Source organism: Apodemus sylvaticus, chromosome 3 (genome assembly GCF_947179515.1).
Source record: "Apodemus sylvaticus chromosome 3, mApoSyl1.1, whole genome shotgun sequence".
Taxonomy (NCBI): domain Eukaryota; kingdom Metazoa; phylum Chordata; class Mammalia; order Rodentia; family Muridae; genus Apodemus; species Apodemus sylvaticus.
Genome location: NC_067474.1, coordinates 151,690,877 through 151,812,432, shown reverse-complemented (window position 1 = coordinate 151,812,432; position 121,556 = coordinate 151,690,877). Strand labels below are relative to the sequence as shown.

Sequence of the window (121,556 nt, the reverse complement as noted above, 5' to 3'; positions counted from 1 at the left end):
TGAAACCCGAAGACACTTGCCTACAAGCAATCAGATGGAGGCTGGAGGGGTGGTTCTGATGCTAAGGCCCTGTTCCCCTATTGGTTCTTGATCTATCCGTAAAGATGGCATGGGTCAATAGCTGGGTGGAAGGATAGGTGGGACTTCTGGGTCCTGGCAGGTGGCAGGTGAGTGAGCAGATGCAGAAGGAGAGAGAGGAACGTTTTCTCCATACTTCAGAGGGAGAAAAGCCAACCAGCCATGTGAGATCTTGGATGGAGCAGCCACAAGCCACTTCTCCAGGTGGGAGGTTGGGATGTCGAGCTGGGACTAAAGGCAACCGAGCAACAGAAGCTAGGAGAGGCTGAGAGGTGATGAGGCGAGAGTAACGGGAAAGGCATGCTAGCCATGGTAGACGGGAGGCGCCCAGCGATTGAAACCAATCGACGTGTGTGTGTGTGTGTGTGTGTGTGTGTGTGTGTGTGTGTGTTTCACTCAAGGGTCCGATATTCTCTGGGTGTGGACTGGTAGTGCGGCCCACACCTGGAGCGTTAAGGTGGGGTAGCAAAAGCTACATGCAACATGAGGCACTTTCTCAGTAAAGGTTTCTCTTCCCAGATGACTCCAGCTTCTGTCAAGGTGACAAAAACTTGCTCTGTAGACTAGGCTGGCCTCTGCCTCCTGAGTGCTGGGATTAAAGGCGTATGCTACCACTGCCTGGCTTTGTTTTTTTTATAAGGGCTGGAGAGGGCATAACTCAGTTTCGGAGCATTCACCTAGTGTGTGTGAGATTTCAGAACTCTGTAAGTAACAGCTCCCTACCACTCCATGAAAAGCACTCTTCAATGTAGAGGCTCAGGACGGCAAGCACATATTGCCTCCGTTTCTCTAAGCCAGAATCTGCTGCTCTCTTGAAAGGCTTCAGAGAAGGTGAGGAGAGCCTGAAAGACCATCTCTTCTGAAAAGCTGAGTAGGGCAGGTCTTCTGCAAAGCTGATGTGCACAGCTGCTGACAGGGGTTGGTTCCTCACGATCAGCTGCTGTTGGGGACCGGGTTCCTTGCTCTCACGGGGCAGTCCAGAGCATGGCAGCTGGATTCTCTCAGAATAAGCAAGAGAGAAGAGTTGAGTGGCAGACAGCAGAATCTCTGTAAGCAACATACTGTATACTTCCAAGCTACCATGACAGAAACACCTGGTGACAACCTAAAGGAGAAAGGATGGACTAGCTCCTGATCTCAGAGGCCAAACACTCTGGGCTGATGGAGACCTAGTGACGCTGAGCCAGTCGCACTGTGGTGGTCGGGAAGCAGAGTCAGGCTGAGCTCCTCCTGCTTTGCTGGCTTTCTCCTTCCCGCCAAGTCTGGAGCCCCAGACGCCATTCACGGTCAAGGTGAGTTTCCTCTCCTCCCTCCATCCTCTCTGGACACACCTTCACTGACGCCTAGAGGTGAGCTTCACCTGTCTCTCAGGTGCTGCTGCTAAGCCCAGTCAAATTGGCAGGGAAGATTAATCACACACCCAACCGTTTTCCACACATTCTATTGCAGAAGCACGTCGCTTTGGTGGAGTCCCTGCCTTTTGTGATCACGCAGGGCCATAAATACCAGGTCCCTGGCATTCTAAAAATACAGGCGTTGAGATGGAGGTGGGCAAGGAAAAGGAAGGGAGACGAGAGTAGAATACCGACGACAGGGAGGTCAGAAGAAGCAAGCATGGCAGGCCCTGTGCTGGAGTCCGACCTGACTCCCCAGGACGCCTTCAGGTCCAAGGGAGGGAGGCTGGGGCATGGCCACCTTTGCACCTGAAACAGCTCCCTCTTCTGAATCAAGGGTTCCAGGGATAAGGGTGTGGCTTGTCAGTAGAGCGATTACCTATATGATGGTTTGTATGTGCTTGACCTTGGGTATGGCACTATTGGAGGCATGGCCTTGCTGGAGTAGGTGTGTCCCTCATCCTAGCTGCCTGGAAGTCAGTCTTCCACTAGCAGCCTTCAGATGAAGATGTAGAACTCTCAGCTTCTCCTGTACCATGCCTGCCTGGATGCTGCCATGCTCCCACCTTGACGATAATAGACTGAACCTCTGAACTTGTAAGCCAGCCGCAATGTTGTCCTCCTAAGAGTTGCCTTGGTCATGGTGTCTGTTCACAGCAGTAAAACCCTAACTGAGACAACCTATAAGCACCAGCTCTGGGTTCCATCCTCAGAGCCACAGGAAGCAGCTGTTGGTAATACCCGTATTCTTGGCACTGGAGAGGTAGAAGCAGGAGGATCAGAAGTTCAAAGTCACCCTCCACTGAGGATACATTATGAGGTCTGCATGGAATGCTTGAAACTCTGTTTCAAGGGGAAAAAATGGGGTTGAGCAGAAGCATCAGAGATGTAGGGGAAATGGATAATTAATACAAAAATAAAATGTCATCACCTCTGGGCTGGCTGGAGGCTCAGCTCAGGGAGACTTGGGACAAGAGATGGATACCACTTTTTCTTGTTTTAGCAGAGAAAAGCTACTGAAGGCTTACATTCCCACAAGACTTTTCAGACACAGACCGGGGACCCAGAGGCTTTGTGTTAGGTGCTGGGGAAGCTAGGTTCAAACACCACAGCCCCCTCTTCTTAAAGAACTCACCTGCTACATAGGGAGAAATGGGCTGTGAGGACGTTGCTGCCTTGGGAAAGTGTGTCCATCTCGGAGGAGACAGAGCAACGGGCTGGTGAGCCGGTGCCGAGGGATGCTGGCCAGAAAGGAAAGGACAAAGGCGTTCGGAGGCTCCGCTCTCAGCTCTCGCCTTTTCCAGGTACAGCAGCATCAGCTCTCCTCTTGTCCTTCGGGAGAAGGTTAAACGGTGCTTCAGAGGAAGAGTCTGTACTTTACCCAAAAGTCTGATGATGTCTCGTGTGCATGGAGGGAGAGGACTGTGCAGAGAGGCCTGTGGCAGGGAAGTGGAGCAGCCATGGGTCCCCAGCACCCCTCTGTCTTGTCACTTTTGCTGCTGAGCAGATCAAAGCTTATCTGGGACATGGCTGCTGTCTAATGCGCTGTGGAGGAAAGGTTCTCCCGTATAGAATATTAAACTGCCGTGGACGTGGGACTCTCACGTCCCCACTTTGACCTACATACCAAGGCCAAGCTGGGAGACCGCGTAGGGACTATCTGCTCTCTGAGATGCTTGGTGTCACATAAAGGTCTCCCTCATAGGACAGATGGGGGCTGGGAGACAGCTTGTTGAGTAAAGTATTTGCTACACAGCATAAGGACTTGGGTTCAAATCCTCAAAACCCACATAAAGCTGGGTGTAACAGTGGATGTCTGTGAGCCCAGCACTGGGAGTGACAGGGTGGGGACAGAGCTCACTGGCCAGACACTCCAGGCAAACGGGTGTACTTCAGTTCAGTGAGCAACCATGTCTCAAAAATAGACAAACAAGGGCTGGGGAGATGGCTCAGCGGTTAGGAGCACTGACTGCTCTTCCAGAGGTCCGGAGTTCAAATCCCAGCAACCACATGGTGGCTCACAACCATCTGTAAGGAGATCTGATGCCCTCTTCTGGTGTAAATACAGCTACAGTATATTTACACATAATAATAAATAAATCTTTGGGCCGGAGCAAATGGGGCTGGAGCAAGCAGAGGTCCTGAGTTCAATTCCCAGCAATCACACGACATCTCACAATCATCTGTACAGCTACAGAGTACTCATATACACAAAATAAATAAATAAATCTTTAAAAAAAAAAAAGGTAAATGAATGTGGGAAGCAACAGAGGACAACACATATGTGCACACGGGGACACATACCTCCTCATAAATTAAAAAAAGAAAAAAAACAGAAGAGGGGCAGGAGGAATGGAAAGAAAGGTGTCTCCTGTCGCCCTGTCAGGTGACCGGTGGAGAGCACAGAGGCAATCCGTCCCTGCCAGAAGCTTCTGTGTGCTGGCATCGCTTGCCTGCCCTTTCTGGAAGATGTCCGCCCAGGAATCAGGCTTCACGCTGTGCTCCGCTCAGACCTGTCAGAAGCAACTAAGGCTTTTCTACAGAAAAAGACCGTGAACACATCTGATTTACAGCAGCGGGTTAATTAACATCAGTCTGGAGATTTCATTTCCAGCAGGCTGGTCATGTATCGTAGTCTAGTGAGACTGCCTGCGGTTTAGGAGAACAAATCCCGAGGCTTATAGCAGACTCGCTCCTGCACTCCAGATTCCAACCAAAGTCCTCATCACAAGCCTCTCTGCTAAAGGATTATGTTACAGGAGATTAGAGAACACGTCCTGCTAGGGATAGAGCTTAGCGGGTAGACAGCTAACCTACCACAGATGGAACCTTGGGTTCTGTCTCCAGCACAGTACACTGAGACTGGGTGTGGCAGAGCATGCATCAGCCCAGCACTGGGGAGGAGGAGGAGGTGGGAGGAGCTAAAGGTTCCTCAGCTACATAATGAGTTCCAGGTTGGCTTGGGCTATATGTGACTCTGTCTCAAAATACTTACCACAAAATGTTCATTGAAATATTATACTCAGGATAGGCAGTGGTGTGCTTTTAATCCCAGACAGGGGCAGACAAGTCTTTGTGATTTCCAGGCCAACCAGTAGACAAAGATGGTCTGGGATAGCCAGGGCTACAGAGAGAAACCCAGCCCCACCCTACCCTACCCCCCCCCCAAAAAAAAACAAGAAAAAAGAAGAAAGAATGAAAGAACAAAAGAAAGAATGAACAAAAGAGAAAGAGAAAGAATCAACAAAAGAAAGAAAGAAGAAAGAAAGAAAGAAAGAAAGAAAGAAAGAAAGAAAGAAAGAAAGAAAGAAAGAAAGAAAGGAAGGAAGGAAGGAAGGAAGGAAGGAAGGAAGTTTGGTTTAATTCAAGGGTCTAGGGTTCAGTGGGTAAAACATGTTGTGGGGTAGGGCAGAAGGACAGAAAATTGTACTGTGCATTTCCAAGTGTACAGTGAGTGAGATGAATTTTTGTCTTTGTTGAGACAGGGTTTCTCTGTGTAGTCCTTTGGCCCAGGAACTCGCTCTGTAGATAGGCTGGCCTCTGAACTCAGAGAACCACCTGCCTCTGCTTCCTGAGTGCTGGGATTAAAGGCGTGTCCCACCACTGTCCTGTTGTGGTAAATCTCCAACCCAAATAAGCCCTCGAAATGAAAGCACAACTCAATATGAATGCCAGCTGCGCCCCTGGGTTGGGCAGATCCACCACTCCACTACTAGATTCCCCGGCTATGAGACCCCCTATAACTCGCGCTTTCTCCAGGCCACGAGCTTCTGCTCCATTTTCCTTCTGCCTCCTCCTCTCCTTATTCTCCCCCAACTTCCCAGCTCTACCTTCCCTTCCACTGCCCAGTCACTGGCTCTAGCCTTTATTTTACCAGTTAGAACGGGGGAAGGTTCACAAGAAGTCACAGCACTGCTGGTGAGTAAAATGTTTTATCACATGAGCACACAGATCATGAATGAGGTCACATCCAAAAGTCCCCTCACATTCCTCCGGTAACTGCCGGCCTAAGGGACCCCTGGGTCCTGACCCTTAACAGGAGAGATCTGTCTCACTCACTGCCTTTGCACAGTATGTAAGTGGGAGAACGTCTGCCCCTTTATTCTTGCCCTAACTCCTTACTGTGTTTATAACATGCTGTGCTTGTAGTTAACGTATCTCATTCCTATGGGTGTCTTCAGTTTTACACTCTGTGGAATTTTTTTTTTTTTGAGACAGGGTTTCTCTGTGCAGCCCTGGCTATCCTGGAACTCACTCTGTAGACCAGGCTGGCCTCAAACTCAGAAATCCACCTGCCTCTGCCTCCCAAGTGCTGGGAATTAGAGGCGTGAGCCACCACCACTCTGCCAGAATGACATTTTTAAGGCATTTTAAAAAGTCTCACTATGTAGCCCTGGCTAGCCTAGAACTCTCTATGTAGATCAGGCTGTGGGGTACCACGTCCAGTACTCTGAACCTTCTTGAGGAACATATGTATGTATTATGGGTCTATAAGTGTGAAATTACTGGGTTCCCATCTGCCTATCTAGATGAATATACCTTAATACACATACTTTTAAAATACCAGTTCAAATATGGATCTCTATCTGGTTTCCTGATTTCTGTAGGTAAACTTCAAACACACACACACACACACACACACACACACACACACACACACGATGGTCCAGTTGCTAAACTTTGCTTTGCAAATATAAGAAGCCTAGTTAGATCCCTGGAACTCAAGGTTGGTTTTTTGTCATTGTTTTTGTTTTGTTTATGTGTATGTTACCTGTGTGTCTGTGTGTCTGAGGAGGTCAGAAGAAGGTGTTGGATCTGCTGGAACTGGAATTATAGAACCTGGATCCTCTAGAATACTCTTAATGGCTAGGCCATCTCTCCGACTTCTTGGGATTTTTTTTTTTTTTTTAAGATTTATTTATTATATGTAAGTACACTGTAGCTGTCCTCAGATACACCAGAAGAGGGCGTCAGATCTCATTATGGATGGTTGTGAGCCACCATGTGGTTGCTGGGATTTGAACTCAGGACCTTTGGAAGAGCAGTCGGTGCTCTTACCCACTGAGCCACCTCTCCAGCCCATTTTTTGTTTGTTTAAAAGTTGGGAAGCTATGCGCGGTGGCACATACCTTTTAATTCCAGCACTCAGTAGGCAGAGGCAGGTGGACTTTTCTGAGTTTGGGGCCATCTTGTTGTATGGTGAGTTCCAGACCAGAGCTACAGAGCAAGACTCTTATTTAAAAAAAAAAAAAATGTTTAAAGATACTGAGTATGCTCAGTGTTAGAGGTGTGGCCTCAATTCCCAGCACCAAAAGAAAAAGGGAAAAGATTACCCATATGGTAGAAGAAAAAAACTGAATGCCTCCAATTTTGCTGGGTGGGGTGGGTGACACACACCTGTAATTCCACCACTCCAAAGGCAGAGAGATGCAGTGGTGTCTTTGTGGGTTCAAGGCCACTCTGCTCTACACAGCAAGTTCCAGGGCAGACTGGGATATATAATGAGCCTACGTTTCAAAAAAGTTACAGTAACGGATCATGGCCACTGATGTTTGACAGCTGTCTCTTCTCACACTCCAAGAATGTTTTACTTTGCAATAAACTCTACTACTGAACACACACACACACACACACACACAGAGCAGAAGATAGAGTTTAGGAGAAAATATAGAAAATATATAATGGCTTCACTAATGCTGACGAGTAGTGAAGCTGGATTGAAGTGGAAACTTAAGGGTTCTTTGGAAAGCCAGTTGTGTTGGACGGTGTTTTGCTGGGGCAGACACCTGAAGAAGCATTTCCCTGAAGTGGACACAGGTGAAAGGCTAAGGCAGACTTCCAATGGAACATTTCTTGGAAGCAGACACAGATGAAAAGCTGTTCTGCTAAAGCAGGCATGTGAAAGGACACGTGATGAAGAATTCTTCACTAATGGCACACATGTGTTGGTCCGCCTTACATTGCGTAGTTAAGCTCCATTTGTCAGGACTCCACAGAATGAAACGCACCGAAAAATGCCTGGTGGTGTGCTGCAGTTTCTTGCGGCTTCCTGGGACTCAGGATGATTGGCAGAGTGAAGTCAGCGAGACCTGTGGAGAACACGTGATGTTTCGAAGGCATATAAATAGGACTTCACCGATAAGGACTCTGTTGACAAAGGCTGAACTAGCTTATAGAGCTAGCTGTGCCACACTAGTTGGTCTCAAGTCTTGGCTTCCGAGAGAGGTGCAGCCAAGAACTCCTCGTGTCTCCTCCTAATCCCTCTTGCTGACCAGTGCTGAGGCTGAGGCCTGGCTGTCTCTGCCAGGTAGTGCCACCGCTGTTGATTCAGGTTTGCTATCCTGACTCTGCCAAACTGGACTACTGGTGTATCTGTGAAGTGTTTGCAAGTGGATCCAGCTGCCGCTGCTGACCTGTAAACTAAACTGATTTCCAGACAACACAGATTGGAGTTGCTCCAAAGAACCTTTCTAAACAGGCCTACTTCCCTTCCCCTCCTGTCCCCTATCCTTTCTTTCCCATTACCTCTGGTGGGTGGTGGGCTAAAAGGGAGGTTAAAGCGTTTAAGAACCATCATTAAAAATAGGCTTTGAAGCCGGGCGGTGGTAGCACACGTCTTTAATCCCAGCACTCTGGGAGGCAGAGGCAGGCAGATTTCTGAGTTCGAGGCCAGCCTGGTCTACAGAGTGAGTTCCAGGATAACCAGGGCTATACAGAGAAACCCTACCTCAAATAAACCAAAAAAAAAAAAAAAAAAAAAAGGCTTTGAAAAAATTAAAATTACACTAGATGACCGGTATTTAGGACTATGTGATTTTTATACACACACACACACACACACAGGGAGGGCTAGAGAGATTGCTCAGTGGTTAGGAACAGTGACTGTTCTTCCAGAGGTCCTAAGTTCAGTTTCCAGCAACCACATGGTGGCTCACAACCATTTGTAAAGTGATCAGATGCCCTCTTCTGATGTGTCTGAAGACAGCTACAATGTACTTATATACATAAAACAAATAATTCTTTAAAAAAAATCAGAGACAAGGAAAAAAATATTCAGTCTGATGTGGTGGCATATACCTGTAAACCCCACACTTCAGAAGGTCAGCCTAGTCTACAGGAAGAAGTCCAGGCCAACCAGAGTTATGCAAGGCCTTGTCTCAAATAAAATAAGTAAAAATAATAAGCTGATTAATAACCTAATTATCAGCTAGTCATTCCTAACAAGACGTCGAAGGAATAGGGATTTCTTAAGCATCTGTGTGTCTCCTGGTTAAATCTTCCAATGTCTCAGACCTCAGCTCCCACACCCACTGATGCCTAAATTATGGTCTTTGGCCAAGAATTATGGGCCTGGAACCTCCAACCTATCTGTACAGGATCATGAAAGCACTTGAGGGTGGGGGAGAAAAGCTAAGGCCCTCCCTCAATAGCCAGGGCAGTGCGAACTTCAACCTTAGCTCTAATACCTGCAAGCAATCTGGAAACACCACACTCTCTTATCTACAAAATTGGCACACATATCGGGAGGAGGGGGGGGGGTGAGAGTTAAATCAACTAATAGGTGTAAAGGGCCTGGATCGGTGACTGATTACAAATATTAGTTTCCTGGCTCAACTTCTCATCTTAACAGGGACCAGTGAAGGTGGTTGCAACCCCTCCACCGGGGTTCAAAGGGCAAACCGGCTGGGCCAAGGGATGCAGAGAACAGCGGATTGCGCCCCCGCGTGCTGCGCAGAAGAACTGTCAGGGACCGCCCCCCCCGCCCTCCCCCCCCCCCGCCGCGCTTGCGCACAGGCGCCGCCCCCGAAGTTTGTTGTGCTCAGCTGCGTTTGTGGCGGTGGCAGCTGGATAGGGTCACCGCGCCACCATGGCGGTACGACAGGCGCTCGGCCGAGGCCTGCAGCTTGGTCGGGCGCTGCTGCTGCGCTTCGCGCCTAAACCCAGCCCGGTGTCGGGCTGGGGGAGGCCCGGCCCAGCGGCGGCCTGGGGCCGCGGAGAGCGCCCGGGCCCGGCCTCACGCCCCGGAGCACAGCCGCGCCAGCTCGGGCTCCCTCTCCCGGACCGCTACCGCTTCTTCCGCCAGTCAGTGGCTGGGCTGGCGGCGCGGATCCAGCGGCAGTTTGTGGTGCGGGCCCGGGGCGGCACAGGCCCTTGTGGCAGAGCAGTCTTCCTGGCCTTCGGGCTGGGGCTCGGGCTGATCGAGGAGAAGCAGGCAGAAGGCCGGAGGGCGGCCTCGGCTTGTCAGGAGATCCAGGTGAGAGCAGCGGTGGGCCGGAGCGCCGGGAACGGGCGGAACGGAGCCAGAGTGCAGTCCGGAGGCCAGACGTTGCTGGGCTGGGGCGGGGCCTAGACCCGGAGGAGGCGGGGTTAGGAGAGCGAGTGACTAGGTGGGGCGGGGCCTGAGCCCGAGGGGCGGGATCACACTTGAACAGCAAGGGTGGAGCTAGCTGGATAGTTGTTGGGGCAGCCTCACAATCTTAGTGTAGGGGCGGGTCTGAGAGTGACCCAGGGCGAGGTAGGAGCCTGGGTATTGGGAAGGGCAGGTCTCTAAGCCGTGATTGGGCAATTCAAGGGGGTGGGGTACTCGTGGACTGAACTGAGTGGCGAGTGGCATCTTAAGTGTCTAAGAGCATGTCACGAGGGCATGCCTAAACCTTGGAGAGTAGATCCGGCAAAGATAGGTCTAGCTATGATTTGAACTATAAATTTCTTGGAAATGATCTATTAATTAAGGCTGACCTATTTTCCATTACTGATGGCCTGATATGCCAACACTTTTTTTTTTTTTTTACAAACAGTGTGGTTTAAAAGCTGATTATTGGTCCTTATTGCACTGTGGCAAGTGGCTTAGAGTAAATTTCTTTTCTTTGGGGATGCATAAGAGGGGGACAGGGCCTTGGTTTGTACATGTAGCCCAGGTTGGCCTTGAACTTTTTTTTTAATTGGGTGTTTTATTTATTTACATTTCAAATGTTATCCGCTTTCCTGTTTCCCCTCTGGAAACCCCCATCCCCTGCCCTCCCCCCCCCCCCCCCGCTTCTCCCCCCCTGCTTCTCCCCCTGCTTCTCCCCCTGCTTCTCTGGGGGTGCTCCCCCACTTCCCTACTCACTCGCACCTCGCTGCCCTGGCATTCCCCTACACTGGGGCATTGAGCCTTCACAGGACCAAGGGCTTCTCCTGCCTTTGATGCCAGACAAGGTCATTCTCTGCTACATGGAGCCATGGGTCCATCCATGTGTACTCTCTGGTTGGTGGTTTAGTCCCTGAGAGCTCTCAGGAGTCTGGTTGGTTGATATTGTTGTTCTTCCTGTGGGTCTGCAAACCCCTTCTGCTTCTTGGCCTTGAATTTCTATTTATTTATTTAGGTGGTTTTTCAAGACTGGGTTTCTCTGTAGCCTTGGCTGTCCTGGAACTCACTCTGTAGACCAGGCTGGCCTTGAACTCAGAAATCCAACTGCCTCTGCCTCCCAAGTGCTGGGATTAAAGGCTGCCTGTTGGCCTTGAACTTCTGATCTTCCTACCTCTATCTCCGAGGTGCTGAGATTACTGGTATGGGTCACTATGCTTAATAACGGTTTCTAAAAACCCTCCCATTCTTATCACTTGAGGTACTTGCCATCCTAATTTAGTAGGGAGAACCCATACTAGAAAGGGGGAAAGGTTTACTCAGAATCACACTGTTGATAAAGGTCGCGCCCAGTGTACACCCTTCCAAAGCCTGGCCCTCTGCTGAGCCAGACTGCCACTCCAGTTTAGCCAAACAGTGGGAGAGAGGCTGAGCAGAAACTGCAGAGAAGCTGGGACTTCGGGAGAACACAGAAGATCTGCTGTTTTAGTTAACTCAGTGGAGTTACCATTGGATACTTGGAAGCTCTCCGGCATTTCTTAAAATAGCATGGAGTCTTCTCTCCTCACCCAGTCCTCTGGTCAAGGTCATCCAGACTAACAAACAATAGGATGTGTCTATTTAGAGCCCGCCTGGGGCTTATTTTGAGGAGCTGGCTCAGGCTGGGCTGGCTGATCTCAAACCTGCAGGCAGGCCAGCGAAGAGTTAGCTCTGCAGTTTTTAAGTCCTTAGGCTGTTGGCTGCCAGAACTCAGCCTTTTTGGGGGGAGACCAGCCTTTTCCTTGGGGTTTGGAACCACTTGCTGAGTGAGTCCAGCCCCTGCATGCTTCAGGGTAAGGGCTGAGGGGCAGAGGCTTGAAGCACCCTGCTCAAAACCATTGATGAAGGAAAGAACAAGCATTTCCTCTCCTCCAGTTCCTAACACAGGAATCCAATTCCTGTGTCTACGCAGGGAGACCCTGCCTCAAACAGACAAGCAAGCAAATAGGAAAAGATTTGAGTCCAAGTGACGGGTAAGTATATGTGAAGATTTTCACAAGTGCACATGAAAATGAGTTGAGCTGTCCGTGCACACTTACCAGAATAGCTAACCTAAAAATAAGAACAATAGCAGACACCTCGAGGCAGGGAAACGGGAGCTCTCAATACTAGTGGCCCTTGTAAATGCAAAGTAATACAAAATTAAATAGGTGTTTACCGCACCAGCATCTACTGGGGGAAACAGAAATAGTCACACAAAACCCTGTGTGCTGCAGTTACTATGGAAAATAGTAACCCTAACCTCCGAAGATTAAAAATAGACTCATTCTCCCTGGTAATTCCACTTCTGCATGACTATTTGGCATAGTAGACAAACAGACCTTTATACACTGAAGCTCAAGGAAACTTACAGTAGCCAGGGGGTGATGGGACCCCGGCATCCTTCAGTGCATGCATGGATAAACAGGGTAGACGCTGAGTAATAGGCATTGTCCAGCCTTTGAAAAGGAAGGAAATTCTGGCACCTGCTACACATACATGAATTTTAAAGACAGTATATGGCTCTAGTCTAAGAGCCAGGCTTCTATACATGCCCAGACAGAGAGGAGGAAGAACAGACTGTAGTTATATAGTAGGCACAGAGTCTTGGAGTTTTACAGGATAAATAGTGCTTAGGTGACGATAGTGGTTGCTTAGCAACATGATGGTTCCTAATACTTCAGACACGTTCAGATTTATATTCTATGTGTTTGACAGTGTATGCTAGGCAAGGTGGACCATCCCTCTAGTCTGAGCACTTGTGGGAGGCAGAGGCAGGCAGATCTCCGAGTCTGAGGAGAGCCTGGTCTACACAGCAAGCCAGATCTATGTGTAGTGAGTACCTGTCTCAAAAGGAAAATAATTCACAATTCAAATATAAATCTGTTTAGTGTAGCATATGAATGATGATAGCCACATTATTCATAATACCCCAGAACAAAGCATCCATCCGAGAGTGGAGAGTGACATAAGTCGTGGTTTCTACAGCCATAATGAAATCTTCCTCAGCAGTGAACAAGCAGCTAGCCAGAGATGCAGGTGAGGACCCGGATGTATGTCGGGCAGCAGGCTAAATGGAGAAACTCGGACTTAGAAAGCTACCCGCTGCGTGATTGCATGTCTAACTCTCTGGATATGAGCCATCTGGGAACGGCACGTGCCCATGGCGGTGCAGAGGGTGGAGGAACCGAGGAGCTCCGCAGCCCTGTGTCTTGCCTGGGTGGTCATCACATGAAACCACACGAAGTGAGATTGTGTGAGGCTGCACACTCGTGCACAGGTGTGCATACATATACATGCATCACATGCATCCATGCACACACATGCATACATACATATAAGTGTTTTGGGTCCACAAACACACACACACACACACATATACATATACACATGCAAGGGTAGTGACAGTTGAATCTGACCTGCAGCTAACCATGGACCCATGCCAGTGTGGTATGTGCTACCACTATATAATATCTTGTGCTCAAAACCCTGGTTTATAGGGATCCCTCTGCAAATATCTCTCCTGCACCCCTCACTTCCATCCCCATTTGTGAAGCTAGTGGAAGGGCACACCCATTTTCACTGTATTAAATAAACAGAAGCTTTGGTTCAAGGTATAGTCACTCCTAGGGACCCAGTGCCTTAGGAAAACAGAAGGGGAGTGTGGCAGACTGGTCCCCAGGGCTGGTTATGGAGGAAGGAAGACCTGACCTGGCCTTGAGTAAATGGGGTTTTGCCAGCACAGCGAGAATGCAGATGGGGGCCTAGAGGACAGACCGTGAAGGGACTGTGGGAGCCAGGGCATAGCTCAGGGACAGAGCACGTGCCTAGCGTAGGTAAGGCCTCAGAAACAAGCAAGTGTAGACATGCACAGCCCAGCCTGGCAACACTCCAGGACAAGCCACAGCTGTCCCCTAGAGACCACGGGCAATGTGTCCCAGGTCCTGTTCAGATGTATGCATGTGTATCCAAATGCATAGGTACCAGGGCAATGGATGATGGTTCTCTATGGACCTGTGCAGACTCTGCGGGCTGTCGGCTGTCATGCACCATTCACACTGCCCAACGTGGCATTACACAGACCTAACAAAGGCCGCGTGAGGAGCTGCTTTCTGGACTGTTCACAGAATAACGGCAAGGAAAAAAAAATCCTGTATGAGTTATTGTTTTGTTTGGTTATTTAAAACAAGGTCTCAGGCCAGGCATGTCCCAGCACTTGGGAGGCAGAGACAGGAAGATCTCTGTGAGTTCAAGGCCAGCCTGAGCTACAGAGCAAGTTCCAGGAGAGCCCAGGTACACAGACAAACTCTATCTTGAAAAAGAAAAAGAAAAAAAAAAAAGCTGAACTAAGGCCTTAGTATACGGCCGGGTTCAAACTCATGCTCCTCTGAGTGCTTGGATTACAGGCACACGCCAGCATCTTAGACCTTCCATCCTCGGTTGATTGAAACCACGGATGCAGGAGCCTGCCTGCCTTGGGCTGTTTCTGATCAAGAGAGATGTGTGAGAAAGACTGTCTTAGACAATGAGGCAGAAGCAGGCTGCGTGAGAACCCTGCCTCAGTGCGCCTCCCCGTCTTGTGTTTGCTGGGGGGGGGGCTTACTAGAGACCCTCCCGACTCCCTTCCCCCCACCCCCAGATAACAATGCTTTCTTTTCCCTCACAGGCAATTTTTACACAGAAAACCAAGCAGGTGTCTGACCCGCTGGACAGCCGACGCTGGCAGGGCTTCCGTCTGGAGGATTATCTGATAGGCCAGGCCATTGGCAAGGGCTGCAATGCCGCCGTGTATGAAGCCACTGTGCCCACATTGCCCCAGCACCTGGAGAGGGCCAAACACCTGGGCCTTCTAGGAAAAGGCCCGGATGTCATCCCTCAAGGAGCAGATGGGGAGCAGGCTCCGAGAGCCCCTGCCTTTCCCTTTGCCATCAAGATGCTGTGGAATATCTCGGTAAGGATGGCCCTTCCCCCTTCTGAGCAGGCACCGCTCAAAGAGATCGTCCTTGGGGACTGGGGGAGACTTTCACGGGCTTTCCACAAGAAAGCCTGTGGGGTTAGGCTTCTACTGTCTTATGTGAGAGTCTGAAGCTGTTGGTCTCAGGTTGTAACACGTCCACCATCTCCCAGGGACTCAGGTCCCACAGCAGATTTGGCGTCTATCAGGGTGGGCCTTGAACGTCTGATTTCTTCAAAAGTTCTGATGGTGCCCGGTTCTGAGAAGCAATTGCCTAAACCACAGGTTTCATGAGCTGATGGTTATTTCATTTGAGGTCAGCCATAAAACTATTTACTCCTCCCATGCTTGCCTTCCCTGGCCAGGGAGAAGCCATGTTCTTCCCCATACCCCAGCAGGATCCAAGACTGACTGTCACCTCCCTGTGTAGGTTTTGAGCTGGTGGTGACCAGAGACATCCATCCCTGGTGGCAAGTATCGTGGGGCTCTGAAATCTAGGCCTCTGTTCTTTCCCAGGGCTGTTTGACTACCAAGAGTCCAAGGTACAGCCAGCGTTCGCCAAGTGGTACCTTCCTCCGGGTTCCAGGAGGAGCTGGTTTGGACTTGACGCTTTAGAGGGGTTTATCTCACCCTGACGGTCAAAGCCAGGTCTAGGTTGCAGCTGTCTTGGTGCAGACCCCACAGGTCTGTGTAATCATGCGTGCCCTGTGGATGTGTTGTAGGCAGGTTCCTCCAGCGAAGCCATCTTAAGCAAAATGAGCCAGGAGCTGGTCCCGGCAAGCCGCGTGGCATTGGATGGAGAGTATGGAGCAGTTACTTACAGGTAAGCACGCCTTTGCCCACCAAGTAATCATGAGTTCTTGGAGAACAAACACATCATTTGTATCCCCAGCACACAGCACCACATCTAATTGGCTGCACAGTTGTTACATAATGTCCTGGGAGGATTTTTGATTTGTGGATAAGTTAGACTTGGTAAAGACTGAAGATTACCTCACACCGGCTAGTAAGGATGCGGATGGCTGATGCACGTGGGGGCAGACTTGGACAACATCCAAAGAGGCCCCGTTCAGGATGCTAGGCATTGTCCTCATCCTGGCAAAGCAGCGTGTGGGTGTAGCGCCACCTAGTGGTACACGCGCACTGTCTCCGCCTGTGGGAACGCTGACAATGGCTGTGAGCCCGAAGTGCAGGCGCCATAGCCCTGACCCTTCTACTTGTTTCCATGACTTTCTTAGCTACCTAGTCTTCAGTCCTGTGTGTCCGTCTGATTTTTCCAGGTTTCTCTGGTTGACAATTGGTGCCTGTGCCAAGGGTACTAAGCAGAAGTGCTGCTGGGTCTCCAGAGAAATTCCCCTCCCTAGAACACTGCAAGGCCACGCCCACTTAGCCTCTGACCAGAAGCCTGGGCCTCGGACCTTGTTGCCTCTCCCACCTCAGGTCTCACCCTTGCCCATTTGTACCCTCCCCACACCCGAAAGCCACACCACCTTCCCCAGAAGCCCGAGCTCTGACTGTCTGCCGGGCTCAGGCTACTCTCTGCACACTGCAGACAGACCTAGTTCAGACAAACCCTCCCATCTCCCCACACTGCCTCAGAGCTCCTGTGCCGCCCACGGGGTGTCATAGGCACTGTAGTGCTCTGTGTGTATTACCTGCTTTGCACAGAGCATTGAGCATTGCTGTCTTAGTCTGCATTTCCTGCTCTGCCCTGAGCGCAGAGGGAATGGGTAGCATTGCCCAAGCACTGAGTGTGGCAGCTTCCAGGGTCTCTGAGCCACTGGCTTCTGCCATGTGAGATGGATAGATGGGCCAAAGTGTGGACTAGAGGAGCCATGGAATGGGACAGGTCACCCCTGTTGGGGTTTCTCCACGCTGTCCAGTAGCCGGAAGAGGGCAGACCTGCAGTGGGAATGGGTAACTCCGCGTGAATGGGTGCCTGTGGTGGTGGCCTTAGGTCATCCGCCCAGCACTGCTCTCTGATGCTGGCCCCATCTGCCGTTCCATTTGCCTGAACAGAAGATCCAGAGATGGTCCCAAGCAGCTCGCCCCGCACCCCAACATCATCCGGGTTTTCCGGGCCTTCACTTCATCCGTGCCGCTCCTGCCGGGGGCCCTGGCTGACTACCCTGATATGCTGCCCCCACACTACTACCCAGAAGGCCTGGGCCATGGTCGCACTCTGTTCCTTGTTATGAAGAAGTAAGTGGTGGTGCTTATGTGGGGGAGGGGGGGCGGGGTGAGGCGGGGGTGGGGTGGGGAGTAAGGATGGTGAGGCAGCTTCTCCTATCCCTTGGGAACCAGTCTGTCCTTGGAGCACAGAGAGGAACAAAGCCCGCAGAGGTGAGGGCTGTGTGTAAGAGCTGGGTTTGATCGATGATCCCATCTTCCAGAACATGCTCCCCACCAGTGCTCTGGGAACCTTTGTAGCTCCCCTCTCTATGGCGTCCTCTTTCAATGCCAGCTAACTTCAGAGATGGACCAGAGGGCCTGGGGAAGGGCACCGTCATGGCTTTGGGGTCAGGGTAGGTGCGCCCTGAAAGGACGAATGGGGATAAAGACAGTGGAAGCTCCAGAAGAAGAAAGGCCTGGTCCCAGCAGAGGAGGTGGCCGTGGAAACTGTGACCCCCAGACATCCTGTCCTCTCCTGCCAGCTACCCCTGTACCCTGCGCCAGTACCTTGAGGAGCAAACTCCCAGTTCCCGCCTGGCCACCATGATGACCTTGCAGCTGCTGGAGGGCGTGGACCACCTGGTTCAGCAGGGCGTCGCCCATCGGGACCTCAAGTCCGACAACATCCTTGTGGAATGGGACTCAGGTAGGTGCTGGCCAGACCCGCAGTGCTCCAGACACTCCCAGAGTGCTCCAGGGAGGGGGGTTAGAGACCCTGAGGGCAGTGTGTGTATGTGTGTGTGTGTGTGTGTGTGAGAGAGAGAGAGAGAGAGAGAGAGAGAGAGAGAGAGAGAGAGAGAGAGGTTAAGTGCTCTCCTCTCTTCCGGAAGATCTGAGTTTGGTTCCCAGCACCCAATGGAAACTCACAACTGCTTCTTAACTCCAGTTCCAGGAGATCTGATGCCCTCTTCTGGCCTCTCCGGGCACCTACACAAACTAGACAGACACATAAATAAAAATACTTTTTTAAAAATTAAACTTAGAATAATTAAATGCGTCACTAGAAAGTTAAGTGAACTCCACGAACCTTTATCTCCCAAGGTCCATTTGTTAGATTATCGGCACTACAAATTCAAACGTAAGACTCCTAGAGTATAAGCCGGGCAGTGGTGGTGCACGCCTGTAATCCCAGCACTTGGGAGGCAGAGGCAGGTGGATTTCTGAGTTCGAGGCCAGCCTGGTCTACAGAGTGAGTTCCTGGACAGTCAGGGCTATACAGAGAAACCCTGTCTCGGAAAAAGAAAAAAAAAAAAAGACTCCTAGAGTATAAAGACCCTTGGAGACCGTTTAGCCAGGAGTGAGGTCCTTCGGTCTCTGGATTGTCTAATTTACCCTTATCTTGTTGGTGGCATCTGGAGGGATCTGGGAGGAGCTGTCAGGAGCACAAGCAGACCGGGCAGACTGTGGTACTCAGCTTGCCTGCCTCTCTGCAGATGGCTGCCCCTGGCTGGTGATCTCCGACTTTGGCTGCTGTCTGGCTGACGAGCATGTTGGCCTGCAGTTGCCTTTCAACAGCTCCAGCGTAGAGCGTGGCGGCAATGGCTCCCTGATGGCCCCTGAGGTGAGTCCTGCTGTGCTTGTGTCCTGCCAGCAGGGGGCGTTTCCTGAGTGTCCCAATAAGTGAAGGTTTCCGCCCTGCTGCCCCATTTCCATTCAGCTGACCTGAGGCCCCTGAGGGGTTTTGTCTGCATCGACTGGGCGACTGTGGCGCAGGCTCTGGGCTTCAGGCCTCCCCGTGATGCATTTACATTCTGGGCTCAGATTTGATCCCAGCTTAGGTGCTGTGCGTGAACACAAAGGGTACATACAGACACCATTCTCTCTCTGCTTCCCGCAAGGTGTCCACGGCCCGTTCTGGTCCCAGTGCGGTCATTGACTACAGCAAAGCCGATACCTGGGCCGTGGGGGCCATTGCCTATGAAATCTTTGGCCTGGCCAATCCCTTCTATGGCCACCTGGAGAGCCGCAGCTACCAGGAAGCTCAGCTGCCCGAGATGCCCAGGTCGGTACCTCCAGAGGCACGGCAGCTGGTGCGGTCACTGCTCCAGCGAGAGACCAGCAAGGTGAGGCTGTCCCCAAGCTCGGGGCTCTGGGTGAGGGCCTCTGCTCATGTCTCAGTTAAGGCTAGGTTTAGGCAATGTCTACAGAGGTAAACAGCCTCTGGCACATACGGGCGAAGGCCAGCTACAGAACAGAGGTTTGAGACGCAGGGGCAGGAAGCTGGCCAGTAAGCCTTTAGTCAGAGGCCTAGCGGTGTAGCCTTTGCGTCCTTTGGAGTCCCTTTCGCTCCGTTCCTGGGGCTTTGGCCTGCTGGCCAGGCACCAGGTCACCCAAGTTTCCCAGTTGTCTTGGTTTTGGTTACGTTGGAAGCTGCTTAGAAGGATGGGCCGGTGAGATGGCTCAGCAGATAAAGGGGCTTGCCGTACCTGACAACCCGAGTTCAAAACTGGGAACCCACATGAGGGCAAAAGGAGAGAGCTGACCCCACCAAGTTATCCTCTGACCTCCACACACATGGGCTACAGCATGCACTCCCACACATATCGGACAAATCCAACAAGAATGAAAAAACCTTAGGCCGGCAAGATAGCTCAGTGGATAAGGACATTTGCTGCCAAGTTTGATCCCCAGAACCCACACTAGAAGGAGAGAGCCAACAGCCTACCACCCCCTAAATAAATAAAGGTAACTAGAATATTTTGTTTAAGGGAGACTGGCTTGGAAACTTGTATGTTTTGAGAAACATGTAGCAAAGATGCAGCAATGGAAGGAAACACTGCTCTCGGCCCAGCAAGAGCCCAGAGCCTGGTCTGCCTGAGCCACACTTGCAAGGGTGGGTCTGCTTCAGGTGGCTCCTTAAAAACACCAGAGACAGACCTGGCCTCAGCCTGCTGTTCTGCAGCCTCCACACCCCTCACTGTTCACACCTTTACTGTTCACACTCCTCACCATTCACACCCCTGTTCACACTCTGACTTTTCACACCCCTCACTGTTCACACCTTTCCTGTTCACACCCCACTGTTCACACTCTCACTTTTCACACCCCTCACTGTTCACACCCCTCACTGTTCACACCACTCACTGGTTTACACTCTCACTGTTCACACCCCTTACTGTTCACACTCTCACTGTTCACACCCCTCACTGTTCACACCCTTCACTGTTCACACACTGTTCACACACTGGACTCCTTATACCCTCACTGTTCACACACCCTCACTGTTCATACCCCACTGTTCACATCCCTCACTGTTCACAACCCACATTCTTCACACTCTCACTGTTCACATCCTTACTGTTCACTTTTACTCTTCACACCCTCATTGTTCACACCCCTCTTCACACTCTCACTCTTCACATCCTACCCTTCAATCCACACTGTTCGCACCCCCACTGTTTACACTCACAATTCACACCCTTCACTGTTCACATCTCTCGCTCTTTACATCCCACTCTTCAATCCTCAATGTTCACATCCCTCACTGTTCACACCCCTCGTTCTTCACACCCTCACCTCATAGCAGCTGCTCAGCAACTGCATCAGGCACAAAGGCTCTTGCTAGAGACCAGAGCAGTGTGTGTGTCCCCTTCATGACAAAGGTGTCCCAGCAAAGCCCACATGGGCAAGGACCTGGGCTTGGTTAGGGGGTAGCTGGGGGGAGATAGGTGGAAGAATCCAATCAGGGCAGGCTTGCAGCGGCACTCCCTCAGCCGCACAGTGTGGACTGTGTGCTTGGTGCAGGCATTCTGACGGCACCTTCCATTGCTTCGCAGAGACCATCTGCACGCTTAGCTGCCAACGTGCTGCACTTAAGCCTCTGGGGTGAGCATCTTCTAGCCCTGAAGAACCTGAAACTGGACAAGATGGTGGCCTGGCTCCTCCAGCAATCAGCAGCCACTCTGCTGGCTGACAGGCTGAGAGAGAAGAGCTGCGTGGAGACGAAGCTGCGGATGCTGTTTCTGGCTAACCTGGAGTGTGAGACGCTCTGCCAGGCAGCCCTCCTCCTCTCCTCCTGGAGGGCCGCCCCGTGATGGCTCTGTGCTGCAGTTACTAAAAGACTAAGGGGCACCCGTGTCGTGATGTCATGATGGTGTACGAAGGCTGAAGGAGGTGGCTGGGCTGGGTGGGCAGGAGTCAGGGAACAGGCTGGAGTGGAGGGGCTGGTCAGCCAGAGGAAGCCTTGGGCTCAGCAAATGGGAAGAGCAACCTTCAGCAGTCAGGCAGCCCAAGACAGAATTAAGACACCAGGCCTGACCAGGAGTTTGGTAAGCCGTAAAGGGCCAGACAGGAAATTAAGTAGTTGTAATGACTTGCCTGTCGCTGAGGCAAAGAACAAGCAAGCACTGCAGCGAGGCTAACACTGAACTTGGCTTGTCGTCAGTAAGTTTTCATATTTTTCCCAACCACTTAGAAATGCAACAAGACAGGTTTAGCTTGTGCGTGGTAGGCCAGCATGGCTCAGTCCTAAGTTTACCAATTCCTGGGTTGAATGCATCCTCAATGTCTCTTAAAAGATGCGAACATTAAAGTCTCCATGCCAAAGGCATGTGCACACTGGAGCCACGTGTTCTCCCCACTGGGGGAAAATCTCTCACTCAGTGCTGACCAGGAAGGACTCCCCACCCTGTCTACAAATGGCTGTGCTGGTGGATGATAGGCTGAGGGGTTTAGACCTGTCCTCCCAGTCACTGAGACCCAAGACAAGGCAGTGGCTGGCAGTTTATGATCCCTGTCCCACGTCCTAGGAATGGGCTTTATGACAGAGGTGGCCAGGGTTGCTTGGAATGCGCCCTCTAGGCTGAGGGCAACGTGATGTTCTCGATTGTTCAGGGACGAGCAGGAAGAACTATCCTATGGCTGGGTGTCTGCAGGGCTGGGGCAAGGTATGCCCTGGAACGTGTTCTGGATTAGTCCAGCACAGTGGAGACCATCTGTGCAGCTCGGTGTGGTGTGTGAGCTGGGTGACTAGTTTGTGGCTAGCCTTCCTTACAAGAGCCATGGAATATTAACAGTGTGGAGCAGGGCGTAATATGCTGAACTGAGGTTCTGGCATTTAGAATGATTCTCGTTCCCTAACAGGGAGAAAGGGTTCACATACAGTTTAACATGCTTGTTAAGAACACAGATGTGGCCAGGCAGGATCTTTAATCCCTGCACTTGGGAGGCAGAGGCAGGCGGATTTCTGAGTTCAAGGCCAGCCTGGTCTACAGAGTGAGTTCCAGGACAGCTAAGGCTACAGAGAAACTCTGTCTCAAAAAACAAAAAGAAAAAAGAACACAGATGTAGCTGGGCTTTGGATGGTATATAATATACCTTTGATGCCAGTATTTGGAAGGCAGAGGCAGGCAGATCTCTCAAAAGTTCAAGGCCAGCCTGGTCTACAGAGTGAGTTCCAAACCTTGTTTTGAAACAAAACAAAACAAAGGAACAAAAAGAACACAGGTAGGACCTAAAGCCAGTGAACACGAACACAGTTTTTTTTTTTTTATTTTATGCATATTGTATTTTGTCTGTACATATGTGTCACTTGAAGCCTGGTCTCCTGGGAGGCCAGGAAAGGGCATCAGATCTCCTCAACTAGAGTTACAGACAATTGTGAGCTGCCCAGTGGTGCTAGGACTTAAACCTGGGTCCTCTGCAAGAGGAAGCAATGCTCTTAGCCAAGTCATCTTTCCAGTCCCTCTCCGTCTCTCCAGCAGCAATTCTTAGGGCAGCTGTCAGTGTAGTTTCCACTGTGTGATCCCCAGCTTCCCTGAGGAGACTGAGAGACGGAGGCTCTTGTACACTGTCCCTAGGCACAGCCCTGCCAGTGTCATGGGGCCAGGTGACGAGTGAGGGCAGTGGTTCTCTTTATTTTAGAAATGGGGGTGGCTGCACATACAAAAATGCCACAGCGTGATTCAAACTTGGAAAACTTACAGAAAAATCAATGCCCCTGCCCCCGCCCACAGTCACCGCCCTTTGAGGTAAGGCTGTGCCACTTTCCCATGGCCTTTAAAAAAGAAAACAAAACCCAACCAATCCACTGTGTCGGCGTCCTCCGCCATCTCTGCGCTGTAGTCCCAGGCTCTGGCTCAGTCAGACTTCTCCTTCTCCTTCATGTGCAAGAAGACGATGCTGAAGATGAAGAGGCCGGCCATCATGGAGAAGGCGCTGGCGTAGTAGGGGTAGGCCGAGGGGATGAAGCGCTCGTACTGCGTGTGCTGCAGTGGCCTCACTGACACCTGCAATGGGACGGGTGACAGGCCCTGGGGTGGAAGGCCTAAGGGAGACCCCACTGGCCAAATGGAGGCCTGCCCGGCTTACCTGGGTGGAGGAGTACAGGTGGGTGTAGCCCAGCCGGTTGTAATCCACTTTAAACTGGAACACACCATACACGTCGGGCAGCTTGAACTGCACGCTGTACTTGCCACCTGGGAAGAAGTGACATTACAACCAGGAGGGCTTCCCAGAGGAAAGCATGTCCCGAGGCAGGCCTGGGTGACAGCTGAGTGACTTTCTCTGGCAGTGGCCCCACACACCTTTCCTCTTCAGGAAGGTCCTCACGAAGGGGTCGATGCGCACGAACTCCAGCTGAATGTCATCACCATCGAAGGGGACCCACTTGCCATTGGAGAGCTGCTCTATCACGATGCTATACTCCTGAGAGGAGAGGCTGGGTCAGGAGTGCCCTTAATGCCCACACCAGACAGGCAGAATTCCAGGAGGCCTGCAGTCACTGAGCATGGCTGGCCCAACAGCTGGAGCACTCTGCCTTCCTGGGCCTGAGGTCTGAGGTACTGAGGAGGGAGGAAGCGGGCTGCCTCCTCTCCTCAGCCTACAGCTTCCAACCCAAAGCTCCAGCTGCAGAGTCACTTGTCCGGTAAATCTGACTCTGCCTCCAGTTAGATGAACAGGCCCTCCACTGCTGTGCAGCCATCAGGCTTCAGTCAGCACCAAAGACCACAAGTCTGCTGGCTCTCAGGGACAGACTGAAGTACAGTCATCCTTCTGGATGCCCAAGACATCTATGCTGAGCCACCCTGATCAGATCCTTTGGACCTGCCCTCCCCAGGACCTCTTACCACCAAGTCAGTGACAGTGTAGGCATTGGGTGGGGCCATCTCGCCCACCCGGTGATGGGACACAGGCCCCACCCGAAGGACGCCCTCCTCCTTGAACACCCAGCGTGAGAGGGCCACAGCTAGTTCATAGTTGCCTGTCTGCGAATACCTGGAGAAGGGAGAGGAGAGGCTGCAGCCCACCTCCGGTTGGTGCTACTGGGCCAGCATGCTCATGTCTAACAGGCCAGCACACACTACCATGTTCCAAGCTCTGGCATTACCTCTGTGCACCGGGTGTGGCCTTCTGCACTGCTGAGGTGAAGAAGGCATCGCTGAAGAAATCCAGAGAGCCACTGAAGATGACCCGGGCATTGTTTCTGGCCTGCAGCCCAGCAATCAGCAGAGTATTCCTCCCCACCGCATGGGGGTACTGGGAACAGAACGGGGCGGTCATGGGGGCATTACCAGAGTACCGGCAAAGCCACCAGAGCAAGTAGGCAGCAGGCTGGACACTGACATAGCTCTGCCTCCACACCTGCCTGAGGGAGGACCTAGGATCCCACTGTTTCCACCGCTGCCACAGGGCCAGCATCTCTTCACCAGGGTCAGCACGGCCCACAGCTCTGTATGTGTGTGCGCATGCGCTCTCTCTTGCGTGCATGTGGTGTCTGGCACATCTGCGTCAGCCCGGCTCTGCTCTGGGCTTGCCCCTGGGCCCAGGAGCTAGAGTATGGAGCCGGTAGCGGCTCTTACCTGGGTGATTGGCTTCTCTGGGAAGAAGGAGTAAGAGGTTGAAGAGCCTGTCAGGATGTCCAAAACCAAGGGATTGTCAGGGTCGGCCACCATTCTGCGAGGAGGAGAGAAAGCGAGCTGCCTAGAACTGAGCAGGTGGCTACAGCCCATGGGGTCCCCCATCTCCCCTGGGGAATTTCCAGAGAAGCTGATTCTTCCCTTTCTTATTTGTTCATATCCATCCACGCATCCTTCATTCACCTACCCACCCACCCATCATCCATCCATCCATCAATCCTTCATCCATCCATCCATCCACCCACCCACCCATCATCCATCCATCCACCCACCCACCCACCATCCATCCATCCACCCACCCCCCCATCATCCATCCATCCACCCACCCACCCACCATCCATCCATCCACCCACCCACCCATCATCCATCCATCCACCCATCCATCAATCCTCCATCCATCCATCCATCCATCCACACATCCATCATCCATCCACCCATCATCCATCCATCCATCCATCCATCCATCCATCCATCCATCCATAGATACGGTCTCACTAGCCAGGCCTGCATGGAAGCCCCAATCCCCCTGCCTCAGCCTCCTAAGTAAGGCAAGCAGCATTGCGTCCAGCCAGGAAGGATCCTTTCTCAGTAGCCAACACTTGGGCTCTCATTTACAGTCAGGCTCACTGCTATCACCTGGGGGAAGGGACATTCTCAACCCTAAATTTGGCTTGATGTCCACAAATAGCAAGTGGCCCTTGTCCCTCCGGGTCTCGCTGGTCCCCTGTACTCACCCAACTCCTCGGAAGAGAATGGGGTTCGGAGATGACTTGCCGACAATGGTTGGGGCCTTCAGCAAGTTCTCAGCGTCAGCCACAATGAGTGTGTGCTGCGAAGGGGACGAACAGGACAAACGGTCAAGAAGGTCGGGGCCAGGGGGTCTCACAACTTCCAGCTGGTCTCTCGCAAAGCTGAGCCTTGCTGGGAGTCGCAGATATCTGAAGGGACGAGCCTGCCTACCTGGCCAAGGTCTGAGACATCATAGTTGTGGTGGTCGATGACAGCTGTTTTTTCTTCATCAAATTCAATCCCACACTCGCTGCCGAGCTCCCGAAGAGGGTCACCTGCACAGATCCAAGAGATTGCCTGCTGAACCCTGGTCAGCAGGCCAGGCCACACAGGCCGTGGCTTCACACCCACCCTCAACCGGTCAGCCACAGTGCCCTGCACCCTCATCAGGCAGGGCACCACCTCCAGGGCTGGGATGCGTAGAGGAGGTGAAGGACAGGCTCCCCCTCCTCACATAAGTGTGGCAGCTGGGTTCTACCTGCCCCTGTAGCACACTGAGCAAAGCCATGGCCAATGCTGGCTCTGACGCGCCTGAGCGCACCTGTCCTCCTTACCAACGGACCCACTAAGATGGAAGTCTCTCACTGCTGCAACAGGCCCTGAGCTGTCCCCGCTGGAGCTGAGGGACCAGTCCATGAACTAAGGATACAACTCTCTCCTTACTGCGGTACAACTTTGGAACTTTCAAAACCAGAATCCAAAACTAACTCCACCCACTGCCTCCCTGACTTCCTCTTCCACCTATAGCGGGTTGGTCTGATATTGCTTGTATCCTACCACCAAGTATTGGCTCTTCAAAATGTGCTTGCCTCCGACGCACATTTCCTCAGTACTCAAGAGATGCCATGTGAACCTTCTCCCCAATTTCACTGGTCAAGAAAAGGCTAGAGCCTGTGACTGGGCAGGGGCGGAGAAGGTGGGACTGGAAGATGAGTGAAGGGGTTGCAGGTGGTGAGACAGAGAGGAAGAAGCCTCCATGGACCAGAACCACATGGGCAGGAGCAGCAGCAAGAAACAAGGGACCTGTAGCTGGGGAAAAGTTGGCTCTGCACAATCTAGGCTCATGGCTTGAAATAAAACACATGGATCGTGTGTCTTTTACATGGGCTTGTGAGGATTATAAGATCATACTACACCCATTAGGGTCCCAGGCCAGGTAAACCTGCATCTCTCACACTGCCTCCTGGCCAACGCCACCCTGGCATCTCCTGCATGCAAAGCTCTCTCAGCTCCATGGAGAACCGGCGGAAAGCCTGGCACTTCCCAGGGGAGACTCACCGATGTCAGAGCTGGCCGCCACCAAAACGCTGCCACCACCGTCAATGAAGGCACTGATGGTCTCCACATTGATATTGCCTCCGAAGTCTGAAAGAAGGCCCCAGACACAGTGACCACAGGCACCCTGTCCCCACTCTCTGACACCTGGATGGACTCTCCAGAGCAGCCAGAGCCGATCTGGGTCGGTTCTCGTCAATCCCGAAATGAGAGGACGAGTGAATTGGCATCAGTTAGTTACATGGCACAAGCCTGTGAGCTTGAAGCAATACCCCGGCATTCTGATGTAATCACCAAACGCGTCCTGGTCACATTCACTGAAGTGACAGCACACGTTCCCAGCCACATCTATTCACTCAAAAACACCCAACAACTCCACCCACACTTCACAGTATTGCTGTTCAAATGCTCAGACTCCCCAAACACCTGCAGTCTTTACCATCGCTGGCACCACACCTGGGCCACCTCCCACTATTCTATCAATGCCACTCCACCAAAGCTGTTTGAGATGGCACCACAGAATCCACGACACTCACTTGACTGTAAGGCTCACTGGCCTAACACCAATGGCTTCCTCGTTCCCATTATCCACAGCAGAACCATTCAATGCTCTGAACATCACCCAAAGGGCTTGCTGGTTCCCAGCACTTGACGGATGAGATTCTAGTGAGTTCACTTAGTGACTAACCACTGCCACCACCAAACTAGCACCAGGTGTGGCCTGCTGAGCTCTAGGGTTCTCTCCAGTAGGTCTGGAATTTAACATAAGTCCACTTCCTTGCTAAGTATTTCCTCTGGACTGCAAACAAAGAAAGGGACAAGAGGGAAGGGAGCCATCGTGCTCAGGTTAGTGAGGAGAGCCTTCAACCAGCGACACACATGAAGATGGAAGGCTGAGCGGGACGGCATCATGGAGGAAGAGCACCCAGGCAGAGTGAACAACCGTGAAGTCTGCCAAGTAGGGTGAGCTACCAGGCTGGACCGGAGGCCAGGAGTGAGGTGAGGTAACCAGTTATTGGAAAGCTGGGACTGTGGGAGCCACTGGAGAATTCTGAGCTGGAGAACAGCATGGCTTCCTTGGTCCTAAGGTGGAGCTGGGTACAGGTGGCATGTGGGTCAGAAGGTACTGTGCCAGGCTATGAAGCATTCCTAAACCAGGACTAGGTGATGGGGGGAGGGGAGGGGCTTTTCCATGGGACCTCAAGGGAGAGAGCAGGAGCCAGGGGTGGGGCTGAGGGGACTGGCACTTTAAGACAGCTGGCAGAACCCACTCTGGTGTGAACTACAGAATACAAAGTGGCTGTTAGAAACGAAAAGGCCGTCCAATGCAGGGACATCTTACTCCATTCAAGCGTAAGCCAAAAGTGGCCAGAGCTGGAGAGACAGCTCAGTGATTAAGCACACTGGCTGCTCTTCCAGAGGACCAGGGTTCAATTCCCACCACCCACATAACAGTTCACAACTGTCTGCAATTCCAGTCCCAAGGGATCAACCACCCTCTGCTGGCCTCTGAAGGCATCAGGCATATACACGGTGGGACAGACATGCTGGCCAAACACCCATTAAAAAAAAAAAGCACTTAAGAAAATGTCAGGCTGGAGAGATGGCTCATGGTTAAGAGCACTGGCTGCTCTTCCAGAAGACCTGGGTTCAAATCCTAGCACATCTGTAACTCCTGTTCCAGGGGATCTGACACCCTCACACAGACACACATGCCATCAAAACACCAAAGTATGTAAAATAAAAATAGCTAAATTATATTTCTTTAAAAGATATTTAAAAAAAAAAAAAGAAATTGCCAAAGTAACTGGAGATAGCTGGTCAGGTGAAGACACATCTGAAGATGCTAAAGCTATGGGAAAGGTACACATCTCAGCAAGATGAAAATGAGACTCTCATGTCCTCTACTCTCAGTCGCAGACACCAGACTCTCAGGCCCATGGGAGTTGAGAACACTTCTCCAAATAAACACACAGAAGAGAAATTTCAGCTCAGTATACCTTCCTAACAGAAATGTCCAGTGGTGGATGGAACTGCCTTGTAAGACAGAAATAGTTCAGTGTAAGTTAGAGATATTCACTCCATTCAGCAGTCTCCGAGGGCTGGTGACATGGCGTAACAGGCAGCCATAGGTCGGTCACCGGGTTCAAATCTCCAGTAACTGCGGGGAATGGCAAGCAGTGCCTATAACCCCAGCATTAGGAGGCAGAGACTGGCCCTGAGACCTCACTGGCCAGCCTGCTTAGTCAAAATGGCAAGCTTCAGGTCCAGTGAGAGAGACCCTGTCTTAAGGGAGTGAGGAGTGTGACAGAGTAGGCGACCAGATTCTGCATGTCCACAAAAGTGTGCACAACCTCACAAACATGCAGGCATCCCACCCCACCAATACCAACTAGCCTTGTGTTAGTCAGCCAAACGCAGCCATCAGGGCTCAAGGGTGATGGGTGTGTATCTATTTGTATTCTTATAATCTGCCACCTGCAGAATGACTTTTGACAGCAATCCATGGCAATAACGTGGCAATTCTTTGTGCACAAGCAAGTCAAATCAAGGGCTTCGTTATCAGGGCCTTTGCTAAGAGAAAACCCCCTTCTCCAGAAGTGAAGTGACCATCATGCATTTGGCACTCTATCCTTAGCTCTATCTTTTTGACAGAGGCCCGTGTGTGTTGTAATTAACATTTTCCTCTACTGTGCTTCACAACACCCAAGACCCTGAACATGTCCAGAAACAAGACAACCGTCTCCTGAGCCCCCTAATCCCAGTTCTAGGGGCGACGCGCGCGCCCTTACCTTCCACGGACGGGGAAAAGATGATAAGGTTGTCATAGAGGAACTCCCCGTACTTAATGAGGGACAAACTGGGGTCATCTGCGGTCTTGAAGGTGAGCTCAAAGCCCCGGTCTGGAGGAAAAGAAAACAGGAAGTCGAGGCAGACGGTCAGGAGAGGAATCCCTGCTGCAACCCTCGGAGGGTGCCGCCGTCTCCGCCCCAACCCGGGCCATGCCCTCGGCGCAGTGCTCACCCTTCAGGCTGCGGAAGAACAGTGAGTGCGAGTCCCGCACGTTCAGGTTGTCCAGCAGCACGAGGGTGCGGGGGCCGCTGGCGCAGACGCAGCCGAGCGCGGCCAGCAGCAGCCCGCAGAGGAGCCAGGCACGGACGACGAGGCGGGGACCCATCTTCATCTTCCAGCAGGAGAGGCCAGCACCTGGACACCGGAAGCGTCCCTCGCGGCCGCCCAATGGCCGCTCGCAGAGGTGGAGTACCACTGGAAGGGGCCCGGCTACTCCGTGGCCCCGAGGCCCATGCCGCTGCGGACTCGGACTGAGAAGCAGGGAACGCCGCCGGAAGTGGCCCTTCGGAAGCCGATTCTCTGAAACTTATTGGCGAAATGCATTTGAGGCTCCGCCTCCCCCACGGAAAAGAGCCAATCCAAGAGAGACAGCTCCGTAGGTGCTGCCAATCAACAAAGCCGAGCGCCCTTTGCCTCCGCCCAAGCCAGCTGCGGCCGCGGCTCTTCTAGATTTCCTGCTTCCTAGGCTGCTGGTCCTTACCAGCCGCCCCTTTCCCCCAGGACGCACTTGTCACTGCTAGGACCAGATAGGGGTCACTTCCTCGTCAGTCACTGGTCTAAAGGGCTCGGAAACAGGCCCCTATCTCTTGGGAGCAATGAGGTGGGGAAATAGGCTTCTGGCCAGGCCGGAAACAAAGTGGATGGCCAAGGGACAGGTTAGTGATTAAAAGGCTCTTCCCAATCGGGACTGGTGGCTAGTGCTTTTAATTCCAGCATTCGAGTGGGAGGCAAAGGCAGATCTTTGTGACTTTGAGGCCAGCCTGGTCCATATAGTGAGCCCAGGCCTGCCAGGGTTACATATTGAGAGCTGAGGGTGTATAATGCAGCGGGAGGGAGCAATTTGGCGGGCCCGGCCAATCCCCTGAACAATCATGCCATGCGACAGACCTAGTGTAAAGAAGATTTATTGTCGGAGGAAGGGAAGGGGACCTGGGACGGGGCTGAGACAGAAAGGGGGAACAGAGATGGATGGAAAGAGAAGAGGCCGGTGGGGAGAGACTGAAGGAGGAAAGGAAGAGAGAATAGGAGATGGCGAGAGAGGCAGAGTTGGGGTAACCGAGGAGTCCTTCTATGCCTGGCTCTCACCTGGCAGACGGCTACTCCAGCTGGTGCGTGAAGCCTTTCGGAATTGTCAGTAAGCCAACATGGAGTGCCAGCAAGATGGTTCAGCTGGTAAAGGTGTTTTGCTTGCCACCAAGACTGACGACCCGAGTTCAATCCCTGGGCCCCAAACGGTGGAAGGGGAGAATGGACTTCTGCAAGTTGTCTGTCTTATGACACACACACCAACGTTGCCAAGATTCAGGACAGACATAAAACATAGAGGTCTAGGGATATGTAGTTCAGTGGGTCAGATGCTTATCTAGCATGCAGGAAGGCCTGGGTTTGATGCCCAGTATCACAGAAAACTAGGCATAGCTGCCAGCACCTCTAACCTCAGCACTCGAGATACAAACATCAGGATAATTAGTTCAGAGTTGTCCTCGGCTACATGCAACTTCAAAGCCAGCTGGATAAGACTATCTCCATATGATAATTATTGCTCCTAACATCTCTGCAGCCCAATCCCATCACTCTGACAGTGACTTTAGTGGTGTGCCACTGCTCAGGGCAAGCGCCCTTTCAGGTACCCACCTAAAGCCCTCCCCATAGCTTCATCCCCTCTGCTCTCTGCTCTGAGCAGTGCCAGCCTCAGCACACACCCTTGCGTTCCCCACATGCTACCTGCTGCTCTTTGCGTTCCCTCCAGAGGTGCCTGCCCTCCCCAGGATTCCCACTAAAGGTCTACATCTTCACTTTTCTTAGGGGGTGGGTGGGCCTCCCCTGACTGGTTCTACTGCGGTGGCCTTTGGTAGTCTCACCCTGTACCCTGGCTGCTTCAGTGAACTCCTTGGCCCAAGAGTAAGGCTGGTATGAGGAGGAGGACAGAGAGAGAGAGAGAGCTAGCTCAGTACAGAACTAGCACACACTCTCTAAACCCTTCACGGAATACCATGAAGTGGGTGGGACTCTAGTTTACAGAGGTGGCTCCCTGACTGTGGGCCCACCGAGATCAGGCTTGGAATACAAAAGGGAGGGCTGTCATGGCTGTTATGTCAGGACACGCTTCCTTCCTGTTCAGGTCCCTGAAGACTGGCAGGACAGCAGTAACCACACCTGCTCCACAAACTTGCAGAGTTCAATCCCTAGAACCCACAGTGGATGGAGAGAGGCCGTCCCTGGAAGCTGACCTCACCTCCACATTTATGCATCATGACATACGTTCCCCTACTCAGGCACACACAATAAAGGGGGGCGGTGCTTGGGCGCTTTGGGACATACTTGCTGCCAAGCCTGATGACATAGATGCAATCCCTGGGGTCACATGGCAGAGGGAAGGAACTGACGTCCACAGGTTACCCTCGGACCTCCACATGCACACCGTGACACGTGTGCCCCCACAAACATAAATAAATAAATATATATAGAAGAAAAAGAGACCCAGGATGGAGAGAGAGCTGGGTTGGTAAAGTCCTTGAGAAATACCTGAGGTTGCCTTCTGATCTACACATATGCACGCACATACATGGACACATACATATACACACACACACACACACGCACACACGCACACATGCACATACACACACTCTACAACCCAGACCATTTCTGCCTCAGGAAGACATGGTTCTGTTTCTAGTCACTTGTGCTGGTGACAGAACCTCTGGAACTGTGGCAAACAGTAACCAGCCTCTCTCCAGGGCAGCAGGGCAGGCCCCAGGAAGCATTGGAGGGTTGGGAAGGGGAGCTTATTCTAAAAGGCAGTTTATTGGGCAGCGTACTGTAAAGCACCTTCTCTGGGCTGCAGTCCAACCCAGCTGCTGTCCAGCCAAGGGGAGGCTAGGCACAGCAGGTCTCAATCTGTGTCCACTGTGTGTCACAGGTTCCCTTGGAAGGGGCCAATCACAGAGGCCCAAATCTTAAGTCACCAAGATGCTGAGCTTGGTCCGTGTGGCGGCTTCTGTGCTCAGTGTGAGGATGCTTGTGACGGTCGGTGGGCATCCGAGCCCGTGGAGGCAGACCCACACTGGCTAGTGTAGGCTCGGTGGCAGGCACGTCGGCTCCTGTGAACAGCTGGAGCAGGCCTCTCTCTGAGAAGCATAATCCAACTTCCACAAAGCTCAGGCCCTGGGCCAAAGTGAGTTCTCTAGGGAACAGGGAAGGGAATGTGTCTTCCCAGGACTAAGATCCCCGTGGGCGTGGGGACACCGTGGAGTAGGAGACAAGAGGCCTGGCTGGAGCTTCACAGAGAGGACTTGGAAGTTTCTAGAACCTTGAGAGCAGATAGCAGCAGGCAGCTGGATCACAGAGGCTCACCGCCGAAGCTGCTTTTGCTTTTTTTACGCTTGGCTTTGGAGAAGGGGATGTCGAGGGACTCCAGGCGGAAGGGCCGGGGCTGCGGCATTTCAGGGGTCTGCGCGGGCGGCAGGGCAGAGTTGTTGCTCAGAGAGGAATTGAGCCCCGGAGGTGAGTTGTGATGTGCTGTGGAGAAGAAGCAGAGGGTGAGCCGGGACAGCACCATGCGTGGAAGGCCTGGCAATACCTGCCCACCTGAGGCCCTCGCTCTGCAGCTGGGACCCCACTAAGGCTGCTCTGCTGGGATCTCAGACCTTGACCTAGTATCATTTCAAAGTCTTGGGTCTTGGGTACGGAATCGGAGTTTTAAATTCTCTAACTGAGGCTTCAGCCTGGTACCTAAGGCAGAGAAGCCTGGCCACCAAGAGCAGTCCACATCTCTTACCAGTGTCAGCTCTTAAACCTCAGTTTCCTCATCTGTTGTGTGGGCACAGTGGCAGCCCCTCAGTGACTTCACCAATCTTCCCTCTCCTACCCAACTTCACTCATTCTGTCTCTGATTTCGGTTTTGAAAGTTTAAAAAATGTAATGTTGGGCTAGAGAGATGGCTAAGGGGTAAGGGCACCGACTGCTCTTCCAAAGTCATGAGTTCAAATCCCAACACCCACATGGTGGCTCACAACCATCCGTAAAGAGATCTGACACCCTCTTCTGGTGTCTGAAGACAGCTACAGTGTACTTACATATAATAAATAAATCTTTAAAAATAAATAAATAAATTTAATGTCAGTTTTCAAAAGGTTTACTTGTTATGTTTAGATGTTTTGCCTGAATATATGTCTGTCTGTGTACTATGTGTGTGCTGTGCCTGCAGAGACTCAAATAGGGCATGAGATCCCCTGGAACAGGAACTACAGAAGGATGTGAGTTACCCTAGTGCTGGGAACTAAAAACCCTGGTCCTCTGCAAGAGCAGCCGGCACCTTAGCTACTGAGCCGTCCGTCCCTCCAGCCCTAAGGTTCGCTTCTAATGGATATTTTATCGGAAGCCCTGTGGGTTCTGTTTTTCCAAAATTCTGTTGCATTCACTTGTTTGTTTGTTCCACAGTGCCTGTGTGGAGGTTAGAGAGCAACCTGTGGAGATCAGCTCTCTCCGTTCCTCCATTCGGGGCCAGGGGATCAAACTCAGGTCCTCAGGCTTGGCCGCAAGCACCTTTATCCCATGAACCATCCCGCCAGCCTGTTTTTTAGTTTTAAGACAAGATTGAAGCGATTTTCCAATACTTGGAACTGTTTTGCTATGGGACTTTCTGCTCCCTTGGCATAGCCTCCTTTGGGGAAAGTCACCATAACGGATTCTGAGGAAGCCTGACGTGTCCCCCCACCATCCACGCAAGGGCCTGTTTGTGTGTCAAAAACAGACCCTGTCTTTGAGCAGATGGGAGACTCCACACTGAGATTCATCTTTAAAAACGTTACATTTGTTTTATGTGTATGACAGGTGTTTTGTCTGCATGTGTGTGTGTAAACAACATGTGTGCAATGTCCAAGGAGGTCATAGAAGGCACTGGATCCCCTGGAACAGGAGTTATGGATGGTGGTGAGCCAGCATGTAGGCGCTGGGAACTGAACCCGGTCCTCTTAACCACTGAGCCAACCCTCCCTCTGTGAAGGTTCGTATTAGCAACTTGATTGTATTAAAAGCCATGCAGCTGGGCGGTGGTGGCGCACACCTGTAATCCCAGCACTCTAGGAGGCAGAGGCAGGTGGATTTCTGAGTTCGAGGCCAGGCTGATCTACAGAGTGAGTTCCAGGACAGCCAGGGCTATACAGAGAAACCCTGTCTTGAAAAAACCAAATCCAAAAAAAAAAAAAAAAAAAAACCAACCCCCCCCCCAAAAAAACATAAAAACAAAACAAAACAAAAAGCCACGCAACGCACATCTCTGAGTGTCTGGGTGAGTGGGTGGGTGGGTGGGTTCCAGAGTAGAGTGGTCTATGGGATAGCAAATGAAGAAGGAAGATATGCCTTCAAGGGAGTAACACCATGGAATAGGCTAGAAGCCTAGATGGATCAAAAAAGCAGAGTGGGAAAGCCCATATTAAATGCTTAATGGTTACCATGGTGGCTACCACGATGTGAGCAGCTATGCGGGTCCTCACTGCCACGGTCTCTCTCCCACCCAAAGCAGAAGCTGTAGGACCAATCCGATCTTTGAGTCTTCTCCCTTTGAGCCCGGGTCTTACATAACTGGCCTCAAACTCTCAGTGTAGCCGAAAGTGACCCTGGACGTCTCAGCCCCTTGCGTCCACTCCCCAAGAGCTGGGATTGCAGGCAAGCATCACAGCCTGTTTCATACAGCGCTGGGAATTGAACCTGTGGCCTGGTACATGCCAGGCAAGCGCTCTACCAACTGAGCCACGTTCCCAGCGCTCCTTTAGGAGCTTCTCTCGTGTATTCATCATAACAGTAAACATCGACTAGCACAACGACCCTATTATGTGGCCCCAGTTCTCAGCACTGTTCCCTCTAAGCCTGAGAAGCGGGGGCCATGCCCCTTCATAGTTGGGGAAACTGAGGCTTACATGGGGGAAGGATTTCGTGCCTGAATCCCAAATCATCCCCATGGCATGTTTCCTAGTGGGTGTAGGGGAGAGGAACACACACACACACACACATACACACACACACACACACACCGGCGTGCAGGACACTCACTGAGGCTCTTCATGGGGTCCGTGCTGAGGATCTGGCTGGCCCGCTTGGAGCGGAAGTAGTTACTAGCGATGTTCTCACTGTCGCTTCGGCTGAGCATCAGTTTATACCTGTCTTCCTCCTGCTGAGATTTCAGGACCTCATGAGTGACTGACAGCCTCTGCACACCTACCCTGGAGCTTGTGGGACTGGGTGGAGCACCGTGCTGTGCGGACCTCTCTGGGGGCCACTCCCACGACTCCCAGGGTGGGGACCCAGGCAGCTTAGAGCAGGGAAGTCACAGCCTCCCCTCCCTTTCCCTGAGATGGGAGGCCTATGTGCCTTCTCCAGCTTCACCACAGGCAAGGGTGACAGAACTACATGGCCCCAGTCCCTCCATGTACACACAATACAAAAACCAAACACCAGCAAAAAGTCCGATGTAAGCTACTTTTGGGACCAATACTCTTCCCTTCCCTCTCCTGGGAAGATTCTTTTTCAAAATGGCTCTGATGAGTTTGTTAGCCTCCGTTCTGGATCTTTGACACTGGGTGGCTATTTCCTCCCAAACAGGTGGGAGAGCAGGCTCAGGCCCAGGCTAGCACTAACCACAGATTACATCTTCCTGAATGTTGGAACTGGTCCAAGAGTAGGCCTGTGGCCAGGCAGGGCCAGGCTCAGTCTTTCCACAAGCTTGGATGAACGGATGGCTTAAGGCCGTGGTTCTCAACCTTCCGAAAGCTGGGACCCTTTGATACAGTTCCTCAGGTTGTGGTGACCCCCAACTAAATTACTGTCATTGCTGCTCCGTGACTCAATGTAAATACCAATATGGAGGGTATCGAGACACCCTGTGAAAGGGTCACTCAAAACCCAGAAGGGTCTCCACCCCACAGGTTAAGAACCACTGGCATTGTAACTGCACGTAGCTCTTCCCATGCCTTGGGAAGAAAGCCTGAAGCTCTGCTCAGAGGCAAAGATACAGGCCAAAGCCCGCACAGAGCCCCGACCGCCCGATCCAGCCGCGCTTGAAACTGCTGTCCGTGTGGCTCAGCGAGTCTCTGTTTTGTGTTAATTATCTGTCACTTGGAACTAAGCGTGTTCTGATATAACCTCTCTGAAGTCCCAGATTTCTCCTTTCTGAGGAAGTTAAGCCACTGAAGCAAATGCAGCCTTAGGCCAGCACGAGACACGATAGGCAGTCACTATGAGATGCCCAAGTGGGTGTTTGGGTGGAATAGTCTCTCCCTTTGTAATGCTGAATGTGGGACCTTAGGTTCCAGGTGCCCCAACCCTCTATTACAACCCTTGGGCCTTACCATGTGTGGCTCGCCATTGTCTACTGCAGAGGTTTTTCGAGCTGGCTTGTTCTGTGTCCCAGTTGGAACTGCTATGAGAAAACAGAAACTGAGAAGCCAGAAGGAAGGGGCCTGTGGGAGACAGGCCTGCCTGGGGTGGGGGCAGCCTGGCTGGGTGGGGGCAGCCTGGCTGGGGTTGGGGGCAGGCCTGGCTGGGGTTGGGGGCAGCCTGGCTAGCGGGGGCAGGCCTGGCTGGAGGCAGCAAACAAGGCATACTTCCCAGCCTAGCCAAGGGATGAGGACAAGAGGCCTCAGCTATAGAAAGAGATGCTGCTGCCCCCTGCTGGACACCAGGTTAGGGCTGGGGCCAGAGTGCTGCTGCCGAGAGCTCACGGAAAATGGAGCCTGCTGGAGTTTTAGTTGGATGATTGGCATCCGTGGTTACCCATCAATTCAGGGATGGACATGGACCAGAAAGAGGACTGTAGGGTGCCATACACACACACATACACGCAAACACACACAAACATGTGTGCATGCACACATGCACACCCCTGCCTCTGAAATGACCACAGTTATGTCCACCTGGAAAATGATCCACAGAAAATCTGACTTTACTCTGAGGTTCATCAGAGCTGGATGGGTTCTTAAAGTCACTTCACCCAACTCCCTTCTTTGTAAAGCTCAGAGAAGGACAGTGATCTTCATAAAAATCACACAGGAAGTCACTGGCCAAAGCAGAGACTGAAGAGCTGGTGTCTATGGTGCGGTCTAACTCACTGGGTGTCTATGGTGCGGTCTAACTCACTGGGTGTCTATGGTGCGGTTTAACTCACTGCTGTGCTGCGAGTCTGACCCCAGAAGACTTGGTTTCATTTTTCTTTGCTTTGTTTTCATGGTCTTGGTTTGTTTGGTTTTTTTAAATGTGCATTAGTATTTTCTCTGCATGTATGTCTGTAGCGGGGTGTCAGGTCCCCTGAAACCGACAGATAGTTGTGGGTGCTGGGAATTGAACCCAGGTCCTCTGGAAGAGCAGCCAGTGTTTTGTAACTGCTAAGCCATCTCTCTAGCCTCTGTTTCATGGCTTTTTTTTACTAGTTTATCTTTAGTTCATGTATAGTGTTTTGCTTGTGTGTGTGTGTGTGTGTGTGTGTGTGTGTATGTGTATGCGTGTGTGAAGTATGTACATGCCTGGTACCCACAAAGGCCAGAAGAGGGCATCATATCCCACTAGAGCAGGAGTTACTGCCAGATGTGGGTGCCAGGAACCAAACTCTGGTCCTCTGCAAGAGCAGCATGTACTCTAACCACTGAGCAACCCCTCCAGCCCCTGTTCCTGCTTCAATCTTGAAGTCAGGTCTCACATAAACCAAACTTTCTATGTAGCCAAGAATAACCATGAACTTCTGATCCTCTGCCTCCCCCTCCCAAATACAGGGATGAGAGGCTTGCATGACTGTGCCTGGTTTGGAGATCCGGTTTAATCACGAACCTTTGTCACAGCTGTGACAGAACCAAGTACTCTCTCTGTGCCAGGCAGGGCGCTGAGGCAGTCACAGGCCTGAGCACACCACAGGCCTCGCAGCAGCTTTATGGAAGGGGCTAGCATTATCCTCATGTCACAGAGGTCAACACACACACACGCACACACATGCACACACACACACACACACACACACGCACATGCACACACACACACACATGCACTCGCACATGCACACACACCTGTCTACCTCCATAGCACGCTTCCATAGCACGCTTCTTCGGGCCCCTTAGAGACGACAGCACATGGCACGCACCCACCGCTTGTAGGAAGAGGCCAGGCTTTGTCCCTCTGCAAGGTGGCCGGCTGTCAAAGGGGCAGGGTAGGGGCGGGGCGGGGCGGGGCGGGGCAGTGCGGCTGAGCTCCTGACCTACTGGGAGGCTGGTTTTCAGTATGATGGGGTCTGGGATCTTCCAGAAGCCGTTATCCTCATCCCAGCTCGACTCCCGCCTTATCTTCTCCAGGTTGCTATAGTTACAGTCTCTGCGGATGAGAGGCTGCACCTGCTCCAGGAGTTGCTGGAAGAGCATGGAGTCGCGCTCCTGCCGGCGGATGGTTGCCAGGTAGTCAATCTTCTCCAGCTGGAACTCTGACTGCAGGTCCTTGATTTCTACCTCTGCTGCCCGGAGCTAGACCGAGGAGAAGTAACCAGCGGTGAGCAGCTCAGCTCCTGTCTGACCCCTTTGTCCCCAAACTGCCCCCGCCAGCAGCCCCTCACCAATGGCTCCCAAGTTGGCCCCACCCACACCGTGACCAGCGTCTGAGCCTTTATCCGCCATGCACCACCCTTCTAGCATGTAAGAAGCACTTCCTGTATCCACAGTCCTGCAAAACCTTGGCCTTCAACCACACTGCCCAGCCTTGGCCACCATGCCCGTCCTATTCAGACATTTCTCCTGGAGCAGCGCGGCAGGCACTTAACAACCGCTTGGGTGAAGAACAGAGGGTGGCGGGCTGTCAGCACGGAGTGCCCATGCCCAGCCGGCCGTGGAGGGCCTCACCTTCTTCTGCATTTTCTCCAGCAGTTTGCTCTTGGCCCTCACTTCCTCCTGGATGGAGTCATAGACATTGAGCAGCACCCAGTCGCCGCTGTCCTCGTCCGAGTTCTGCAGCGCGGCCACCAGCTGCTTCTTGCGCTCGTCCGCGTACCGCTTCCGCCGCTTGTGCTTCTCCTTCAGGTCTTTGTTTTTAGCCTGCTCACCCCCCACCACCTGCTGCTCCAGCAACTGCAAGCTGCAGTCAGGGTGGGGGCCGGGAGGGGCGGGGAGGGGGCGGGGTTGAAAGCCAGTGTCACGGATCCTGCTGGCCTGCTGGCACCTGCCACCTGCTCCCCACAACCCGCTTCACAGAGTGGTACAACTGAGGGGCAAAGAGGGGCAAAGCTGCTTGCTCAGGGGCTGAGCTACCCCCAGATACTGATAGTGCCTGCTGTGGCGCAGGCTCACGGTGTACTCTATCAGCTAGGGGTGGTGTGCCACAGATTTTAATCCGTTATAAGTCAGTCACATCCTAGAGGGTGACTGAGTGGAAACAGGTGACCCTGTGGCTCTGGGTCAGAACTCTGCCCACCTGGCCTGCTATAGCACCTCCCCTGCCCCACTGCCCCTCTTATGGCGGAGGAGGAGCCTTCTGTGGGCTCAGTCGAGGGTGAGAAGCAGATCTCACCTCACCCCAGCCCAGGCCACAACTCCTCAACCTCTGACCTTGGCCAGGGTTCTTCCCATCATCCCCTAGGCTCCTGACCCCCGACCCCTGGTGCTCACCGGGCCAGCACCTGCTGTTGATCCACGGGCTGCAGCTCCTCGGTCAACACAGCCACTTCCACGCCTACACTTTCCCTCCTCACACTGGCCATAGCCAGCAAGGGCTGCGGCTGGGCCTCCTCAGACACCTGGGCCACGTGGGCCACGTGGGCTTCAGACTCCATCCACACGCCCGTCTCTGCCTCAGACACCACCTCCTCAGCCACTTTCAGGTTTAGATCAGGCTCCTGGACACAGGGACACAAGATGGTAAGGGGGCAAGAATGAGCCTGCCTGGGTCACCCCCGATGGCTCAGAGGCAGGCCGAGCATCCCTAACCCCAAGATCTAAAACCCAATGTGCACAGAAATCTGAAAGGCTTTGAGTTCCAGGGCGCTCCAAAAGTTCCATGTGTCAGGAGCTGGGGAGATGGCTCAGTGGTTACAGCCCATGGAAGCATGAGGACCCTAGTTCACCCCCCACCCCCCACCAAACCCATGTGCATCCCCTGTAATCCCAGACTCAGAAAGCAGGAGACAGGGGACCTCAGAGCAAGCAGGCTCCGGAGATCAGACACGTGGTCAGTCGGGAGACCCCGTCTCAATGATCACGGTGCAAGAGTGAGCAGGGATGATTCCCAGCATCAACTTTGGGCCTCCACATGCATGTGCACCAGCAGACACGGGCCTGCACACATGCAAAACATGTACCCGCATGCATATGCAAATGGAAAAAAAGAAAAAGTTCAGATGTCTGTATGTGATAGACGTAACACAATAGGGATGCGACCTGCAGCAAGCTGTAACCAGTTTTTCTCACTCAAACTAATTCTTACGATTGTCTTCACCAACACCCCCAAATGTGCTCCCAGCCTCCACTCTTGAGATCCCTAATCCATCACCAAGGAAGGCAGGATCATTTTCTCCAAAATATAAACTCACCGTAGCATCCCTTTCCACACTAGAACCTTCCATTGCTGCCTATGGAAATTCATCCAAAGGAAACTCGGATCTCTTGCCTGGATGCTGCCTCTGCTCTTTCCCTCCCAAGGATCCTCTGCGCTCACCTGCCCACCTTCGTGCCCCTGGGGGACCTTGGTGTCTTGTTCAGAAAGTCCTTGGCAAGACATGCTCTTCCCACAATGGCCCTGTAGAGCTCGGGAGAGCAGGCCCTGCACCTCACCTGGGCAGCGCAGTAGACCTAGCCCTAGTGGTGTGGTTGTAGGAGACCCGACAGGCCAGGCTGATCAGCTCAGATACCTCTCAGGCCCAGATCCAGGGCTTTGAGTTGGCCCACCCCAAAATCTACCCCATGAAAGAGCCAGTCCTGCAGAACCAAAGGCACAGGATCTCCTGACACGGGACAACAACAGGATATCCAAGCGGAGTCTCAGTGAGGATCCAGTATTGCTGCTGCAGCAGAAGCCAGAGGCCAATGACTCACTGCAGTGAACATCTGCATGTAAAGATGTGTGGACAAGAGGATGTACTGTGGGACGCGCAGTGACACTCCACAGCTTCAACAGCAAGATGTTCCCCCCCCCCTCTCTCTCTCTCTCGTCCCCCTCTCTCTCAGGGGAGGTTGCAAGGGTGGAGGGTAGATATAAATGGATGGGGAGATGGGTGGGAGGGACTGGGGTACATGATGTGGAATTCAGAAAGAATCAACACAAAGTTACAAAAACGAAAAAGAAGTGTTCCTCCCAGCCTCTCCTCCATGTCTCTATCTCACCTCCTAGTAGGGCTCTCCCACCATTTTGTCAGCTACCTACTGCCACAGCCTGCCCTGTGACCATGCCTAGAAGCTTACAGGCTTAAAATTGCTCTCCCTAGGGCTGGAGAGATGGCTCAGCGGTTAAGAGCACTGACTGCTCTTCTGAAGGTCCTGAGTTCAAATCCCAGCAACCACATGGTGGCTCACAAGCATCTGTAATGAAATCTGACGCCCTCTTCTGGAGTGTCTGAAGACAGCTATAGTGTACTTACATATAATAAGTAAATAACTAAATAAACATTTAAAAAAAATTGCTCTCCCTAAATGTGAAGAGCTTTTAAGGCCACCTCTTGCTCCCCCGTCTTATTATGCCTTGTCCCAAGCAGAAGACAAAGGATATTCAGATTGGATGTAACCGGCCCACAGGAGGTCCGTGGCAGTACCTTAGGTCCACCAGTACTTCTGCAGCTCCCGTCCTACCTGTGGCCCCTACCTCTGCTCCTTTAAGACAGCAGCTCACTACAGAAGGCCTCCTAGTCACATTGCCCATACGCCATGTGGCAGACCTGTTCAAACATTGCTTGGCCATGGGCCGCCTGTCTAGGGAGAATGCAAGCCGGACAGCTGGGCCAGGCTCTTGGAGGGCCAGCCAGGCAGATACTCACAGTCCTGAGGACGACGATGTTGTCAGGCACGTCAGCTTCTGACTTGGCGTTGCTGGGCTCCAGCAGGTGAGTGGAGGGTGGCTGTTAGGGGGAGAAATGAGGGGCAGGGGAAAGAGAGATGTTTTGGTCAGAAATCCCCTCTACCTCCTCACTACCCTGACGCCCACTTCCCCTTGCCTCCCCATGGCCTCCTCTGCCTGCTGCCGGGGTAAAGAGGTGACAGGGAGAGAGAGGGCATGGGCAAGTGTCTAGGTGTCCCAGGACCTGTTCTGTGTTATCTTGGGCAGAACACATGTTGGAACCTCTACTGTTCAGAGGAGGAAACCACAGCCTACAGAGGCAAATGACCGATGTGCCCTCATGAAGTAGGAGCTGGGATTTCCAAGGCCTATATGAGGACATGTGTGTGCCTATGTGCAGGTGTGTGCTCATGTGAGGAAAACAGAAAAATAGGGAGGAAAAAAAGGAACATTTTTCGGAGGCTGGAGAGATGGCTCAGCGGTTAAGAGCATCGACTGCTCTTCCGAAGGTTCTGAGTTTAAATCCCAGCAACCACACGGTGGCTCACAACTATTCGTAATGAGATCTAATCAGACCCTCTTCTGGGGTGTTTGAAGACAGCTACAGTGTACTTACATATAATAAATATATAAAACTTTAAAAAAAAAAAGAGGAACCTTTTCTTAAAACAGGAAGAGAATTGAAACTGGTCAGAAAGGGACAGGGCAGGCATCCCAAGCCCTGTGGTCTTGAAAAGCTGCCCCAGGCTCCTCAGCTCTCTTAGGCTGGGAGGTCAGGACGGCTCTAGTAACTCAGCAACCCTCCCTCCTCTCCTCCTGTGTGGAGGTGCCCTGCCAAAGGAATAGACGCCTGTCTAACATAACCAGGTCTCCTCCATCCCAGGCTTCTCAGCGTGTGTCTGACAGGGCATCTCCTCTCCAGAGCACAGCAAAGCAGCGTCCCCAAACACCAAACAGGTCATAGAGGACACCGAAAAGGCTGCTGACAGCAGCCCCGAATGTGCCATGACCCGGATGCTCCCAGCCCATCCTGCCTGCTCCACAGAACATTAGCTACCTGTTCAGGGATCTGGGGGACGACTATCTGGGATGAGTCTGACATGGCCACAGTCGAGGACAGTCTGGCCAGCTTGGCTTCCACTTCAGCGAAAGGATCCTGCAGGCTTGCCAGTATCCGCAGGGGCTCCAGTGACGGCTCATTTTCCTGGACATAGTGTGCTGTCCCCAGCGGACACGTAGCAGCCTCCGGGCCGAGATACTCATCAGGAAAGTACCTGCCCTCAGCCAGCACCCCCGGCATGGAGAACTCCACGTTGGCGAGCTCCTCAGGTCCAGGGTAGGCGTCGGACGTGGAGGAGTCTTCAAGAGTGGAGGACTCATTGGACACAAAATAAATCTCTGACTCGGAGGGCTCCGTGTGGGTTTCCTCGAATGTGAGGGGAGCTTGGCTCTTGGTGACCTCGCCACTGGGCGGCATGTCAGGCATGGAGAGGATGATGGGTTTCACCGCAGTCTCGTACCGCAGAGGAGGAGAGTACTCGGGCCCACTGGCCAACTCGGCCCTGGACATGACCTCAGTCTTACACAGGACTTCCGCCTTGAGGACGGCCTCTGTAGTGAACAAGAATGCCTTGCAGTCTCTCAAGGGGAAGGTGGCCCTCCACCCACTGTGTCTCAGAGACCAGCTTAAGCCAGAACCCTGAAGATCCCAGAGCCCAGCTCCAGTTCCCAGTCAGCCAGCCCTGCCCTGCTGCCTCCTCTCTCGGGCCCGACCCTGCCCTCACCCCCTCCTCCAGGAAGCCATCCCTGAGCAGCACGGGCACTTCTCCATGCTCTAGCCCCTCACCCACTGATGGCTGGGCTCTCACCACCCTGCCTGGAATGGTTCTTCCATGTGACCAGGGTACCTTGCATGTCGCACTACCTCCCAAAGCTGACGCCCTCAAAAATCTGACCGTTCAGCTAAGACCCCCTAGATCCTCCTCTAGTGCCAAACCAGGGCTCTGGTCCGCCAACTCTTCCCAATGCACTGGAAGAAATGAATGCTGGTTGCACATCAGAGCTCCAGAAACCAAACAGAGACCTCCTGGAGGTTCAATATGCAAACTGGAGGGCTGTGTGATGCTGGAGATGCAGGAGATGCTGGAGAAGCAGAAGCCATGTTTCTCTCTGCCTCGGGGTGTCTATGAGTAGTAGAGTCTCTCTTCCCCAGTTGGACAGGCTTTGCTCCTAGTTCACACCTCTAGACTATCTTTTATACCCCAGCCACCATCATTTCTTCCTTTCCTTTCCTTTTCCCTTCCTTCCTTTTCCTTTTCTGTTTTTTTTTTTTTTCTCCCAAGACAGGGTTTCTCTGTATCGCCCTGGCTGCCCTAGAACTCACTCTGTAGACCAGGCTGGCCTTGAACTCAGAAATCTGCCTGCCTCTGCCTCCCAAGCGCTGGGATTAAAGGCGCCACCATCATCACCAAACTTCATCCATTTCTTCATCCCTTGTATCCTGGACTCCCCTAACGGGGTCCAGATTCCTTATGCTGAAGCACAGTATACACGGAGCCTCTCCTCGGCCCCAGTTCCTTCCCCTGCTATCTTAGGATCCGCAGTATCTTGCCTTACCAAACACAGGGAAGGTTCTAAGTAGCCCTCCCTGCACCAGGCACGCAGCAGCACCCGTGACATCAGTACAGACCACACGCCCAGCCCAGCTCTGCCAGTCCCATGGTGAACAGCAGGAAACTGGTTCTCAGCAGCATAGGTAGTTGAATTATACATCCTAGAAACTTCCACACAAGTAAACATTCCTGCGAACGACTGGATCCTCACAGGATGTGGTTGCCTTGGTAGCAGACAGGCTGAACAGCAAGCGACTAGCAAATGCAGAAACTTGGGCAGGAACTGACCTCTCAAGCCCGGCTTCAATCCTTTCTTCCGCTAAGAAGCCCAGAGGTGGCCCAGCTTGGAGACAGAGCACCAGAGACAGTGCTGTGTGACAATATCAGCTTTGGGCCCAGATTGCCAAGATTCCAATCCTGACTCCACTTCCCAAGCTATGTCTCTGGGCCTATTTCTTCATCTAGAGGTGGGGGTAACTGTGGGACCTGCCTGGCTGAAATGTTATATAAATGAGAGAGACCTGAGCTTACCATACAGAGGACCCTCCCCCCATCTGTAAGGGAAAACAGGGGGTGGGCTCTGACACCGCCTCAGGGCAGAGCAAACCTGTCTCCTTCTCCTTGCGCAGATTCTCCTGCAGCGTGGACAGCTTCACGTCATAGGAGTTACGCATGGCAGTGATGTCCTCCTGCAGTCGGACCCGGGATTCTTGCTCTGCCTCATAGTCTGCCTTCAGGCGAGCCAGGCGCTCCTCATACTCCTGGGGTGGAGGGAGGCACAGAGGTGGTTAGTTAGCTCTCCTCAGAACCAGCCTTCACAACTGACCTCCAGTTCTGGATACTCAGACAATGCAGGGGAGAAGGAGGTCAAAGTCCCTTTGTCACATGGGGGTGACAGTTCTCTGGTGACAGCCCTCTGTCTATTCTCTGTGTTCCCTCATCTAATCTGCGTTTCCACCTGTGGTACTCAAGCCATTGGTAACAAAATGTTTCTGTTCACTAGCTCTTCTCTTCTCTTCTCCTTCTTCCCCCCCCCTCTCTCTCTCTTCCCCTACCCCCGTTTCTTCTTTTTTTTTTTTTAATTTTATGTATTCACCATTGCTTTCTTCAGACACCCCGGAAGAGGGCATCAGACTCCACTGCAGATGGCTGTGAGCCACCATGTAGTTGCTGGGATTTGAACTCAGGACCTCTGGAAGAGAAGTCAGTGCTCTTAACCACTGAGCCATCTCTCCAGTCAGTGTGTTTTTCGAGACAGCGTTTCTCTGTAGAACTCACTCTGTAGACCCCAAACTTGCAGAGATTTAACCTGCCTCTGCCTCCCGAGTGCTGGGATTGAAGGCGTGAGCCACCACCCGCTTCCCTCTCCATCTTTGCTGTCCTCACTGGCTCCTGTCTCAGTAGCATCCCACTTGGTCCAGCTCCAACCTCAGCAACAGCACACATTGCTGCTGCCCGCCCCGCCTGTAACATCACATCCTCTGCTAGGGATGGGTGGCTTCCAGGTTCATTAATAGTCTAAACTTGACTAAACCTCAGTCCCCATGAGATGGGCTACTGCTGGCCCTTGGACACCTTCTTTTCATTATTACTGTTTTACGTTATTTTAAATGTCTGGGTGTTTTGCCTGTGGGTGGATCTGTGCGCTATGTACATGAGCCAGAAAAGGATGTGCTGGACGCCCTGGAACTGGAGTCACAGATGGTGTGAACCACTTTAGAGGCACTGGGGACTGAACCCTGGCCCTCTGGGACAATTAGTACCCTTGACCACTGAGCCGTCACTCCAGCTCCTTCTTTTAAAATTAAGTTTTTGTTGTTGATGCGTTGTTTTTCTTTGTGCTAAGCATGGAGCCCAGGTCTTCATGTTCGGTCGGTGTAATGTTGTCAACATGACTGTCGTGATGTTCATTTTTTACTGTCACCTTGACATAACCTAGACTGGGAAGAGTCTCAGGGAGGGACTGTCTACACTGGGTTGGCGTGTGGTCTTGTCTGTGGAGGATTATCTTGGTGGCGTTACTTGATGCAGCCCACTGTGGGCGGCACCGTTCCCTAGGCAGGAAGTCCTGCGTGTAAGAGGATGAAAGAGCTGGGAAAGCAAGCGTGCGCGCCTGTGCTCACGGCTCTCTGCTCTAGACTGCGGATGGGACACGACTGCGGTCTGAGGTTCCAGCCTTGACTTCCGCAAAACGATGGACTGGAACCTGGAACTGTGAGCTAAAACCAACCCTTTCTCCCATAAGCTGCTCTCTGCCAGGGCATTTTCTCACAACAACAGAAATGAAATTAGGATGGTTGCCGACATGAAGGGACTGAGAGGCACCCAGGTCGGTAAGAAGGCACACCTCTGCCTGTGAGGATGCCCCCAGACAGGTCTGAGAAATCAGGGAAGGCCGGCCCTGACGATGGACCACACCACCCCATAAGCAAACCAAACAGATGGCTCATTTTGAGAGTTGCTTGTGTCAGCCAATCTGTCACAGTAAGGGAGAGGTTGGTGACACTAAGCAAGGGCAGTCAGTGCTCAGAGTCTGGACCCTTGGCCCTGCCCTACCGTGGTTTTGTTTGTTGTTTTTATTTATTATTACTACTACCTATTATTGTTGTTACTGTTGTTAATTTATTATTATCTGAGCACATTTGGATTTCTGGTAACTTGCTTTACCCAGAAACAGCTACTTCTCTCCTGCCTCAGGGGTTCTACCCTGTTCCCTGGCAAGTTCATGTTCAGGGCTCACAGAGGCTTCCTGACTAACTGAGAACTCTCTGTCATTCATGTTTGCTGCTTCCATTGGTCTGTTTAGAGAGTTGCCGGCGGGCATTGTCGGCACCAGTGTGCACACACCCTGAGGACTATCCAGTGCACCTTCAGGAGCACGTGCAGGGCTGCTAAGGCTCTCTGACAGCACCAGTTCAGCCCCACATCTCTATCTCCAAGCCTTCCCTCACCCATTTCCTGACTCCTTGGCGAGCCCCAGCCTAGCCCTAGATCAGTCTTCGGCCTGCCCAGCCCCTCACCTCTGCAGCTCCCTGACTCTGTGAGAGACCTCAGCCCAGCCACCTGTACCTCAGCCAAAACCACAAAACCTGCATGCACAGGTACGCACACGCATCTGCTTGGGCACACGCTTGTGCACACAAAGGTACGTGTACCCACTTACCGAAGTCCCACCTTCCAATTTCACTATTAAATTGGGGGTAGGGGGGAGTAAACTGCAGGATGCCTGTTTGTGTGGCCAAGTCTTTATTCTTCCTGCCTGTCCTGCAAGCTACAGAAGTTCCCTCCATGGCCTTAACCCACTAAATCCCCCGTCTTACTCTGTCAAAGCAACCCCCATCCCCAGGGCCGCGTGCCTTCCAGCTATGGTCCCCAGTCCCAGGCAGGTGCTCAGCTCATGCTTGCTACGGAAGATGGAGACGGAGCACACGCCCAGACTCCCGCTTCTGTGTGATGCGCATGGATGAGAAGGGACCGTGGTTTTTGTCCTTGTACAGACTGTACAAAACAACAGGAAGGCTGCCATGGTGGATATTCGACAGATCAAGAAACATTGGCGCAGAGAGCTCAACCATCTGGCGGCCACGGAGCCCGTCAGAACAGGACTTAGACAACAAAAATCCAGGTAACCCTGGGAACCCTTGAGTTCAAACCCCCCCCCCATGTCTGACTGGAACCTGAAGGCCAGAGCCATGCCCTGAGCTCACAACTGAGCTGCCTCCAGGAAGAGCCCCCTGTGAACACACAGGGACTTCATTTAAATGTCTGCCTATCCTGGAATGCGGTTCTCAGCACACAGGAGGCACTTGGAGAATAAACTCAAAGAGAAGGATGCACAGGAGGACAGAAGGGGAGCAGGGGAGACGTCCACACCTCTGATGGCCGATACCGTCCACGGGGTTACAGTCAGGAGAGGCAGGCAACACCTGTGACTTTCTCGAGGTATCTAACAGGAGACTGTCTGTCCCTCTAGAGTGGGTGTGTTCTCCTTGGGGACCACTAGGGGGAGGCAACATTCATCCAGATCACAAGAAAGCCTACCTATAGGATTCCATTCTAGTATTATCAGGTTCTCCCCTCCCCAGAGGATCTGTGACCCAAATCTACTAGTCATAGGATTCCACAGCCACTCCAAGTCCCTTGGTATGGCTCCTGGTCACTGCTACCTGCAGAGACTCAGCACTCCTACTACAGGAAGAGCTGCTACCCTAGTGGGATGCCTATAAGCTTAATCCTCCCCGGAGGGTCTCTTCTTTTGTTTTTTTGTTTGTTTGTTTTGCATTGTTGGTGTTTGTTCTGCATTTTTGTTTTTGTTTGGCTTTGTTGTTCGATATTGGGTTTTTCTGTGTAGCCTTGGCTGTCCTAGAACTCACTCTGTAGACCAGGTTGGCCTTGAACTCAGAGATCTGCCTGCCTCTGCCTCCGTAGTGCTAGGACCAAAGGCAGTACACCACCACTGCTTGGCTGGGGTGGGGTCTCTTCTTACTGCCACTAAGGGCAAGGCTTGGGTCCTGGAGACGGACTCAATACCCAGACCTACCCTAGATGGTCCCAAAGGCCTGGACTCCCAGGAGTCCCACTAAACCAGGCTCTTTGTCCAACATCCTGACAAGTTTTGAGGACTAGCCCCTAATTGAGATTATAGCTGAGAGGCAAGGGGTCCAGATGTAGGCCTGGGAGCCAGGCCACAGCTCCCCAAAACTGCTTCTGTCTAGTTATCAGGGTTCTCCTCAGGAACAACCAGTTCCCCACAGGGACCTCCAAATGTCAAACCACCAGGCAGCGCTAGCAGGCAGTCTTCAAGTGGCAGGGGCCTCTGGAAGGCCGCAGAGCTTGGAGTTGAGAGGAAGTCCCTGTTGTGACTTCCTATGTATGTATCTCTGGAGATCTGTCCTGCTGCTTCCCAGGGACGCTGGGAGTCACACGGTATGACTACCCGGGTACCAGGTGAAGCTGATGCTACACTCACCGTAGGCTAAACAGACCCGGGTTTGGCTCCTTTCCACTCTGCCGGCCTGGTCTCTGCCAAGAGGCCTCCCACTCCAGGGATATGCTCTCTACTGCCGACAACTCCCAGCCACTTTTCCAGCATTACTGAGGAGACCTTCTCTTGGGGATGTCCCTGGCCCCCAGTTCACTCCCCACACAGGTTCTACTGTGACATCAAGAGCAGTCTAGGTCAGGAACCCAAGTTTAACTCCTGGGTCCAACTCTTGTTTGTTTTTGTTTTGTTTTGTTGTTTTGTTTTTGAGACATGGTTTCTCCATGTAGCCCTGACTGTCCTGGAACTCACTCTGTAGACCAAGCTGGCCTCGAACTCACAGAGATCCACTTGCTTCTGCCTCACGAGTGCTGGAATTCAAGGTGCGCACCCCCACTGCCTGGCTGAATCCAACTTTTTGATACTCCTGTCTCCCCTAGAGCTTTGGGAAAGTCTTTGAGCCCACCTTCCTCAGAAACGAAGCGGGCACCATGGTGCCAAGCCCACGGAGCGAGGCAGGATGACACCCTACAGGTACTAGCTCTCCCTGGGTCACCCTCTCCTTCATGTCGGCAGCTCGCTGGGGCCTCACCTCCCGGATCATCTGCTTCTCAGCCTCCGTGTCCTGCTGGACAGTAGTCGGGGACAGCAGCTTCTCCTCAGGCTGGACTGGGCCTGGGGGTGTCTGAGTGGACAGCAGGGCTGGAGAGAAAGAGACAGGAGAAGCAGAGGGTGAATAATTTGCCCCTGTGTAAAACACAATACAACAGTCACCGGAGAGTTCAGGACACTGGGGACATAGCGCTGGAGACACCGCCACACCACCATGCACTGTGCACTAGAAAAGTGACTGAGTGAGCAAATGTAACGTTACAAAGGACAGGAAGGGAGGGTGCTCAGAAGCCGGCGAATGCCCAGTACTGGGGTCAGGAAGACCCAGTGGAGAGCAGAAGGAGCAGGAATCTGGGGAGAGGAGAGAGCCAGGCAGAGCTGGGGAAGAGCAGAAGACCATGGCAGGTCCAGGCCCACACTGGGATGCCTAGGGTGATGGGGACAGCGGACGGATGGAGAGGAGAGGGAGGCCAGGCCCTGAAAGCTTCAGCAATGAATACCAGGGCAAGACCCAGGAGACCTGGGGACAGTCAGCATTGATGTCAGGGAGGGAGTGTGAAGGAGTATGCGTGCGTGTGTGTGTGTGTGTGTGTGTGTGTGTATGTCTGTATGTATATGTGTGTCTGTGTATATGTATGTGTACATGCATGTATGTATATGTATGTATCTGTGTGTATGTGTCTATATGTATGTATGTGTATATGTATGTGTACATGCATGTATGTGTCTGTGTGTATATGTATGTATGTCTGTATGTGTATGTATATATGTGTGTCTGTATGTATATGTGTGTCTGTGTGTATATGTATATGTATCTATATTTATGTATGTGTACATGTATGTGTGTATATGTATGTATATGTGTGTATGTGTTTGTCTGTTTACATGTATGTGTATGTATATGTATGTGCATATAGCCCACTGAGGTAGTTAGAAGAGGCAGATACTCCACATCTTGCAAAAGGGACAGAGAAGAAATATGCAGTGACTGAGGGAAGTGGGAGGCTGAGGCCGCACACTGATGGTACTGCGTTCTAGGCTAGGAGTCTCATACAAATGGTCTATGTATGTGTATGTATATGTGTGTATATGTATGTGTGTATATGTATGTGTCTGTGAGTGTATATGTATGTGTGTGTGTATATGTGTATATGTATTTGGTTTTGTTGTTGTTATTTGAGACAGGGTTTCTCTGTGTAGCCCTGCCTGTCCTAGAACTTGCTCTGTAGACCAGGCTGGCCTTAAACTGAGAGATCCACCTGTCTCTGCCTCCCAAGCACTGAGATTAAAGGCGTGCACCACCATGCCTGGCTTACTTATTCATTTTGATTGATTTTTTTTTGTGCACAGTGCCAGCATGGTACATGTAAGTCTGTGCAGCACTTGTGTGATCTAGTGCTCACAGAGACCAGAAGAGCATGTTAGATCCCTGGTGCTCACAGAGGCCAGAAGAGCATGTTAGATCCCTGGAACTGGAGTTAGTTACAGCTGGTTGTAAGCTTCCATGTTGGTGCTGGGAATCAAACCCTGGTCCTTTGGAAAAGCAGTTGGGGCTCTTAACCACTGAGTCACCTCTCCAGCCCCAAGAGTAAGGGTTTAGAGAGGAGGGTCACAGTAGAGGCCATGAGGTTGGGGCTATTCGATGGGTTGGACAGGCCTGCATGGAGTCGGGGCAAGAAGGAGGAGTCTGAGAGAAACATGAGCCCACTGAGGTAGCTAGAAGAGGCAGATACTCCACATCTTGCAAAAGGGACAGAGAAGAAATATGCAGTGACTGAGGGAAGTGGGAGGCTGAGGCCGCACACTGACGGTACTGCGTTCTAGGCTAGGAGTCTCATACAAATGGTCTATGACCCTGGTCCTGAGGTGATCCCTCCTCCTCCAGCAGAAGCCAGGCATGTGTCCGGACCCCACCTTGATAAAGAGTGCCTGGGGCTTAGGTCATGTGCCCAAGGACCAGCTAAGCTACTGACTGCTGTTTGATCCCAGCACAGTTCTTGGTACAAGGCCAGGCACTACTGCCCCCTGAGCATCGGGGCTCTAACCCAAGGGCGTCCGTCCTGGAGGGCCATGTTAGCTGCTGGGCTGGGGACTCACTGAGGAGCTAGGACTTCATCCACTCCTGGCATTCCTTTGCCAGTCTTGGGGGTGTGCAGTCAGGAAAGGGAGGAGGGCAGGAAGAAGAAAGACGACCACAACGGGCAACCTGCTGCATCTCCCACCTTCTACCTGACCGCCCGCCCCTCCCCCACCCCGCCCGAGGCAGCCAGCAGAAGCCTGTGGACAGTGCTCTGTGGTGTCTGGGGGATCCTCCCACTTTGCCCTAGAACCTAGCAGGGAGGATTCTCACGCCCAAAACTCAGCTACTATACCTTCTGTGAAGCCTTTTCTGACCAATCACAGCCTTCCAGACAGGCTTCGATCCTTCCCACCACCCCCAACCCCTATCCTCCCTACCCCCGTGTGTCCTGCTCCCTTAAAGTTTGCTCCTCTTCCCTAGAGAGTCACAGCCTGGGAAGAGTCACGTGTCCCCAGTGTCCAGCCCTGGTCTACATACAAAAGAGTGCTAGGAGAAGGTTGGGTGGATGGGTGGGTGGGTGGGTGGGAGGGTTGAGGGTGGAGAATGATGGGTGGATATGTGAACAACTGGGGGACAGAATCCCAGTGGGTGAAAAATAGAAGAAAGGGGAGGGGTGAAGGAGGGAGAGTGGGTGCTGGAAGGATGGATGAGGAGGGGCTGTGTAGGCAATGGAGTCAGTGGGAGGGAGGAGCGGGAGGAGCGGCTGGTGGGTGGGGCAATGGGTAGGTAACTGTACCGGATGGATCAACTGAGCCAGGCAGGCCCGAGGACCAAGGGGCTGATGCTAGACTTTCCTATGCACACTGTTCCTAAGAGACAGAGCAACAGAACACTCTGGTGTCTCCTCGAGCCCGCAGGCCTGCCATCCAGACACACCTTTCTATGCCTCCCCCAAATGGCAGCTGTGATTACAGAGCTGGGGTGGGATGGGGGGAAATGAGTCACCCAGATGCTAAGAACACGATGTCTCTGCCACTGAGCCAGGGAGACAATCGGGTAGACAGGTGGCTGACAGACGAACAGCCTGAGGTAGGGTGTGAGCTGTGGGCTGTGAGCTGTGAGCTGTGGGCTGGCTGGAGAGGGATGACAGCCCTAGCCAGCCCTAGCCAGCCAGCCTTCTTCCTGGGGCCACAGGCAGAAGGGGCCATTACCACCGGGTGTGCTGAGCCGAATGGTACCGAAGGACCTGGAAGTCAGGGAAAGCCGGGACATTTCGATGGGAAATCTGCTCAGCCCACCCTCTCCTGCTACCCCAGGCTGTCCCACCTGACAGGTTGCCAGGGCCCATCTGCTGGGCCAGGATAGCCTTTAGCCTCTTGATCTCTTCCTGGTACTCTCGAAGCAGCGCGTCCTTAGGGTCCTCATTAATACGTGGTTTGTTCTTGATATTCTTGGCCCTGTTGGCATAACGCAGCGTGCTGAGGGTCTCGTCGTAATTGTTGTCAGCGGGAGACAGGCAGGCCACCATCAGAGTCTTGGTGTTACCACCCAGAGAGTCCTGAAGCAGTCGTGTCAGCTTCGAGTCCCGGTAAGGAATGTGCTTGCAGCGGCCGTCCACCAGGGCCGAGATGACGTTGCCCAGCGCTGACAGTGACAGGTTAATCTTGGTGGCCTCCTTCAGCCTTTCCCCTGTGGCCCCAGTCTTGGATTGCCGCTCACTGCCGGCCAGGTCTACCAGGTTGAGCTTGCCTGCGCGAAGATGGTCCTTCCCCCGCTCATCTGCAGACAGACGGGCAGGGAGCAAGAGCTGGGTGAGCCCCACATCTTTCTAAGATGAGGGTGGCTTGCCACTGACGCCCTCGGAGCCTACACCACCCACTTGGGGATACCTGTGATCCTACCAGGAGTCTGTGAAGGAGGGGCTGCGATGGTACAGGTAAGGAGACTGAGGCTCAAGAGAGGGCGTGGAACTTTCCCAGAGCCACACAGAGGTCAAGGAAGGGCAGGAGGAGCTGGGCCCAGGTTCAATACACAGAACAGCTCACAGCTGTCTTTAACATCTGTTCCAGGGGATCTGTCGCCCACATACAGACATACATGCAGGTAAAACACCAATGCTCACAAACATAAGTAAATCATTTAAAAAAAAAAAAGGAAAAAGGAGAAGAGAAGGAAGAGGAGGAGGAGGAGGAAGAGGAGGAGGAAGAGGAAGAGGAAGAGAAGGAGGAAGGGGAAGAGGAGGAAGAGGAGGAAGAGGAAGCCAGCATAGCCAAGAGAAAGGAGGAAAAGAAGGAGAAGAGGAGGAGGAGGAAGAGGAAGAGGAAGAGGAGGAAGAGAAGGAAGAGGAGAAAGAGGAGGAAGGGGAGGAAGGGGAGGAAGGGGAAGAGGAGGAAGAGGAGGAAGAGGAAGAGAATGAGGAGAAAGAGGAGAAAGAGGAGGAAGAGGAAAGGGAAGAGGGGGAAGAGGAGGAGGAAGAGGAGGAGGAAGAAGAGGAAGAGGAGGAAGAGGAAGAGGAGGAGGAAGAGGAAGAGGAGGAAGAGGAAGCCACAACTGCCAAGAGAAAGAAGAGGAGGGGGAAGAGGAGGAAGAGGAGGAGGAAGAAGAAGAGAAAGGGGAAGAGGAGGAGGAAGAGGAGGAGGAAGGGGAAGAGGAGGAGGAAGGGGAGGAGGAGGAAGCCATCACCGCCAAGGAGGGAAAGTGAGATAGGAACTAGAAACTCAGGGCTGCCAGACTGCAGGGGTAAGGGCCTGCCCTCTGAGGACAGGAAGGCCTCTTTTACAAAGATTTCCTATGAGGCCAAAGGCAGAGGATGGAGGAGGCCAGATGAGGGCATCCCCAGGGAACTGTATCCTTCTAGGCTTGAAGTACTCGCCTTGACGTCAGCCCTGCCTCTCCCTTACAGGAGCACAGCCACATGCCTCTCCACACACCACACACCTCTAATCCTCCAATGACTCCATCCACAAAACAGCTCTAACCTTGACTGGCTCCCTACCAAGGCTGGATATGTAGGGTCAGCTGGCCACATATTCTGACCACTGCAGAGCAATCTTAAGGGGACAGCGTGTTTGCTGGCACTCTTAGATGGGATGGGAGGGACTTGGGTCAATGGAGCAGAGCGAGACTCTGTGGAGTCTCATTGTTTGTGGAGCGCACTCTGCAGAACGTACCAGGATGCGCATGAGTCTTGAGTAGGTGTGTGCTCTGTGCATTCCCAGGGCACACTAGGTCTAGCCTGAGCAAATGAGTCTCGGAGCAGAAACGGCCTTGTGCACCAAGGAGTGCAGCGGCATCTGCAGCACTGCGAAACCAGACCTGACATCTAAGCCTCAAGGACAAAGACAGCTTCAGGCAGGATGCGAGCGGAGCATCCTCTGTCCCCCTCCCAGGCATGGTCATGACGACCTGGCAATGGTTCATAGACAGAGGAGCCAGAGGAAACAGCCTTAGCTGCGTGGCTATACATCAGCCTGCCCTTCAAAGCTCAGGCCTGCCCGTGAGCCTGTCTCATCATCCATTGAGCCAGGCAGCTGCCTCTGCCCTGGCTACAACTATGCGGTCACGTCCCCTTCAGATGGGCATCCTCTAGGGACATCCGGGTTGGTGTCCTTTGCTCAAGGACGCACCAGGATGCTGCCCTGGAAACAGGTTGCTGAACGGACAGTGCGGAAGGAGGTTTCATGAGCCCTGGCCCTGGGTCTCGCCACAGTTATGTTCCCAGCTGGGACAGGCTACTTCCTGCTCTGTGTTCCTTACGGTTCTGATTGTGATGGAGCATCAATAGACAAGGTACTAGGAGGCCCTGGGTTCAAAACCTGCCTCTTCTACTTCATGACTGAGGTCCCTTACGTGAGCTAAGCTCTTTCCTCCTATGTCCAAAAGGAGGCTGATACTATACTGCCGGCCTCGAGAACTACTACAGACACAGTGATGCAGATGAAGATGAGGGAGCCTCACAGAGCAGACGCTGGATTCTTCTCTCTCTCTCTCTCTCTCTCTCTCTCATTTTATTATTATTACTATTATTATTATTATTGGTTTATTGAGACAGGGTTTCTCTGTGTAGCCCTGGCTGTCCTGGAACTCACTCTGTAGACCCGGCTGGCCTCGAACTTAGAAATCCTCCTGCCTCTGCCTCCCAAGAGCTGGGATTAAAAGGTGTGCGCCACCTCTCTCTCTCTCTCTCTCTCTCTGAGATTTATTTTATTTATTGAATTTGCATATATACTCTATCTCCATGTACACCTGCATGCCAGAAGAGGGCATCAGATCCCATTACAGATGGCCGTGAGCCACCATGTGATTACTGGGAATTGAACTCAGGACCTTTGGAAGAGCACTCGGTGCTCTTAACTGCTGAGCCACCTCTCCAGCCCTCTTTTCCCTCTTTCTCAGCAGCCCTCCCAGGAAGGACGTGAATGAACAACCCTGAGAAAGAAGAGTCATGAGATCTGAACAGCACATGAGACCCCTGGCCCTTGGCACGTCCTGGGGATGGAACCCAGAGCCTGGAGCAAGCACTCAAGCACTGAGCTCCAGCTCCAGCCTGGAGACCTCAGTCTTCTTACCTGTAAAATGGGAGTGTCAGCATCTAGCTCCCTCATGGGATGGTTGTAAAGAATAGATGAGATACTGTGTGCATGCCGCCTGGCACACAGGAAGTACTCAATGCTATCTACCAGGGTTGGGCTTGCGGACGCCGCTCCAGGAAACAGGTCCCAGTACAGGGACCACTCTGGTCTGTTTCCTTCGGGCAAGCAAGAGTATCTTTTCCCAGTTTTTCGTGGCAGGGGTGGGGGGCTCTCCAGGCCCAACAAGATGAGACACCCTCCTATCAGGAGTGGGAACCTGGCTCAGGATGTCCGGGCCACCCTCTGCCCCCAGCCGGCCCCATACCCACGGCATAGATCTCGATGTTGATGGTAAAGATGGAGTGGGAACGGGAGGAGTCCTTGTTCATCAGGGTGTAGCCAACGGCTCGGTTCTTCCAGCCGGTCTCCATGACGCGTTCACACTGGGCCACGTTGTGTACCGTGTGCATGGAGAGCCCCTTGACGTATACCCCCTTCTCGGGATGCTCCTTCAGCTGCAGGGACGGGGACCAGGGGAAGCTGAGGTTACCAAAGGCCGGACCCTGTCCAGGCCACGTGTGTCCTCCTAAGACATCTCGTAACAAGCAGGGGCCTCCCTCTGCCTCCCACTTGTAATAGGATCTTGGGCCAGTGACAAGCTGAACCTCAACGAGCACATCTGTAAAATGGGTATGGGATACCTATTGCATTATGAGATGCTTATTTTATGAGCATGGTGACAATTCAGTAAAGTAAGGCACACACGAGCTGTGCAAGGCTTCTGGACGCTGATGGAGCTGGCCTCCCGGGGCTCTGACTGTGTCCCCTCTGTCCTGTCCACATGGCTTCGGATGTCCCCTCTGCTGATACCACCAGGACAATGGAAATGTTGCCAGACTCCTGGATGGCGGCAGGTGGAGCACGAGGCTCTCAGCTCAGCCCTCCAAGACGGCGAGTGAGCTGTGTCTATCCCAGATACTCCGGCTCACTTCCCAGGCAACCAAGGAACTTTGTCGCTTACTCCAAAGAAATGCAGTGCTCCTCACGAGGAAAGACAATCACGCAGGCAAGGGCAGCGTGAAGGGCCGAGTGTGGGGAGGTGTGTCTGTAATCCCAGCACTTAGGAGGCACTTAGAATTACTGCAAATTTGAGGCCAACCTGGGCTACACAGCAAGACCACATCTCAGGTGGCAGTGGAGGGAGAGCAGAATCAGTAACAGATGTTTTTGTGTGTGTGTGTGTGTGTGTGTGTGTGTGTGTTCTGAGACAGGGTGGCCACACTGGTTAGAGTCCAGAAGGCTCAGCTGTCTGCTCTCATGGTCCCAGGAGGGAATAGGGCCCCTTCTGTGCACAAGTCAGTTGGGTGCACAGGCTAGCCCCACTTGTTTAGATGGGAAGTCTTAAGGGGGCTGGCTCTGTGGAATAGTAAGCAACCATGGCCCAGAAAGGCTAAATGGCTTTCTGAAAGCCATCTAGGACTAGTGTGTCACAGTGACAGAAGGCTTCAGGAACAGGATAAACAGCGTCAGACAGGACAGGCACAAAGGACCCGCCCTGGAGCATCTGGCCAGTATCTGGTCACCCTCAGAAAGAACATATTTGGACTGGAGAGATGACCATAAGTTAAGAGCACCTACTCTTGCAGAAGACTGGGGTTCCATTCCTTAGTCCCCACAACCATCCATAGCCCCAGTTCCAGATGCCCTCTTCTAGTTCTGGAGGAACTAGACACACGCAGTGCACATACGAACATAATACACACATACAGGCAAAACACTCAGACTTGTAAAATAATAAATTCATCTCAAAAGGTTTGTTAAGAGCATATTTGGCTGGGCATGGTGGTGCATGCCCACAAATCTCAGCACTCGGGAGGCAGGGGCAAGTGGATGTATGTGAGTTCGAGGCCAGCCTGGTCTACATTGTGAATTCTAAGATGGCCAGAGCTATATAGTAAGACCCTACATATATATATATTATATACTAAGTAATATATATATATAGTATATATTATATACTAATTATAAGTATAAAAATATACTTATATATTTAAAAGCATATTTAGCCACTTTCCTGTTTATTCAACAGGATTCAGTCTAGGAACCCCACCAGGTGAGGTTTCATAGAGGTTTCACCTGTAGGCTTCATAGGTCACCACACCTGTGAAATGGGGACAAAACCCCACTTCTGTGCAGCTATGAGAATTAAGAAGAGCCAGGCGGGGGTGGCGCACGCCTGTAATCCCATCACTTGGGAGGCAGAGGCAGGCGGATTTCTGAGTTCGAGGCCAGCCTGGTCTACAGAGTGAGTTCCAGGACAGCCAGGGCTACACAGAGAAACCCTGTCTCGATAAAACCAAATCCAAAAAAAAAAAAAAAAAAAAAAAAAAAAGAAGAAGAAGAAGAAACAGACCTGTGGTGCCTTAGGGGGCTCAGTGGATGCTGTCTCAAGCCTGAGGAATTTCAGGAGGAGAAACAGCCCTCCATCCCTGATGATGCCCTTAGGCTCCTTCCCACCACTCCGATCCTCACCCTCTGCCAACACTGGTCCTGGGGCGGTGCTGAGTGCTGGCTACCAGCTGTACATTCTAATCCTCGGTAGCTGCTCATCTCAGCTGCAAGAAACCAGAGCCAGGTCTCCATGGCAACCAGTTGTGCTACAGCATGGATGGAGAGGGACAGAGGCACGTGCGCGGCCGTGGCTAGGGTCTAGTGGGGAAGGGATGCTCTTATGCTCCTCCCCACACATGGGTTGAGGAAGGATCTTGGGAAGGCTCTTACAGGCCCCACTCCACCATGATCTACTGTGTGGACATCTGGGGTGGTATTTGTACTGACTTGGGGGTGGGGAAGAGTGTTGGCTTCCCCAAATTTCTTGCTGGCCTTCTCTGACTGAATCACCCAGGCTTATCAGAAAGTGTACCAGGCTCTGTGCTAAGCACCAGCTAAGAGCGTGTGCTGTGGAGCCTCTTGGATGCTCCTTGGGTTATGCATATGTGCCTGAATCACAGAAGACAAGAACAGGATTCTCCTCCTACTCTTACATGAAAACCATCTGCCTATCACCCACGGAGCATATCAAAGGTCTGGAGCCCACAGGTGTACCTCAATGAGCATTCTGACATCTGCAGCACTAAGTGAGTGCCTCCCCCTCCCCGGGTCTAGGTTATCCAGGAAGGAACTGAGTCCCCAGGGCACCCACACAAGGAGGTGGAAGGTCTGTGAGACCACAGGACTGTGACCCCGAGGCTCGCCCTCTGGAGCTATCAGTCCTACCCAACTCCTCTGCCTGTTTCTCCGGCTGAGGGTGAGTCGTGACTTAGAGGCTCCCGACACCCTCTTCCTGTGAGGGAGATGCTGCTGGTGGTTGGTCGAGGTTCCTGACAGGGAGGGCAAAGAGCAGCTAGGCTTGGGCTATGCCAGGTGCGGGAGGATGGGAGGGGGCTTGAGTGGATGGTTGGAAATTGAAGAGAGGAGGAGGGGCCAGTGCCGTACGTGGCCTGGCAAGCTGGCGCACACGGGTTCTTCCTAGTAAGTCTTTGCTGAAGACAAGTACCAGAGATGACTGTGCCTCCCTCCCTAAAGCTGGAGTCACTGGCTTCCCGGTGGACCCTGGTGGGACGGGCTTGGCTAGATCACGAGTGGCATGACTGGAGAGAGAAGCCAGAGGCAGCCCAGCGGAGATGAGGGCAGCATCGCACAATGGCTTCTCCTCCCTGGACCACCTGCTTATAAGAGCCCCAGGCAGGAGCAAGACCAGTACCTCTGGCCCAGGCTAAGGCCACAGGGTCCCAGCTGGGTGGGACTCCATGCCCTCTCACTGGTTTCTGGTCCTGGAAGGATTTGTTTATTTGTATTCTCATAGTGTCTGTCCTTCCCTCCCTGTCCTTTCCTCTCCCTCCCTCCTCTAGATTTCTTCCTTCCTTCCTTTTTTTTTTTAACAGTCTCCCTCTGTAGCCCAGGTTGGCCTGGAACTTGCAATCCCCCTGTCTCAGTGTGTCCACTGCTGTGATTATAGGCTGTGCCATTAACCGGAGTCTGGCTGAACCCTGTCTTTGAGGAGACTGAGGACAAATTATGAAATGTGATTGAGGCTCTGAGGAAGCCAAACACAGTCTTCACCAGGAGTGGTTCTTCTGTCCTTGACTCTCCCCCCCCTCCAGGGGCTCCACCTGGCAACCCCCATCTTTCCTGGGTTTTCTCTAATCCCTACCAGCTTGAAAAAGCTCCAATGCTGAACACCTACTAGGTGCCGGCACTCTGCTGAGGGGCCTGCTCTATTGACTGTCTTCAATCTGCAATACCCCCTTTCAGTTTTGTTTGTTTATTTTGAGATAAGAGTTTCTCTGTGTAGCCCTGGTTGTCTCTGAAACTTGCTCTGTAGACCAGGCTGGCCTTGAACTCAAAGAGATCTATCTGTCTCTGCCTTCTGGGTACTGGGATTGAAGGAATGTTCTACCTCTGTCTGGCTGCAGCACCCCTTTTTCAAAGTAGACCAAGATGATGGAATCCTAGCATACAAACAGCAGTGAAATAAGGGGTCTGAGGTTCAGAACCTTGAGTTAGGGAGATCTGGGTTCAAGTCCAGACTCAGTCACTTGATGCATTCATTGTAGAACTAGATATGTCAAGGCGCTCTCAGCCTCACTGAGTAATTAAATTACAAATGGCAACATCTGCCACCAAAGTTACTCCAAAGATGGAGTGGGTAATGTACCTGAAGAGTCAGTAAATAGTAAGTGCTTACTAAGTACCCAATGACATTGTTTAGACTATCATGTTACATACACGCACACACACACTTTTTTTTTTTTTTGAGACAGAGTTTGTATAGTCCTGGCCATCTTGGAACTCTCTCTGTAGATCAGGCTGGCCTTGACCTCAGAAATCTTCCTGCCTCTGCCGCCCCCGCACCCCTCCCCCAGTGCTGGGATTTAAGGTGTGCATCACAGCTGCTCAGTCATCATACTAACTGTTATCAGTGCAAGTGTTTTCTAAAATAGAAATCTATTGCAAAACTCCACCTTGTTTCAGCAGAGGTGGCCTTGCCCAAGATGAGATCCAGCCGTTGGCATCAGTAGACACAGTCACAGCCCGTGGCAGTACGGACTCAGAACACTCAAGTTCAAAAGTCCCCCTCTGAATGGACACAGTGATGTTTGTCCATGATCCCAGCATTAGGGAAACTGAGTCAGCAGGATCCTGAGTCCCGGAACTGTCTGATCCTAGCTTCTTCCCCTAGACCTTCCTGCCCACCCCACAAGATCTGCACCCACCTCTAGCCTCTGCTTGGTGTCAGCGCCCAGCAGGTCACGGACATCTTCATTGTAGATCTCCAGATAGGAAGCCCGCACTAGGAACTTGGTGTTTTCTGCACACTGCAGGAAGCAGAGAGAGCTTGAAAAGATGGCTGATGCTAAACCCTCCTGCTGCCCAGGTCTCTACAGCTGGGGCATTACGGGAAGAGAGTGATGGACCCTTTATGCCAACTCTGCCTGGTCTGCCCTGCTGGTAAGGCTTCCTCTCCAGCTCCAGGATCCTCAAGCCTCCAAGTCATGTTACGGCTGTCTGTCCAAGGTGCTGCCTACAACCTCATGGGAAGGGAGGTAGAAGCCTCCCTACTACTCAAGGGAGAAGCAGGAGTTCCAATGAGTGGTCTGTGGACCAAGGCTCCGGCTTTGGACTGATGGACTTTGGGGTCCCAGATCACAGTGTACTGGCTTTGGGGCCATCACAGTTGGGACTTGTCCAGTTCTCAGGTCCAGAAGATAAGTATACAGTGGGCTTCACTCAGGGCTTGGTCTTTAGTAATTGCCCAATAAACAGATGAGCCATGACTGTGATAAGCACTTCCGGCCACCATGTTCAGCGACATCTCAACCACATGAAATGTTAAATGAATTTTAACACTCAAACACAGAAAGATAAAAATCATAAACCCCGATAGCATGAACAGATAGACTCTTCTTGGTTTTATGTTTTTCACCCATCTTGTGTTTCTGACTCTTGCAGAGCTGAGACCAGGTCCTCACTGTAACCCACGGTCCATGCCTATGATTCTAGGTGCCCTGGCGACCATCCGAGACACCAGTTTTATCCCTTCCCATGTGAGGCCCATACCTGAACGCTCTCAAACACGTGCTCGAAGGCTCTGGGAATGATGCCCCTCTGACTGGGGGGATCTGGCAGTCCCTGCATGGTGAAGGACTTCCCACTGCCTGTCTGACCGTAGGCAAAAATGGTACCATTGTAGCCCTCAGTGACACCCTGTATGAGAGGAAACCAAAGTACGGTGTTCAGCCAGCAGATCCAGGGGTTCACCACGGTACCCAGCTTGCAGATCCTTCCTGGATCTCCACTGAACAAGGTACCACTCTGCCCTCAAACAACAGTCTGATGGGGTTAAACATTGTGCCCAGGTGGGGGAACCTAAGAGCCAGCTTGGTTCAAATCACACCTCCACGTTTATTGTTTCTCTCTGTACCGCTGCAGACAGAACCCAAGGTCTTGTATATGCCAGGCAAGGGCTTCACCACCGAGTCACACACTCAGCACCACTCCATTCTTTACCACACGCGCTTGGACTGGTCTTTGGCACCCAGTGTACTGGCTGGTTTTGTGTGTTAACTTGACACAAGCTGCAGTCATCAGGGGGAAAGGAGCCTCAGTGGAGGAAAGGCCTCCATGAGACCCAGCTGTCAGGCATTTTTTCAATTAGTGATCGAGGGGGAGGGCACAGCCCGTTGTGGGTGGTGCCATCCCTGGGCTGGTGGTACTGGCTTCTATAAGAAAGCAGGCTGAGACAGCCAGTGAAGCAAGCCAATAAGCAGCGCCCTCCATGGCCTCTGCATCAGCTCCTGCCTCCAGGTTCCTGCCCTGTTTGAGTTCCTGTCCTGACTTCCTCCAATGATAGAGTAAAATCAGCGTGAGCCAAAAAACCCTTTCTTTCCCAACTTGCTTTGCTGTTACGGTGGTTGTGTTGCAGCAACAGCAGAGTCTTAGTCTAATCTGTCATAAAGGATAAGAACACAGCCCCTCCTAAAGCTGAATCATCGTATGCATTAGCCACGGAAGTTCAGTCAACAGTGAAGGGAGGAAGGAAGACGGAAGGTGTGCAAGAAAGCAGGCACAGCCCTCTGTAAAGGAGAGGCGAGGTAGAAGCGGACCTGCTGATGAGGGGACCTGGTCAAGAGACAGGAAGAGGAGGCTGATCCAGGCCAGGGGGACACACGAGAGTGGCTGACAGCGGCCAGTGGATCTGGGAGTGGGGTATGGATGGCGAAGCTGTCCAGACAGACAGACAGACAGACCAGGTTGTACTTCAAAGGCCAGTCATTCTTCACTCGTGGGTGTGTTTATTCAACCTGCAGGTGTTGGCTGCCTTTTCTACCTCAGGAACCATGTTCTGGTTAGAGGGAGAAAGCGGAAAACAAGGTAGCTGCAGTCCCTAGCCCTAGAGCTCTCGGTTATAGACAGCAGCACTGTGGGACGTCGGTGATGGCTCATATTGTCGACCTGAAGGGATTTAAAGAGTTACCATGGAAACAAGCCACACATCTGTGAGGGTCTGTGGTTAGGTTAACTGAGGTGGGAAGATCAGGGTTAGGTTAACTGAGGTGGGAAGACCCACCCTAAACATGAGCTGGAGTCCCAGGCTGACTAAAGGGAAAAAGCTGCACGGTAGGGTCTCTCGCTCTGCTTCCTGACTACAATGTGACACACTCCTGCCACCATGCCATCCCCACCGCGACCAACTGTCCACCCTCAAACTGTGAGCCAGACAAACCCTTTCTTCCTTAAGTTGCTTAAGTCGGGTCGGGTGTTTTGTCACATTAACAGTAAGTGATACTGTTGGTATCAGGACCTCTGAAACCTGTGATATCACATAGGCGACAGCAGGACCTGCACACCTGTTGGCAAGACAACAGCCACCATATTCCCAGAATCCACTTTACCTGTGACTACATCACCATCCATATATAAAGAAAGGCCCCTCTGATCTCTCTCTCTCTTCCCCTTTTCTTTATCTGCCGCCACCTCAATAAACCTCACGTGAAACTGTTTGGCCTGGTGCTGTCTTTCTGGAGCAGCCCGATGGTCACAACAGATACAGCACTGTATGTCAGAATACAGACCCAGTGCCTACAGGATGCCTACACTGAATTTCACTGGGGGAAAAAAATCCCTGTGACCCAAACAGATCTCAGCAGGAATCCCTGAGAGCTGGATTGATTCCTTTTTTTTTTTAATCTTTTTTTTTTTAAATGTGTAGTCCAAGCTGGCCTCGAACTCCAGATCCTCCTGTCACTTGCCTCCTTCAGCAAATCCTACCAGCCTGTGCCACCAGAACCGGCTGGATTGATTCTCAAGAAGGCTGGTGCCCACACAAAGCTCCCAGCCCCTTGCAGAGGACAAATGCCTTCTTTCTGTAATGGGATTGGGCAAGTCTATTCACTCTAGGGTCCTGCAGCTCCTGGCGGGGGTGGGGGTGGGGGGATGGGGGATGGGGGGTTTTGAAATGGGGACAAGCAACTGAAGAGAAGATCCAACTGAAGAGAGAAGACCCAACGGGGAGCCTGTGCTGGGCTTCTCAACCCCACATGAAGCTAAAGCAGAGTCATATGACGCCTCTAGAAAAGAAGAAGCGGTACAAGGAGTGTCACCAAAGCCCAGAGTCCCACGGTAAGGACTCTGTGGGAACATTCGGAGCCACGAAGCAGGTGCTCCACTCTCCTCGGTAGCCGTGAGCCTTGCAGGGAAGGAGGGACTGGTGCAACCTGGAGGACTGAGCTTATTTTTTTTTTTTTTACAGAGTCTCAGACATGTTACAAAAGTGCTCTGTCGTGAAGCTAGTTGTCTTATTGGGGCGGGCGAATATCTCATGCATCCAGAATGACCTCAAAATCAGCAGGAGTTGAGGATGACCTTGAATCCAGCTTCTACCTCCCAAGCCCTGGAATTACAAAGCAAAGGCCTCCACAAGTCTCTAGTGGGCACCTAACTGGTCAGGGCGAACACAGGGCATTCCCACTGGTCCAGAATGTTCCACAGGACAGCACTGCCCTGGGATTAAGTAGAAAACAACCTTAGGTATATTTCTAAGGTGAAACAAAGGTTTCAAAAAGGTCTGACACAAGTAACTGATACTGTGGGGCAGGGGGTGGGGCTGTGTCCCAGGGTGTCTACTGCTTGGTCGCTTCCTGTGTATCGTCATCCCTTCCTGTCCTATTGAATTATGAAACTTATTGGTGGGCTTTTATGAAATCGACTGTTGACCTCCCCCTCCTCTGTGTGTGTGTGTGTGTGTGTGTGTGTGTGTGTGGTGTAGATGGAAGTCATTCACAGGCGGGTGTGGAGAAGGAAGCTGAAGGACAGTTGAAAAGCTCAGTCAGGGACAAGAGATGAGGAACAGAGCCTGGACAGAAGGAACAGAGGAGGAAAGGGAAAGGCAGAACATGGCATCTGAAGTGCAGGGACAGCACCGGATAGGATCCTGAACAGAAGGCCCAAGCTACAGAAGGCCAGAAAACCCAGGGAAGGGCTAGGGCAAGCAGGCCTGTGAGGGATCCAGGCATTGGTGTCAATGCTACCTCTGCTCCCTGCAGGCAGCGCTGTGATCTGTCTGCCCTCTCATGCCCTCCTCAGCCCTCAGCCATCTCTCTGACAAGGAGGACTCCAGTTCTTCCAGTGAAGACCAAACGCTACCTGCTACACACCCGTCTCTCCCCTACAGCCTTCCACCTTCCTGCCTGGCCTCCTCCTGCTGGGCTGATCCTCTGCTCCCACTTGCCACTGATTGCTAACTTAGCATAGCTGAACTCTGACCTTGAGCTTAATGAGGGTAAGTCATGTCTCCTTCACACCATCTTCCATGCTCAACCAGGGGCTCCGAGTGGAGATGCTAATGTTTCATTTCACAGAGGGGTGAATGGATTGATGGATGGATGGATGTCAAATCTGAGGTCTAGGGAGTGTCCAGAGATAGGTCTGCATAGTGGGACTCTGAAGAGAGATCCAAGAGGTCTGTCACTGTGTCCTTAGCATCTTCCTCTCCGGGTAGGCCTTGCTTGGACACTGCATAATACACAGGAAGAAACCTGAGGCCTCACCCTGAGCAAGGCTGACAGCCCGAGACAGGAGACACAAGACCAAGGAGGAACACAAGATCAAATCGTCATGGTGCCATCTCTGGATAGAAGGAGGCAAGTTCTGCAGGGCCCCTGGGACAGAAATAAGACTGAAAGCTCCCGGGAGCCCTCTGAGTGGGTGGAGACCCTCTGGAGACCAGGAAACAAAAATGGAACAGGCTGCTTTCAGAGCGTGAGCTACAGACACGCAAGCAAGAGCAGGTCCTCTCCTGCAGATGGAGATTCAAACACCCGAGGGACTGAATCAGACGACATCTCAGATTCCTTCTAGCCTAGAAAACTATGTCAACAGGTGGATAGCTGACCTACCCTCCATCCTGGGACCACCCCCTTGGGGGAGCTGTCCCTTGTCTTCAGAGAGGGAACCAATTCTTGTCAAGTGCTCTCTGGTCTACATTATCAGTGAGAAAGTCTTTGGAGTGGGGTTAGAGTTCAGCAAAGCAGAGATGCATGCTTGACCCTAAGTTCTAAGGATGCATCTCTATTCCTGGCTCAGCACCACACAGACGGAAGGCTTCGGAACACATCTCAACAAGCAGGAGAGGCAGAAGAGATGGAAGAGCCCGCCAGTCAACTAGAAAGCATCCATGCTAACTATTTTGGAATGCCGGATCAAAGAAGCCAAATGGATTTCTTTGCATCAGGATTTCTCCAAACCTCAGACGCTGGAATACACAGAAGCACCACACTGTTCCTTTTTTTTAGAAAGATGAATGTTTTCTCCACTACTCGCAAGAGGAGAGAGTTCGAACAGGAGGATTTTGCTTGTGGGGCTGGAATGGGAGCAAGTGTGGACAGAAGAGAGAAGATTCTTGGGACGCTTAGGAGGGAAGCAGACTGGGGGAAATGACTGGAGCTTTCAGGATCCTACAGGTCTCGAATGAGGACAGAGGACCAGGACTCCTGGGGTCTGCAAGGGATGCGTGTCAGGACAAGCAGGGGCGCTGAGTGAAAGCGGCTGAAGTTCTGCGGAAGAAAAGCTGCAAAGAACGGGCGTGTGGACCAGCTGGGGTGCTGGGTTCAGCCAGAAAGTTGCCACCACACTGGGAGCAGGTCCCTGGTGTTTACAGTCAGGACAAGTCTTCAGACTAACCTGCTGCTATCCACCTGTGCCCGGAGCCTTCTTGCTTGGCTTTTGGGGTAGGGGCTGGGTTAACCCACCTATCCTGTCTCCACTTTCCGGGAGCCCCGAGACTGGCCCTTCAGTCTCGGGGCGCCCTCACCTCCACCAGCGGGTAGGCGATCTCGTTGTAGATCTGCTCGGTGAAGTGTTCTATGTAGTAGGCGCCATCGAAGGTGAACTGCTTTGGGGGTTCGTCCGCCGCTCCCGGGTTCTGAATGAAGCATTGGCCGCGCGCACAGTCCACAGTCACCACCGACTGGCAGCTCAGCTCGCGCTCGCGCTTGTTCATGGGCCGGCAGCGCACGACCACCTTCACTGACTCAGAGGCCATGGCTGCCCGGGGGCGTGGCCCGGACCAGGGGGTGGAGCCAGAGCCCGCGCGGGGCGGGGCCTGGCGGCGGGGGCGGGGCCGCAGCAGGAGGCCGGGACTCCCCGCGGGGCGTGCTGGGAGCGGCAGGGGCTCGGCGGACAAGTGTCCGGGCTGGAGCCCGGGCCGCCGCCTCCCGCGCCCGGGCTCGCCCGTCCCTGAGGTCGGGCCCGGGCGGGGAACGGGGGATCCGCGCTGCAGGCGCCGCCGCACGACCCGAGCCCCGGAGCTGGCCGGGTCACGCTCGCGCTCGTGCACGCCGTCTCGGCGTTCGCCGTTGCCGAGCAACGTCCGTGACGTCACAGGACGGAACGCAGAGTGCGAAGGGAAGCCCGGGGGCAAGGGGATGCCCCGGGCGGTAGGAACGACCCTATCCCATCCTCTGCTCTGTCTCTCAGACCTCGCAGCTCCAGCCCAGTGAGGTTCAGCAACTGGGCAGGGTAAGACTTGGAGCCCACGTCTGACTCCACTTCCCTCAGGGATCAGAGACTGAGAGGGTGACAAGGACTTCACTGAACCCTCTCCACAGCCCTAAGAGTCCATATGTTAAAAGACAGGAAAACTGGGCCGGCAAGATGGCTCAGATAGTCAAAGGTCCTTGCTGCCATGTCTACATGGTCCCAATCTACCCCTGGGACCCACATGGTGGAAGGACTTTTTTTTTTAAGATGTATTCATTTTATTTATATGAGTACAGTGTAGCTGTCTTCAGACACACCAGAAGAGATCATTGGATCCCATTACAGACAGCCTCTGGCAGTCTAGTAGGGTGAAACTAACATTCACGTATTTACATTCTCTCACATCCCACCCCCAAAGAATGACTACAAATTAGCCATTTCTGAGGATCATCTTTAAAAGGATCCTCTGTTGGCTGTGGGGAGTCAGAAGCATCTTGGCTCTAACTGGAGCTGTCGTTTGGTTTAGGCAGACCTGGGCTGTGCAAAGCACCTACTGCACTTTGCTGAGTCTGAATTTTAAAAAATTACATGTATGTGCGCATTTGCACGGATGCACGGATATACACCCAGGGTGGCGGTCAGAGGACATGACTTACAGGACATGGGTGTCTCCTTCCACCATGTGGGACCAAGGGATCAAACTCAGGTCAGCAGGTTTGACAAAATGCACTGAGCCAGCTCAAGGGCCCTTCCACCCTTCTCTCAGAGGGCCTCCGTGAAGCCTCACCTCCCAGTCCCTTCAGACCTTTCTGGGCCCTGGTGGCCAGGACCTCTGTCTGTTCTGTGCCAGATGTGGTATGTCTGACAAACAAAAGCAAAACAATGATGAAGAGCAGCTACTTCTGCAAGGAACTTCTGCAATAGACTGTGAAGAACGTGGTTTATTTGTCTCAGAGTGTACACAGGAGAGCCGTGGTGGTGGGTCAGCACAGAGACAGGGCCATGGCCTGTAAGTAAGGCACCGTCTGAACACATGGGCTCCAGACTGCGCCATTTGTACCATGCGATCAATAAATGCTTTGGAAGAAATGTCAAAGGGCATGGGGAAGGCTGGTCCCTTGGATGTGTGGAGTATCTCCTGGTATTGTACACTTTGGCGATTCACACTACGAACAAACCCTCCTGGAGGCGAGCCCTGGCTTAGAGTCTGAGCCAAGCTGTTACCAAGTTTCCTTGGATGTAAATTGGGTTGGACACAGGATATGCTAATCCCTCTGCTCCCCCAGGGAACCAGGCCCTGCTCAGGGAGTAGACATGCAGATGGACATGACCTGGAAGGATTACCTCTCATATTATATTCAGTCTAGAGGTGGTGCTGTCTCCTGTGAAAGAGTTCCATAGGTACCTTTCTCTCCTTCCCTCACAAGATACCTCACTTAAAAGAAATGGCAATCTACTGAGGCTTATCCTAATAGGAGGGTGTGTGTGTGTGCTGCAAGCACCCGGCCTAGTCTTCCACCTTTCTCCCCAGTTTGTCCCCTCTCTGTTCAATACAGGCGACCTCTTTCCCAAGGGATCCAAAACCCAAAACCTGTGACTTCCACTGAAACCTGTGGTATCCAAGGCACTAAACAAGGACATCCCCTCCCCTGCCCACACCTCTGCTTCCAAAGGTAATCTGTCTTGTTGCTGTTATTTATTTTATTTTTTGAGGCACGGTTTCTCAGAGTAGCCCTGGCTGTCTTAGAACTTGCTCTGTAGACCAGGCTGGCCTCAAACTCCTAGAGATCTGCCTGCCTCTGCCTTCTAAAGACTGGGATTAAAGGCATGCACCACCACCGCCACCAAAACGTCTGTTCTTTGGAGTAGATTCATATATTCTGCGGAGCTGATTTAAGGGACACTTGAATTTGTCATCCCCTGGCTGGACCACTGCCTCCCTGTAGAATGTCCCTGGACTGCTCCTTGCTAATGTCACCTCCCCCCGCCCCCATGGGGCTTGCATTAATCCTAGTTCCCCACCACAAATAGGGCAGAGGTGACCAGTACTAGCCATGCCCAACTGACGGTCGTCGGCACTGTGGTAATGGAAATACCAGCACGAGGTGGCTTCCTAAAGCAGCCACCAACCTGAATGCGGTTTGCCCACTGCTAGTCCCACTCAAAGTGACTCCAGGAAATGAGCTAAGGTGCAAACCAGCAACTCCCTAAGCGTCTGGTTCCCTGTGGGGAGTGTTCTGGGCTTCCTCACCCAGCAGAGGCTCAGCCTTCTCCAGCAGGGGTTGTACCCACATCCAGAACGGCTGGGAAAGCCTTGACACAAGGACAACAGTAGGAATCTGGCAATGGCTACTCCCCAAAGTCACCTAGGGTTACCAGCCCCCTGGCTCTACCTGTTCATCCGGGTGTCTCAGCTGGCCCCAGGTCCTGGGAGAACTCTAACCTCAGGGCTCCTCTCCCAGGGCAGTGAAGTGATGGAAGACCAATCAAGGGACAGACTGACCTGTGTGGAGCTGGTGACCAGTGGGTGGGGTGCAAGAAGGGCAGAATGACCCCGGCTGCCCAGGGTGGGGTCAAGGCAAGGCTGGGCCCGCAGGGGACTGAAAGCTTGTTGCATCCTAGCCCAGGCCTTGCAGTTCTGCTTCAGACTTGGCATGGCTGAGGGGCCGCAGAGTCCGTGGGAACCTGCCCTCGGGACCACGGTCCTGCTCTTCATAGGTAGGGTTGAGACGACCCATGCTGAGCGGGCAGAAGAGGCTACGCTCCACCCCCGCGTGGCTCTCCACCAGGGCCTCCAGGCTGGGGAACTCTGCTGGCAGGTGCTGGGGGAGGAAGGCCCTTCGCTTTGGTCCCGTGCCCCTTAGTTCACGCCACCCCCACCCTGCTTTCCCATCATGTGCCTGCTGTTCAGAAAGCAGGGGGATAAATTCAGAAAGGGAGAACGTGGAACGAGTCACCACGTCCTCACTCTGCCCAGCCTGTGCAGCCCCGAGGCAGCTCACTTGTACAGCTGTCATTTAAAAGCCTCAACAGCTCAGTCCTGGAAACTTGTGACTCAGAGGCTGTGTGGGTTTGGGGTCAGCTCTCCTAGAGATGACCTCTAAAAGACACCTCTAGAGAGAGAACCTCAGTGGCTACGCACCTCAGCGATCCTATTCTCCCTGAACCCTGTGGTCAGCACCATCCACCCCTCCATCCCCCAGCAAGCGTAGAAGTAATGGTGCTGTGTGAGGCATGCACTGGAAGGTAGAGGCAGGCGGATTTCTGAGTTTTGGGCCAGCCTGGTCTACATAGTGAGTTCCAGGATATTCAGGGCTACACACAGAGAGACCCTGGCTCAAAACAACAACAACAAAAACAAATGCCCAAAGGAACAGAAACAGCCTGCAGGGGCCAAGTAGACAGGAGCGGATGAGGCTAGGGGCAGGGCCAGAGAGCTGGGGGAGGGAACAGGATGACAGTGAGGGGGCCTCAGGAACTCAAAGACAGTTAAAGGGCAGACTAAAAACTGCCAGAAATGGAGGCAGCAGCAGGGCAGGCTGGGGCTGGAAGGCCCAGAGGATAACCTCACAGTCTCACCTCTAAGCAGTACCGGCCTAGGTGGTTTCTGAAGACCTGGTGAGGCACCACGCCACACTGGGTCCGTACACACAGGCTCCATTGGTCACTGGCACCCGGCTCCGGCCACAGCAGGAAGGCGCCATGCACATCTCTCCGCAGCAGGGCAAGAGCACAGGACCTAGGGGAGGGAGCCCCAAGAACTTGGTGGTAGTGGTAAAAGACTGAATATGTGACCTCCAAAGTTCCGAACCAGAGCAGCCAGCTACTCAGTGAATGTTAGTGAACTCCAGGCCTCTGGGAACATGACTTGCTGACTTCAAGGCTTTGGTCAGGAGAGGTTGGGGAAACCGTGGGAAGGCAGGAAAGGGACAGGCCACACCCAGAGGGTTTCACCTGTGTCTCCTTAACCTGCTCTTCTCCATAGCTCCATTTTATATTCTGGGAAACTGAGGTTCAGGCAGAAGAAGTCACAGCCTGAGATCACCTGAGCTGGGAGCACCCCACACTCACTAGTTAAAGTCCATTACACTCTGCCTATTGTCCCTGTGTACACGTCACAAGGAGTCTACCTCACATTTTTATACCCAGCCCAAGGGACTGGCCTTTGGGCTAGGACAGAACTCCCTTACCTGGAAAGGCCAGCAAAGGCCCAGATGTTCTCTGTCAGACTTCCCTCATTCTCCACCAGGCATGAGGGGCCACCAGGGCCACGGGGCCACGCCTCCCATGCAGCAGGAACTGTGGAGACCACGAAGGTCAGAGGAAGCATGGCGGAACCTCCTAATGCCAGATCCGCCCTTATACCACCGACCCCTTATCCTGTGGTTTGTGCCCCCACCACACACCTCTTCCCTAACCCAATAGTCACACATCTGGTGCCTCCACAGAAACTCTACACTCCATATACAATTGCTTAGTGGCCTGCATAAGCCCTCAAGCTTGATGTATCCTCACATGCACGGGCAGCCATGGGAGCAGGATGGCCGCAGCCTCAAAAGAACATGCACCGACCCCACCCTCTGCCAAGTCTGCTGGCCAGCCAGCTGCCCCCTACAACTCACAGGCTTCCCGGGCTGACAGCTGCAGCTGTGTCTCATAGGTGCAGCCTCGGTAGGCCCCAGAGCGGATCACCTTGCTGCGAATGGCCTTCTTGCGCACCAGTGTGGGTGAGCAGTAGGGGTTCCCCAGGCGAGTGTGACGGGTGCCCCCACGGCCCTCTGACTCTGGCAGCTCCTTCTAGGGCACCAAGAGGGTCCCACAGGCAGGCAGATTCAGCTCCATCTGTTTGAGGCCAGATGAACCCCTGCCCCCGCAAAAAGCCCACCCCTGCAGCGTATCCCCCAAGCCCTTCCCCCAACCCCTTCCTGACTGGGGCGCTGCATACCCCATTACTACCCAGTAGCCCTTCTGCAGGAAGCTGCCGGAAGGAGACCAGGGCATGGACATTCTGTGACAGCTGATCCCGGCTGAAGGGCTTCCGCACTAATGCAGGGGTTACCCCAGGGCTGCAGAGTGGCTTCGGGGACATGTCCCCTACAGGCGCCAGGCAGGATTCAGGCTGTGCCCTCTCCTCAGGGTGCTGCAAGAGGTAAGCAAGCTGGAAGGAACGGCAGAGCAGCAGATACAGGATGTGGACCTAGGACAGGAGGGGTTGGCTCAGCGGCAGCAGCCTCCTGGGAAGCGCCTCAGGCACCAGCTCCAGGGCCACAAATGGTTCCTTAACTTCCGGTGTCCCCCACAAAGAACCTCCCTGGGAAAACTCCTACTTAGCCCTCAAAACCTCACCATGTGCAGTCTCTACTACCAGCTTTCTCTGGGCACATCACTGCTAAGTCACTCTGTGCCAGGCATCATGCAGAGAGCAGAGAGCACAACCCTGGGCCCAGTGCACTCCTCCCTCAGACTCACCATCCTCCTCAGATTCACCATCCTCCTCAGATTCACCATCCTCCCTAAGACTCACCATCCTCCCTAAGACTCACCATCCTCCCTCAGACTCACCATCCTCCCTAAGACTCACCATCCTCCCTCAGACTCACCATCCTCCCTCAGACTTACTATCCTCTTCAGATTCACCAACCTCCCTAAGACTCACCATCCTCCCTCAGACTCACCATCCTCCTCAGATTCACCATCCTCCCTAAGACTCACCATCCTCCCTCAGACTCACCATCCTCCTCAGATTCACCATCCTCCCTCAGACTCACCATCCTCCCTCAGACTCACCATCCTCCCTCAAACTCACGATCCTCCCTAAGACTCATGTTCCTCCCTCAGACTCACCATCCTCCCTCAGACTCACCATCCTCCTCAGATTCACCATCCTCCCTAAGAATCACCATCCTCCCTAAGACACAACATCCTGCCAGGGCTGCGGCCCACAGCACGGCGAGGAAGAGTAGCTAAGCGCCTTCACTGGCTCTGTGACTTCAGAGCTGCTGGGTGACCCAGGGCAGAACATGGAGCCGTTCATCCTCATCCTCACCTCCCCATGACACTCCGAGGACTTAAGGAGATGGGACACTGAAAACTCTCACTTGTCTGGGGCCTGAACATGAACACCGCTCCCCGTGACCTGCCACTTACACCATCCAGACCCAGCATGTTGGAAACACCGGCTTCAGCCAACTGTCACCCAGGATCTACATCCAGAGGTGAGAGCAAACCAAACGCTGGAACTGACTGGCTGCCACCGGTCTGTCATTCACAGTGACCACGCCTGCCTTGACCTCTAGTATACCTGCCCAGGACCTACCCACCTCACTACACAGGGTTACCCAGGACCACCTAGGCACAGCTCAAAACCTAGGCATGGCCTCTGGTGCTGAAGGACTCAAGTCTCTCTCGTTAGGGACAACCAGATGCTGGAGAGTGGCTCCTGATACAATTGGGCTAGGCTTTGAAAGGTGCCGGGAATGAGCCAGGGTGAGGGAGGGTGGGCATGCCCCAGGAGGGAAACACCCTGACTAGTTTTGCTCCCAGCCCCAGAGAATGTCAAGGGTGCTGATGAGCTGCTACACACAGCCCTAAGCCAGTGCGGTGAGGCATGGATTCACCCCTGCAACCTGAGGACGGTACAGCCCCGGGTCTCCGGTACCTCTCCAGGCTGGCTCCCGACAAAGAGATGGCAGAAGAGCTTGCTGGCTGGGCTGCGCGGGTTCCGGGCGACAAAGGCAAACTGGCAGGCGGCTGGGTACCAGGTGGCGTAGAGGATACGCTTCAGAGCATGGGCCATTAGGAGCACCTGGGAGGCATTGTGGTAACAGCAGGCCTCAGACAGTCACCGCGTGGCAGTGGCCTGAGGACCTCGAATGTCTGGCATAGGCCGCCAACCTCCTGGAGTGAAGAGTCCCTTCTTTCCCAAGGCCTGCCAAGCCCAGTCCTTACCGCCCATAGCCCTGGGTCTGCTACAGACAGATCAGGATGGCCCCCTCCAAATTACAGAACTGAGGGAAAGAACAGTGGCCCAGTGGTCTCTGACTGGAACCCCACAGAGACAGTGGCAGCAGGCCCAGGGTTATATACGCTTGGTCTCTTAGGTAGCAATGCTGGGACTTCAAATCCCTGACTGTCTCTTGTTGTCACCACCAGCATTTGGGCCTTAGGTAAGAGGCCTGCAGCTATGGGTCAATGCACAATGCACCGCCATGCACAATGGCAGTCAATGGGCAGCCATCTTGTTCATGCAGTGGGTAGCCAGGGGGAGGGATGGGCATGCATGCCATCTCCGTGCCATCTCTAGCCCATGACTGGCCACAGCCACTGGCCAATGCTGGGCCGGGCATTTAGACCATCTCATGGGATGGATGTCTCTGATATTTAGAGCTTCTGAAGGGTCAGGTAAGCAATTGTTATCTGAGCTTGTCCTAGGCAGCCATGGGGGCAAACTATAAGCAGACCATACCCCCACCATCTGATCGTCACTGCCCGGCTCCCCTACCCCTCCTACCTCGCCCTCCCCACTGTAGATCTTGAGACCCTGAAGACTGAATTTCAGGATGACAGCCCGGCGTCGGGAACAGTCCTGAGGGGAAGACAGTTGGCAGAGGCAGCCGTCACTTCCCAGGCCTGGCCTTATGTGGTCCTGCCCCAGCATCCCTTGCCAAGGCTGCTCAGCCAGTTCTGATACCCCTGCCCAGGCTACGAACTGTGGCGTGTGTGTGTCCTCAGGCATCTAGGAAGAGTCCCGAAGCCTGGAACTCACTGGGTCACTTCTCAGAGGACCTTTGACTCCTACCCTCTGGGCATCATGTGCCCTCAGAGTTCCATCCAAGTCTGATATTCATGGTGCCCCCCCTTGGGCTATACTCCTCACGCCCCCTCACCTGCAGGGCCCACAACTGCTGTTGTACGAGGCACACGCTCTCCTGAGTGTCCAAATCGTCCACAGGAAAGGATCCCACGTACTGGTGGAGATGGAGAGAAGCAAGGCAGGGGAATAGGCCTGTAACTCCAACATACACAACACCCCACCAGGCAGGCAAGCTGTGTCCAAGCACAGTCCTTGGAGGCCAGAGCTCTTCGGTAATGTTCTCAGCAGGCGACCCTGGTGAGGTCCCACGGGCCTCATTTCACACACACACACACACATACACACACACACACACACACACACACATCCACGCCAAAGGACACAGAGTCAGGTCATTGGGCCCCACCCAGGTTCTCCCCAACCCACAACTACCTTCTAGAAGACACAGGACAGACACCCACCCACCTGGGCAAACTTGGCAATGCACCTGGGCCGGTAAGGTGCAGGCCCACAGTCGGAGGCCCTTCGGGCCCCGGCCCCAGCCCTCTGCATGGCTCCCAGCATGCCCAGCTTCAAGCTCCACGGAGAGGAGGCTAGGAAGGGCAGGGGAGAGGTTGGTTTTCAGGCGGTTGGCTGAAGGCCTCCTGTCAGGGGCTGGTGTGTTTGTTCAAATTTGTTTGCTCAAATCTGACAGTCATTCATTCATTCATTCATTCAACCAACCGACACACCCACTGAGTTCCTGCTAGGTGCTCATCAATGTCCCGGGCGCGTGACAGAGGCAAAAGACCAATTCTGCCCGCTTCTGAGCAACGAACGCACTCTTGAGGAGAAAGGTGCGAAGCTCACAAAAAGCCTTCATCGGTGAGATGGTGGGAAGATGGAGGGGCTCTGGGCTTGTAATGCCGCACTGGGAGGTGTGGGGAGGCGTCAGAGTGGGATGGTCCCTGGCGTGCGCCACTGAGCTGGAGCTGAGGTCAAAGTGCTCACTGGGCCCTCTGTGATGGGGAAGCTGGTAGACATTTGGAACCAGCTCTTAGTGCCGGAAGGAACTGGTGTCTCTGCCTACAGTTCAAGCTTCCCAGGAAGCTGAGGCAGGAGGACCAAAATCATTTCAACCCGGGAGCTCAGGGATAGACTGGGCAGCACAAGACCCCCAACAGGAGAAAACAAAACAACAACAACAACAACAAAAACAAAATGTTTCATAGGGAAAACAGGAGTCTGGGAAGAGTCCGTTGAAGGGTAGTGGTGACTGCAGCAAGGCACAAAGGGGATGCGTGGGGCCTGAGACACAGCCAGAGCGCAGGCTGCACACTGCTCTACAGGAGCCCAAGGATGACACCTTACCCTGTGGACAGTGGGGACCTGTCCTGGGGTGGGACCGGTGCACGGGGCGGTCCGGAGCTGGACAGCTCGCTTTGATCATCTCAGGGACTGTTTGAAAGGCTGCCGGCTCATTTGCCCAGTCTGACTCCCTTCCTGAATCCCAAAGCCCTTTGCACAGTATGAAAACCACAACCCACCCCAACGAAGCGCTGGCTAAGTGGGGCACAGAGAAGACGGGACAAGTGCCCAGGAGATTGACAAACTGCATTCCGTCCTGGCCCAGTTTTTTTTTTTTTTTTCTGGGACCCTTAGCCAGATCCACAGGTGGAGGACAGATGTCCTAGGGGACACAGGCATCAATGGACCAGTTACTGCATGACAGAGAGGAGGGAATCCTATGCTTGGGCCCCTGCAGACTCAGCATCCCCAGGGACCCTGCGAAACACCTGCCCTCTCCTGGATTCTCACATTTTCTTGCATTTACTGGCTCGGGTCAGGGAGACCTGGGTACAAGCTCCCCGTGTAGCTATGATCCAGCTGCTGCTCTATGCACTCACTTCCTTTGCTGAAAAGTTTGGGTGATGTGAGGTGTCTGGCATGATGCCAGCCTGACGTGGCACAGGGGATGAAGCCCCCAAAGCCTGCTGGCCGGAAGGGATCTTGGGAAGACAGCGGAGTCTAGCCACTTTCAAGACTTCCTGTCTAGGTGACACCAACTGGAAACCCTCAGCAACTGTGAAAGTCAGGCGGGGAAGGAAGCTGGCCTGGAGGCTTGACTCCCCAGGAGTGGGCAGGAGTTAGTAGGGTGGCCTGGAATTGTCACAGCAGCAGAAGTGCTTGGAAAGGGAGCCTTAGAATTGATGCTCTTAGAACCAAGAAGGGCTCTCCACCTCCGCTTGCCAGTGACCTTCAAGCCCCAGGCTTCAGCCTTGGAGAGTGGGAAACAAAGGCTGTAGCCCCGCCCCTGACCCAGCGCCCACCCAGACCTCCGCAAGGCTGCTGCCAACCTGCGCTCTGCCAACCTTCCTTTCTAACCCTGTTCACTCTACAGTCGCAGGTCCCGGTCCTGTCGTCAGCACATCTGATGTTTACCTAAAGCAGACCGCACTCCTGCCACGTGCTGCCAGCCCCTTCCCAGCAGGGGGACGGGGCTCCCGGGGAGGGAGTGAAGTGCTTCTTCACTTTCTAATCTCCAAGGCAGGCAAGAGAGCAAGGAAGCAGAAACCACAGGACACACAGACCCGTAAGGGGGGGAGGGATGGAAGAGGTTGAGAAGAAAGGAAATCACAAAAGAGACAAAGAGAGTTGACAAGAGCCCTTCACACCCTGCCTGCGCTGCACAGCCTGGCTAGAGCCGGGTGAAGAGCGAAGGGTCAGCAAACTCACACCCACTCACACCCAGGCACCAGCTTGCCTAGTCCTCTGGGTGTGCGGGGGTGGGGTGGGGGGGCGTATAGAAGCAGGAGGAAGATGGACAGCATCCTCCCAGCACCTGGCCCTTCCCCAGCCTCTCCAGAATCAGGAACTTTGTCCCCGTCCCTCCTACCCCTCTCCCAGTCTGATTCTGTCTTAGACCAAGAACAACAGCAGGGTTCACTGAAACCCTGAAAACGACCGCACAACCAACTTATCTCTTTGAAGCAAATAAAAGTTTCCCACAGGGAATGTCCCGGTCAGGACATTTCTACAGAGATATATATGAGCTTCTATTTTCCGGGGGGGGGGGGGGAGGGGGAGGGAGGTTCTCCTTAGAAGTAGGGTACTGGCTATGTTGACTCTATATTTCACGTCCAATCACAGGGCCCTGTGTACCATAAAGCTCAACTATCTATGCACTCAGGTACTGGGGGACTACCCAACCTGCAGACCCCAGCTGCTTGACTGAAGACACACACCACAGGAGGGGGAGCTGGCAAGCCCACAGGACTCTCTGCCTTCCGCTTACAGTCTATGGGGCCCCCAAGCAGGCATCCATCCTTGGTACACACTGGGTCTGTATCTGTGCGGCACGCAGAAGCAGCCAGTACTAGTCCCATAGCTACAGCAACTCAGGCGCTGGGGATGGAACTGTTTAGAAAGGCAGGACTCCCTCTCCCAGCCCAGCACTCCTCTGCAACCACCCCCACAGGCCCTGGACCCCTGAGATAAGGGACGGGACTGGGGTTCCGGCAGGTTTGGCTGATGTGACCTTGGCCTGCCAGCTTCTAGTTCCTCAACTGTGAAGGAGACAGTGAAGGCAGCCACCTCCTGGGGCTGTTCATCAGCCTCTGTTCCTCCCGAAATCTATCTGGACGCGGGGAGCACACAGCCTGGATAGGGAAGACGCGGAAAGGATCGCGCGTGGAGGTGCGGAGCGCGTGCGAGCGCTGACAGCGACCTCGCAAGCGTCATCATCCCCACGCAGCGCTAGGTTCTGGGGGTGAGGGGTCTCAGGTGCCCCGGCGCCAGAAAGGGAGGGATGGTGACGAGGACTGAGGCGATGGCAACCGCGGGCGGAGGGAAACAGGGGTGCGGCTCGCTCTGGGCGACCCTCCCGACTCCGACCCAGCCCCCCGGAGGGTCCCCAGGCGCACTCACCGCCGCTGCCGCGCCTCCTGGCAGGTCTCAGCTCGGATCCCCGCTGCCTCTGCTCCCACCCAGCGGCGGCGCCCGCCCCACCCCCGCCCCCGTCCCCGCCCCCGCGCCGCGCGCCCCCCACGTGGCCCTGGGACCCGACCCTTGGGCATCACCTGGCGGCGGCGCCGGCCTCACCAGCCAATCGGAAGCGCTCCGCTCGGCTGTTCCGCCCAATCAGAGGCTGCGAGGGTACCTGGCTCCGCCCACGCTGCCACCCGGGCTGGCTCCTTCTGGTCGCTCTTCCTCCACGGAGCTGTCCGGACTCCCTGAGCTCAGGGCCTCGCTACTCGGCTGCTCCTGGGGCAGACCTAGCTAGCTAGCTACTCCACTGACCATGCAGTTCCACCCCTTCACACGCAAATGGCAGAGGACTTGGTGGCACGCATCCCCCTTACCAGGTGGAGATTGATTGGGCCGCTCAGCTGGGGTCCAGCACAGAGCGGTGACTCTGTCCTCACGGAAATCCACTTAGATGGGGAAATGGTGAGTGAATTTAGCCAGCGCACGCACTGAACCGAGAGGGCGGGCCCGGCTGATCCCATTAGGTGAGGAGCGCAATAGGTGGCCCCCCAAAAATCGCTAATCCGAGCCAGGCAAGCACTTGGTGTGTGTTAAACCCAAAATCTGCAGAGAACGCATCAGAAAACTGCCCGTGCGGCACACCGCAGAAATCCAGGACACCAGGGTTCAGGCCTAGGGAGGGACACCCAGACAGATGACAGAGCCTGTGAGAAAGTGGACCTGAATCTGCAGCCTCAGGGGAGTTCCCCACTGCTCTGGGCATCCCACGACTCTGCAGAGCTAACACCTTTCCAGAGGCAACAATGAGGTGTGATTGTTGCTCAGGAGACACTTCTCTCTCCCAAGTGGCACTTGGATAAACACTTTAATCTGTCAATCCTCCAGGGCCTCTCTCTCCCGTAGTCATTGCCACCCCTGACAGCCTGGTGAGGACTGGAAGGCGTGACAGGGACGCAGGGTCTGGCCTGGCACTGACCTGGTAAGTAAAGGGTCAGTAAATACGGATATTTTGAATTTCTTTTGTCTGTGACCTTTGCCAACTCCCCTGTGCAAAATCTCCCCTGTGCAAAATCTTAAGAGATTTCTCCCTAGCAGTCTCCAGGCCTGGACCGTGAAGGAGCAACGGGGCAGACTCAGTTTACCAAACGGGCAACTCAGGATTCAAACAAACAAAAACAACAATAACAAACAAACAAAAAAACCCGAAGGGGCTTCCTCCTAACTCTTAAAAAGAAATATTTGGAGCTCCTTACTTTATCTTAGTTTATTTTATTTTTAAATAAAATGAACTTTTTCATAATAAATTAAAAAAATTTATCAATTTAGATTTATTTTTGAATGTGAGCTATGATCCATTCCTTTTTTTTTCTGTCATTTTATTTTTAATCTGTATGTTTGTTTTGCCTGCTTTTATATCTGTGCACCACATGCATGCCTGGCACCTTTGTAAACCAGGAGGAGGAGCCAGAGCCTCTGACACTACAGTTAGTGCTAGGTGCTAGGAATGGTACCCAGGGCCTCCTGAAGGGCCACCAGTGCTCTTAACCACTAGAGGCATTACTCTACCCGGATTTATGAGTGATTTGCCTGCATGTGTGTGTGGACATCGTATGCATGCCTGGGTCCCTCCATGGGGCAGGGGTGGGGGTGGGGTGACACACCTCTGGAACTAGAATTATAGATGGTTGTGAGCTACCACACGGATTCGAAGAGCACAACTCAGGTCCTGTTTTTTTTTTTTTTTTTTTTTGAGACAGGGTTTCTCTGTGTAGCCCTGGCTGTCCTGGAACTCAACTCTGTAGACCATGTTAGCCTCGAACTCAGAAATAGGCCTGCCTCTGCCTCCCAAGTGCTGGTTTTAAAGGTGTGAGCCACCACTGCCTGGCATATGACTTTTTTTTTTTTTTAAAGAAAGGAAACAATGGCTGTCTGTCATGTATGTCGGTGGTAGAACATTTCCCAGGCATGCACAAAGGAGTTTAATCCCCACCACTGATAAAAGCCAGGCAAGGTGGTTCAGCGGGTTAAGGCGCCTGCTGCCAAGGCTGATGACCTTGAGTTCAATCAATCCTTAGGACCCACATTGTGGAAGAAGACAGAGGACTTCTACAAGTTGTCCCCTGCCTTTCAAGTGCCCACAACCTTATATGTGCACACACACAAATAACAACCAAAATGTAATCATAATAAACACCTTCTAGGCTGGAGAGGGGTTCCATAGCTTAGAGGTTCCAAGTTCAATTCCTCCGTCCAGCATCCACATGGAGATGGTTCACAATGTCACTCCCATTCTAAGGGATCCAACGCTGTCTTCTGGCTGCCTTGGGCACCCGGCACACATGCGGTAGACAAACACACACAGACCAAACACCCGTACACATAAAAGTCAAACACTGCATGTTCCAAGGTTTGCGTGGAAGGTGAGAACCTTTGGAGGTGCCAGCTGTCTCTGGGCAAGCTGATCTAGTGCCACTCAGAGCAGTAGCATGAAGCAGTCGTCCCTGTCTCAGCCGCCACATGTCTAATCCTGCGCCACATGTCTAATCCTGCATTCCAAACAGCAAGCTCTGGAGTTACCAGGGGCAGCACTTCCCCTGAACGTGTGACTCACCTGTGCAGGAAGCCTGGAGTTACCCATATTAAGCACAGAGACGGATGGCATAAAAGAGTCAGGCCGGGGCGGGCTGGGGTGGGAGTCATGATAGCCAAGTGCATCCGTGTTCACCTTGCAAGTCATGGTGACTTCCTGTGAGTCAGCGGCAGTCACTAAACCACACAGGTGGGAGCTTGCTATTACAATCTTCCCTTTTATCCAAAAATCCCCGAATCTGGCTCTGTGCTTGGCAGCTGACGAATGTGTGTAGGAGTAACTGCACATCAGCACGAAGCTGTTACCCAGCATCTCCTGCATGCCAAGTACCTAGGAAAGGCAGTGCCCCAGGAGAGATGCCGGGTATCCAACCAGGTCTCATGCTTTCCCAGCAGAAAGGAAGAGGTCTGAAAAGGGGTGGGGGAGGGGGAGCTTCTTCCCCGAAACTTAACATTTCCCACAGGAAGAATGTGCAGTACTCAACCCGCTCTAACACATACACTGAAAAACCGGAAGCCACTAAGACACGGTTTTGTTTTGTAGCTTGCACACCAAATACCCTCAGTTCTGTTCTTGGCCCTGCTTTTGATCCAGGCTGATGGCAGGGGGGGGGGGGGGGTTGGCTGATGGCTGCACAGGCCTTGGAAACTCACATGGAGCTGCCTAGTTTCTGCCAACTGAGCCATTGCCCCAGTTCCTCATTACCATATGTTACCAGCAAGTTTGGCTTATACAAATAGGCAAAGTAAGAGACTAAGGACTAAGAGGCTCATCAGGTCCCAGGTTCCAGAACGGTGCAGTGGAGTGAGGTCAGCTGCTCACGACTGTTAAGTGGATGCATTTATATGCTGCGACTTCTCTTGCTAGGCATCATGGAAAACGAGCTACTTTTTTTTCAATTCATAAATGTAAGACGCTGCCAACCTTCTAGCATGGGGAGACCCGATGGATGCCAGGGCTCCCGGGAGAGCTTATCACTGGGCCTGGGTGACGGTGATTCTGGAGTAAGACATGGGAGTGAGCGCCGGAAAGTGGCCAAGTATCTGTACAGTCCTATAGAAATGGAAGTGGAAATAGAGATATGGCTCAGCGGTTAAGAGCAGGTACAACTCTCGCAAAGGACCAGAGTTCAGTCCCTGATACTCACACAGGGCCACTCACACAGGGCCACTCACACAGGGCCGCTCACACAGGGCCGCTCATGCCTGCCTTCTCTACTCCAGTGGGATCCAATGCTTGCTTCTGGCCTCCGAGGCCAGACTACATGTCATTCCCACTAATAATTTTTTAAAAGACTTTTAAAAACCTGAAAGCCAAGCAGATAGTATTTCCCAGTAAATTTTGGCAGCTGTCAAAAGCTACACTTGAGTTCAGTGTGAGGTCATTGCCTAGCATCCTGGCACTTGGGAGGCAGAGGCAGGAGAATCACTGCAAGCTCAAAGCCAATCTGTTTTATAGGGAGTTTTATCGAGCACCCAGGGATATGTGTCAAGACTCTGGTCTGAAAAAATCTCCTAAACAATGAAATGCCCGCAAGCCACCCTGCCTTATGATGATTTCACTTCCCAGGCTTCATGAACAATTCTTTCCAGGGGTAGAGATGGAGACAATTTTGGGACAATATGAAACTTGTGAAGAGTCAAGGGGTGGAGGCTAGAGAGATGGCTCAGTGGTTAAGGGCACTGACTACTCTTCCAGAGGTCCTGAGTTCAATTCCCATCAACCACATGGTAGTTCACAACCATCTGCAATGAGATCTGATTGTGTGCCCTCTGAAGGTGTGTCTGAAAAGAGTGACAGTGTACTTACACACACAAATCTTAAAAGAACAAAAAAGTCAAGGAGGGGGGAGAAGCAGTCAAAAATAGTTCTGTATTCATAGTACATGAATTTGGGGCCAGTGAGATGTCTCAGAGGGGAGAGGCACTTGCCTAGGCCTTATATAGTAGAGAGAGAACCAACTCCCAAGTTGTCCTCTGATCTCCATATGGGTACCCTAAGTACATGGACACACACACTAATAAAATGTAAATTAAAAAAAAAAAGCACACTGGTGGTAACTCCACCTTTGTCAACTACTTGTGATATATTACAGAATATGATTTTCTATCCGTAAAATGGAGAGTGCCTAGGTATGTGATAACACAGCACAAAACCTGCATATACACACTGCTACTACTGTAGAAATTTCTATTAAGTGGTTGGGTATGTGATCTTCCAAAAGCTCAGTCACCAGGTGGTTGGGAGGTGACAGACCCTTTAATAGGTAGCAGTCTAGTGGGAGGAAGTTAAATTATCAGGAGGTATGCCTTCACCCTGCCCTGTCTGACCACTGGGAGCCTAAGATGGGAGGAGTTGAATGAGAACCCCCCTAGGCCCATATATTTGAATACCTGGCCCCAGGTGGTGGAACTGTTTGAGAAGGATTAGGAGGTGTGGCCTTGTTGAAGGTTTGTCACAGGGATCTGCTTTGAGGTTTCAAAAGGCCAAGCTACTCACGCTGAAGGTTCTGGTTTGTGCTAGTGGACTGAGATGTGAGCTCTCAGTCACTGCTCCAGTGTTCCAGCTGCTGTCATGTTCTGTCATGGTGGTCGTGGATTCTAACCCTCTGAAACCACGAGCCTCAAATTAAACAATTTCTAAGTTGCCTTGGTCATGATGTTCTGCGACAGCAATTTAACAGTACGACACAAATGAACGCCTTTCCTCCTTAGAGATTATGTCTGTTTTGTTACAGCAAGAGAAAGTAACAAATTTACATAACAATTAATGAACAAGCCAAGTTTATATCCAAGTGTTGCATTTATTTAGATCTTGTTTTCCATAAATTACTCAAACTATTGTCAATAGATATAACTAAAACAGCTCCAACTGCTGCCTTGGCAGGCATGGGCCACCAAGCCTGTCCTTTCTGAAATGCGCACAGGACTGGATTTCCTGGAGTTATGCTCATGTAGACCAGGTCCAACCCGTGCTAAACACCTTTATCACATTACTATGGAAAAGCCTCCAAGAATACAGGTTAAGCCAACCACCTTGCCTCCAGCATCTTCAGAGGCTCATTTTCCAACCACTTTGGAGCAGGAGGCTTCAGGGTCTATGAAAGGCTATACACTAGATCATTAGGCCAGACACCCACCTCCTGCAATTGCTCTTCTCATGTAACACAGAAGTAAAAACTATATATGTATTCTGCAGGGTGCACAGATGAAAACAAGAATCAAGAATTCCTCTGTCAGGGTAATCAAAGTGTATGTGCTTGACAGTTGGGGCTTTTGAGCTGAATGATCCAGTCTTTACCCTTCCCAGTACGTTAAAGCAAACTGTCCTACCCTGAACTCTTGTGAGGCAAATTCAGAGTAGAGACAGACCTTACATGACCTCAGCTTCTCACAGTGCATGGTACACTGCCTGATGTATGGGGCAGGGACCAGCAGAGCACTCAGCAAACCTCTGTACAAACAATACCTTATAATACAGATAAACCAAACCAGAAACTTTTGATAAGAGCAGACTCTTATCAAAACTCTTCAAAAAGAGCAGAATTGTTGGCACAGGTAGCTAACAACACCTATGAGAAACCAATCTGTGGCACACGTATGAGGAATTCACTCTAAAGACCATGCTAGCCTTGAACTCAGAGATCAGTCTGAGTCAGATGCTTCTGACTCCTAAGTGCCAGGATTAAAAGCGTGTGCCACCACAGCCTCAGGATGACTCTCTTTAAAAAGGAGTTTCTATTTTATGTTCATTAGTGTTTTGTCTGCAAGTATGTCTGTGTGAGAGTGTCAGAAACCAACCCTGGAACTGGAGCTAGAGGCAAATGTGAGCTACATATGGATGCTGGGAACCGAACCCAGGTCGTCTGGCAGAGCAGAGCCATCACTCCAGCCCCTAAGATCAGTCTTTAAGAAACCTTTGATTTGGGGCTAGAGAGATGGCTCAGTGGTTAAGAGCACTGACTGTTCTTCCAGAGGTCCTGAGTTCAAATCCCAGCAATCACATGGTGGCTCACAACCGTCTGTAATGGGATCTGATGCCCTCTTCTGGTGTGTCTGAAGACAGCTAGGGTGTACTCATATACATTAAATAAACAAATAATTTAAAAAAAAAGACCAACAAAGTAAGAACTCAAAAGCGAAAGGAAGCCATGGCATCTCTTGCAGGAGGAGCCTGCAGGGCAGAGAGGAGACTGCAGGGCAGAGTGGAGACTGCAGGGCAGGGACTGGAAACTTTTCAACTAAGTTGTAGTTCAGCAGCTTTTAAAAGTTCATGTTTATTCATATTTTTCAAAATATATGTACATAAAAAAGGAAGATTTACAACAGGAAAGATTGCCTTCCATGCAACATAAATTCCAATGACTCATGATGGCACCTCATAGGTATGAGTCACCAGTTCAAGCCCAATCTGGAAGTCCGTTTCCCAGCCATATGCAGCTGTGGGGATCTCAGGAGACACTTCAAGTGGAATGCATCTCAAACAAACACCTTCTCCTCTGGCAGCATGTAAGGGGTCAGAGGATGTATACATCAAAAAGCTTAAGACAATTAAAATATTAAGTGCCACAGGAAAGAATAAATGATAAGCAGAAACTAGTTCTCAAGTAGGAAGCTAGTACTATTTTACACAACCTCACAACCCTAAACAAATACGAATAAGAAGAAGGCTAGGTAGTACAGCTTCATTTGCTTCTCCCTCCTCTCTTCTGTGAAAATATCTCAAAAAGGAAACCGTTTGCCTGATATCAAAAGTTCTATGAAAAGAATGGGGTGGGGTGGGAGTGGGAGAACTCGCACAGGTCAGTCTGAAAACTGGTCATTTTAGCAAATTATGGTTTTCATTTTAACATTTCTACATTAGTAATGGGAACTCTCAAACAGGGACAACTCATGCCCCAAATATTAAAAATATATCTAGACATTTGATCAAGAATATTCTGTCCTTTTTGGTAATAAGCAACACCAGCAATCAGATTCCATGCATTCCTGTACTTCCCCTTCAGTCACAGACCAAGTGGTGCGGACTTGTGCTTGCTGCTTAGGGAACAATGCTCTGGCAGCAAAGCAAACTTGGCAGTTGGTCAGAGCGACCAAAGGAGAGGATCTTCAGAATCTATGGGATCGCAGAGACTGGGGCTTCTTTCCAAAGTTAAAATGTCCCCAGCTCAAGCTGGAGAATGGTCAGTGGAGTGATTTAACAGCCAGGGTTAATCACCACAGCTCTAGCGAGTCTCCAGGCAAGAAGCAACGCCTTCCAACAGTGCCCCTGCCCATCTTGACGTCCAGCACCAGACCTGTAGGTGCTCACTACAAATACATCTTTGCAATTGTTTAGATTAACTTGAAGGAGGAAAAGAAACAAACCCCAAATCGGATCACACAAAGAGGCTGAGGGTTGGGGTTAAGATGAGCACAGGGAGCAGGGCAGTTACACAGTCAAAGAGGCCCAGGACTATGGCAGAAACCAAAGTGATGAAGAAGCAGGCACTGAGACGGCACCTACGCTAACAAATGTCTACACTGGTTTGTTTATATTCCGTCCCACAATGTTCATATGGGAAGAAAAAAGTAAAATTTAAAAGCATTATAACTAAAACAAATGCACACTGACCTTATAAAATAAGATTCTGAATTCAATCATGATACCCTTTTTCCTATAAAATTTACTTTTTTGTCTTGAAAGACTTCTTCACGGCAGATCTGCCCTTGCTGGGCAGCTTGGCTTCCTTCCTTGCACTGGCTGCGGGTTTTTTGGAGGGGCTCCCACTAGCCTTCTTGATGACTGAGGGGGAGGGTCTGGCTTGCCTGGTGGGGGTCTTGGCCTTGGGTGGAGCTCTCTTAGGCAGCGGCCTGGCTTTGCCTCGCTGGGCAGCAGGAACTTTCCGCGCAGGTTTTGACCCTCTCTGCTTCATGGCTGCCGCCTTCCCTTGGGACTTGGCTGGTGTTTTCTTCTGTAAGCTGTGTGAACACAAGAATAAATGTATCACTGAGTACAGGAGAAAGTCATTTGCCAGGACAAGCTCCTTTTACTTAAAGAGAAGTAGCTACATAGAAATCACTACGTTGCCAGTCGGTGGTGGTGCAGGCCTTTAATCCCAGCACAGTAGATTTCTGAGTTTGAGGCCAGCCTGGTCTACAGATTGAGATCCAGGACAGTCAGGGCTACAGGGCTACACAGAGAAACCCCGTCTCAAAAAAACCAAAAAAACCAAAAAAAAAAAAAAAAAAAAAAAAAGAAAAGAAAAAGAAATTACTATTTTTTTTTTAAAGACATATTTATTATATGTGAGTACACTGTAGCTGTCGTTAGACACTCCAGAAGAAGGGTTCAGATCTCATTATGGATGGTTGTGAGCCACCATGTGGTTGCTGGGATTTGAACTCAGAACCTTTGGAAGAGCAGTCAGTGCTCTTAACCGCTGAGCCATCTCTCCAGCCCAAGAAATTACTATGTTAAAAACAGAAATTTGACTTGATTTCTCAATATAGGCTTCAAACAAATTTAACTGATTTGGGGAAATCTACAGTTCATTTCCTGGGATAATATGAAATTTTTTTTTTAATAAAACCCCAGACATTTGTATTATGTTTGACCAGAAAAGACATTATGTATTCACACTGCTTGAAGTTCAGCGTCCTTGAATTTTAAAGGGAGAAGATAAGAAATGTTATCAAAGAGCATGAGAAGGATAGTAAATGGATCAGATACACATCCCTTAGCCCCGCTTATTAGCAATGCTCTGAGTGACACTAGGCACACTCTAGACTGGTCACCCTACACGGACTTGTATCCCCAGCCTTGTTTTACTTTTTGAAATGGGGTTTCAATAAATTGCCCACAGTGGCCGTCAACTTCCAATTCTCCTGCTTCAGCCTCCTTAATAGCTGGAATTACAAGCCCAACTCCACTTTTAGCTGAGAGATTTCTTATCTGTCTCAGCAGATTCCTCATATCATACCTCCTCTTGGGTGGTGGTTCTTCATCCTCAGAGTCTTCTGATGATTCATCTTCATCTTCATCCTCATCTTCATCCTCAGAGGCATCTGATTCTTTCTTTGGAAACAGAACTCCTGGGCTAAGGTAGGAGGAAAAGTAAAACATCATCTTATAGGATAAGGAAAATAAACTGAACTTCCATGCCTGTCACCGGACACGCCCAATTTTCTTCTGATTCCCTCAGAAATGTCAAGTCAGATGGCAAGTATCTGTTTAGCATTTACCCTATTATGAACATATGTACAAAGTCCCCATAAATCTATGAAAGTTCCACTTTGTCATCCCCCCATCATTTAGTAATATGAACTGTCACTACTTAGGAAACAGCTGCTAGCCTTCTGTCATGTGATCTCCCCCAGACACAGCACTGAACAGTCTGCACAACAACAACCTTGTTTTGCCTTCACAGTAGTAAGACCAAAACTCTTCAAAGTTTTAAAGAAATCAGGCAAGAATTGTATCTTCTTAAACTCTTTTTAAACCTTTTTCTATTAGTATTTCCATAAATTAAAACATGTATATGACCTGACTATTCAATTTACTATGTATGAAAGCTTAAGTATACATTAAACAAAGAGTAATGTCTATATTGTTAAGAGCAGTTACGTAAGGAAGTGTCAATGCAGAGTTGCTAAAGCAAGATCCTCACAGCACAGGCTACGGCATCTTACTACTACAAGCATAAGAGGGCTCCAGCACCAACCAACACATAGAAAGATGTGCAGCTAAGAGCTCCGTGCATATTTCTGTTCGATAGTTAAATACATCATGAACAAGAGACAAGTTTTCTAACAGAAGTTTGGATTTGCGGAAGAGGTCAAGGTTCTCCACATCCCATTTTCTGGGGGGATTAATTCGTATTTAATTCTCTGGCAATCTGACTGCTGCTATTACTTAAAAAGATAAAGAATGACCATTGCATGAGTGTCCAAGAACTGGCTAAGCAACGGCAATGTTGAGGCAGCAGGAGAAGAGCCCGCTCTACTGAGACCTTTTGTAGCCTTTGTTCTCAGCTAGGTCCAGTTTGGGGTAGCAGCGATGAGGCTCGTGAGCAAGGAACAGATTCATGCAGGCGGACTCAGGACTCAGGTGCAGAGCGGCCAGAGCTCCACTGTGGCTGGCGCTCGCTCTCTCGCTCGCTCGCTCGCTCACCTGGGGTAGTAGGGGAAGCACAGCTGGAAGGTGCCGCTGAAGCCTTTCCCAGAGATCTGCTCCAGCCACCCGTTCTTCTCACATTTCTGCAGAGTTTTTTTCAGCAAATGCACTTTACAAAAAATTCAAGAAGGAAGAAAAAGTTTATATATATATTCAGATTTGGTCACTCGATCACAACTAAATGCAATCATGTCAACCCTGATCACAGACACGAACTAGTTATGGTCCTTTGCGCCTGAATGCATCATAATTAGTTCATTACACAATTATTTTGTGCCAATAAATTTGGCAACTTATTTTGAAAAAGTAAAAAGAAACATTAGAATGCACTGAGTCAAACAAATTTTTTTCACAGGAAAAGTGAACAGCTGTTTAGAATGAAATAACTCCTTGTTCTTGGGGACCTCATAACTGTTAGTAACAGCTCTGAATCTAAATGTTTCATCTCCATTCATTCAAGGATCTAACATGTAACCTCTGGTTAGACTGCAATCATCACCTCAGAGGTGATTAGCACAGAAGCAGACAGCAGAGCTGCAGCCTGCATCTGTAACCCTCAAACGAGGAGCTGAGACAGATCCGCACACACATGAACATACTGACAATCCGTAACAAACGAGGTAAGCAAGCAGGGTAAGATATTGAAAATAAGATAATTCAATTAATGAAAGATAGACTCAGATGGGCGGTGGTGGTACATACCTTTAATCCCAGAATTTGGGAGGCAAAGAGGTGGATCTCTGAGTTTGAGGACAGCCTAGTTTGTAGAGTGAGTTCCAGGACAGCAAGGGCTACACAATCTTGAAAAAAATCAATCAAACAAACAAAAAAAAACCCCAACCCCTTAAAAGAAAAAAGACACCCTCAGTATAAGTGAGAATGAAGACAGGCTTCGAGACTGGCTGTGGTGTGTGAGCCTAGCTCCTTGAGAGGCTGGAGCAGGAAGATTCAAGTTCAAAGTCAGGTGGCGCCCACTCCCCATCACCCTCTTCTCTGTAGCCCTGTAGTTCTCACTCAGGGATCCACCTGCCTCTGCCTCCTAAGTGCTGGGATTAAAAACATGTGCTACCACCACCAGGCCAGCTAAGGGTACTCAATGAGACTCTGCATTAAAAACGGTAATTGTTTGGGCCAAGTCTAGGCAGCCTGATAAGCTGGAGGTCAGCCTGGTTTGCACGGTGAGTTCTAGGCCATCCAGGGCTGCACAGTGAAACCCTCTCTCAAACAACAAAACCCCCATGCCTCAAATTCTATTTCTTTTATTTTACTGGGATGGGATGTTGCTTGGTTACCAGGCTGGCCTCAAACTACTAGGCTTGAGCGGTCGTCCTACCTGAGCCTCCCAAGAACCACGAACAGCACTTGGGACAAGCGAAGAACTGTTCATAGGACAAGTACCAGTAGCATGTACTATCACAAAAGGCAAAAATTACTTAAATAAAATGTCCTAGTTTATAGTTTGTGTTATTTACAGAATTTCCATATTCTTCATATTAAACCCTTGCAATCTAGTAGCTCTTAGTAAGATGCCAACTTTGCCACTCACTATCAATACATGAGAAAATGCTGCTATGTACTGGATTACAGACTAGTGTCTACATTTTAAAGCACTACTTTGGGTAAATGTAATACACCTTGTTAGAGGGCTTATGTGAACAACCACCTCTGACTTGGGGTAGTTGCAAATTGACAAAAGAAGCCCCAAGGAGGAAACCAGGAAACCCAGCACGTGAAAGGCTGAACCTAAGGATTCTGAGTTACAAATCAGCCTAGGTGAAACAATGAGACATCCTCTCAAAAATGAAACCTGTGAGGGCTGGAGACAGCTCAGCAGTGAGACGTGCTTTCTGTTCTTCCACACGATGTGAGTTTGATCCCAGAACTCATGTTCAGGCCACTCACAATCAGCTACAACTTAATACCGTGTTTTGACCTCTGCCTAAGACATGCGGCATACATTTTCATTCTCTCTCTCTCTCTCTCTCTCTCTCTCTCTCTCTCACACACACACACACACACTTTAAAAAGTGTAACACTCAGTCCTGGTTACACCTCAGTCAGTGATCACTGCCCCAGTTCAGTGCACACAGCTCTGTCTGCCTTACTTTGATAGTTAGAGTTGGTCCCTGGGTGGTTCTCCAGGACATACTTCTTCAGAGCAGTGGTGGAGCAGGTCTTCGGTTCATTCATGGCAGCAATGGCAGACAAGATTGCATATTCCATCAGGCTTCCACCAAGCAGGGGTTTCTCCCCTGATTTCTTCAGCTGTTTTTCAAGGAGGAAGAGAAAAGCATCAAGACAACACTCCCCCAAAGCAGGTCAAGACAAGACTCCTCTGCACCAGGTAGGTCGGAGCTCCTGCATCAGCACAGATGTTTTACAATGAATTATCAGGTCAGGGACTTTTCTCTTCCCACTCACCAGGTCTCAACTTAACTGAGGAGTCCCAACCCTCTTTTGGGTATTTCCTTCTTCCATTAACCCCTCCAACCCTACTAACACAGCAATAGGTATTTTGAACCCAAAGGGACTGACATCTTATGCCCTGTGCCATGAAAAATAGATAAATATCTAGGGGATCATAAAATTACATGGCCTAATTCCAGGCTGAGACTAGATATAAAGATCAGTAACAATTAAGCTGGACATGGTAGCGCACGCCTTTATCCCTGCACTTGGGAGGCAGAGGCAGAAGGATCTCTGAGTTTGATGGTCTACAGAGTGAGTTCCAGGACAGCCAGGGCTAAACAGAGAAACCCTGAAAATATGAGAGAGAGAGAGAGAGAGAGAGAGAGAGAGAGAGAATGGGAATGATAGTATTGGGTTAATCATTTCTTGAGACAGGGTTTCATTTTCATTTATCACACAGTGTGGCTGCACCCTTGTATGTAAACATGGCTCATTTAGTAGGCTGCTTGTCTAACACACATGAAGGCCTGTGTTCAAACATCAATATCCCATGAACCAGTGATGGTGGCAAATGCCTATAACCAAGGCTTAGGAGATAAAAACAGAAGGATTAGAAGTCCAACGTCATTTCAACTCTATGGACAGTTCACGGCTGCTGGACTACGGAGTCTCTGTCTTGTGTAAGAAGTAAAAGATGTGAACAGCCACAAGTTTAGAAAGAAAACATTTTAAGTTCTGTGTCTGACTAGGGACTTTTATCTATAATAAAGAGCTCCTAACAAATGTTCAGTTTTTAAAATGGGCAAGTGTTCTTTATAGAACCATCATGAAAGGACGACCAGTGTGCACAAGCAATGCACTTGGCAGCAGTAAGGACTGAAAGAGAACGTTCCCCTCCCCAGGCTGGACTAGCACGAAGCAGACTGACAAGATGTGGACAGCACAGCTTCTGTGGGAATGTCAAATGGTGGAGTCCTGCTCACTCTGGGGCTGGCAAGTGAGCTAGCTCCTGACTTCACTGAAAGAAAGCATGTATTTACACAAGGCACTCTTATACAAACGTTCACAGACAGTATACATAATTAACTAAAATTAGGAACAATCCAAATAAACTCACACATGGATAAACTAGGTATGGATACAAGCTACCACACAGAGAAATTCAGACACTAGGCTACATAAATGGGGCAAATACAAAAGGTCAAACAAGGAAGAATCTCTTCTGTATGGCATGTGAAGAAGGGTTAGCTGACCTTGGAGACTGTCTGAAGCTAAGGGTAAAAATTACAGTAATCTCTCTCTCTCTCTCAGGGTTTTTGTGTCTAGCCCTGGCTGCCCTAGAACTGAAAATTTACCAAAACTGGATTAATCATAAATTTTAACATAAATCAACAAGGTTGCTAAACCAGTCTACTATTTCCTGAGTTCTGGTGTAGTGTCAAGACATAATATACATAAATATTTGAAATCTATCTTATCTATCTTAACTATTTCTGCATAAGGCTGGCCTTTCTTCATAAACTGAAAAGACACTAAATAAAACAACTTAAGGTAAGACATTAAAAACACTAGCAAGAACGTAATAATTGCTTCTCTTAACCAATTTTTTGAAGACATAGCTATTTTTCATGGGAAAAAATTCATTATTTACCAGGTAAAGGGTCTAGTGTTGTGGGATTTAGTTTATTGCTACATATCTATGGCAGTCCTGTATTCATTATGTAGACCAGGCTAACCTTGAATTCATGGCAACTCCCCTGCTTCAGCCTTCCCAGTGCTAGGATTAAGGCATGAGCTACTGGTTAATATTATTTTTACGTGAATTGACTGAAAAATACAGTTTGTCTTGGTTCTGAAACAGGGTGTCAAGCAGCCAAGCTGTCTCTGACTCTCACCCCACGACAGGGCCAAAAGGACTTCGCCATGACTCTCCTGCTTCTACAGCCAAGCGCTCTGCACCGGGGCAGCTTAAAGAGTTAATGTAAAAGCCTTTCCCAGCACTCAGCAGGCAGAGACAGGGAGATCTGAGTCTAAGGCCAACCTGGTCTTCAAAGTGAGTGTGAGGATAGCCAGGGCTATATAGAGAAACCCTGTCTCAGAAAACAAAACAATGTAAAATGCCCAGTTTTCCCCAAATCTTATTATTATTACATTCATTTACTGTTGGGTTATTATGTGGACACACACACACACACACACACGAGACACACAAGTGTGGAGATCAGAGCTAAAGTTGCAACAGCTGCTTCTCTCCTTCTACCACATGAGTCCTGGGGACAGAACTCAGGTCTTCAGACTTGAAACCAAGCACCTGTATGTACTTTAATATCTTGTCAATTCTTTTTATTTCTTGTGACATGGCCTCTCTATGTAGCTCAGCTGGTTTTGAATCTGAACTCTTCTTACCTCAGTCTCCTGAAGCCTGAGATTACAAAGTGTGTGCTACCATGCTTGGTTCATAGTTTTAATGTCTAATTTAGTAACACTGATAGATGTTAACAGATAAAAAACATTTTTTGAAGGTCTTCAACAGTTTGAGAATAAAAGAGGTTCTTTGAGAACTAGTTCAACAAGCAAGCTGCTAACCTGGAACGTTCCGGAAGCACCTTTGCCAGTTATCTGCTCTAGCTGGCCTCTCTCTACTGCTCTCTGCAGAGCATTCTTCAACAACTGGGGCCTGCAGAGAGAAACAACAACAGTCATAAATATGCCAGTGAGAGAAGACTTGTAGAAACAGACACGAGGCTATTTCCAGATCTAAAGTTGTAATTCCTACTATGTGTAATATCTTGTTAAAAAGACAAAAATGGAACACCAAACCACAGGCATCCTGGACAAGGAGAACTTCTTTCCTCCTAAAGAAGGTGTTTTACAAACACACACACACACACACACTCTCCTCATATACATAATCACAACTTTCTGACTGCCAGAGCATACTAAGACCCTGGAACTTACTCCCATCACACTAATGAATGTCCTAAATAATTAAACAAAGCAAAGACATGATTCCCCCAAATGGCCCAGGCCACACAAAGCTTTTGGCTTTCATCATACCAACCAAAGTCATATAACATGTAAAAGTATTTTGTTTTAAAAAAGGGCAATTTTGTAGATAAATGACTTGTCCTGAGGATCAACACACCAGAAGTTGGCCTCTGGCCTCCACATGCACGTGTACAAGTGGGCGTGTAACTCCTGCATGTACACATCCAATCACCTCCCAAAGGAAACTGAAGTAGTAAAGGATCCTGCAAGCATCTTAACATGGAAGCAAATTTATGTTCTTGTGCAACTGATGAGGACAAAGCAATTAAGGCACAGCCATTGTGATGACATTCAAAATGTAACAGCTAGCCTGAGACACGAGATCCTATGTTTTAATTTTTTTTTAAAGATTTATTTTTATTTTATATCTGTGAATATACTATTGCTGTCTTCAGACACACCAGAAGAGGGCATCAGATCCCTTTACAGATGGTTGTGAGCCACCATGTGGTTGCTGAGAATTGAACTCAGGACCTCTGGAAGAGCAGTCAGTGCTCTTAACCGCTGAACCATCTTTCCAGCCCCCATAAGATCCTATCTTAAGAAAAAAAAAAAAGGTGTCAGGACTCCAAGGAGATAGCACAAAAAGGAGAAAAGAGCTTCAAGAGTGGACTCCGTTTTTGGTTCATTGTTTTCCAGATTCAGAATCTGTCTGAGGTGGTTAGAACAGGGACAAAAGGGCAGCAGTAGTGCACACATCACTGTCTGCATAAATCCACAACTGAGCAACTGTGACAACCGAAATGATTTGGTCTACATTTCTTGAAAGGAAAGCCAGCAGTGGTGGTACATGCCTTTAAGTTAAGCTCTCATAAGGGAGAGACAAAGGCAGGTGGATTTCTGTGAATCTAAGGCCAACCTGGTCTACGTAATGAAACCCTCTCTCAAACACACACACACACACACACACACACACACACACACACACACACACAAATTACTTAGAATTTTATGTTTAAATGATAGACTATGTAAGTCATTAAATCTTAAGGACGTTCTTATTAACTTATTTTGTGGGCATATATGTAATCAGATGACAACATGAGAAAGGCAGGTTTTTCTTACCACATGGGTCCTGGGATCGCACTAAGTAGGCAAGCACCTTCATTCATGGGACATCTCCATGGCCCTTATTTTCATTAAATAAAACCTGGGCTATCACAGCAAACAGAAAATGACTATCTAAAGTTGATATAAGACGGTTTTTAAAAAATATTTATTTTTATGTTTATTCATTTTTATGCTTCTCTGTGTCTGTCTGTCTATGCACCATGTTTATGCCTGGTACTTGAGGAGGCATCAGGTCCCTTGGAACTAGCCATCTGTGAGCGACCCTTCCAGTACTGGGAATCGATGCTCCGAACCATGGAGCCAACATTTAACCCAACATGAAAAGAGTTATAGGGACTGTAAGGATGGCTCTGTGGGTGTGGTGGTTTGAATGAGAATGGTCCCATAGGCTCCTATATTTGAATACTTGGTCCCCAGTTGGCGAACTGTTTGGGAAGGATTAGGAGATGTAGCCATGTCAGAGGAGGTGCGTTACAAGGGTAGACTTTGAGGTTCAAAGGACTGGTGCCATTCCCGCTGTGTCTTTGCTCTGCCATCATGGACTCTAATCCTCTGATCTCAGAAGCCCAATTAAGCATTTTCTTTTGTATGCTGCCCAGGTCATGGTGTTTTGTCACAGCAACAGAAAAGAAACTAAGACAATGGGTAAAATGCTTGCCAGATAAGTATGAAGATTCAAGCTCAGAGCTTGGCTCAAGCCACCATGCAGAAGCCCAGTGGGTGTGGCAGCCCACCAGCATTCCCAGCTTACAGGAGGCAGGAAAAGAACCTCTTAGAGCAAATTAGCTAGCCTGACTAGCCAAAGGATTCAGTGGCACAATCAAGATAGACTCTCAGCATCATCTTCAGACCTCAGACCACATGCACATGCATGTGAACACACAAACACATGACCCTATACGTATTCTAAATGCACACACACACATACGTACTTGAGTGTGGTGGTACACACTGTGAGCCCATTACTTCAGAGGTGGAAGCAAGAGGACTAGCAACTCAAGACAATCCTATTACATAGCAAGTTTGTGGCCAGCCTGGGCTACATGAAACCTGTCTCAAATCAGTCCTTCTTTAGGAAGGATTGATTCAATACTGGTTCAAAAACATTTTGGGGTGGGGGGAGCTATACCTATACTGAATACACACTTTCCCCTTACCATTGCTGCATATATTATAAAATCTATTAACATAACATTTATGTTGGGTATTTTAAATGTTCTAGAGAAGATTTAAAGTATACCAGAGGAGAAGACCAATGGTGCACGACTATAATACCAGCTACTTAGCAGGCTGAGGCAGGAGAATCACAAGTTTAAGGCATGTCTAGACAATTTAATGCAACAATGTGTCAAAATAAAAGTCAAAAGAGGAGCCAGGGTATAGTTAAGGGGAGGCTTGCTTTAGCACACAGGAGGCCCTAACTTCAATTGTCAGCACTGCAGCGTACATACAGAAGCCGGGGTAATTCTACTTCTCAAAAGGCAGAAGCCTGAAGACTGAGTTTGATGGCAGTGCAGGCTACACAGTGGCTCCTATCTTAAAAACAAAAGAAATCACAGGTAAGCCGTGCGCTGTCTATTGCTCGCAAACACATCAGTACGGATCACTCTGGAAAGCATGTTCTTGAGCAGTTGTAAGCAAGTGTCTGGTATCAAGGAGGCTCCTGGAACCAAATCCTGCACAGGTACTGACTGTTGAGGGACATGTAGACTCTATTAGGATCATGTAAGAATATGAAAAGAACAACAAAACCCCTACATATGACACGGGAAAAAAGCCATATGGAATTAAGATACAAAAAAATAAAAACATAAGAAAAGACTTAATTCTGGCTCACCCCAAAGATATCCTTAAATAAGTCATCTATGGCCCATCTCAGGAAGGGGTGTAAGGGAGCAGCATGCTAATACCTGATGTCCACTCTAAGCTTAGGATAATACTGAGACACGTATTTCCTGATGAGACTGTAGGAAGCTTCTTTAGGTTCACAGAGTCGAGTAAAAGCCAACGGGAGAACATCTTCCAGCTTTACTTGTGGTTCTGGGTCCACTGCGGAGCCCTTCTTCTGAAACACAGTATCAAAAGTTACATCCTCACAGAACAGAGCTGTCAGCCCACCTGCTACCTGCAATTCCAGGCTACCTAGGGAGATGTCTCAAAAATAGAAATTATTGGGCTGGAGAGATTACTCAGCAGTTAAGAACACTGACTGCAGCCGGGCGGCGGTGGCACTCGCCTTTAATCCCAGCACTTGGGAGGCAGAGGCAGGTGGATTTCTGAGTTCGAGGCCAGTCTGGTCTACAGAGTGAGTTCCAGGACAGCCAGGGCTACACAGAGAAACCCTGTCTTGGAAAAACAAAACAAAACAAAAGAGAGCACTGACTGCTCTTCTGAAGGTCCTGAATTCAAATCCCAGCAGCTCACAACCATCCATAATGGGGATCTGACGTCCTCTTCTGGTGTGTCTGAAGACAGCTACAGTGTACTTACATATAATAAATAAGTAAATCCTTTAAAAAATTGTTAAATTTAATTTTAAATGTATAAAACTTTCAGAGTTGTAAAAATAATACAGATCATCATGATTTTAATCATTGGCACAGATAAATATTATTTCACTTTTTAATTTTGAGCCTTTTTTTTTTGGTTTTTGTTTTTGTTTTTAAATCTATGAAACTGTGTTGTATGTTAGTACTTACAGAAATGAGAAGATAAAAGGAATCTGAGTACAGTTTGGAGTCTGGTTTGAACAGAAATATATATATCTTTAGATTAAAATATATTTTACAAAAAAAAGAGTGTAATTCATACAGTTGCCCATAATTCAACGTAAGGTTTTGAAGACATAGGCCTAACAAGGCTGGAGGGCTCTGGTTTGCGATGATCTGGTACTGCACCCACTGATTTGGGGAAATGACTCACAACCTCTCTAGCCTTAGCAGGAAGGCTGCACCTCCAGCAATGCTACTCACACGGGCCCTCACCAATGCGCCATCTTCAGCAGTAGGAACAGAACTTTAACACTCAAACTCTGGTACAGACTTACCTTTCTGTTTTTGGATTTCTGAGGTGTTTTTGATTTCTGGACCACAACAAAACTGCCAGATGCACCTTTTCCTTTTACCTACAGTAAATGAAATCTATGTTATTCCTGTAGTGAGTGCCTAACTCCACACTGGATGGGTACAGAGCCTGACGGAAAGCTAAAGTGAAGGAAGTCCTGTTTAACTCTGCAAAGAATGAACACTAGAGTTGAGGACTCAAACCCGGAACAAGACACATAAAAAGAAAAAAAACATCTCCACACAGTAGGAATCATTTTCTTCAGTGATGGACCTGTAAGCACCCAACACAGAGAATCCACTGAGTGAATATGAATACTGTAGAATTAACTAGTCCTTGGGACTCCTAAGCAGAGCTCACCTGTCTGACTAGACTCTGACTAGTCTGACTCGTGCTCTGGTACCAGGATGAACTAGATCGTAGGCGAGCTCTTTTTGCGCCCATGGGTTCCTTTTCTCTCTGTGGACTTCTGCAGGGTACACCTGATGCAATGAAGTCCATTTTCGTCCTAAGACTGTCCTGACTTGTTCCCAGGGCAGGGTGACCAGAACCTTGTGTCTGCTCAGGCCAGTGTTCCAGCTGGAGCTGCAATACCTGCCCTAAGCTGGTCTGCCTCTAAGCAATACTCTGAAGAACTAAACCAAGTGGCAGAGACCATGCCTGAAATCAGTGTCAGTTCTCCTCGGGCTTCATCGGATGCTCTTTAGTTCTCAGGCCGTAACAGTTTATATAATAATAAATTAAGGTAAGCTGGGCGGTAGTGGCACACACCTGTAATCCCAGCACTCTGGGAGGCAGAGGCAGGCAGATTTCTGAGTTCGAGGCCAGCCTGGACTACAGAGTGAGTTCCAGGACAGCCAGGACTATAAACCCTGTCTCGAAAATAAACAAATCCAAAAAAACAAACCAAAAAAAAAAAAACAAACTAAAAAAAAAAAAAAAAGATCAATTAAGGTGAGTCTACCTACAAGCTAATTTTTAAGTAACCAATTGAGTCAGATAACTCAAATCTTAAAGCTAACAAACCTAACACAAAAGCAAGTTGTCTTATGTTATGGCAATGGTAGTATTCCCTAACCTTGTAATCACTTTTCAAGCTATGGAATTTCAAGAATAAGCCAGTCTCCAAAGACCCAACCAACAGTACAACAGGCAGAAAAAACCCACACCATTGTGTAACCTCTATTAAGGGTGACCTGAGGGCTGGAGAGATGGCAGTGGTTAAGAGCACTGACTGCTCCACAGATTCTGAGTTCACATCTAGGTTGGGGCTTACAACCATCTGGAACAGGATCCCATGCCCTCTTCTGGTATGAACGGTATACTCACATCCATTTAAAAAAAAAAAAGTACTGGGCAATGATGGCGTACGCCTTTAATCCCAGCACTTGGGAGGCAGAGGCAGGTGGATTTCTGAGTTTGAGGCCAGCCTAGTCTATAGAGTGAGTTTCAGGACAGCCAGGGCTACAAAGAGAAACCCTGTCTTGGAAAAAAAAATAGTGACCTACAAGGGGCTGAAGAGAGGCTCAGTGGTTAAGAGCACTGGCTACTCATCCAGTAGTTGGGTTCAGTTCCCTGCATCTTCCAACTGTTGCAACTCCAGGTCCAGAGACCTGACCAGACATACGCATGGGCAAAACACCATTGCACACAAAACAAAAATCAATAAAGTAAAAGAAAAGCAGAGTGCCCTACAAAGCCAGGTGGTGGTGGCACACAGCTTTAGTCCACACTCTCAGGAGAGGAGGCAGCAGATCTCTGAGTGCCAGGCTAGCCTGGTCTACAGAGTGAATTCCAAGACCAGGGCTACACAGAGAAACCAACCCTGTCTCAAAACAAACAAACAAACAAACAAACAAACAAACAAACAAGAAAAGAAAACAGTGACCTACAAAGGCAACTGCCGTCTGGGCTCTGAGGCCTCATATGGTAAGACTAAGTGCAGCTGAAGTCTTTCAGCCATATAGCTTACTGCTACTAAAAGGATACACAGAACTATTGTTAGAAGTGGACTTAGCACAGCCGATACATGAAGTACTCATTCTCTACAGTGGTGTTAATACCTGTTTGATGACTCCTCTGTTTAACTCTCTTTTCAGTGCTTGCTTAAGGAGATAGCCCCTTCTCTCCAGATCCAGAGATGGGTACTTATGAATGATGTACTTTCGAATAGCCACCACTGATGCGCCACTTTTCTGGAAGCATGCCTGCAAGATTTTCAAATCAGACATATAATGTTAGTTATTTTTGGTTAGAGACTCTGAATGGTTTTCTAAATGAGGTCGTACAGAAAAGAGCCTAATGGTAAAGAGGCAGGGGAATGAACAGCACTTCAGTTCAGTGAAGTTAGCTTGTAAGGCTCTGGAGAATAACACTAACAAGTGCTTCTGCCAACAATCTTTTTTTTTCTCCAACAATCTGAATTTTTCCGTCACAGGAATTGCTGGGTACGGTGGCTCACTCCTGCAATCTTACAACTCAGGAGTTGGAGGAAGGTGCATCTCTGCAAGGCCAACCTAGGTTACGGAGTAAGACCCTGTCTTTAAAAAACAAAACAATAACCACTAACCCCCAAACCATAAATACTCTAGGAGTTAATGAAAATCCCTTTACCACTTTAATTCTAGTCTGTATTTATGTAACAGTATTGGTTGTCAGCTTGATAAGACTCTAGAATCCCAGAGACAGGCCTTTGGGCATAACTGTGAGAGGGTTAGCTGACGTGGGTGGGGCCATTCCCCGGGAGCACTCGCGGCTCTGTAATAGAGGGAGCTGATCAATCACGTGCCCACTGCTCTTCCTCTGCCTGCAGATACAGAACCACCACCTGCTTCTCCCCACCCCAACATCCTTTTTTGAGACAGGGTCTCTATGCAGCTCTGGCTGTCCTGAAAATAGGTAGGCTGGCTTGAATTCACAGAGATCTAACTGCCTCTGCCTACTGAGTACCGGAATTAAAGGCCTGTAGCACCACACCTGACATGACTACCTGTTTCAAGCTCCTTCGGCCCTGACCTTCAGTCCATGACGGGCGGTGCTTTGAACTATGAGCTCTTCAGTGCTCGAGCTGGCTGAGCAGTTGAGAGCACTTGTTGCTCTTGCAAGGGACTTATGTATAGCTTCCATCGCCCATACGGCAGCTGGTGACCTGCAATGCCAGCGCTATGGTACCCAACACTCACTCTGGCTTCTGTGGGCCCCAGGCATGGAATATGACACATACAAATACACACAGGCAAAATACCCATACAAAAAAAAAAATCACCAAGCAGTGGTAGTACATGCCTTTAATGCCGCAACAGGAAGGCAGGGGCAGGGGTATCTCTCAAGTTCAAAGCCAATCTGTTCTACAGAGTGAGTTTCAGGACAACCACGGCTACACAGAGATACCAAACCAAAAACCCAACTCTTCCTTAACTTGCTTTTGAGAGTATATTTTATCCAGGAACAGGAAAAGAAACAAAGGCAATTTAGAATACAGACCTTTAGCATTAAAGTGAAGGAAACATAACAATCCTATCACAAAGTACCAGTTCACTTTTTTAAAGAGTTATTTATTTCATGGATGTGAGTACACTGTTTCTGTCTTCATGCACACCAGAAGAGGGCATTGGATCCCATTTCAGATAGTTGTGAGCCACCATGTGTTTGCTGGGATTTGAACTCAGGACCTCTGGAAGAGCAGCCAGTGCTCTTAACCTCTGAGCCGTCTTTCCAGACTCATGTCAGTTCATTTTAAGGAATGAATTTCAGTACATAGGCCCAATACTTTTCTCATGCTTTCTTTGAATGTGACTTAAAGACAATCCAGATGAATGGAATAAAACTGGATTCATAGAAGCACAGAGTTAAAGGGAATTTTGAGGGAAAAATAGATATTTTACTATTTCTATCTAATTTTGACAAATGTCTATAGAAGGATGAACTATTATGTCAGAAAGGCAATAAATAATTAACTTGTTTAAAGTGCTGAGTCTGCAGTCTAATAGAACAGACCATCAAATTCTGTAGTAGTACTGTTTTTTCTTTTTCTCCTTTTTTTTTTTTTTACAGTTTTGCAAGACAGCGTTTCTCTGTGTAGCCCCAGCTGACCTGGAACTCACTCTGTAGAGCAGGCTGGCCTGGGACTCCACCTGCCTGTGCCTCCCAAGTTTTTGGATGTGGTAGGCACACCCCAAGCTAGGATTAAAGATGTGCATTACCACTGCCCTGTATGTGAAATTCTTAATGAAAGGCCATGTAAAGACTAGAGATCTTGCTGGGCAGTGGTGAAGACCACCTTTAATCCCAGCACTTAGGAGGCAGGAGGCAGAGGTAGGCAGATCTAGGTAGGTGAATTCAAAACAAACCTGGACTATAGGGCAAGTTCCTGGACAGCTAGAGTTGTTACACAAAGAAATGCTGTCTCAAAAAAAGGAAGAAAGAAGAAGAATCTCTGGAACTCTGGCTGGAAAGGTGGCTCCGTGTTCTCTTAGAGGTCCTAGACTCGGCTCCCAGCCCCAGCAGAGCAGCTCAGAACTACCTGTCACTCCAATTCGAGAGCATCCAATGCCCTCTTCAGGCATCCAAAGGCTGCTGAACACACATGATGCAAAAAATAGGCATACATGGAAACAAAAATAAAATAAACCTTCTGGTTTTAAATACAAAGGGGGGCGGGACAGAAGGATTTAGGCTTAAAATGTATAAGGCATGACGTTCAATCCCCAGCAGTGGGGACGCTAGGAGATTTACATAATAAATGCAGTATAAGATTACCCTTTCATCTGGTGCTTGTCCTGGCAGCAAAACCTGTAATCTTGCAGAAGAGTCACCAATTCAGAGTCATCCTTGATTAATATAGAGTTCAAGGTCATTCAACTTGTGCCTTATCATGAAATCCACCCTGACCCTCAAAACACTACAGGAACCACATATGCTAATGAAGCCAAAGAATTAGGTTGAAGTCGTGATGCTATATAAGAAGGCCAATTTTCATAATATTTTGAAATTAGTGAAGAACAAAGCAGTAGTATTTATTAATAATTTATTTGAACTTTATTTTAGGTATGAAAAGTGGTACATATGAGATGCTTAGCTGTACAAGCAAAACTTGAGAGCAATTTTTAATAAAAATTCTGAATATTTTCTAAGAACTTTGTTTTAGATGTGCATATGCGTATGAGACCTATGTGGGGTACCCACAGAGCGCATCTGGCTCCCAGAGCTGTATTTACAGTCATGAGCTGGTTGGTGTGGGTGCTGAGAATGGAACCCAAGTCTTCTGTAAGACCAGCAAGTGCTCTTAACTGCTAAATCATCTCTCCAGCCCCTTGATATCAGTTTTTAAAAACAAATATGGCCAGGCAGTGGTGGCGCATGCCTTTAATCCCAGCACTTGGAAGGCAGAGACAAGTAGATTTCTGAGTTCGAGGCCAGCCTGGTCTTGAGTGAGTTCTAGGGCTACACAGAGATACCCTGTCTCAAAACAACAACAAAAGAAAACCAAGTATGTCCGAACCCAGAAGGAAGCAGCAGGTGGATCTTTGAGTTCAACGTCAGCCTGGTCTACAGGGCAATTTCTAGGACAGCCAGGGCGACACAGAGAAACCCTGTCCTGGGAGGTTGGGGGAGGTGTTCATCCAATGTATTTACAGCAGAGAAACAGGTGCCTCACATGATGAAAGTCCTTTAAGAAGCAAAGCAGGAATTCTAAAGTCTGGACAAAATAAGCTGTTTTGAAATAAGGAAAAGATGAAAAGCGAAAGCCTGAGTTGAAGTGCTTGAAATAACAACTTGCCTTAATGGCCTCAGTTAAGATTGCGTCCATCTTGGGCCGTGGGGAGGAGGCCATCGGTGTTTGCTTCTGGGCTCTGGCTAGCTGGCTGGCAGAAAGGGTAGCCCAGGCAGGGATCGTTTTTTTCACTTTCTTCTCCTTTTCTTTAGACTGATCCTTCTCACTTAAAAATAAAAATTTTCATTATGCAAGATGAACTCTTCAGAAAGAGGCCCAGTCAACATTTTGTATTCAAGGATTTCCCACATTTGCATTCCACACAGGAAGACTATATATACTTTAGGGGTAAACACCTTCTGTACTGAACACATGCAACTTTCTTTCCTATTATTAGTCACTAACACAGCACAGCAACTGTATACAAAACACACACACACTGTATCAGATGTTACAAGTAACTTATAGGCAGTTTAACTATAAAGGATTTGATAGACCTAACTTACATGCAATACTACACAACTTACAGGAGGGACCTGAGCACTAACAGCTCTTGGTACTTTAGGGATCCTAGGACTAATGGCCCTCTAATATCAAATGACAGTCATATAAAGAAAAAAAGAAAAGGCTATGGAGGGAGAGCCCAGTTTAGAGGCTATAGTTCCAGCACTCAGGAAGCACAGGTTCAAGGCCAGATTAGCCTAGGCCCAAGTTCCAGGACAGCCACAGCTTGGAAATGAAGCCTTCTCTTGGGGAGAAAAGTTGTATTTATTTACACTGAGGTAAAATATAAAACAAGCATAAATTTACAAAATATAACATTAAAAACTTTCTGGTAGTATAAATAAATCAAGAAGGTCCTTTTAGATAATGAGCTAGAAAAATGTTTCTCTTAGGCACAGGACAAGGCATTCATATTAACTGTCCCGAAAACTGGAGTGAAAATTCTGGCTAGAGAGCCAGCTCAGCAATAAGAAGAGCATGGCTGTCCTGCTAGAGAACCTGGGTTTGACTCACATACAATGGCGCACAACCGTCCCAAAGGGTCCAACACTCTCTCTGTCTTCCATGACACCAGCCGCTTACTATGCACAAACAGGCAGGCAAAATACCCATATATATAAAAAAAACAATAAAAATTAATAATCACGACAACAGACACAAAAGGATATGGGGAGAAAAATCACAATTATGTCTCAGCACTGAAATAGTAAAACAACATCAACTACCTTCAAGGTAAAGAATAAAAAAAGTTGGCCAGGCAGTAGAGGTACACACCTTTAATCCTAGACTTGGGAGACAGAGGCAGGCAGATCTCTAGTTCATCTCTATAGCCTGGTCTACAGAGCAAGTTCCAGGACAGACAGGGCTACACAGAGAAACCCTGTCTCAAAAAAATAATAACATAATGAAAAATTTTGAAGCTAGAGATGATATAAAATTCATTTTAAGAAGCAAAAGTAGCCAGGCATGGTGGCACACACCTGTGATCCCAGCACTTGGGAGGCAGAGGCAGGTGGATTTCTGAGTTCCAGGCCAGTTTGGTCTACAGAGTGTGTTTCAGGACAGCCAGGGCTATACAGAGAAACCCTGTCTCGAAAACAAACAAACAAACAAAAAAGAAAAATAAAAGAAACAAAAGTAATTCACTCACCTAACAGAAGTATTGGAATCCTAAAAAATGTGGCATAGCCAATAAAAAGCATTTATTATATGTGAGTACACTGTAGCTGTTTTCAGACACACCAGAAGAGGGCGTAGGATCCCATTACAGATGGTTGTGAGCCACCATGTGAGTGCTGGGATTTGAACTTGTGGCAGTAGGTGCTCTTACCTCTGAGCCATCTCTCCAGCCCCAGATCTTACTCTTTTTATTTATTTATTTATTTATTTTTTAAAAGACAGGGTTTCTCTGTGTAGCTGTGGCTGTCCTGGAACTCACTCTGTAGACCAGGCTGGCCTCGAACTCAGAAATTCGCCTGCCTCTGCCTCCCAAGTGCTGGAATTAAAGGGGTGTGCCATCACCACCCAGCCGATCTTACTCCTAATAATGGGAATAAAAAGATGTCCTAAGTAATACATGAGAAAGGTATGACTATTATTCTATTTAAAAAGAAATATTGTGTAGTCTGTGCTCATGTGTTTGCTTAGGGAGGCAAAGGTCAACAGCATTGGCTGTCCTCCTCAACTGCTCTCTAATTTTCTTTTTAAAAGGAAGCCAGGCATGGTGGCAAATACCTGTAACCCAGCACTGGAGATATAGACACATGAGGACTGTCACTGTAAGTTTGAAGCCAGCAGAATCTACATAGTGAGTTCTAAGTTAGCCAGAGCTCCAAATGTGTCTGTCCCTTCCTCCCCCAAAGGAAAAAAAAAAACCTTAAACAATAGCTACCTTCATACACAAATAAATCATCAACTGCAAGTCCTACCTGCTCAGTCACCAATACAGAGCTTATGTTGCTCTCTAAATGACGTAACTAAGTGTTCTAATGAGCACATACAAACAGCCCACTGCTGTCAGAGGTAGGAACAAATGGTAAAGTGTCTTTCAAGTCAGATTTTTGTAGTTACTTACCATTTCTTACTCAGATTCTATCAAAGCTTAAAAAGTATCAAATGTTCCTTTAATGAATTCTAAGCACGAAAACATACTCCAAAGTGAACAGGAAGTACTTACTCAGATACCATCTAACCAACCCTACAAAGTCTAACTGGCATAAACGCTCAGGATGAAACTTTTTCAAACAGTAACTGTAAAAAGTAAACCCAAACCACAAAACCCTAGCAGAAAGGGTCTGGCTCCTTCACACAGGCCGGGCCAGTCTTTCCATAAGCCTTCAATTAGCAGCAACAAGGAAGCGCGACTGCTTACTCCTTTTTGGTCTCCTCAGCAGACTTGCTCTCTTCCTTCTCTCCACTCTCAGGCTCCGCCTTGGGCTGCTCTGCCTCACTGGATGCAGCGGGTGGAGTCTCAGTCTCTTGTTCTTCTACAGTGGAGATAGATTCCTCTGAACTTCCATCTGGTTCTAAAACATCAGGTGAGTATCAAGTAGATACATTAGAACCCCTATCCCCCCATAGTCAAGAAAAGGCAAAAGCATGTTACTTAACACACCTGCTAATTGTCCAAATCAAGAGATGCATTCTAAAATGAATCACCACACGGCTTTGGAGTATGAGTGCTACCTAACACTGCACTACCTGGCCTGCCTCCTACTTCCATGTTATTAAATCATTGAGTTATCTATTCAAGTGTTTACCCAGACCATTATGTGAGAAATACCCAACAGTGCATGAACTGGCTATGGTGGCACACATGGTGGGTAGAGGTGAGGATATGAATTCAAGGGCTCAAGGTCACACTTGTCTACTCAGAAAGTTCCTGAGCTTGCTGTGTCAAACTCTAACTCTTGTCTCAAGAAAGAAAAAAAGTTTAAAAAGAAGTAGAGCCTAATATTTGGATATAATTTCTGAAGATTTGTCATTTCTTCTGAGTTACCCAAGACTGTAAGAAGTGTTGTGTGATAGTTTAGGGATGGGATCATGCTATAGCCCTGACTGGGCTCAGATTCAAAGCCACCTTTCAGTCTTCACAGTGCCGTACATTATTCTGCCACATCGCCTGTGACCCGAGGCTGTGAGAGATCAGCAGTGGAGATCAGCTCACCACCGCACTGGTTTTCAAACTCTGACTTCACATTCCCCTCTACCTTAGGTATAGATGCCTAAATTGAGTACAGCACTTAAGGATTTTGAGACAATAAAAGGCCAGGGAGAGAATGGTAGTGTGCTAATCCTGCAGACCCAAGCTATGCAGGGAAAAGATAAAAGGGGTAAAGAGAGAAAGAAAAAAGTCACAAGACAAACTGGGAGAAAGGACAGAAGGCTGGACTCAGCAGGAAGGCAGCTGGTCTGCAGGCTGACAGACTTACTCTGCCTCTACTCCTTGTACCCACCTGAGTGGCTCGTCTCTCCCCACTAAGGCAAACCACACCCAGTGTTGAATAACCCACACACTTCGCTATGGTGTCCTCGTGACTGCACTGCAAGGCCCAAGCTTCCAGAATTCCAGAGCTAACTTCCCCAGGACCCTATTATGTCAAATGTCACACCAGTTTCTCCTCATTGCTGTTTTTAATTGCAGGAGCATTACATTTCACTTTCCAAAAGGCTTCAAAGAGAAAATGCACTCATCCATTACCCACGAGGTCCAGCACAACACACATCCATCTCCTTCCATTCAAATACTTTAAACTTGTCACTACGGACATGAGGATAACTAAGTTCAAACAGATTTATAGAGTACTTTGAATTGGAGTGGTTTGTCTTTTTAAATTGTGGCTGCTTTACTTTACCTGGTTTTTCTTCCTCCCCTTCAGCAAGTTTGCTTTTGGGCGGAGTTTCCCGGGTAGAATTCACAGCTCGACGTATAGGCATGGTGCTATCTTCTGCTTTCTAAGAGAAAAGATGCCCATAATCACATAGGCATAAAGAGTTCTCTTCTGTCTCTCTCAAGGGACCTAACTAGGTTTCAAAGATGTAGGAGAATTCTTCAAGTTACTCCAGGATCTGATACAAATTACTTTTAACAAGTTTTTTTTTTTTAAAGTGAAACATGACTATTAAAATATTCAAAGAATTTTAGATAGAAAGTTCAAATTAAAAGTTATAGGTAATTTGGAATCAACTTAGAAGGTTGAAAGTTTTATAAGGAATTTGAGGGGAAAGGGAGATGAAAAGAACTCTACATATGAAGAACCCAGCAGAGCCTTAAGTCAGGGGTTGATCCAAGAGTGAGCTTCAAGACTGCATCAGCCCCTACCTCACCTAACTTGTCCGCGTGCGTCAGCTGAGCTCCTACTATAAGTGGGAGTGCCTTAGGATGGATGAGTTCACCTTGAGACATATCAGTTGCCATTTAAAATAATTTCTAGGCCTGAATACTGGTGAAACTCTGAAGCCTCTGCTGAGAATCACAAGGGTTTTTCCTAATGGCTTCAGTGTGGTGAAGAGTCAACCTAAAGCACAGAAAAGACTTGGTATGAAGATCAACAGAAACAAAACTCAACTAAAACATCTAAATCCAATATTCCAAAGAGAATTAACATAATGATAAAACTTAAGTTACGGATGACTTAGTTATCACTAAAGAAAAACAACAGAAAACATTATTAGCATGTAACAATGAGGCAAGGCTAAGAGCGGAAGCCACAGCAGCTTTGCAAACTCCACAGGAACAAAAGCAGCGAGGAAAAAGGGGCTAAGGGCCTAACTCCAACCCCTCTGCCACTGTCTGGAACTTAGGCAGGAGACTAAGGCAGGCCTAGCCAAGCATCTGTTTTCTAGATGGCTTTTGTGGTTATCATTTGAATGGGGTCAAGAAAAGCAACTGCAACTTTACCTCAAGTAGAAAAGTAGATTTTTTTTCCTTGTTAAAGGGAAAAATCAATTTGTAAAATTACCACTGAGAACTTAGCACTGAAGGACTCCAGAGCAAGGCAGTGAGTTTAGATCATCACCTAGAAGTATTCATCCACAGCCCTGACCTAGTGTGACATAAGCTACTGCATATAGAAAAAAGGCATAGTCAAATGTCTACCAATTAAGTGACATGGTGCTCCATGCCTGCAACCCTAGAATTCAGGAAGCTGAAGCAGGAGGGGATACATTCTGAGTTCTGAACTTTAGGTCATCCTGAGCTAAAGAATTAGCGCTTTTCTTAACAAGAAAACAAACAAGAAGTCACAAATGAATAAACCTCATGTAGTCACTGAAATTTACCTGATCATCAACATTCCTGTGTCCTTAAAAAGAAAAAAGAAAAACAAAACACTAGAGGGTAAAGACTCATGTAAGCATGCAACTTGCGTGTGGATTCTGAACATCATGTAAACGCTGCATGTGGTGGAATCCATCTATAACATCAATCAGGGATCCCCAAAGGTCAACAACTGACCAGTGGAGGGGAAATGCTGCGGCCCAGGCTCCGTATCGGACCCTGTCTCAGATACAAGCTGGAGAGCAGCTGAGCAAGAGTCCTGACCAGTGATCTCTGGACTCACACCTGTACCAATATGTGCAAGCAATACATACAATCCAAATCCTGGACCCGGAGAATCTACAATAAATTTAGTAGAGGAAAATGGCTATTTAAGTGTTTAGGCCTCTGTGCTAGTGAGTAATTAACAAAGATGGGGAATAATTAATCTAATATCTACTGTACTCTGAGTCTTTCAGACATTTAAGACCCTTTAGCATGTAATCCCAGGCCACAACAAACTGGGTAAAATTTGAAAACATCAAACAGAATGCTTTCAGCTAGAGAAAATCTTCTGGAAAGACAAGAAGTGATTCCACAATTCTGTATCAGTTGCAAAGACAGCTGAAAGAATCCAGCTGGGCCAGTGCCCTCAACGGTAACCCAACACCACAGGAGGCTGAGACCAGGTCAGCAGTGCAAGACCACCCAAATCCTTCCTCAGTCTGCTCACTCAGACTGCCCAAACAAATAGCTTATTGACAACAGCAAATTAGAAACATCTACAAATATTTAAAATTCTTGACAGTCACACAACCAATGTAAAAAATGCTATCTATGGTGTTCCATTCATTTAACCTCAGCATTAGGGGTAAGGGAAGCAACAGAGATCTCTGTGTGACACCAGCCTGGCCTACGCAATGATTTCCAGGACAGCCAGGGCCACACAGAGAAACTCAGTCTCAAATCCCATCCTGTTCTTAAAAAAAGAAGCCAGGATGGCTCAGGACATTACTCAGTTTGTTTGCATGAGGATTTCAGTGCAAACAAATAGTACTATGTAGTAATGTAATTTCCCTGAAAATAACAAGGAAAAGTAAATAAAGGTGGTATTTCCCCAGGCAAACACAATATAGACATAAACCATTAGGATCACATTCTCCTTTGGAAAGTGACAGTGCTGATGAACTCACACGTGCCCATGTGCACGCACACGGCCTGAGACACTCAGGAGATAAGGACACGCAGCCTGATCACCTGCTTTTGACCCATAGGACCCACAGGGTGGAGTCATGAGAACCTCCTTCTCAAGGTTGCCTTCGGACCTCAGCACAAGCATGGTGTCAAGCACAACCTCACATTCCCCACCCCAAATAAATGCATGGAATAAAAAATTACGGGTATTTTTATAAATAAATTCATGTAATAAAAAACAACTATAGTTATTTGGGGAAAGTATTTAAAAACATCTGCCTCAGTTCTGAATTTCTTTACTAATGAACATAGAACGCCAACCCATAGATTTTTTTTTTTTTGTCCTTCTATAATAGGCTTAGTGGGTTGTTAAACTCACTTTTTGTTTGAAACATAGAGTTTCACTATGTAGTCCTGGCTGTTGAGAAAATATGTAAACAAGGCTGTCCTCAAAATTCACAGAGATACACATGCCTCTGCCTCCCAAGTGCTGGGATTAAAGTCATGTGCCACTATGCCCAGCTTGAATTCACTTTTCACTAACAGCTAACAGAGCCACATGGACAGGTAGCCAGGACTGCCTGAACATTATCAGTGGACCTTGCCAACAGTACTTTTTGTTACAACACTCAGAATGATGAGACCCTTTAGACAGCTGTATTAGCTCCTTGGCTGGGATATTTTTGGGGGGATGAGAGTTGGGGGGGGGCTTAAGTAGCCCAGGTTGGCATCAAATTTGCTACTGTAGCAGAGGATGACTGAGCTCTTAGCCCGCTCCCCATCCTGAGTGCTGGTATTACAGCTACACACCACTCTGGAAATGGACAGATACAGAACTGGGCGCCTAAAAGAAAACAGGGTCAGAATGAGAGTTCAACAAATATTTGCTAAAGAATGAAAATGGTTCTTTAACCTGGCTTCATATAGTGTGGAAACCAAAATATATTTTCACATAGGGTTTATCAAGTTCTCCTGTGCCCACAAATTTTGGGTTCTTGTTATCTGAATGCGCGAATAGTAACATGACTTACTTTTGGGAAGGGAGATGCCTAAATTGTTTTTATTATAGGCCATAAAAACTTGCAGAAGTAGAAAGCCCAATTCCATGGTTGTAGTTTATTCCATTAGAAAAGGCAGTAGGTCTGCAGCTACGACATGTATTTCAAATTACTGCTATCCTTTAGAATTGGCATTTTTTTAGCAAGGGTGTCACCATAAACTCCATGTAATATTCATACTAATGTCACTATCAGACCACTAAATTATCTCACATAGCTCCCAGGCTTAGTTTCCTCACTCAGATTGCTAGCAACTTTCCCATTTCATTAATTAGCATGTAGTGATGTCTATCACGGCCGGGGGTTGAAGCCGATCAAACCCAGTTCCGCACAGTTAAGTCTTGCATCGGCACAGGCTTCCGTAACTTCCTAGTCAGCTTTCAGTCGTCCACCTCGTGAGTATGAAAACTAGGGCTAAGAACCTCAATCTTAACGCTATTACCTGTGAACTCTCAGGTGATAGTTCACAGTAGCACCACCAGCACTCACACAGGGGGCTGAGGCAGGAGGAGCGCAAAGTCCCAAGGAAGCATCAGGGAGACCGCCTCAAAAACAAAACAAAGATCAGCTTTGAACAAATCACTCTGAAACTGAAAGAGGTGCGACGAATTAAAAAAAGCCGTGGCAGTTGTATATGGCTTATGCTGATGAAGGTAAAACTGAAGAGAAGATTTAAAAAAAAAAGAACTTCAAACGCTTTTCTAATAGCTTCTAGGCCTTTCGGCTACGATCACATTTCATGTCTAAGATGCTTGCGCATGAGGTCCAGGTCTAATAAGACTCGTTCTCCAAAGCAATGGAAAGTCGGAGAAGAGCAGCAAGCAACCTGGGGAGCAGTCATGAGCACTTCTGGTTGTGCGGGAGGATTTAGCTCCAAGGACGTTAAGGAAAACTGTCTGGTTAAGTCTTGATCAACTCGGGCCTGGGCTTAAGACAGCTGACACTGACAATCCTGCGTCGGCCTAGGGAGCACCGCTGGGGATGAGGGAGGTGGTGGCTCGCGGGAACACAGAAGCGCAAAGCCGTCAGGGTAGCGGCGGGGACGACAGCAGCAAAGCGACAGCGCCCAGAGGCTGAGCATCGCCTGGAGGAGCAGCGAAGACAAAGGCGCGAGCGGCCGCGCGACAGGGCCGTAGCGGCGGAAGCGCAGAGCTAGCGGAGCGGGGCCCGAGATGGGCGCGGGGCGGCTGAGGGTGGCGGCAGAGGTACCGCGCAGAGATCGCTCCGCGCTCCTGTCTGCGGGGAGGAGGCGGCGACCGGCGGGACCTCAGCTCCGCACACTCACCACTGGGAACTCCGTAATGGCGGCCACGGCGGCGGCGGGGGCGGAGAACCCGGGGGGGCGGGCCCGCCGCAGCCAGTCACTACCGCCGGCATCTTTCGAACCGGCTAGAAGACAGTTGACAGTAGGCCGAGGGGAGGGCGCGGCGGAAGTCGGGCCATAGGCCTCGGAGCATGCGCGAGCCCTCAGCCAATAGGGCTCTGTGGCGCACGCCGGAGCATGCGCACTGAGACGCGGGGGGGGGCACGACCAGGGAAGAGCTGCCCCTCCTCCCCAAGTCCAAACAAAACAAGGGCGGGAGCGCGCGCCGCAGGGCCCGGGAGGCCCGCGCGCCAGGGGCAGGGGCCAGGTGGCGGGCGCGTCGCGAGAGGGCGCAGCGGCCGCGACGGACGGACAAAAGCCGTCGGCTTTCGGTCCCCGTGTCCCGCCTCTTGCGCCCGGGCAGAGATGTCAGCGCCCAGGCCGGTGGCCTTCGCCACTCGCGCACTGAGCCCGCGCCCACTCCCTGCGCGCTGGGTCCGTCCCGCGTTACCTCTGAGCTCCTGCGCCCGTGTCCCGTACGGCCTCTCAGCGTTGCCGCGGACCACCGATCGCCGACTCCCGACACCGCTGTCCTCCAGGCCGGGCACCGAGCTCTGCCGCCCCGCCCCCCTGCCCGCGGCCTCGCGCGCGCGCCCCCGAGCCGGCCCCGCCCCCGCGCGCTCCCGCGAAGTGGGTCCCGGGCGGGCGCGCAGGGGCGCGACAGGGCGCTCGGGGACGGCGGACGACGCGAGGCGGTGCGTGGCTGGGAACTAGCTTCCTGGCTGCGTCTTGCGTGCTTGGCACGTTCTCTGTTCCCGACCCGAGTCTTTCGTGTTTGGGATTTAGGGTTCCAGTCTCCCTTTATCCCTGGAAGACGTTGCTAGACAACAACAGCCACTTCCTGCGTCCACACGGAATTGGCAGTGTAGTGAGCAAGGACTGGTCATACACTGCCTGGAAGATGTTTTTCTCCATCGCGAGCCGGTCTGCCCCAGCTTCTTGATTTGCATGCACAGACAGCTTCCCTCCATCCCCCAGAGAAACCACGGAATTAGAAGGGAGTTGCCTTTTATTTGGCGCTTTATGTTGAGATCTGCCTATTCATGTAATTTGCACACCACCGCCTTTGAAAACTGTAATTCTTGGGGCTGGAGAAGTAATGCAGTTGTTAGTACGTGTCTAGTGGGAAGAAAGCCCTGGGTTCCTTCGCCTTCACCTCCTAAAGCCCAGTGTGATGACGCAGACTCAAATTTCAAGGCCATTTGTGTAGGTAACCAACCTGAGGCCAACTTGGAATGCATGAGAGCCTGTATAAAGAAGGAAAAGGAAATAAAGGAAGAATTTGAAGGTGTAGTTCTCCAAAGCCACTTGAAAAATTCAATATGTGTAAAGTAGCCGGAGTCTCGTGGGTATGGAGCTGGTACATGCACGGCACCGAAGGTCACCACAGTGGACTGGTTCTCACCAGCAAGTCAATCTAAGGGCTTCTTTAGGAACCCAGTTAGACACGCTTTCAGCCCTCTCCACCTGCCTTTAGTTTTCACAGCCATCGTGGCTGAAACTCCAGCCGTTCTAAGTAGATTAAATAAATCACCCCACCAAAAATTCCTCACTGGTGAGCATCAGCACTGGTGACATCAATTCCCTGGAACACTGGTGTAATAGTCAAGCTCTTCAAAAGGTATTTATGGGGAGGATCTGAGAGGATTTGGAGAGCAGGGGACATGATCAAATATGTCGTATGAAAAACTTTTAAATATTAAAAAAGGGGTTTTGGTCTTTTTGAAGAATTCTGTTTTCTTAATGATTCTGTTCCTTTTAAAACCATCTTTTTTTTTTTTAATGTGCGTGTACCTGTTTATATGTGTTCCAGGTGTGTGCAGATGTCTGAGGAGTGTCTGCATTCCTGGGAATTGAGTTGGTTGTAAGCTGATGTGGGTGCTGGGAACCAAACCGAGGTCCTCTACAAGAACAAGGACCTCAGCCACTGAGACACCTGTCCTTATCCAACTTTTATGTATTGGTATAATTGGAAACTTGTTACATTTCTTGTATGCCAGTGTTTGAGACATGATCTATGTAGTCTTGCCTGTTGGCAGTTCATCTATGCCCTGCCCCACGATTACCTAGCAACAACCAGGTGTGCCTGACTCACTATAAAAGGGGCTTTCCTGCTCTCTCCCCAGTCCTCTCCCTCTCTGCCTTTCAATCCTCCTCCCCATGCCCTGAATAAACTATTCAATTCTATACCTGTCTATGGCTAGTCCCGGGGAAGGGGGGAGGGGGAGATGCCTCAGCATGGGCGCACAGAGGCACCCCCTTATCCCAAACTATACCTGGTCTTCACCAAACATATCCCTGGTTTCTCTTTATCTTTATAAAACAGCATTGCCTGGCAATGTTGATCTACTGTGTAGATCAGAGTGGCCTCAAAGTCACCAAATCCACCTGCTACTTACACGTTTTTAAGTTCTATCTCATGCAAGATGATCCCAATAAGAATTGCAAGAGATCCTCACAGATTTTTGCCTAAGATTAAAAAAAAAATCTTACTCTGTTTAAAAGAAAGCAAAATGATAGAACACATTTTTGAAGAATATAGAACCAAGAATTTTCCAAAAACTGAGCCGTACGTTTCAAGGAAGTACATGTAACCTGGTGTGATGGGGCAGCCCTTTGATGGAGCACTCAGGAGGCAGAGTGGGGCGGATCTAAGATCAAGGTTAGCCTCATATATCTAGTGAATCCCAGGATAGCCACAACTATGTAGAGAAACCCTGTCTTGAAAAATCAAACCCTGGGAAAGTCACTACATCTAGATTTCAACACAAGCTAAGGTATGTTTAATTTAGCATACAGCCAGTTTTGCAGAATCCACAGCCTGTTGTTAAGGCAATAATTGTTTTTCTCCCTTCTGAGTCCTTAGAGGGATACCTGTATGGCATATAAGTCTGTTGCACTAAAACTTCATGTTTGTATAGAAAAGAGGGGTGACTTTGGCGTGAGGCAGAAAGATGGATAAAATTGAAGTAACTGCTGACTCTCAGAGTTCCAGCCCAGAGCCCAGTGGTGCAGTCACAAGGCTGAGCACTGAACAATTTACTGTCTTACTCATAGCTCATATTTACTTCAAGAGCATTAAAGAATAACCCTTGGTTGGCTGAGAGGGAAAGGTTTCTGTTTCTGATAGAGTGGCTCATCCAAGAGTCTTCTTTCCAAGAGTCGTGACTGCAGGATTGCAGATTCAGGTTTGGGTTCCTTCAGGGTGTCCAGGCTGGGGTTGGCAGTGTGTCACTTGATTTTCCTGATGTCCAGCCAGAAGACTGGACAGCGACTCTCAATCTTACTGGAGCTTGAGATGGGAGAGTAACAGAATTGACCATTCACATCTATCTAGAAAAAGAAATGGAGGCCGAGGGAAAGAGTCCACAGGAATTTTCTGTCATTGTTTGTGAAATCACTGATGCCAGGATAAGCAGTATCCCTGGACAGCCTCCCCTCCCCATTACACATTCTCTGTTTACTGGGGGCAGTAGTTAGAATTCCTTTTTAGCACAATAATCAACCTTGAAAGTGTTTTATAAAACTTTTGCATCCCAGGGTTAGGGATGCATATAGCGCAGTGGTAGACTATTTACCTGTCACGAGAAAGATCCTAGGTTCAAGCACTAGTAGGGTGAAGGAATAGACAGAAATATTCAGAATTCTGGAGGCCAGATAAGATAGCTCAGCTGGTAAAGGAGATTGCCAGCAGGCTGACAACTTGAGTTGGAGCCCCAGAAACCAATATGGCTGACAAGAAGTGACTCTCACAAGATGTCTTCTGGAGTCCACATTTACACACATGAACCCCAATAAATAAAAGCATAACATTCTGAAACATGTCTGTGTCCAGTATTTTTGGACAAAGGCTTACAAGCTAGAGTTGGAGCATAGCTCTGCAGAGCACTTGCTCCAGCAAGTGTGAGGCACTAGGTACAACAGGAAAGAAAAGGTTTCTAAACTAGCAGATAAAAACCAAACAGGTGGGCTGGAGAGATGACTCAGTGGTTAAGAGCCCTGACCACTGTTCTGGAGGTCCTGAGTTCAGTTCCCAGTACCAACACGGTGGCTCACAACCATCTGTAAGAAGATCTGATGCCCTCTTCTGGTGTGCAGGTATACATGCAGGGAGACTATTATATACACAATAAGTAAATAAAAACAAACAACAAAAAAAAAACCAAACAGGTTTTACAAAGTGACATCATAGGAACCCATGGAAGTCACCTGTTTTCCTTTCAGAGCCTGTCATAATTCATGGTGCAGTAGGACCCCTCTACCCAAGGGCTTCTAGAAAAACAAAGACTCCTCTCACTATGAGAATGTGTTTGCTCACAGCCTTGAGTGAGTTAGGCAAGTCTCTGAGCTACACCCTCAGCCCTAGGATAGTCTTTCCAGCGGAGTTCTCTGATCTGTAGCATCTTAGATGTCAAAGAGTTTATATATAGTTCAGCCCCCAAGGCAAGAAGAACAGGAGGGATGTTATCCGAGATGTCTTAGAATATCCCAAGTTACAGGCTTAGTCTGACCATCGAGGTCCCCCTACCACTGCACCCCACCCCCACCCCAC

At 50.2% G+C, this 121,556-nt stretch overlaps 5 protein-coding genes across 12 annotated transcripts; 1 reads left to right on the top strand and 4 right to left on the bottom strand.

Annotated features, from left to right (window-relative positions):
- The first annotated feature begins 9,259 nt into the window (after positions 1-9,259).
- Pink1 (PTEN induced kinase 1) lies at positions 9,260-21,525 on the top strand. Its single transcript, XM_052177850.1, has 8 exons — positions 9,260-9,726; positions 14,504-14,788; positions 15,514-15,614; positions 16,811-16,993; positions 17,446-17,609; positions 18,397-18,524; positions 18,802-19,026; positions 20,740-21,525. The coding sequence occupies exons 1-8, from the start codon at positions 9,340-9,342 to the stop codon at positions 20,995-20,997; spliced, it is 1,731 nt and encodes a 576-aa protein (XP_052033810.1). The 5' UTR covers positions 9,260-9,339; the 3' UTR covers positions 20,998-21,525.
- Positions 21,526-22,420: 895 nt separating this feature from the next.
- Positions 22,421-30,196, bottom strand: Ddost (dolichyl-diphosphooligosaccharide--protein glycosyltransferase non-catalytic subunit). Its single transcript, XM_052177851.1, has 11 exons — positions 29,908-30,196; positions 29,676-29,786; positions 26,887-26,973; positions 25,780-25,883; positions 25,554-25,648; positions 24,763-24,856; positions 24,291-24,439; positions 24,031-24,178; positions 23,488-23,608; positions 23,273-23,379; positions 22,421-23,190 (listed from the first exon to the last, which is right to left on the bottom strand). The coding sequence occupies exons 1-11, from the start codon at positions 30,065-30,067 to the stop codon at positions 23,041-23,043; spliced, it is 1,326 nt and encodes a 441-aa protein (XP_052033811.1). The 5' UTR covers positions 30,068-30,196; the 3' UTR covers positions 22,421-23,040.
- A 1,728-nt stretch (positions 30,197-31,924) lies between these two features.
- On the bottom strand, positions 31,925-69,375 carry Kif17 (kinesin family member 17). 2 transcript variants are annotated; one of them, XM_052177848.1, is made up of 15 exons: positions 69,134-69,375; positions 63,883-64,029; positions 63,039-63,140; positions 58,088-58,277; positions 54,518-54,970; positions 51,152-51,261; positions 46,186-46,339; positions 44,024-44,577; positions 42,947-43,027; positions 40,590-40,816; positions 39,828-40,059; positions 39,197-39,455; positions 37,305-37,375; positions 36,010-36,130; positions 31,925-33,477 (listed from the first exon to the last, which is right to left on the bottom strand). In XM_052177848.1, the coding sequence occupies exons 1-15, from the start codon at positions 69,362-69,364 to the stop codon at positions 33,299-33,301; spliced, it is 3,111 nt and encodes a 1,036-aa protein (XP_052033808.1). In that variant the 5' UTR covers positions 69,365-69,375; the 3' UTR covers positions 31,925-33,298. The 2 variants fall into 2 exon arrangements, with proteins under 2 accessions (XP_052033808.1, XP_052033809.1); XM_052177849.1 differs by having other exon boundaries at positions 37,305-37,372.
- Positions 69,376-71,334: 1,959 nt separating this feature from the next.
- Sh2d5 (SH2 domain containing 5) lies at positions 71,335-78,197 on the bottom strand. The gene is made up of 9 exons (XM_052175712.1): positions 78,080-78,197; positions 77,688-77,768; positions 77,312-77,386; positions 76,460-76,606; positions 74,747-74,998; positions 74,424-74,598; positions 73,992-74,100; positions 73,381-73,540; positions 71,335-72,623 (listed from the first exon to the last, which is right to left on the bottom strand). Exons 1-9 carry the CDS (start codon positions 78,176-78,178, stop codon positions 72,420-72,422), a joined length of 1,302 nt encoding a protein of 433 aa, XP_052031672.1. The 5' UTR covers positions 78,179-78,197; the 3' UTR covers positions 71,335-72,419.
- A 10,218-nt stretch (positions 78,198-88,415) lies between these two features.
- On the bottom strand, positions 88,416-117,554 carry Hp1bp3 (heterochromatin protein 1 binding protein 3). 7 transcript variants are annotated; one of them, XM_052177841.1, is made up of 13 exons: positions 117,456-117,554; positions 112,454-112,649; positions 111,987-112,086; positions 110,504-110,657; positions 107,695-107,854; positions 103,979-104,122; positions 101,899-101,976; positions 100,763-100,917; positions 97,320-97,410; positions 94,430-94,589; positions 92,322-92,433; positions 91,132-91,248; positions 88,416-90,130 (listed from the first exon to the last, which is right to left on the bottom strand). In XM_052177841.1, exons 2-13 carry the CDS (start codon positions 112,547-112,549, stop codon positions 89,836-89,838), a joined length of 1,662 nt encoding a protein of 553 aa, XP_052033801.1. In that variant the 5' UTR covers positions 112,550-112,649; positions 117,456-117,554; the 3' UTR covers positions 88,416-89,835. The 7 variants fall into 7 exon arrangements, with proteins under 7 accessions (XP_052033801.1, XP_052033804.1, XP_052033802.1 ...); XM_052177844.1 differs by having other exon boundaries at positions 100,763-100,914; XM_052177842.1 differs by lacking the exon at positions 117,456-117,554 and adding an exon at positions 116,927-117,001.
- Between the last annotated feature and the right edge of the window lie 4,002 nt (positions 117,555-121,556).

Coding starts and splice junctions, on each gene's coding strand:
- Pink1 (XM_052177850.1), top strand. CDS start 9,340: ATGGCGGTACGACAGGCGCTCGGCCGAGGCCTGCAGCTTGGTCGGGCG. Junction 15,615..16,810: donor TATGGAGCAGTTACTTACAG/GTAAGCACGCCT, acceptor TTGCCTGAACAG/AAGATCCAGAGATGGTCCCA. Junction 16,994..17,445: donor CTGTTCCTTGTTATGAAGAA/GTAAGTGGTGGT, acceptor CTCTCCTGCCAG/CTACCCCTGTACCCTGCGCC.
- Ddost (XM_052177851.1), bottom strand. CDS start 30,067: ATGAAGATGGGTCCCCGCCTCGTCGTCCGTGCCTGGCTCCTCTGCGGG. Junction 29,787..29,907: donor GTTCTTCCGCAGCCTGAAGG/GTGAGCACTGCG, acceptor CTTTTCCTCCAG/ACCGGGGCTTTGAGCTCACC. Junction 25,649..25,779: donor ATGTCTCAGACCTTGGCCAG/GTAGGCAGGCTC, acceptor TCCCCTTCGCAG/CACACACTCATTGTGGCTGA.
- Kif17 (XM_052177848.1), bottom strand. CDS start 69,364: ATGGCCTCTGAGTCAGTGAAGGTGGTCGTGCGCTGCCGGCCCATGAAC. Junction 46,340..51,151: donor AGAAGCAGATGATCCGGGAG/GTGAGGCCCCAG, acceptor CCTCCACCCCAG/GAGTATGAGGAGCGCCTGGC. Junction 37,376..39,196: donor GAAAACCAGCCTCCCAGTAG/GTCAGGAGCTCA, acceptor GTTTTCTCATAG/CAGTTCCAACTGGGACACAG.
- Sh2d5 (XM_052175712.1), bottom strand. CDS start 78,178: ATGCTGGGAGCCATGCAGAGGGCTGGGGCCGGGGCCCGAAGGGCCTCC. Junction 76,607..77,311: donor TCTACAGTGGGGAGGGCGAG/GTAGGAGGGGTA, acceptor AATGCCTCCCAG/GTGCTCCTAATGGCCCATGC. Junction 72,624..73,380: donor TAGGCCGGTACTGCTTAGAG/GTGAGACTGTGA, acceptor TTCCTCCCCCAG/CACCTGCCAGCAGAGTTCCC.
- Hp1bp3 (XM_052177841.1), bottom strand. CDS start 112,549: ATGGCAACTGATATGTCTCAAGGTGAACTCATCCATCCTAAGGCACTC. Junction 112,087..112,453: donor ACGCGGACAAGTTAGGTGAG/GTAGGGGCTGAT, acceptor CTTTTCTCTTAG/AAAGCAGAAGATAGCACCAT. Junction 91,249..92,321: donor TGCTTCCCCTACTACCCCAG/GTGAGCGAGCGA, acceptor CTCCTACCTTAG/CCCAGGAGTTCTGTTTCCAA.